This window comes from Nicotiana tomentosiformis, chromosome 9 (genome assembly GCF_000390325.3).
Source record: "Nicotiana tomentosiformis chromosome 9, ASM39032v3, whole genome shotgun sequence".
In the NCBI taxonomy this organism is placed as follows: domain Eukaryota; kingdom Viridiplantae; phylum Streptophyta; class Magnoliopsida; order Solanales; family Solanaceae; genus Nicotiana; species Nicotiana tomentosiformis.
In genome coordinates this window covers 110,173,705-110,317,883 of record NC_090820.1, presented here as the reverse complement: position 1 = coordinate 110,317,883, position 144,179 = coordinate 110,173,705, and the positions used below count along the sequence as shown (strand labels likewise).

The 144,179-nt window shown below is 36.8% G+C and overlaps 9 protein-coding genes and 1 long non-coding RNA gene across 10 annotated transcripts; 4 read left to right on the top strand and 6 right to left on the bottom strand.

The window, feature by feature from the left end:
• Positions 1-3,810: 3,810 nt before the first annotated feature.
• On the bottom strand, positions 3,811-9,138 carry LOC104108700 (cyprosin-like). The gene is made up of 13 exons (XM_009617803.4): positions 8,987-9,138; positions 7,937-8,303; positions 7,800-7,860; positions 7,604-7,698; positions 7,416-7,528; positions 6,927-7,095; positions 6,785-6,824; positions 6,459-6,523; positions 6,258-6,371; positions 5,736-5,966; positions 4,741-4,857; positions 4,295-4,380; positions 3,811-4,188 (listed from the first exon to the last, which is right to left on the bottom strand). Exons 1-13 carry the CDS (start codon positions 9,121-9,123, stop codon positions 4,104-4,106), a joined length of 1,680 nt encoding a protein of 559 aa, XP_009616098.2. The 5' UTR covers positions 9,124-9,138; the 3' UTR covers positions 3,811-4,103.
• A 16,947-nt stretch (positions 9,139-26,085) lies between these two features.
• Positions 26,086-29,924, top strand: LOC104087534 (transmembrane emp24 domain-containing protein p24beta3-like). The gene is made up of 4 exons (XM_033653781.2): positions 26,086-26,456; positions 28,303-28,489; positions 28,608-28,715; positions 29,558-29,924. The coding sequence occupies exons 1-4, from the start codon at positions 26,229-26,231 to the stop codon at positions 29,689-29,691; spliced, it is 657 nt and encodes a 218-aa protein (XP_033509672.1). The 5' UTR covers positions 26,086-26,228; the 3' UTR covers positions 29,692-29,924.
• Positions 29,925-46,560: 16,636 nt separating this feature from the next.
• On the top strand, positions 46,561-51,324 carry LOC104092668 (ATP sulfurylase 1, chloroplastic-like). Its single transcript, XM_009598322.4, has 5 exons — positions 46,561-47,202; positions 49,365-49,770; positions 50,095-50,355; positions 50,448-50,534; positions 50,853-51,324. The coding sequence occupies exons 1-5, from the start codon at positions 46,694-46,696 to the stop codon at positions 50,988-50,990; spliced, it is 1,401 nt and encodes a 466-aa protein (XP_009596617.1). The 5' UTR covers positions 46,561-46,693; the 3' UTR covers positions 50,991-51,324.
• A 5,329-nt stretch (positions 51,325-56,653) lies between these two features.
• On the bottom strand, positions 56,654-59,339 carry LOC104092669 (calmodulin-like protein 8). Its single transcript, XM_009598323.4, has 4 exons — positions 59,006-59,339; positions 58,551-58,708; positions 58,199-58,279; positions 56,654-56,957 (listed from the first exon to the last, which is right to left on the bottom strand). The coding sequence occupies exons 1-4, from the start codon at positions 59,133-59,135 to the stop codon at positions 56,823-56,825; spliced, it is 504 nt and encodes a 167-aa protein (XP_009596618.1). The 5' UTR covers positions 59,136-59,339; the 3' UTR covers positions 56,654-56,822.
• A 16,317-nt stretch (positions 59,340-75,656) lies between these two features.
• Positions 75,657-79,318, bottom strand: LOC104092670 (2-methyl-6-phytyl-1,4-hydroquinone methyltransferase, chloroplastic-like). The gene is made up of 3 exons (XM_009598324.4): positions 78,516-79,318; positions 77,001-77,307; positions 75,657-76,112 (listed from the first exon to the last, which is right to left on the bottom strand). The coding sequence occupies exons 1-3, from the start codon at positions 79,058-79,060 to the stop codon at positions 75,957-75,959; spliced, it is 1,008 nt and encodes a 335-aa protein (XP_009596619.1). The 5' UTR covers positions 79,061-79,318; the 3' UTR covers positions 75,657-75,956.
• A 1,739-nt stretch (positions 79,319-81,057) lies between these two features.
• LOC104092673 (uncharacterized) lies at positions 81,058-81,944 on the bottom strand. The gene is made up of 2 exons (XR_004506111.2): positions 81,688-81,944; positions 81,058-81,149 (listed from the first exon to the last, which is right to left on the bottom strand). It is a non-coding gene; the product is annotated as an uncharacterized lncRNA (long non-coding RNA).
• Positions 81,945-84,752: 2,808 nt separating this feature from the next.
• On the bottom strand, positions 84,753-90,540 carry LOC104092671 (uncharacterized). The gene is made up of 2 exons (XM_009598326.4): positions 90,041-90,540; positions 84,753-85,249 (listed from the first exon to the last, which is right to left on the bottom strand). Exons 1-2 carry the CDS (start codon positions 90,230-90,232, stop codon positions 84,890-84,892), a joined length of 552 nt encoding a protein of 183 aa, XP_009596621.1. The 5' UTR covers positions 90,233-90,540; the 3' UTR covers positions 84,753-84,889.
• An 889-nt stretch (positions 90,541-91,429) lies between these two features.
• On the top strand, positions 91,430-102,066 carry LOC104092161 (pyruvate kinase isozyme A, chloroplastic-like). Its single transcript, XM_070185887.1, has 6 exons — positions 91,430-92,102; positions 98,126-98,216; positions 98,752-98,945; positions 100,216-100,337; positions 100,460-100,938; positions 101,521-102,066. Exons 1-6 carry the CDS (start codon positions 91,566-91,568, stop codon positions 101,820-101,822), a joined length of 1,725 nt encoding a protein of 574 aa, XP_070041988.1. The 5' UTR covers positions 91,430-91,565; the 3' UTR covers positions 101,823-102,066.
• A 4,639-nt stretch (positions 102,067-106,705) lies between these two features.
• On the top strand, positions 106,706-111,054 carry LOC104092159 (armadillo repeat-containing protein LFR-like). The gene is made up of 8 exons (XM_009597686.4): positions 106,706-106,977; positions 108,345-108,514; positions 108,618-108,760; positions 108,912-109,168; positions 109,944-110,049; positions 110,162-110,300; positions 110,396-110,523; positions 110,602-111,054. The coding sequence occupies exons 1-8, from the start codon at positions 106,788-106,790 to the stop codon at positions 110,855-110,857; spliced, it is 1,389 nt and encodes a 462-aa protein (XP_009595981.1). The 5' UTR covers positions 106,706-106,787; the 3' UTR covers positions 110,858-111,054.
• A 2,777-nt stretch (positions 111,055-113,831) lies between these two features.
• On the bottom strand, positions 113,832-116,824 carry LOC104092160 (3-ketoacyl-CoA synthase 20-like). The gene is made up of 2 exons (XM_009597687.3): positions 115,863-116,824; positions 113,832-114,748 (listed from the first exon to the last, which is right to left on the bottom strand). The coding sequence occupies exons 1-2, from the start codon at positions 116,652-116,654 to the stop codon at positions 113,969-113,971; spliced, it is 1,572 nt and encodes a 523-aa protein (XP_009595982.1). The 5' UTR covers positions 116,655-116,824; the 3' UTR covers positions 113,832-113,968.
• Positions 116,825-144,179: the final 27,355 nt, after the last annotated feature.

Here is a 144,179-nt window from a genome sequence, read left to right as displayed (position 1 = left end):
CGAGCGGGGCGGGTTGGTTTAACGGGTCACGGCCGGGTTGAATCAAAAGGGTCTTTAGGTTTGGGATAAGGGATTGGGCCATAGATTTGAGTCTGTTTGGTCTGAAAATTAGCCCTTCATTGGGCTATAAAAATTAAATATACGAAATTTATGAAACAATAATTTATAAAAGTGATTAATAAAAATTAAATAATACTATTTATGCAGTAAAATGCTGGAAAATAATAGCTTAAAGTTATATAAAATATAAAAATATTGTTCCAACATAAATAATATAATAAATATAATTATGTATAGAATGTAGGCTATTCTTTCAAAAATTGTGTAAATAGGTAAAAATGCAAATGTAATCATATGCAATGAAGTAAAAATGTTGTAAAATATATATGTGGGTATAAATGATAAATCTGGATGATTAATTCATCACAAAATAATTTTAAGGGGTAATTAATTCATATTCAAGTAATTAAAATGCAAGAAAATTAATTTTAAAGCTTTAAATATTATAGAAAATACTTGTATAACTCTTGTAATTTAAGTAATGATGCAAAATGATATTTTAAAAGTATATATACTATTAAAAAATATGAAAACAAAACTGGATATCAACAATTGGATATAAAATTGAGAACCCCACCCACCCGTCGTCATCTTCCCCATTGACCATTCCATGCCGGCAAAATCAATTTTCAGCCATTTTTTACCAACTCTTCTCCAGAAAATTGGTCCTTTCTTTCTTCGTTTTCTTTTTTTTCTTCACATTGGAGCTTTGGCCGATTGTTTTTTGAAAGATCCAAATCTGATTTTCTCCTTCTTTAGATTCACGGAAATTCGCTAGGACAAATAAAGTTTCGCCCTTTTTTGAGATGCAAATCTGATTTTTCTTCAGATTCAAGTCGCACAGTTTAATTTCGTTAATGTTGAGAAAAATAAAACTACGCCGGAAAAAATAAAGTTTCACCGGAAATATTATTATTCAAATTTTTTCTTCTTCTTAGTGTTAATTTTGTTACTATTATCCAAATACTGTTCAAGAGAAGATGGAGGTAACAAAGTTTTTCTGTCTTGTTCTTGCTACTTTTGGATAACTCGCAAGATTTTTGTTATTTTTGGGCTGAGGAGATAGCGATGAGTCTAGCTTACATGATGTTTTTGTGCTTCTGTGCGCGAGTTAATTGGTGGTGTTGGGGCTGCTCATTTTTAGACTTAAAAGGGTTGTTGGACATGGTTGTTTTGGGTGTTACAGTGAAACTTGGCAAAGCTCACATGGTGTTAATTGATAGGATATGGTGGAATGAGAAGACAGAGAGGTGAGAGAAAGAAAGTTACTTTATTTTTTTTTCTCTATTGACATTTATTCTTTGGGACCCATAACAATAGCATCTCGCCCGCTCTAAAGAGGTGGGTACACACACTATGCCACATCACCAAATTGTGTTTAAATCACATATTTGACTTGTGGTTGAGAGTGTTCAAATGGAATGAACTTAAAATGAAGTATTTAAGTAAAAATTAATGATAACTTTAAAGGGTTGTCGATGTATTATGCCAAAAGTAAACTACCACCATTAGTGTTCCTCCACCCCCAAACTATCCTTTTTTGATTTTCAGATATGGGAAAGGGAGAATTTTATGTCAATTTTTTTTTTCTTTTTTTTTTTGGTTGAAAATCCCTTCTTTTAGCTAATTGGAGAAGAAAGAACATGAGTTGAGGAAAGTAAAAAGAAACAAAAAAGAATAAAATGTTTGGGGGGTTTTCGGCGAACTCTATTTTTTCTGGCAATAAAATTTAAGACAATAAGGCGATGGTGGTGGAGGGAGAAAGAGAGAGGAAGGTGGTGACGTGAACGATGTGTGCCAAAGAATATGAGGACAAAGAAAGTGAAAAAAGTTTTAAAGAAAAAGAATATTGATCTCTCACGCTCTGGAAAATGATGTAATACACATGCTATACTATGCCACATCACTAAGTTGTGTCACACATTTGAGATATGGTTGAAGTGTTTAAATGGAATTGACTTAAAATGGAGTGTCCAAGTAGAAACAACTTTAGAGGGAAGGGGAAGAAAAACATAGAGAACATGAAGAAAGAGGGGCCTGGGTCGTCTTCCTCCACACAAAAATCAGCAAATCCACTCCATTTCCACCATTGTTAAGACACCACCAAGCTCCACAAAAATTCCATAAAACCAACCAAAAACTCCAGCCCAAAACTACTCCATAAACTCTATATCCAGCCATGGAAATAAGCTGAAAACACCAACTTTTTAGCCATGAAATCACCCCAAAACCAGCCCCTTTTTCCACCCTAAAATAGTCCCAAAATCAACACTCCAAACCCAACAAAAATAGCATTAAACCACCACAAATTTCTGTTCAAATCCCACCCCAAATGTGCAGCAAAAACAGCTGCGAAATAGCCCTGAACCAGCCCCAAAACCGAGCTCAAACCTCCCACAACTAACCCCCCAAAATCAGCACCTAAAACTCACCCCAAAATACCTCAAAATCCACCCCAAAATCGTAGCAAAATCAGCTGCGAAAATCAGCTACAAAACAGCCACCAAACTGCCCAATAACAGCCGCAAAATTCACAAAATAGCAGCTGAAACTTACCCCAAAACACCACCAACGGAGGTTGCCGTTGAGGTCGTCATCGAGGTTTCCGGTCAGAGGTACTTGTTTGTAGTTTTCTGCCTTCAACGCTTGGAATATTTTATTAATACAATGAAGAAAGTTTTACTCCATTAAAAGTTTGCCACTTCCTTCATTTTCTGTCTAAATAAATGTTTTAAGTTCTTGTTTAGTTCTTTTGTGCGAATGATATATGTTTCCATGCCACGAGTTGTTAATTGTTATATTATATTATTTATGTAATTTCTTCATGCTTTAGATTAATGTTTCAGATTTCTTTTGTGTGATTCAAGGCAATTGATTGATAGATTATTTAGATAAGATTTCCTTTTATATACTGTAGTAAGATTTAATCTTCTTAGAAAATGAATAATGAAAATTTTGTATTAGGCAAATGGGCTGTTAGACAAGATCATTGGGCCATTGGGATTGCTAGACATTTTGTTAAAGGGTTGGTGTTAGCTAAATTTTGTCACGATAATAATTAGACTATAGGAGCGGTCGAGACTAATTGGACCCATCGATTTTTAAAAAAGGTTGAATTTGAGATTTAGTTTCCTTAGAAATATTCACTTGCCCATTAGCTTAATAACTAGAGTACGTCATGTCTTCCACAATAATTATTTGTCATAATCAATAACCTCACAACAAATCTCAAAGTATTTTTGGGAAATAATTCATGAACAATAGTAGTTTGCTTTAGGCGCGATTAATGAAATAAATTATCATGGTTATGAGTCGGTTCCCGTGGCATAGCCGTGATACGTAACTTCAAATTCGAGTGCACGTTCGCGTGATTTGACCTTACAACTTCGAAGTAATAAAATAAATATATTGTAAATCGCGGGTACGTTTCACGTGACGTGATTTGCAATATGTACAAAAACAACAAGTGCGTGACATCGCGACTTGTTCAAATAAATTTCATAAATACTGAAAATGGCTCAAAATAAATAAAAGTGGTATAAAAGCGACAATGCATAAAAGGTTCATAAACACGCAATAATATCATATAATTAAGCCAAATATTAATTGTTAAGCGACCGTGCTAAAATCACGGAACTCGGGAGTGCCTCACACCTACTTGTCGCCATAATATAGGAAAAATATCTTGTTTGATAAGTGATCACATGGAAGTTTAGAGGATCCATCTGATCGTAGATAGAGATTTCAACATGTGCTAAGTAGGGCTACAAATATATTCATTACTAAAGCAATTTTATACACAACCTCTTTATGCATTATTCCAACTACTGAAAAAGCAAACATCTAGAACAAATTCCTTAAGAGTTTGTGCTTCCAAATTGCCAATCTTTCCCCAAGCAAACCTGGAGAGCTTGCTCTTACATGACAACATCAACGACGAAAATCAAGAAAAAGAGCAGCCCGGTGCACTAAGCTCCCGCTATGTGCAGGTCCGGGGAAGGGCCGGACTACGACGAAAACCAAGCAAATTATGAAATTTTGATCTAAGCACTTTCCGCAAATCCAACTTGTAGATTACCAAAGTCAAAAACAGTGTGATATGCTCTCAAGAATACATCTCCAAGTACCCTGCAAACAAGAATTTTGAAAATCATTCTTGTCTATTTCATGTACAAGTGATCTGATAAGGTGTCAAAACATGCAGATAAACTCGCACCACACAATTGTTTTTTACCAGAGGGGACGTCGTGGATGCACATCCAAAGCTGTAAATCCACTAACACAGTGAGCACCGTGATTATTTTCGATTCTGATAACATACTATTACCAAAATACACACAGAAAGTTAGTCCACAGAAAACAGAAAACGGACAACAACAACAACAAGAACCAGCATAATCCCACTAATGGGGTATGGGGAGGGTAATGTGTATGCAGACCTTACCCCTACCCTAGGGTAGAGAGGCAGTTTCCGATAGACCATCGGCTCCCTCCCTCCAAGAACTCCCCACCTTGCTCTTGGGGTGACTCGAATTCACAACCTCTTGATTGGGAGTGGAGGATGCTCGCCACTGGAGCAACCCACTTTTGTCAAAAACATAAAACGGACGTCTAAGAATAAAAGGAAGTGCTTGTGCAACATGTAATAATAGCATGTTAAGTTTGGTAGTAACAACTTACTTGATCTGGAGAAAGAGGGAAAGATTTATTCCCAATGGTAATTGTAATATGTGGCAAGGAAAAGACGTCGCAGTTGATAAACGATTTTCCTCTCGGATCAGGAAGCTTCTCACACAGCTTCAACACAAAATAAAAGAGGCATTAAATACAAGTATAGATTTTTCTTACTCTTTGCATCTCATTCTATGTGACGTAGTTTGACTGCTTAAGAAATGTAGTAAGGTAAATTCACTAGTATAATACATTAAAGAATGGCTAGTGTGACAAACAACAACAACAACAAACTCAGTGTACTGCCATAAGTGAGGTATGGGGAGAGTAGAGTATACACACACCTTAACCCTACTTTGTGAGGATAGAGAGGTTGTTTCCAATGAACGTGCTAGTGGACATTTATTTTGAATTCCTTAATGTTTGCAAAAATATTTCGACATATTTATTTATTTTATTATTATGAGAATCAATCCTACTACTTCTGGTTCTGGGGTTTCCACTCTTGAAAAAAGAACCGGGGCGTGTCGTCCAAATCATCGATCTAGTATTAGATGTAGCCTTTTCCCTGGGCAAGGTGTCAAATATTTATAACGCTCTGGTAGTTCAAGGTCGAGATAGTTTTGGTCAACCAATTAATGTGGCTTGTGAGGTACAACAATTATTAGGAAATAATCGAGTTAGGGCTGTAGCTATGAGTGCTACAGACGGTCTAACGAGGGGAATGTAAGTGATTGACACAGGAGCTCCTATTGATTAAAAAGAAGCAATAGCAGCAAGCAGTAATATAAAAAATTAACCGAAGCAACAGAAACAAAAATAGGAAGCTAGTGTGATAAGAAAACATCTAATTGTTCTCTAACTTGAATTGGTGAGATTCTTATAGCTAACCATTAAATAAATTAGGATATCTCGAAATAGAAGTTGTGCCATATAAAGTGGAATAAAAGGGTATTTAGTATTGGAGATAACAAGACTGTAGCAATGTTCAGCAAAGGCTTTACCTGATTAACATATTCAAATGCTTTTTCCTTTGTTCTCTCTTTTCTAAATTCTACTTGCATCCAGAAAACTGTCATCTCACAGAAAGAACATAAAGCACTCTCATCATTTGGTAGCTTCTCCAATTTTGAACTTCTAACTACCATTTTCTGCTCGTGGCTGTGTACATTTTCATCGAACGAGACGTTATGTTTACAGAGGCCAATCATGTGGCAAATTCTTTCGGGTTGTAACTGCAGTAACAAAGAGTGAGACGTTAAAGCATTAGACGCATACAATATAAAGGGCATCCTTATGCATTACGCTTCCGCTATAGATGCGCGGGGTCGGGAGAAGGGCCGAATGACAATGGTCTATTGTATGCAGCCTTATCCTGCATTTCTGCAAGAGGCTGTTTCCACGGCTCGAACCCGCGACCTCCTGGTTACATGACAGTAACTTTGCCGGCTACGCCAAGGCTCTCTTTCCAGACGCATACTATATATTATGCATAGAAAAACAACGAGAAGTGGAAAAGAACTTACCCCTGATATTAAGTTTTCCCAAATCAAATTCCCATAATTTGAGAAAACAGTTTTACATTCCATACTAACAATTCCTTCTGCTCCAATAGCATGATTTATTTGAGTCAAAATAGTCTGAAATTTAGCACACATAAATGATTAAGAAAAGAGAAAAACGTAGCAAAATACGAAGAAAAAGGGAGCAATCGTCGAAATACATACAGTCGGACCAGCTAGAAAAGACGTTCCCGTATCCACAATAGCCGGACAACCACCTCTGCAAAGACCTGTGAAACGAAAAAGAAGAATTAACCAAAGTTGCCGCCGGCCTAATTTCTTAAATTATAAATAGTCAGAGAATGTATAATTCATGTATAAAAAATATATAACAAAGTATAAACAATATATATCGGCTAGAATATGTAAACATTGGATTTGACGACTATTTATGTAACAATCTTAAGGAAAAAACAGAAAAACAACAGTTGCGTGCTCAATAGTCTGTTTTGGATATGAAGTGAATGAACATCTGTATATGAATATATTACCTGTTGAATTGTTACCAATAAAAAGATCACCTATTTCAATCTGGAATATGTAACAAACTCAGTATGATCAGGGGATTAAGTAAATCATAAGACGAAAACTCTAAAACACATGAATATAATGTATACTCTATATAGTTTTTACCTCCCAGTAACCATTTTGAGCGACAGGAACATAAGTATGTTGACCTCTGAAGTGTGTCGAATCGACACCTCCAAAGAGAATTTCACCCCCCAAAATAGATTTAGGATCTCGATTTAACCAAAACGAGAAGATTGGCTTAGTAACTATACTCTGAAGCAACATATTGTACCTGCAATTTTAGTGCTAAATTACTGCACATGATCTAAGTAAAAATATATAGATTGATTTAAATTGTTCGCGATTGGGCAAGTTACACATTTGGTCGGTCAGCCAAAAATAATTATATTCGCTAGCCAAATATACGAAAAATTTGTATAACGTATGTATATTATACATTAATATACAAAAAATATACATTTTGGCAGACTATTATTTTCGAGAGCGGTTATACTGTGTAGTTTTCCCTTCGTGATTCAGCTTTCAGTTAGAGACAAGCAGTAAATATTATGTGAAAAAGTAAGTAATCTATGAACAGATAGATATATTTACCATACTGGCGTTACTCGTCCTGCAGCAGCATCCTGAAATCCTAGTCCTAGTACTCCATCATACCGTGCACGCAAGAATGTGAAAAATCCTTCGCGCGTTACCTCAGTAAAAACCTGACAGATTCTTATTTCAACATGTAACATTGAAAATATATGTAAAACTTCAGCTGCAAAGAATATAGATTGCACCTGCTGCTTTATAACAGCATTCCCAACTTTAGTATTGTCTTGGCTGAAAAATCCGCGCACTGATCTTGTTCCAAAAGGGATTTTGCAAGATTTTCCTATAGTAAAGGGCGCAAACGTAAACATATTATAAAGGATTTCATTGAAATCCATGACATTCAATCAAAAATAGAAGTTTTTAAGTCCATTGGCTAACTACCAATTTTTGTGTATGTAGTGGATAGTCTTGATCTGTATCTCGAACGAAGATAACAAGCAATCTGCACCAAAAAGTATGATCATAAAAGGAAATTTCTAGTTATGAAAAGTATATCCCCACATTTTCACAAGACTTACAGAGAAGATACATTTTGAAGACGGGACCCAAAGATTGGAACTACCAGTATCAAACACAACAGCAAAGTTCTGAGGAGGTGAACCTATACCAATCTCTGCGAAATACTGAACGTCCATGTAGTTCTTCAGATAAACTATTTCATCTTTAAGTGCAGCAAAGTTCCTATTTGAACCTTTTTTATGATGATCTTTAGCATAGATTCTTGCACTTTTTACGCTATAAAGATCCAAAGGTCGTCGCTTTAATCCAATCCTTATCATATTATCAGCAGATACATTGAAGCCAAAAGCACAGGTTATGCAATCCCATATTAGTAATGCTGCAAGTAAAAGTTTGATTCCCATGCTGTCCACGAGTTCTTGAGCTCTACGTAGCAGAAAGGTGAAAACAATTAGAAGAAAGTTTTTCTCAATTTTTTTAATCTATTTTAATATTACCCTCTTTACACCCTTTAACAACTAACTCCATCTGGTTCTATTCAATCAAAATGTATGGTTTTAGGTTGATAATAAAGCAAAATACTCCATTATTTACTAGTTCCTATCATTGATCATGCTTTGTCATGAGTTATATTATTCGGACTCTCCGAAAATGTCGTTGGATGCGTGCCAGATCCTGTAAAAGTAATGTATTTTTGGAGGATCTGATACGGGTGCGACAACATTTTGGAGAATCCGCGCAAAATAAGTCATGAGAGTTTAAGTTCTACATACAGACAGTAAAAAATACTTATACAATCACGTTACTTATAAGATAATTCCAGACAAATCTTTATGCGGTAACCTGATAAATTGGTAACTAATTACCGACTGTAATAGGTCAAGTTACACTGATTGAGTAAAAAATCTTTACGCTCTCAATGTGTATAACTTAAATTCTTGTCATTATACGACAGAACCTAGGAACTAGAGTGTGTTCAATTTGCATTAAACTTGAAAGCTATAAATAGAAAGCTTGAAGACTAAAATGGAAACAAAAACAATTCCCATTTTTTCTAAAAAAAAAACTAAAATATAATTGTATGCACAATTATAGTAAGCAGCTAGTACCTTAGTGAAAGCAAAAAAAACTCCAGGGATAATGCAAATAACCAATAAGGCAAGGAAACAGATGAAAAATCCCAAAGTATATAAAGGGTGTTTTTATATGTAGGCAGAAAGTCAGAAGCGTGATCAACAGTCATCATTGGCAGCAAATCAGTCCAATACTTGAGGAAACCACCCTGCAATTTCGCCTAAGTAGTATAGTCTGATATGTACTTGACAATGAGCAGAAAGTTTCATCATTGTCGAGTTCGAGAAAGTGACTGTATATGTGTTAAAAATCGGTACAAATAATAAGTGGCGGAGCTAGAGTGTCGGGAGCGGGTTCGGCTGAACTCAATAGTTTTGGTTTGAAGCTTGTATTTGTCTTAAAAATCGAATGAATATGCATAAATTATTAATTTAGAACCCAATAATTTAAAACGATTAGAATCCAGAACCCATAAATTTCAAATCATGACTCTTCCTATGCAAATAATGGGTTTCAAACCCAATAAATCGATTAGGTTTTGATAAAATCCCGAACTCAGAACCATAATGTTCAAGTCCTTGATCCACTTTCTTTCCTCACCACAAAAGTCACATAGGCTTTTTGAAAGCATAATGAGTTAAGTGGTAAGAACATTAAAGATCAAACTCATCAACTTTAAATTCTGATTTCGCCTATAATTTACAAGCTTTATATATAATTAAAAAAATTCAACATGTAAAAAATATGTAACTATGTGAGCAATTTCCTAAAGTGGAAAATACTTGGTAGAGAATTTTCCTTGTCATGTCATAACTGGTCACAATAGGTACCCCTAGCAACTTAATTAAAACGTATTATAGGCTGTTTGGCCAAGCTTTTTTTTTTGGGGCCAAAAGTGCTTTTGGCAAAAAAATTGAGTTGTTTGGCCAAACTTTTAGAAGGAAAAAAAAGTGATTTTGAGGAGAAGTAGAAGCAGATTTTGAGAAGCAGAAAAATGTAACTTCTCTCCAAAAGTACTTTTCTGAGAAGCACTTTTGAGAAAAATATACTTAGAAGTAATTTTCAAAAGCATGGCCAAACACTAATTACTGTTCAAAAGTACTTTTCAAATTAATTAGCCAAACACAAATCGATTTTTACCAAAAGTACTTTTTTGAAAAGCACTTTTAAAAAAAACACTTCTCAAAATAAGCAGATTTTAGAAACTTGGCCAAAAGCTATTAACCTTATCCTTCAATGAAAATGTGAAGGTGTTTTAAGTCTGGATGATTTTTATAAGCGAAAATGTTCACATAGAAACGGAGGTAATACTTATTATTCTAACCCTTTAACAACTACTATTGAGCCCCGGCCTTATTCTTTTCATTTTCTATTTTGTAAATGAAGTTTCGAGCTTCAATTATTGGAATTGATAAATTTTGTGATTAGGTGTAAAATTTTCTTCTCATTATTTTACATGAATTTTATTTGTTACTTGAAATTGTTTCGTTGTTCAAGGTTATTAATAAATGTGTTTGATTACTTCTTATTTACTTTTGAATCCATAAATACTATTCAAGGAGAGTACACAAGGTATAAATGATAGTACTAAATGAATATACAAAAAGAGGAAGTCGATAATCTATAGAGCAAAATTCACATCTCTATTTATAAAATGACTATTTTAATTGAAGGATTGCATATAGGTGTTCGTAACACGCAATAGAAAATAATAACAATCTTAGAAAGATCTTTTCGTGTTTAAAATTTATTTACATGTCAAAGATAGGATCTGGTGAAGACAGTCTTGTATCAAAAAAAAATTCGATAGTGCGAAGATTCTATGCGTATCCACACCGAAACCGATCCTTGTTATCAACTCTTTGATCAATGAAACACGCGAACAAATTGAATGAAAAACTTGTGCTGAAATTTTTCTCAAAAATCTCAATTCAAAGATAGAAGAACAAGAAACACTTTTCTTGTAATTGTATTTTCTTTCTTGGCTTTGTATTGTATTCTCACTTTCACAAAGTAATTTTTTTCTTCTCAAAACTGAATGATCCTGTAAATTTTTCTCTATCACCCTTTATATAGCATCATCACCTATAAACTCCTTTCTTATTTGGTTGATTTCCGCAAAGTCCAATTCCAATTTGGATTATAAAATCCTTATTAGTATTTTAATATACAACAACAACAACAACCAAGTATAATTCCACTAGTAAGGTCTGTGGAGAATAGTGTGTACGCAGACCTTACCCCTACCATGAGATAGAGAGACTGTTTCCAATAGACCCTCGGCATCCTTCTCTCCAAGAACTCCTCATCTTGCTCTTGGGGTGACTCGAACTCACAACCTATTGGTTGGAAATGGAAGTTGCTTACCATCAGAGCAACCCCTCTTGTCTAAAATCAAATCCCGTTCTCAATGGGTTAAATTAGCCGCTCGTCCTTTCATGGACTTTATAAGTTAATTCAATTCAAAATTGAATTTAACAAATAATTAACTATTAATATTTTATATACATACTTAACATAAATAAATATTAGTTATATATATCACATATATATTTCAACCAAGAAATATACTTTAATTTTCTATTCCAAATAGAAAACTTTAATTTATTCACAATATTAATTATATCATCTGTGCTAGCAAAGAATATAATAATATTTTATTTGGACTAATAACTAAATTTATTTGACTAATTAAATTTTTTAATTTAATTATCAAATAATAAAGTAAATAATCCTTTAGTAAAGATCAGAACACTCGTTAGTGTGCGACCCCATAGGTTCAATACTAAGCCGATAGTAAATTGATCACATCAATATACTAATCAAGGGTGGCGTCTAGCAACACTCCTTAACGACCGGATAGAATAAAGTATAAAATTTATTTTCAAGAACCATTAGAAGAATAAAGTAGTATTTTCTTCTGTCCTTATAGCTTTGAGTCACCCTAGGATATGATTCAACTGTCAAATCCTAATAGGCGACCAACTATGTGTTCATGTCAAATATAATCGACCATTGAATGACCTAAGAAACTCTTTTCTTCTTTTATTCAATCGCCATGGCCAAGGTCTTAGTTTGGTCGTTTATAATTCATGACAACATGGAGCTTAAACTCATTACCAAGTGTTGACAGATTTCATCTTGATCAATCACTAATTTTACAAGCATTTAGTCATACCAATATCCTTTTAATTATTGCCCTAGGGCCATAAGTGTCTAGTATCAAAACACAATAAATAACTTGTCAATTACTATGACGATCTCAGGTCGAAGGAAACTCTTACATCACATTCTTCAAGAGAATATCTTATTGCTAGTTTATGGTAATTCTAACCATTAGGAATTATCCAACGAGTCGGCTCAACGATCATATCTCTATATGCATCATCTATCTATGTGATTTAACTAATGAGATCAACTAATATTTATCCCATAAAGACGATCACATGAATATTGATCTAACCGGATTACTAATGTCCAAATTAATAATCCTATGATCAAGAATAAAACTTAGATTAAATTGTAAGAAATTTTACTCTCATTATCATGATCTTTATCACATAAGTCTTAAAATTTAATCAAGGACCTTATTCAATTAGTCAAGCAATTAATAATAACCATGATAAAAGAATATCAAATACCATATATTTTTATGTCAAATAACGTTCACAAAAATATGTTCAAATCATCAAATATAAGAATGAATCTAGGGCATATCTACTATATCCCTAACAGTAAGAAGTTAAAGGAAAAATTTGATTGCCAACACAAAGTCCGAAGGAAAAATAATTTTCAAGTATAAAATATAATGTGTCAAAAAATAAAATCGAGCCTTATGGAAAAATTTCTATAGGCAACGCCTCCCTCTTAAATAAGTCATATATAGGGTGAATCTAGATTAGTTGGGTTTTTGAATATGGGACATCGAATGATTAAACTAGAAAAAGGGGGTGAAATTAAAAAATAACCAGATTTATAACTGGTAATTGTTTGACCAAAAAGTATAACTTTCGGCTAAACTATAAAATTTACGTAATAATGGGTTAAACCTAGTTAAAGATAATATCTAAATGCGAATCTTAAAAACATGCGTGAGATGGGACAAATCCAGTGAAATGTTGACAATGATAGGCACAAAACATTCATAAAGAATGAGAAATAATGGATGTGTAACTAGCAATAAATAATAATAAATGATATTTAAGTAAATAAGAGGAATGATTCACTCAATAAAGAGTGGATTGGACGAATGTTCCTCGTGACAATGATGAATGACAGATAAATCCAAGGTTTCTTCGAACTATTCTCGGATCTGGTGGAAAAGTTTATGATAATATGGGCAAGAATCTTAATAAAAAGGTAATCTTTGTATCTTTACAAGAGAGAGATAATCTTCCTCTGAAAAGTATTCTTGTCGAGTGAATATTACATATCCTTCCCCCTCCCCCCTTCTTATTTCTTTAAGACATACCTCTAACAAACCCTAATGGTACAAGTGAAGAGAATATTGACTAGGATATTCTCTTTAACATCCTATTTCAAAAAATTAGCCTTTACAGCTCTGTCAGCGGTGCTCGATCTCGGTCATTATTGACGTCTCGACCATGAATCTTGCTGATCCCTGGCCGACCTCGGCTGACTCTTCCCGTTATGTTATATTACCCTAAATATTCTAGGGTAGATTTTATCCATACAGTTAGTCCCTCTGCTAATTGAGGCCGACCTCAGGCGGGCTCGATGAACGGATATTGTATAATGTGGTTGAAGGATTTGGATGACCTGAACGGTCCGTGATGATTGGGGCGAGTTGGTAACGTTTCCTTTTGAGCCATAATTTCTGGGGTTGTAAGTCCCATGAATCAGGGTGACGTCATGGCGACTGACGTCATTATGGCGGGATTTCCCAAGATGTTGCTTCGTTTCACGTGCGTCTCCTGAATGAGTCTGCCGCTTCGGTTACAGTGCCAGGTAATGATGATTAATTCCTTGGTCACGATTCTTGATCTTTTATAAATAGGGGTGTGTGGGAAACGATTTAATTTTTACGAAACCCCTGCATCAAAAAGCTCTATCTCCTTCTTTTTCCTCCATTGTCGTGTGTTTTCTTACTGGTTTTAGCGATTCTCGCTGCTTCTAAGACCAGTTGCTCTCGTTGCGCGCCGAGATCGAGGGGTGTGAATTCAAAGCCGATGCTTTAAGGGGCGAGGTCACTGAGAAGGCCGCGGATCTCGAGAAGGCGGAGTTAGCTCGGTCGGGGGCTATGAGGAATATGGAGGCTTTGGAGATAGTCATACGTGTTCTCCGATCCGAGCGAGAGAATGCCTTGGAGACGGCCAGACTTAAAAAAGAGCGGCTTGATGAACGGATTGGAGAATTGGAGAAAGAGGCTTCTGGCCTTTGTGAACGAGTCATCGCTCTGGAGGCCGAGAAGGCACAATTATTGGCTCGACCATCCTCTTTCCATGTTTCTAACTTTCCTGATGTTCCTCGAGATTTATACGAGGAGTGGATTCACGCCGAGGCCCAGCTATATATATTCAGAGATTTGATGAAGGGGGAACCATTTTGGAAGTCGTCCTCGAGGATGCTCGTGTTAAGGCACGAGAAGCTCGGGTTGCATGTGGCTACGATCCTGCTACACCGGAGGCCGGTGACGATGAAGAGGATGCAGGCGTGGGCCGGATTGAAAAGGACGCCTGGTATGAATTTGAGTATCCTGATGGCGATGGTGATGGTGAAGGGGCGGACGACAATGGTCTAGGCGACCAGGCCGATAGTGTGGTTGGGCCAGGCAGCGATTAGTAGCTTTTCTTTTCCTTTTTGTGTTGCCACAGACTTGTGCGCTTTTTGGTGGGCGTCTACTCGAGCCTTTGTAAAATATATTCTAAGTATAAAATACCAGTTTCGTTATTTGTACCTGATCCTTTTTTTCTTTTGTTTGGGTTTGTATGCTTTTTGATTTTGTTGCTTGGTTGCCTTGGTTTTCTTGGTCGTAATGATTCAGCTTGAGTGGGGTTGAACGAGGTCGAAACAAACTTAGGTTTGATCATTGCCGGGGGCCAGTGGACGTTAGTTCAAACGAGGTCGAGTATATCGTGTGTTTATTTATGGCTGAGGGCCGGTTAGGCATTAATTCGAACGAGGTCGAATGTAACCCATGCTTAGTTATGGTCGAAGGCCGATTAGGCATTAATTCAAACGAGGTCGAATGTAACCCATGCTTAGTTATGGCAGAGGGCCGATTAGGTGTTAATTCGAACGAGGTCGAATGTACCCTATGCTTAGTTATGGCCGAGGGCCGGTTAGGCGTTAATTCGAATGAGGTCGAATGTAACCTATGCTTAGTCATGGCTGAGGGTCGGTTAGGCATTAATTCGAATGAGGGCGAATGTAACCTATGCTTAGTTACGGTTGAGGGCCGATTATGCGTTAATTCGAATGAGGCGATATGATTATAAGGCAACATCGCTTTGGTTGTGCATTTGGAGAAGATAGAAATAAACTTTATGCATTTGTGCTTTGTTCATACACTTGGAGAAATTTACATATTTTTCGGGCGTTGGCTAGCATTTCCGTCCCAGTCCCAGTCTATCTAGTCCCTTCATTGGTTGACCTGGAGAAGTATTGAGAGGTCGAGCAGTGAACTAGCCGTTGCACACTTCCTTCAATCTTGAAGTGTTCCCTTCGCCGCCTTATTAAAAACCTCCTCGAGAAAATCCAATTGGGACAAAACTCAAGTGAGGGAAAAAAGAGTACGACTTTGGGGGCGCTTCGTCTTTTAGAAGTTGAAGTACTTGAGGTGTGTAATATTCCAGTTGTTTAGTAGTCGCTTTCCTTCCATTGTTTCTAGTTGGAATGACCCTTTGTTCGTTGTTGCCGTGATTTTGTACGGGCCATCCCAATTTATTCCTAGTTTGCCTTCTTGTGGGTCTTTGCTCGCTTGTGTTTTAGCTTTAAGTACATAGTCCCCGACTTTGAGTGGCCTGATCTTTGCCTTTTTGTTATAATTGCATTCTTCTTGTTGCTTTTGGGCGACCATTCTTACGTAGGCCATATCTCTTCGTTCATCGACTTCGTCGAGCTCCTTCCTTCTACTGTCGTTTTGGGGTCTGCTTTCGTGGGAGTATCTTAAGTTGGGCTCCCCGACCTCGACTGGTATTACCGCATCAGTCCCATAGACTAATGAGTATGGCGTCTCTCCTGTGCTCATCTTTTGCATTGTTCGGTAGGCCCAGAGTATTTCTGGTAATATTTCCGGCCACAGTCCTTTGGCGTGTTCGAGTATCTTCTTCATGATGTTCAGTATCGACTTATTGGAGGATTTCGCTTGCCCGTTGCCCGCGGGGTGGTATGGCGTTGAGTGTATTCTTTTGATGTGCCATTTTTCAAAAAACTCATCGAACTTTTTTCCCGCGAACTGGGGTCCGTTGTTGCAGCTGATCTCTCTTTGGAGAGATCGAAACGTCATATGATGTTTTTCCATATGAAGGCGATCACTTCATGTTCGCGTATTTGGTGAATGCTCCTGCTTCTACCCATTTAGAGAAATAGTCAGTTAAAATTAAAAGAAATCATACATTACCTCGTACGGCCGGGAGAGGGCCCACGATGTCCATTCCCCATTTGATGAACAGCCAGGCGGAAGTAACTGAGTGTAGGTGTTCTCCTGCTTAGTGGATCATTGGGGCGTACTTCTGGCATTGCTCGTATTTTTTCATAAATCCGTGGCCTCCTTTTTCATAGTGGGCCAGTTATACCCTACCCGTATGAGGCATCTAACCAAAGCTCGTTTACCGGAGTGAGCTCTATAGTGGCCTTCGTGTATTTATTCAAGGACGCCCCACGTCTGATTTGGGCCTAAGCATTTCGCCAGAGGGTCGCCATATGTTCTTTTGTACAGGTCATTGTGAATGATGATGTATCTTTCTTCTTGCATTCACAGTTTCTTGGCCTCTTTTTTATCGTTGGGGAGTGTGCCATCCTGCAAATATGTAACAATGCGGTTGCGCCAGTCCCAAGTCAGGTTTATAGTTCTTACCTTGATTTGATCTATCGATGAGTTGAGGTTGTGGACCACATTTCTTTCACTGGTTGTAATGTTTTTGGTGGCTACAACTAATTTGGCGAGGTCGTCCACCTCGGTGTGCTGTGCTCGGGGGATCTGGTCGAGTTGACATTCATCAAAATCGTATAGCAGCTTGCAGATTTTGGTCTGGTACTTTTGTAACCTTTGCTCCTTGATTTGGAAAGTCTCTATGACTTGGTTGACCACGAGTTGAGAATCGCAACGCAGTTTTAGCCGCTTCATCTCGTATTTAAGTGCTAGTCTTAGTCCTTCAATCACACCCTCATACTCGGCCTCATTGTTAGTTATATCCGGGCATCTTATGCACTAGCGAATCACTTCGCCCGTTGGGACTTCGAGTACGAGTCCTAACCCAGATCCTGACGTGTTAGACGCGCCATCAGTGTACAGGGCCCAAAGGTCTTGTGTTTGGGGAGAAGCGTGGACGGCTTCCTTTTCAACTTCAGGCATTATTCTTGCACTGAAGTCGGCGATGAAGTCTGCGAGGACCTGTGACTTTATCGCCATTCGCGGCCAATATGTAATATCGTGCTCGTTCAGTTCGAATGGCCCATTTGGCCAACCTGCCCGATAGCTCGAGTTTATGCAAAATGCTTCTTAAGGGAAAGTCGTGACGACCGAGATGGGGTGGCATTGGAAATATGGTCTAAGCTTCCGTGAAGCTACGACTAAGGCCAGAGCCAGTTTTTCGAGATGTGGGTATCTTGTCTCAGCGTCGACTAGTGTTTTGCTAATGTAATAGATTGGGGATTCCGTACCTTTGTTTTCTCGGACCAGAACCGCGCTTACGACTACTTCAGACATGACGAGATAGACGAGGAGGGGCTGCCCCGGCTCTGGTTTTGAAAGCAACTGTGGCAATGACAAGTACACCTTTAACTCCTTCAAGGCTTGGATGCATTCAGGGGTCCATTAGAGGCCATTATCCTACTTGAGTACGCCGAAGAACTTATGGCACCTATCGGAGGATCGTGAAATGATCCTCGAAAGGGCGGTGATACGGCCAGTCAACCTCTAGACTTGTTTTTTGGTGGTCAAGTGCTCTGGTATCCCCTCGATGGCCTTGATTTGATCGAGATTTACCTAGATACCTCGTTGCGACACTAGGAAACCCAAGCATTTTCCTGAGGCCACGCCGAATGCACATTTTTCGGGGTTCAGTTTCATGTCGTATTGCCTGAGTATACCGAAGGCTTCCCTCAAGTGGTCGATGTGATCTTCTTTCCTTTTGGACTTGACCAGCATATCATCTATGTAGAACTCTATCGTTTTACCGAGTTGGTCTTTGAACATCTTCGTTACTAACCTTTGATAAGTTGCCCCTGCATTTTTCAGTCCAAAGGGCATGACCCTATAGCAATACATCCCCTGGTGGGTGATGAAGGTGGTTTTTTCCTGATCCTCTTCCTCCATGAGGATTTGATTATAGCCCGAGTAGGTGTCCAAGAAGCTTAGTAGCTCGTGCCCGGCCGTTGCGTCGATGAGTTGGTCGATATGGGGTATTGGAAATGAATCCTTGGGGTAAACTTTGTTCAGGTCGATGAAATCTAAACACATCCGCTATTTGCCGTTCTTCTTTTTGACCATGACTACGTTGGCGACCCATTTGGGGTACTTCAACTCCCTGACGGAGCCATTTTCCAACTATTTTCCACTTCTTCGCATACTGCGTCATTAATTGCAAAGTTGAACTTACGCCTAACCTGCTTCACCGGGGGGGTAGAGTGGATCGACGTTCAATTTGTGCGTGGCGATCTTCTTTGGGATACCTGGCATATCTGCATGGCTAAAAGCAAACAAATTCGCGTTAGTAGTTAAAAATTCACGAAACTTACCCGGTTCCTAAAGTTTGCAGCCGATGTAAGCTTTCTTGTTGTGGTCGTCGCTATCTAAATGAACGGGGTCGAGGTCCTCTACGGTTGATCTTGTGGCCTCAACCATATTGGGGTCCCTAATAACGTCCTCGTTGTCATCGCATACCGACCTCGACCCTGTTGATTGATATGCCTCTTTTTCTTTATCCTTTGTTTGTTGGGTGGTCATACAGTCTAAGGCGATACGGTAGCTTTCCTGGGACGTGCATTGCTCCCCTCGTATACTGAATATTCCCCATGGAGTTGGGAATTTGAAGACTTGGTACAGGCTGGAGGGGATGACTCTCATGGTGTGTATCCATGGTCGCCCTATTATGGCGTTGTATGTTGTGTCCTGGTCCATGATATGGAATGTGGTTTCCAGAGTGACACCACTTGTTCGGACGAAGAGTGTGATCTCGCCGGATGTTCGCTCAACTGCATTGTTAAAACCTGTTATTGTGATGCAGCGTGGCACTATCCTGTCCTCGAGTTTCATTTGTGCAAGTACTTGAGGATGGATAATACATGCGCCGCTCCCCTCGTCTACCATAATCCGTCTCACGTCGGTATCTAAAATTCGTAAAGTGATAACAAGAGCATCATAGTGAGGGAAATCCAAACCGTTGGTATCTGACTTATCAAAGATGATACTTTCTTCGAGTTCATCATATCGTTCGTGGGTGATCGACCGTTTGAGCTTGTGGGTTGTGGTGAACTTCACATTATTAATGGAAGCATCGTCCCTGCCACCGATGATCATGTGGATGGTGCGGGCTGGCGAGGATGGTTTCGGTGGTCCTTGATGTTGTTTACGTCCTCTGGCAAAGTTGGTCCTTCCCCGATCGCTCAGCAATTCTTTGAGGTGCCCTTATCGTAGCATGTTTACGACCTCCTATCTTAAGTCGATACAATCTTCGGTTTTGTGTCCTCGCTCTTGATGGAACTCGCAGAGGGCATCTGATTTTTTGGTATTCGGGTCTGACCTCATCTTTTGTGGCCACTTCACCTTTGGTCCGAGTTTCTCCAAGGCATAGACTATCTCTGTAGGTGATACACAAAAATTGTGAGCAAATAGTAAAGGGGCATACCTCTCTCGTTCTGGTGAGTCCCTGTTCTTGATCAGGGTGGGCCTTCTTCATGACGGGATGAGGATGCAGCGGTGGTTCTGACATATGGGAGATGTCTTTCCCGGTTTGGTCGTGATGCCGGGGGATCTCTTCTGATAATATTTCTTCGATCTTTCCTGGATTCTGCTTGCACCGAGGTCAGTCGATGGGTTGGCCCATTGAGGTTGTCCTCACCTGCTTGGACCTCGGCGTAATATGCGTTATGTATTTTGTCCCAAGTCATTGGGGGATACTTCATAAGCCGACGTAATAACTTTCTTGTCGCCCTTGAACCATTTTTGCTCAGCCCATTTTGAAAAGCTGCTACCGCCATTCCTTCTGATACATTTGGCAAGGTCATTCTTACTCGGTTAAAACGGGTGAGGAAGTCCCTCAGCCCTTCTCCCAGAGACTATTTAATAGCAAAGATGTCGTTTACTCTTGCCTCGGACTTCTTGGCCGCGACATGAGAAGTTACGAACTTATCGGCCATTTCCTCGAAGGTTTTAATGGAACGTGCAGGCAGTTGTGAATATCAGGTCAACGCGCCTCCTGTGAGGGTATCGTTGAATTTCTTTAGTAGGATGGAGGACACTTGTTCCTTGTTGAGATCATTGCCTTTCACGGCGGTGACGTAGTGAGTCACATGATCTTCGGGTCGGTTGTACCATCGTATATTTTCAAATAGGGTGGCATTTTAAAGGTCTTTGGTATGGCATGTGAGGAAGCACTGTCACTGTACGGCTCCTCGACGAACCGACCGGCATCTCTTTTCGGCAAGAGCTTAGGAGAGCCCGGTATTTTATCGACCCTTTCTTGGTATTCTCTCATTTGGTCCCGAAGTACCTTGTTCTCATTTTCCATTTCCTCCATCCTTTGTAGAATGGCCATGAAAGCATCATCACCTACATTGCTAACAACATTGTGAGTACTACCTGTCGTGGGAGGAGGTTGATCATGTTGCTCGTCCACTGGTGGTATAACACAAGTTCTTGCATTTTCTGTGGCCGTATCTCAAACGGGCTTATGGAGGACGATGGTCAGTATGTCAGTTAGCCAGGCCTCAAGGAGCTTCTTTATTGCTGGCGGCGCCTCCTCTACCGCGGACGTGGAGGCTGTCTTACCAAGAGATTTTGTAATGCTGCAGTGGGGAGGGGGTGACCCACCTCGTCTGGGGGAGGTATTGGGCGTTGTGTCCTCGTCCACTACTTCAAAGCTCTCATAGATGATGTTCATGAGGTTGGTTGGGAGGTCACTTGTTATTCTCATTTTTTCTTCTCTTTTACCTGCTATGTTAGATCTATGTATGCAGAGGGAAAAGAGTTCTTGTTTTTTTTTTTTTTTATGTTAATGACCAGTGTTAGTTGTAGATCTAGAAGAAACTAAGAGAGTTAACTAGATAATCCCCACACACTGCGCCAAATTATTTGACCAAAAAGTATAACTTTCGGCTAAACTATTCAATTTATGTAATAATGGATTAAACCTAGTTAAAGATAATAAATCTAGATGCGAATCTTAAAAACGTGCATGAGATGGGACAGATCCAGTGAAATGTTGACAATGATAGGCACAAAACGTTCATAAAGAATGAGCAATAATGGAGGTGTAACTAGCAATAAATAACAATAAATGACATTTAAGTAAATAAGAGGGATGATTCACTTAATAAATGGTGGATTGGACGAATGTTCCTTGTGACAATGATGAATGACAGATAAATCCAAGGTTTGTTCGAATTATTCTCGGATCTGATGAAAAAGTCAGTGATAATATGGGCAAAAATCTTAATAAAAAAGTAATCTTTGTATCTTTACAAGAGAGAGATTCTTCCTCTGAAAAGTGTTCTTGTCGAGTGAATATTACATATCCTCCCCCCTTTTCTTATTTCTTTGAGACATACATCTAACAAACCCTAATGGTACAAGTGCAGAGAATATTCACTAGAATATTCTTTTTAACATACTATTTCAAAAATTAGCCGTTACTGCTCTGTCAGTGGTGCTCGACCTCGGTCATTATTGACGTCGCGACCATGAATCTTTGTCACGTCCCAATCTCGGGGAGCACGACCGGCGCTCAACCGAGTGGACCCGGTCAAGCAAGCCTGTTAGACACTATCTACCCGACTCACCTATGATCCAGAGAAGGCATGCTCTCATTAGTTAGGCAGTAGAAAGTTCATACATATATACATTACTAACTCGTTTCATTTGGTTACATCAAGGTTACATCAATGTTAAGTTTCAAAATACATACATCCTTATGACTGAGTGGAACAAGAGCCCCAAATACAACATGATAGGTTGACCTTTCTAATACCCATATATAACCCACATAGTGTCTACGGAGCCTCTAGAGATACAAAAGAGAGTAAAGATGGTGCCGGCAACAAGGCCCCGACTATATCTCAAAAAGCGACCACAATATAAATAAAAGGTACAATACATGACCCGGAATAAAATGGGGCTCACCGAGTCCGCTGGGAAGAGGATGCAGCACTATATGTGATCAACACTGTCTGCTATGGAACTACCTGCATCCATTTAAAGATGCAGCGCCCCCGGCAAAAGGGACGTTAGTACCGTCGAATAGCACTAGTATGTATAGCTAAACACCATTTCAATAGAATGAATAATAATACAAGAGGAACCATCAAGAATTCAATAAGAGCTTCAGATAATATTAAAACATCAAGTTAAGGATCACATAGCTTTTTAAGTCAATTCCCGCATTATTAGGTTGGATGATTTTTAGTGTCAATATGCCACAATCCACAATACCACAGTGTTCTTACATGGAGTCCGATCTCGGCCCGATCGGTTAGGCCATCTCATTTGAGACATCAATCATATTCACAATTTCATCCACAATACCACCGTGTTCTTACACGAAGTCCGATCTCGGTCCGATCGGCTAAGCCATCTCATTTGAGACATCATACTTTTTCAATTAGTCATCTCACTTCATATTTCTTTCCCATTTTTTCAATACAATGGCACGAGTGACTCCAACTATAAAGTTATTCTTGGCGCTTGGCCGTATTTCATGATTTAGGTTCTTTTCCACATTCCAACATTTTTATTATCATCAACAACAACACAATTTTTTATTCAAGACCTTTTGATTTCACATGGGAGTAATTTAGAATCTAAGGCACATAGAGGCTTTTCACACAATTTGGCATAACAGTCTTTATTCGAATTTGACTTGAATGAACATTTTCTCAGACGATGAGATAACATGATAGAAGCATGGGAATACATATTACACATATATTTTCAAAACAAGCACATCCGGGATAACAATTTCTAGGACGTTCATTTTGGGACTTGCATAGATTTCATGAATACCATGGGATTCAATTCTAAGAAGAGGGGGTTTAGCCAACATATCTCAATTGAGCTTTTTAAAACTCTAAGATGTTCCGAAATATTAGCAACTTCAATCAATTTTAGCAATATAGCAAAAATTGAACCATAGGGAAACAATCATGATTCTAGCTCACTTGAGCATTTCATCAAACACTATGTGTGTATTAAGGTTCCATGACCCTTTTTATGAAAGACTTCACCATCCCACACCCCATTCTTTTCTATTTTTAACTCACCATCTCCCCACGTACCTTAAGAATACATGCATGCAAGGTAAGCACTCCCATCCCCATGAACTACCTTACTAATTGCCCATTCTAGTTATATTTCGAATTTAAGAGCTTGGTGATAGAATCTTACCTCTTGAGATGAAGACCTAGGGTGCTTCTCTTGCTAAGCAAGAATTGAAGAGAAATTTTTGATGAAGATCATTTCTCCCTCTAGGACTCTCTCTCTCACACACACACACACACACACTCTAAAGATATCAAAAATAAGCTCAAAATGGTCTATGGGATGTGTTTTAACGGAATAGGGTCGGGTTTAAAAATTCCAAAAATAAAACTCCGGAACAGGTTATGCGGTCGCATATGCGACCGCATAATGAATATGCGGTCCACGAAATGACCGTGAAATTCGTGTGCCAAAACTGGAAAGGAACTGACCAGGTATGCGGTCACTATGCGGCCCGCAGACCTATTCTGCGGTCGCATAATGCACCGCAGAACCTCCCTTCGAAAAATTCCAAAGCGGGATATGCGACAAGAGTGCGGCCCGCGAAATAGCTATGCGGTCGCATAATGAGCCGCAAAAATGACATTAAAAATGGCCCAAAAGATTGCTCCACTATGCGGCCATTCTGCGGTCCGCAGAGTGGTTCTGCGGTCGCAGAACGGGCTGCAGAAATGCCTACTTCTGCCCAACATTTTTCTTCAACTCCCCAGCGCACTGTTTAATCCAAAAAGTCCGAACCGATTAACCTCTACGCCTACTTCGGCATCACGAAAACTGGGTTTGTAGGAAAAATTTTACGAGGCCTTACAATCTTGTTGCTCCCTGGCCGACCTCGACTGATTCTTTCCTTAATGTTATATTACCCTAAATATTCTAGGGTAGGTTTTGTCCCATACAATAATTAAAAAGTAGCTACTCTTTCAAAAATAATCAAAATTTAGTCACTTTTTATGTAAAGATAAAATCTGATTAAAAACACTCTTAAAAAATTGGAAATATTCCAATATAATATGATGGAATTCGAATTTTTACATATAAGCTTCCAACATAATATGTTAGAATTTATAATGTGCTGGAGTTCCATCATAATATGCTAGAAATTTATATGTAGGAGCTCCATAATCCCGCATATTATGCTGGAATTTTCTGTATTTCAGCAAAATATTGGTTATTTTTTAATGATTTCGCAAACATTGGCTATTTTTTAATGAAAAATTTTCACATAAGAACAACCGGGCTCCCTACTTTTCAATTTTATAGACCACATTTTAATTTACAACCAACTAGCCCAAAAATAATAGGTTAAGATTCAACATCCAACTCCAATAGGTTCACGAAATTACTATTTAATTTTTAAAAAAGATTGCTCATAAGTTAATTTTCAAATCAGTAACTGTGACTCAAATATTAGTTCAACAAACCAAATCCATTTGGGTGGTGAAAATTAGATTTTTAAGAAGCTTAAATATGTGGGTTTAAATTCTGAATTTGATTTTGTGAGAAATTTGGAGTGGGTATTATTTAGACTTGTTAGAAATAGTATAAGAAGGTTGTATATAAAATTTGAAGTCATTTAATGGAGATTTGGACTAGTTTTGAACAAGAATTGCAACTGAAAATCGTGGAAGAATCTACAGACGCTTGTATAAAGGTGTATAAAAGTGTATAATAGTGTATAAGATGTGTTTATACATTCATATACACAATTATATAATATTATACATAATTATACAAAAAACTAACTCCGTCTTCTTCATTGCGTCTTTTTTTGAAATTTAACTCAAATATTGGTCAAATCTACTCCAAATCACTTCAAATTTAAATTTTGAACTCCTTTTGATATTTTCAATTAATTGGAACAATACCCAATCCAAACAACTAACAAATTCAAAAAATTATATTTTCGAAAGCAAAGCTTTGAATGGTCTTCAATGATGGACTTCTACTCTTCAATTTTCTTATATTGCAACCAGGTGACACAGTGGGGAAACAGAAAATATATGGCCCCTTGAAGCATATGTAGAAGATGTAAGAAGAAGAGAGAAAGTGAAACCAATGGTTGTGAGAACACAGATTTAACTCCATAACTTTTAGAAGTAATGATTGTAAGAACACAAATTTTAAATTTGCTAGTGCTTTCAAAATATGTACAATATGGGTATATGGGTTAGGTTGGGTAAAACTTAAAAACATGGGTCATTTTTTGTTATGATGTGAAGTCACGTGTATTTTCTTGTAATTCTTTCTTTTTTAATTACCAGTCCGAAAACTGGCTAGCTCATGTTATTTTAATGAAAAAAGTGTTAAAATCTTAAATCATCGACAATACTTTAGTAATTATTTGGTATTTACAATAATGAAATTATACTTTGACCGAAATGGAGATGTTCAAATTCTGCAATTATTTTTCTGGTAAGTGTTAGCTTGGTAGTAGTTTTTGGATATAATAAAAATAAAAAAAATTCACAGCTTAATAAAGTCAAAACTCCATCTTCGCACGTCTTATACACGACTTTCACTCCAAACCCAAATCTATTTTCCCACTTCTAATAAATATAAGTAAAAAATATAGACATTGTCACAATTCCGAGGAGATAAAACTGGAAATTCGTCGGCCGGAGATGGGAAGGATAGCCGGAGCCGGAGTGAAGTGCTCCAAAGTGTTCGCTTTGGTTGCGATTTTGGTATTCAGTTTCGTCGGAAACCTAACGGCGTTGTCTGTGACAGTAAACGACGAGGAGTGCGTTTACGAATACGTGCTGAATGAAGGCGACACAATTTCGGGGAACTTCGTCGTTGTAGATCATGAAATTTTCTGGAGCTCTGACCACCCCGGCATTGATTTCACTGTATGACCTTTTTTTTCCTTTCTCCAAAATATAAATCTTTTATTTTTATGCTTAGTTGTTTAATGTGTGAAATTGATTTATTTTGATTGTTGCTAGATCTTTTATTATTAGAGTGAAAGGGATAAATCTCTTTCAATATGATTTTATACAAAAAATTAACTAATCATCTATGGTAATTGGAATCTATAATGTGAACTAATTTGTAAACTAGAGTGCAGCGAAGAGTGTAGCCTAGTGGTCAATGAAGCGTGAAAGAATCAATAAGTCTCAGGTGTGCAAAAACCACTAGGTGATTTCTTAACTACACTTAGATCCTATGTGTATGATACTCTCTGAAGCGTAGACGGAGCCAGAATTTGAAGCTTATGGTTTCAGGTTCTAGTCCTTTCAAGTTATTGGGTTCTTATTTGTACATATTTAGCAGATTTCTTAAGACGAATATATGGTTTTAACCAAAGCTACTGGGTTCGGCCAACTTATAACCAAAGAGCTAGCTCTGCCCCCACTGAAGAGCCACCCTCAGCTAGGGTTGACTCTCATATTCGATGTAGCATAGGACTTACCGTTTGTCTGACTCACCTAGATGCATCGCGAAACAAATCTTTCAAGCATATGTTGCTGAGCTGTGAGCTTATGAACTGATGCTTCTCTCTCATATTAAGTGAACTTCACTTTTTTTCAGCAATATCCATGACTTCTTAAACCATTCTCCAACTTTCCAACTACTGCTTCCTTCTTCACAGCCTTTATTCTTCTCTCTCCACCTCATGCAGCCTCTTCTGTATGTTCTAAAACCCATTAGCTCTTCTATGCGAACCTTTTTTCCAACTATTAACCTTCCCAGTCAATCAACCATGTCATCACATATACAAAGGCTTCTTCATACCAGAAAGGTCAATGCACTGAGGACAGATATATCTCCTAAAACCTATAATGCAAAAATGATAGAAATGGTGAGAGCTGTTGACAGACAGAGAGTTGCAATCTTCAGAATAATTTGGTACTTGTTAGTGGTTTTTTGTGAGCAGATGTTGTGCTCTATCTTGTTGTAGGAGCCGCAGTGGAGCTGTGGGTAGATGTGATAACTTTAAATATGGCTAGAATATCCTGTTATACCCAACCTCCCCCGGCGCAGTGGGTCGGTTTTTGATGTACCCATGCCGATCATGGTACCCACCATTTGTAGAACATATGTGCGCACCTGCAACTTTAATTTTTGCTATAGATTTCTATGTCCTTCTAAATCCATGCATAACATGTATACTTGAATTAAAAGACTATAAAAGTAGAATTTAGTAAATACATTTCTATAGATATAGGTTGATTAGTCTGGAACAGCTTGCCTATATGATGCTTGCAGCCCTTGGTTCATAACAACATTTTTATCCGTCCTCAACTCGCATCCCCACTTTCTTCATAAAATATTGTCCACCTATGGACTGGTGGAGATGAACACTGAGTGTGGGTGAAATTTCCCACCTACCTTGGTGAAATGGAATAGATGATTATGATTGTCTTTTTGGCTTATGACAAGTCGTGGGAATTCAACTCCTCTTAACATTGTGTCTTGCCATGGCTGCTAAATGCGACATGATTCAAATGATAAAAACTAGCTAACACAACTAATTGGACTTAATAAATGAGGCAAACTCGCTGTTGACCTTATGCATGACTTAAAATTTACTCATGAAATTAAAAAAGAAGTTGGTGATATGCTAAAATATTTACATAAACAGAACAAGGAGTACCTTTTTTCTTTTGATTCTGCTCTCTCTGCGGCTACTTAGAGAAAAAGAGATACCTAGCCAAGATGTCTTCCTTTTATGTGACTTTTTCACTTGTGCAGGTGACATCGCCTGCGGGAAATGTCGTGCATACCATGAAGGGAACAGCAGAGGATAAATTTGAGCTCAAGGCCCCAAGGAGTGGGATGTTTAAGTTCTGTTTTCATAATCCACATTCAACGCCAGAAACAGTCTCGTTCTACATACATGTTGGACACATTCCCAATGAGCATGACCTAGCCAAAGATGGTTTGTCTTTTTTGCTATAGTATTGTTCTTTTATGGCCAGGATTAGCGGTTAAGCATGTTGTACATTGTGTTTGTTGATTCCTGTTTCTAGATATAATCTATACTGACCTTTTTGCAGAACATTTGGACCCCATCAATGTCAAAATTGCTGAACTAGGGGAGGCATTGGAGTCAGTTACAGCAGAGCAGAAATACTTGAGAGCACGTGATGCTCGTCATCGTCATAGTGAGTCGCCAATCTTTTCCTTAATAAAAGCTTAATTGTTTTTTAATTCTGAAGATGCATAATGTTACAGGTTTTTGTTTTAGTTGTCATTGGTAGATTTGCTTTCTAATGAGATATTTCTTGACATAGACAACTCTTTCTTTTGCATTTAAACCAAGTAATGGTTACTTCTGAAAATGTTCACGACAACCATTGACCGGGTGTGGACATTTATGCCAAGACCTTTTTTAGTGAAACATGACATGCTCTTAAGTTAAGACAGTAACATCTAATGATTGTGGCAATCATTCTTGTTTCAGCAACCTATTTGCTTTATTAGAATATTATGAGTTGCTCATTCTTGTAGATCTAGATAGTAATAGCTTATTGATACTGATAATTGCTGGAATAATATCGATCTACTTCTGTTAATATATTTTGGTTATATTATAACTTGGGGTTGACATATTCTGCAGCACTTCGAGATTCCTTATTTGATTCGGAAAATGAATCTATGCTCATTTACTATCTGTCCAATTGCTTTATAACTTTTTCCCCTAAATTGCTATATGACTTGAAACAAGAAAAGAAGCTGTGGTTTATAGTTTTTTGAGCATCATAGCAAAGTGAGTAACGTGAAGTTCTTTGATATTTGAAGAGTCACACTTTTCTATCGCTTGGAGTTTGTAGTAAATACGATTTTTCTTCAGACTGTTAAATGTATCTTTAGCCGTTCTCATTTCTTCTTATGATAGATGGAAGTCTTGTTATAGCTTTCTGTTTGCAATTTTTTGGTCATGGTCAGAGCTTTGAGGCATTATCTGCTAAAACTGTTCCATTGATGTGCATGTTTTCTGGTGCAGCTAATGAGAGCACAAGCAAGCGCGTTTTATTTTACACCGTCGCAGAGTATGTTCTACTTATATTGGCAAGTGGACTGCAAGTTCTGTACATTCGAAGCCTGTTCAGTAAGTCCATCGGTTATAATCGGATCTGATAAATTTCATGAAGCTCCACGGCCTTTTTCTGCTTTGTCCCATAGTAACTTAAGTAACCTTGTAAGCAGTTGCAGTTGAAAGAGATGTATCATTCTGGTAAACTAATTTTGAGTTATTTCAAGTTTCTCAATATGATCGATGTACTTAATTGTAGTGGTACTTTGGAGTTTTGATGAAATGTCTAACTTTGGTTTATGTTCTATTTGAGTAATTAAAAGTTCCTATTTTTACAGTTTGTCCTATTGAATAGATTGAACAAAATAAGGGGTGGGTTTTCGGGTTTTAAAATCCGGGGTGGGTTATTTGTTTTTGAGCTTGCCATGTGTCGGGACATTAGGGGCAGTAAAAATATGTACAAAGTTATGACATTTATGAGGTAAAGTAAATTTCTGTGGTAAAGCTATAGTTTCTAACTTGATAAAAATAATAATTAACCTGCTATATTGCTATTACATGATTACATTAATGGGAAAAGAATCTTTAAATATAATTAAATCCAAATTACAATGGCCATTTAAGATTTTAGAACGGGGATGTAGGATTTGGGACTCTCGTGAGATGGCGCTATGGGACAAAAGGAAAAAAGAAACGTATTTGGAACAGTATATTTATATTCTCGGTCAATGAGCAATTGCGTACGTGCTCATGTAAGATACAACCAAACAATAAAAATATGACGAATTTTTCCGATGGCCTTTACCAACTGGATTTGAAAGCGGGGTATCACTACCGAATAAAAATTTGAGCAAATACTGGAGTGGAATCGAACCTAAGTAGCATACTAAAAGTTAAGTTGTGCTCCCTAATCGACCAATGCAACTGTCTAATCTTTGAGTTTTAGGGTGTCAATCACAATATACAACAACACACCCAGTATTATCCCACACCGTGGGGTCTAGGGAGGGTAGTGTGTACGCAGACCTTACCCCTACCTTATGAGGATAGGGAGGCTGTTTCCAATAGACCCTCGACTCAGGAAAGTATAAGCTACCACATTAATGAAAATATAGACAAGAAGGGACATTACCAAAAATTCATATAAAAGTAGAATAAAAACAATAAGATAGTAAGGTGATCAACAATGAAAGAAAAAATAACAGAAACCTACTACCAACAGAAAACGAGATTGCATGCCAATACTACTGTTATGAACACTCTAGACTACCTACTCTACTACCCTAATCCTCGACCTCCATACCTTCCTATCAAGGGTCATGTCCTCGGTCAGCTAAAGTTGCGCCATGTCTTGCCTAATCACCTCTCCCCACCTCTTCTTTGGCCTACCTCTATCTCTCTGTAGGCCCTCCAATGTCAACCTCTCACACCTACTCACCGGGGCGTCTGTGCTCCTCCTCCTCATATGACCAAACCACCAAAGCCGCGCTTCCCGCATCTTGTCCTCAATAGGGGCTACACCCACCTTGTCGCGAATAACCTCATTTCTGATCATATCTAACCTGGTGTGCCTGCACATCCATCTCAACATCCTCATCTCTGTTACCTTTATCTTCTGGACATGAACGATCTTGACTGGCCAACACTCAGCCCCATACAACATCGTTGGTCTGACCACCATTCTGTAGAACTTACCCTTAAGTTTTGGTGGCACTTTCTTGTCACATAAAACACCGGAAGCGAGTCTCCATTTCATCCATCCCGCCCCAATACGATGTGTGACATCTTCATCAATCTCCCTATCCCCCTGAATAATCGACCTAAATTACTTAAAACTCCCTCTCCTAGGGATGACCTGCGAGTCCAGCCTCACCTCCCCTTCCCCTCTTTGAGTCTCGCAACTGAAACACTCCAAGTATTCTGTCTTGGTCCTGCTCAACTTGAAACCTTTAGATTCAAGGGTCTGTCTCCATACCTCTAATTGCGCACTCACACCGTCTCGCGTTTCGTCAATCAATACAATATCATCTGCAAATAGCATGCACCAAGACACCTCTCATTGGATGTGGCACGTCAGTATGTCCATCACCATAGCAAACAAAAAAAGGCTGAGTGCCGACCCCTGATGCAACCCCATCATAACCGAAAAATGGTCCGAGTCCCCACCACCGTCCTCACGGTTCTTTACTCCATCATACATGTCCTTAATCAACCTAACATAGGCAACATGTACACCTTTAGCCTCCAAACATCTCCACAAAATCTCCCTCGGAACTTTATCGTACGCCTTTTCTTAGTCGATGAATACCATATGCAAGTCCTTCTTTCTCTCCCTATACTGCTCCATCAATCTCTTACAAGGTGCATGGCTTCTGTAGTCGAATACCCCGACATAAATCCAAACTGGTTCTCGGAAATAGACACACTCTTCCCCATCCTTAGCTCTACCACTTGCTCCCAGACTTTCATAATATGGCTAAGCAGCTTGATATCCCGATAATTATTGCAATTTTGGATATCACCCTTGTTCTTGTATACAGGAACCATCTGCTCCACCTCCAATATTCGGGCATCTTCTTCGTTCTAAAACTGACATTAAATATCCTAGTGAGCCACTCCAAGCCTGCCTTGCCTGCACTCTTCCAAAACTCCACCGGAATTTTATCCGGCCTGGTCGCTTATCCCCTGCTCATCTTACGTATAGCCCCCTCAACTTCATCAACTCTAATCCGACTACAATACCCAAAGTCACAACGATTCCTTGAGAGTTCCAAATCACCCAGTACAATTCTCATGTCCCACTCCTCATTCAAGAGACTATGGAAGTAGGTATGCCATCTCCGATGGATAAGCCCCTCATCCAACAAAACTCTACCTTCTTCATCCTTGATGCACTTCACTTGGTCCAAGTCACGCGCCTTCCTTTCTCGTGCCTTGGATAACCTGAAAAACCTCTTATCCCCACCTCGGCTCTCGAGTTCCTCATACAAACGACTAAAAGCTGCAGTCTTGGCCGCCATAACTGCTAGTTTTGACTCTTTCTTAGCCAACTTATAATACTCTCGATTTTCTCTCTTCTCCTCCCCGTCTACACTTTCCACTAGCTTCAGATCCGCTGCTTTCTTGGTTTTCACTTTTCCTTGCACCTCTCCATTCCACCACTAGTTTCCTATTTGACCACCAGAGTAACCCTTTGAGACCCCTAATACCTCTCTCACGGCTTCTCTAATACACTGCAGTCGTGGTCCACATAGCGCTTGCGTCCCCAATATTTCTCCAAGCACCCATAGTCACCAGCTTGACCCCTAATTCCTGTGCCTTAGCTTCCGTCAAGGCTCCCCACTTAATCTTATGTTGGCTATACATCGCCCTCTTCCTTCTCTTCCTTGTGATCTCAAGGTCCATGACTAGGAGCCTATGTAGGGTCGAGAGGTTCTCACTTAGGATGACCTTGCAATCCATGCAAAGACCTCTATCGGACTTCTTGCAGAGTAAATAATCAATCTGAGTCTCGGCCACCGAACTCCGGAAGGTGGCCAAGTGCTCCCTCATCTTCGGGAAATTCGAGTTTGCTATCACCAAATCAAATGCTCTAAAAAAGTACAGCAGAGACGTTCCTCCTCTGTTTTTATCTCCAAAACCAAAGCCACCATGCACATCATCATACCCCCCAGGCGACGCTCCAATAAGGCCGTTGAAATCTCTTCCTATGAAAAGCTTCTCGGTATGCAGGACACAACTAGCTTAATAGTCATCAGCCGGTCATTCACCATCCTAACCTCCACCACTAGTTCACGGAGGTCCTTATCAACCAAGATACCTACCCCGATCCTGCCCCCACCCTCCCAAAATACAAAATTTTGAAACTGCCCACATCCCGCGCCTTATCTCCTACCCACCTAGTCTCCTGTACACAAGCTATATTAATCTTCCTTTTTTCGAGAATATTCGCTAACTCTATAGATTTTCCAGTCAAAGTACCTATGCTCCAAGACCCCACTCTCAGCCTAGTAGCTCCCTTAGCCCTCTTACCCTCTTACCCCCTCCCCTACGCTGGCACCCCCAAGGATAAGATCTTACCCTACCATCATTCACCAAAGCCACTACTACGTAAGTTCTATCCCAAAAATAAGCAATAAAAATAAAATGAATTACCGAAATATAATCTACCACTAAAGGTCACAAAATATGTGAAGAAATAAAATAAAGGAACTAATGGGAACTATAATCTACAACTAAAGGTCAGAAAAGCAGGTAAAGAAATAAAACAAAGGAACTAAATGAACTATAATCTACAACTAAAGGATAGAAAAGCAGGTGTCAATCAAAATATATATTGTATTTAATATATATATATATATATATATATATATATATAATCTACAACTAAAGGATAGAAAAGCAGGTGTCAATCAAAATATATATTGTATTTAATATATATATATATATATATATATATATATATATACATATTTTCGAATTATCGGGGACCAGTGACCTCCTACCCTAAGAGTAGGCCCGCCTGTAATTAACAAGGATTCTAGTTGTCACGACCCAAACTCACCTATAGGTCGTGATGGCGCCCAACATCCCAGCTAGACAAGCCAACTAATGATTTAAACATATATTCATTTCTTTAAAAATTATCGAATAATCAAACTCTTCGAAATTCCAAAAATTAAGAAAGATATGAGAAAATAAGATAAATTAAATCCCAAGTAAAATAATTAAATCCACAAATTCTACTAGTATGTGCCAAGACCTGGTGTCACAAGTGTATGAGCATCCAGAAGATTATACAAAATTCTAAATACTGTCTGAAATAAAATAGACAGGATACAAATACAAAAAGAGGCACTAGTTGCTGCAGAACGGCTCAGAAAGGCAGCTCACCACTAAGCCTCTGGATAACGTGGGTGCGCGCTGATAAGTCCTCCGATAGTACCTGTCTCATGTCCTGCACAAAAAGTGCAGCAAGCGTAGTATGAGCACGTAAAGAACATGTACCCAGTAAGTATCAAGCCTAATCTCGAAGAAGTAGTGACGAGAGGTCGACTTTGACACTCACTATGGGTCAATAATATTTTAATAGAATATATTGAATTAAACATGATTTTTAGATGAACAAAAATAAATTTCTTAACAAGCAGAAATAATTAATTTCTTACATTTCAATAATTTTTAATTTATCAATTAACTTCACAAACAACAATTAAAATATCAAGGTATCGTGTAATTATTATTATTAGGCATGATTTCTGCCGAGGTCGTATGACCCGATCCAGAGTGTCGTGTACACTGCCGAGGAACGTGCGGCATGATCCATAGATGCATCTATACTGCCGAGGCGTTCGGCGCACTCCACAAGAAAGGAGGACATCTTCTTATGAACCTCCGGAATGAGAAGTTATTATAATATTAACACGTAGAATGTTCAATCTCTATTAACAATTCAATAATTTACATAAAATTCGAGTATATGAAGTTTCGATCTTTTACTATTTCCTCAAACAATTTACAATATAATTTCAGTAATTTAATCAAATAAAAGATGCAATTATCACAAGTAATTCATGGTTTGAGTCCTAAACTACCCGGACATAGCATAATTAGTAGTTATGCACGGACTCTCGTCACCTCGTGCATACGTAGCCCCCACAATTAGCAACAATTATTAATGTGAATCACCTATGGGATAAATTTCCTCTTACAAGGTTAGGCAAGAGACTTACCTTGTCTCAAAGCCCACTTCCCAATCACAATGTCGTGTAAAATCTCAATTCGGTGCCGAAAGATCCGAAACTATCCAAAAGTTATATAAAATAATTAATACATGCTCAATAATTCGAAATTAGACTATTAAATAAATTACCCTATCCAAAAATGGTAAATTCCTAAAATTCACCTCGGGCCCATGTGCCCGGATTTCGGAAATTTTCGGAGGAAATCGTTACCCATAATCTCAAGAACTCAAATATATAATTTTCATCCAATTCTATAACCATTTTCGTGGTTAAAATCTCATTTTTATACAAATCTATGTTTTGCCTCTATCCCTTGATTTTCACAAATTTACAGGTTATAATCTACCCATAATATATGTATTTAACTCAAAATTTGTAGAATTAACTTACCTTCAAGTTGCTAGTTGAAATCTCATATCAAAAAGCTCCAAAATAACCCAAGAATGGAGAGAAATAGACAAAAATGGTTGTTTCCCCGTTCTTTAAGGGTTCTGCTAAACAACCCTTTCGCATCTGCGGCTCCGCATCTGCGGAAAATGCGTCGCAGATGCGGTTTTTCCCTAAGCCGGCCCCGTCCACTTCTGCGGCTTGTATATCGCATCTGCGATCCGCTTCTGCGGTTATACCTGCACATCTGCGCCCAGTCCGCTTCTGCGGTGCTTTTCATGCACCTGCGGTTGGCCAAGCGCAGGTGCGGTTGCAGCAGAAGCTCGAAGCTTCAGTTGCTGCTCTAAGGTCCAAAATCGATCCGAGCCTCTTCCGGTTAACACCCGAGGCCTCCGGGGCCCCACCCAAACATACCAACAAGTTTGAAATCATAAAACAGACTCGCTCGAACCCTACGAACGTGTAAAACAATATCAAAACTAAAAATCATACCTCAAGCCAAATTGATTCAACTTAGAATTTTCAAATTCTTCAAACTTACTCCAAACGTGCCGAAATATACTTCTACTACTCGGAATGACACCAAATTTTATGTGCAAGTCCTAAATTACCATACGGAGCTATTATTAGGCTCGGAATTCCAAACGGACTTCAATTACTCTAAAACCTACTCCAAACTAAGTTTAAAGAACATTAAACCTTCAAATAGTTGATTTTCACTATTAAGCTCTGAAACGCTCCCGGGTTGTCCAAAACCCGATTTGAACATACGCCCAAGTCCAAAATCATCATACTAACCTATTGGAACTGTCAAATCCCGATTACGGGGTCGTTTTCTCATAATGTTGTCCGAAGTCAAACTTGGAGTTTTAAAACAAAATTAAGGAACCAAGTGTTCCGATTTCAACCTGAACACTTCCAAATCCCGAACCAACCATCCCTGCAAGTCATAAATTAATAAAAGCACATACAGGGAGATTTATTTAGGAGAATGGGGTTCTAAAATTCAAAATGACCGATTGGGTCATTACATTCTCCACCTCTTAAACAAAGTTCGTCCTCGAACGAGTTTATAATTATACCTGGAGTGCTGAATAAATGTTGATATCTGCTCCGCATGTCCTCCTCGGCCTCCCAAGTCGCTTCCTCGACTGGTTGGCCCTTCCACTGGACTTTTACCGCAGTAATCTTCTTGGACCTCAACTGGCGAACCTATTTATCAACAATGGCAACTGGCTCCTCTTCATAACCCAAGCTCTTATCTAGATGAACCCTGTTGAAGTCTAACACATGCGATAGGTCGGTATGATACTTCCGGAGTATAGATACATGGAAAATCGGATGAACTCCTGATAGACTGGGAGGCAAAGCAAGCTCATAAGCAACCTCCCCAACTCGTCTTAACACCTCAAATGGTCTTATAAACCTTGGGCTCAACTTGCCCTTCTTCCCAAATCTCATGATTCCCTTCATCGGCGAAACCTTCAAGAGAAATTTTTCACTCACCATAAATGATAAATCAAGCGCTTTCTGATCCGCGTAAATTTTCTGCCTGGACTGTGCTATACGAAGTCGCTCCTGAATTAATTTTATGTTTTCCAAGGCATCCCTTACCAAATCAATACCATGTAACTTAGCCTCATTGGGCTCAAACCATCCGATGAGCGAACGACATCGCTGACCATATAAAGCCTCAAATTGAGCCATCTCGATGCTGGATTGGTAACTGTTGTTATAAGCAAACTCGGACAAAGGCAAGAAATGATCCTACTGACCTCCAAAGTCAATCACATATGCCCTGAGCATATCTTCCAAAATCTGAATTGTTCGCTCTGACTGTCCGTCAGTCTGCGGATGAAAAGCTGTGCTGAGCTCTACGCGGATCCCTAATTCACTTTGTACTGGTCTCCAGAAAAGTGAAGTAAACTGAGGACCTCTATCTGATATGATAGAAATTGGCACACCGTGCAACCGAACTATCTCCTGTATATGAATCTGGGCCAACCTCTCTGAAGTATACGTAGTCACAACCGGAATAAAGTGTGACGACTTGGTCAACCTATCGACAATGACCCAAACTGCATTAAACTTACGCAAGGTCCGCGGTAACCCAACTACAAAGTCCATAGTAATGCGTTCCTATTTCCACTCCGGTATAGTCATATGCTGAAGTAGGACACCTGGCCTCTGGTGCTCATATATAACTTGTTGGTAATTTAGACACCTAGATACATACTCAACTATGTCCTTTTTCATCCGCTGCCACCAATAATGCTGCCTCAAGTCACGATACATTTTCTTAGCACCTGGATGAATAGAATACCGAGAACTGTGTGCTTCCTCTAGGATCTTTTTCCTTAGTCCATCCACATTAGGAACACATAGACGATCCTGGAGTCGCAGAATACCATCCGCGCCAATAGTAACTTCCTTGGCACCACCCCGTAGTACCGTTTCTCGAAGAACCATTAAGTGTGGATCATTAAACTAGCGAGCCTTGATCTGCTCAAATAGGGAAGACTGGGGCACAACACATGCAAGAACTCGCCTGGGCTCTGAAATATCCAGCCTCACAAGTCTGTTAGCCAAGGATTGAATATCCAAAGCTAATGGTCTCTTCTCTGCTGAAATGAAAGCCAAACTACCCATACTCTCTGCCTTTCTACTCAAGGCGTCGGTAACCACATTTACTTTGTCCGGATGATACATGATAGTAATATCATAATCTTTTAGTAACTCAAGCCATCTGCGCTGCCTCAAATTTAGGCCCCTCTGCTTGAACAAATGCTACAAACTGCGATGATTAGTGTAAACTTCACAAGACACCCCATAAAGATAATGCCTCTAAATCTTAAGAGCGTGAACAATTGCAGCTAACTCCAAATCATGTACCGGGTAATTCTTCTCGTGGGGTTTCAACTGACGTGAGGCATATGCAATAATTCACCCCTCCTGCATTAATACACAACCCAAACCAACGCGTGAAGCGTCATAATACATTGTATACATCCCCGAACCGAAAGGCAACACTAATTTGGTCAAACCATCGGAACAGAGCACCCTTCTGGATTAATTTGGTCAAAGGTGCTGCAATAGATGAAAAGCCCTCCACGAACTGACGATAATAACCTGCTAAACCTAGGAAACTCCTGATCTTAGTCGCCAAAGTGGGACAATGCCAATTTTGAACTGCCTCGATCTTTTTAGGATCAACTTTAATGCCCTCGCCCGATACAATATGCCCCAAGAATGCTACAGAATTTAGCCAAAACTCACATTTGGAGAACTTATCATATAAATTTTGTTCCCGTAGTGTCTGAAGCACCACTCTCATATGTTGCTCGTGTTCTTCCTTACTGCGCGAGTAAATCAAAATATCATCAATGAAGACAATGACAAACGAATCAATATATGGCATGAATACCTTATTCATCAAATCCATAAACGTCATCGGGGCGTTAGTTAAACCGAAAGACATCACCAGAAATTCATAATGACCATATCTAGTTCGGAAAGCAGTCTTCGGAACATCCGAATCCCGAATCTTTAATTGGTGGTACCCCGACCTCAAGTCGATCTTAGAAAACACCCTAGCACCCTGCAACTGGTCAAATAGATCATCAATACACGGCAACAGGTACTTGTTCTTAATGGTAACTTTGTTCAGTTGGCGATAGTCAATACACATTCGCACAGTTCCATCCTTTTTCTTCACAAATAATACCGGTGCACCCCAAGGCGATACACTCGGTCTGACGAACCCTTTTGCTAGTAACTCTTCAAGCTGTTCTTTCAATTTCTTTAATTCTTTCGGAGCCATGCGATACTGTGGGATAGATATAGGTTGGGTATCTGGAGCCAAGTCAATACAAAAATCAATATCACAATCTGGTGGCATGCCTAGAAGATTTGAAGGAAATACATCGGAGAACTCCCGAACTACAGACACTGAATCAATAGTCGGAGTCTCTGCAGTAGTATCCCGAACTGTCACGACCCAATTTCTCCCTCCGTGAACCGTCATGACGGCACCTAGTCTTTACGACTAGGTAAGCCTAATTATTGCGGAAATGAGATGAAAACACAAAGATAACAGCTAACAGATATAGTAAATAAGCAGAAACAGTGCCACTCGGCATATATAATATTCACTTTTCCCAAAATCCGGAATACCGTAAGTCTCAAGCTACTAAGAGGTCTTAACCATTCTATATATCATTTCTACAGAAAGAAAGCAAAATGAACATAAAGGGGGATAGAGGGGGACTCCGAGAATCTGCGGGCGCGAGCAGATGTACCTTGAAGTATCCAATAAGCAGCAGCGACTGCAACTAGTGATGAGGCTGGTAATATGAACCCGGATCTGCACACGAATAACATGTACAGGAAAGGGCGTGAGTACATCACAACGGTACCCAGTAAGTGCCAAACCTAACCTCGGTCGAGTAGTGACGAGATCAGGTTAGGGCCCTACTGATATAAATATAATGAAATAAGACAGAATGAAATATCGCAGTAAAATAAATACGAGAATTTAACAAGAATAGAATCAACAAAAGACAACAGCTCAGAACACAATGATAACAAACAGGGGATCTCCCGAGATACCGTCTCGTAGTCCCAAACGTAAATGTGCATGGGGATCTCCTGAAATACCGTTCCGTAGTCCCAAAATAAATATGTAAAACAGGGGGATCTCCCGGAATACCGTTCCGTAGTCCCAAAATAAATATGCAAAACAGGGGGATCTCCCAGAATACCGTTCTGTAGTCCCAAAGTAAATATGCAGTACAGGGGGATCTCCCGGAATACCGTTCTATAGTCGCAAAGTAAATATACAGCGCAACCAACCAAAATAATAATTACAGCAAGAAATCCTACAGTTTAGACTAAGTTCAAGTCAAGGAAAGCAGGTAATTTCACTAAACATGTTGCACAGAGTTCAAATAGGCAATTTAACAAGTAGGCATGTTATTCTAGTCTAAACAGGATAGTTACATATGCTAGTGTGTTTCAAATAAGGAGAAAACACGTTATGACTTAGTGAAAAATGGAGTTTTACAACAAATAGCCTGTGTACATACACGACACTCACATATCAAACAGTACCAAATCCTAAGGGGAGTTTTCCCATACAAGGTTAGACAAGCCACTTACCTCGAACCAAGCTCAAATCAATTCGTCACAATGCTCTTTCCACGAATATCCGACTCCGAATGGCTCAAATCTAGCCAAAATCAATCACATAACATAAATATAGCTACAACAAACTAATCTAGCTAACAAAATCAAAGCTAAGACAAGAAATTAGAAAAATGCTCGAAAAGCCTCCCCTGGCCCACGTCTTGGAATCAGGTAACAGTCACAAATTATGAACACACATTTACACACGAGTCTAACCATACAAAATTCACTCAAATCCGATACAAAAATCTCGATCAAAATCCCAAAATTCGGCCTAAGAACTTTTCTCAATTCCCTCCTATTTCCACCCCAAATCCGAAATTAAATGATGAAATCAAGCATAGATAAGTGGGATTTAATCATAAAGGAGTAAGGAATCATTACCCAATAACTTCCTCCGAAAATCTCTCCAAATTTTGCCTTATACCGAGCTCTTAATCAAATTTTGTGATATGAACTTGAACCCTCATTTTTGAACTTTAAATTCTGCCCAGTGGTTCCTTAATCGCGATCGCGGAAAAGGCCGCGCGATCGCAAAGAACAACTTCGCTTCCTCAAAAAATTACTCTACGCGAACGCGTAACACCTCACGCGAACGCGATGCACTAGCTGCTCACACCTACGCGATCGTAATTTTCCTCACGCAACCGCGAAGAGTAACACTCAAACTCCACTGCTGCCTCACTTCTTCTTCACGAACGCGGCCTAGCCCACGCGTTCGCGGTGCACTTCCTGATAACCTTACGTGATCGCATCTTCATTTTCGCTAACGCGAAGAGCAATTTTAGCTGACCCCTCAGATGACCTACGCGATCGCGAGATCTCCCTCACGAACGCGATGAAGAAAAATGTCTGCAATAACACCAGAAAATCTGCCAACTCCCTAAGTCCAAAAATGACCTGTTGAGCATCCGAAACATGCCCGAGGCCCCGGGACTTCAACCAAACATACCAGCCAATTCTAAAACACCATACGAACTTAGTCGAGCCTTTAAATCACGTCTAACAACATCAAAAATACGGATTATGCATGGATTCAAGCCTAATGAACTTTGAAATTTCTAAATTCTACAAACGACGTCGATACATATCAAATCTCATTCGAATTACCTCAAATTTTGCACACAAGTCATATTCAACACTACGGACCTACTCCAATATCTGGAATCGGAATACGACCCCGATATCAAAATTTTCACTACCGATCCAAATCTTTAAAAATTCAACTTTCGCCATTTCAAGCCTAAATAAGCTACACACCTCCAAAACACAATCGAGACACGCTTCTAAGTCCAAAATCACCCAACGGAGCTAACAGAACCGACAAAACTCTATTTCGGAGTCGTCTTCACACAGTTCCAACTACAGTTAAAATTCTAAGACTTAAGCTATCATTTAGGGACTAAGTGTCCCAAATCACTCCAAAAACCAAAACGAAACCTCCCGGCAAGTCACAATAGCAGAAATAGATATGGGAGAAGCAGTTAATAGGAGATCAGAGCTATAACTCTAAAAACGACTGGCCGGGTCGTTATACGAACATAGGCTAGATAAGCCAAACAACCCTTCTCGACTATATGTCAAACTTTTAGAAAAGAAATAACATGATTAGATGCGCTGACAGACGAACTTTTCCACTCCAACTTAGGCAAATTCCGGCGTTGCCAAAGTAACAGTCTTAGCATGGCAATTTACGACGACATGATACGGGGATAGCTAGTCCATGCCCAGGATAATCTCGAAGTCGGTCATATCAAGCAGTAGAAGATCTGCTCTAGTCTCATAACCACAGAATGTAACAACACATGACCGATAGATCTGATCCACAACAACAGAATCGCCCACAGGAGTGGACACATAAACAAGAGTGCTTAAGGACTCTCGAGAAACACCCAGGAAATAAGCAAATAGAGAGGACACATATGAATACATAGATCCTGGATCAAATAAAACGGAGGCATCTTTGCCGCGAACAAAAATAATATCTGTAATCACTGCATCTGAGGCCTCTACATCTGGTTTGGCAGGAAAAGCATAGAACCGGGCTGGAGCGCCAACTGGCTGGCGTCCACCTCTAGGACGGCCCCTACCTACCTGCCCCCCACCTCTGGGTGGTCGGACGACTGGTGGAGTAACTGGTGCGGTAATCATAGGCTGCTGACCCTGCTGCACTGATTTACCCCGTAGCCTGGGGCAGAATCTCTGCATGTGACTGGAATCCCCGTACTCGTAACAACTTCTCGGTGCGATGGGATGCTGATTAGAAGTCTGGCCCTGATGACCTGAATACCCACTGGAAGAACCCTGAATAGTTGGTGGGCGATAAGAACTTTCTGGCATAGCACTGAAATAAGGTCGAATTGGGGCACCCCAAGGAGGCGGTGGTACTGGATATGGGGGCCTGCTGGACTGCCCTCTCACGAACTGACCTCTACCTCTAGACAGAACACCTTTGAACTCTCCAGAATATCTAAATCCCTTATCCCTCATAACCTGCTCTCGGCTGCGCTGATGCACACTCTCAATCCTTCGGGCTATCTCCACAACCAACTCATAAGAAGTCCCCATCTCAACCTCTCAGGCCATAGTGGCCTGAATGCCAGTATGTAAACTCGCAACAAACCTCCGCTCCCTCTTCGCCTCAGTAGAGAGTATCATAAGTGCATGGCGAGATAATTCAGAGAATCTCGCCTCATAATCGGTCACTGACATCTGACCCTACTGGAGCTGCTCAAACTGAAACCACAACTCTTCCCTCTGGGAGGGTGGAATATACCTATCCAGGAAAATACGGGTGAACCTGTCCCATGTCATGGGAGGAGAATCTGCTGGTCTGCCAAGAAGATAAGACTTCCACTATGTACGGGCTCTGCCCTCCAGTTGAAAAGTAGAAAAGTCTACCCCATGAGACTCCAATATCCTCGTGTTGTGCAGTCTGTCCCTGCATCGATCAATGAAATCCTGGGGATCCTCATGTCGCTCACCCCCAAAGATAGGAGGATGTAGTCTAGTCTATCGGTCCAATAGCTTATGCGGCTCGGCGGCCGTAGCTGGCCTGGGCTCAGGTGTAGCTGCTGCCACTGGCTGGACTCCACCCACGGGTAGTGCACCCTAGGTTTGATATACAATAGCTGCCTGCCCATGAGCCTGTGCGGTAAGGGTTTGTGCTCTCCCGCCCGCCTGAGATGTGGCTGGGTCTGCCAGAAATAAACCGGCCTGAGTCATAGTGTCCATGAACCGCATCATTCGGCCTATGACCTCCTGGAATGCCGGTGCAGACATGAAATCCACCAGAGCTGGCTCTGCTACGGGCACATCGCCCTGTTCCTCAATAATAAGATCCTCTGATGGACCCACTGGTGGTATAACTGGAACAACTCTGGGACATCCTCGTCCCCTACCACGGGCTGGAGCCCTCCCTCAGCCTCTAACAACAGGGGGAGTAGCTCTTCCCTGGTCTGGAACTTCATTAGAGCACGTTCTCACTATTTGTGAGAGAATAAGAGAAAGATATTTAGTACTACATTATTTGCACGATGGGAGATGAAGAAAGGTAGTTTTTCTAACACCCTATAGCCTCTCGAAGATAAGTACAGGCATCTCCATACCGATCCGCAAGACTCTATTAGGCCTGCTTATAACTTGTGAGACCTACGTGAACCTAGTGATCTGATACCATGTTGTCACGACCCAAACTCACCTATAGGTCGTGATGGCGCCCAACATCCCAGCTAGGCAAGCCAACTAATGATTTAAACATATATTCATTTCTTTAAAAATTATCCGAGTAATCAAACTCTTCGAAATTTCAAAAATTAAGAAAGATATGAGAAAATAAGATAAATTAAATCCCAAGTAAAATAATTAAATCCAAAATTCTACTAGTGTGTGCTAAGACCTGGTGTCACAAGTGTATGAGCATCTAATAGATCATACAAAATTCTAAATACTGTCTGAAATAAAATAGACAGAATACAAATACAAGAAGAGGCACTAGTTGCTGCAGAACGGCTCAGAAAGGCAGTTCACCACTAAAACTCTGGATAACGTGGGTGCGCGCCGATAGGTCCTCCGATAGTACCTGTCTCAGGTCCTGCACAAAAAATGCAGCAAGTGTAGCATGAATACGTAAAGAACATGTACCCAGTAAGTATCAAGCCTAATTTCGAAGAAGTAGTGATGAGAGGTCGACTTTGACACTCACTATGGGTCAATAATATTTCAATAGAATATATTGAATTAAACATGATTTTTAGATGAACAAAAATAATTTTCTTAACAAGCAGAAATAATTAATTCCTTACATTTCAATAATTTTTAATTTATCAATTAACTTCACAAACATCAATTAAAATATCAAGGTATCGTGTAATTATTATTATTATGCACGATTTCTGCCGAGGTCGTACGACTCGATCCAGAGTGTCGTGTACACTGCCGAGAGACGTGCGGCACGATCCATAGATGCATCTATACTGCCGAGGCATTCGGCCCGCTCCACAAGAAATGAGGACATTTTCTTATGAACCTCCGGAATGAGAAGTTATTATAATATTAACACGTAGGATGTTCAATCTCTATTAACAATTCAATACTTTACACAAAAATCGAGTATACGAAGTTTCGATCTTTTACTATTTTCTCAAATAATTTACAATATAATTCCAGTAATTTAATCAAATAAAAGATGTAATTATCACAAGTAATTCATGATTTGAGTCCTAAACTACCCGAATATAGCATAATTAATAGCTACATACGAACTTTCAAAATGACCGATTAAGTCATTACAGTAGTGAGTAATAAGTTCTCTTTATCCTTAATAAACGGTTTCTGGTTCCAGCTATAAATACAAAATGCGTTTTTATTAAAGAGTGCTTGTTGGCAATATGAAGTTTTTTCATACGAATATCGAATATCTAAAAGTACAGGTAGGCCTTTGACTAGCTCGGTTGGTCGGCCAATTGAATTGGAAAATAGTGACAACAAGTGTCTTACATAGTGAAGAAGAAAAGTTTCTTTTTCATTCCACTTCGAATTTGGCCTTAAAATGGGCATGATTCATTCATTGGAAAGAGATAAAGAGCATGCTTAAATCATTATAGTATTACTTTCACATATAAATAGTTGTTCGTACAAGTTTGAATTCAAACTATAAATAATTTATATTATCTAAATTTATATTACAATTAATTTGACTCTCATTATCCATAAAAAGTGTCTAGGTTCATCCTTCCGTATCCACTCAAGATGTCCCTATAATCTTATTTATATGAATGAATCATTTTCGGGTTTATTTCTGGAAATATTTTTTTTAAATCTTTTAAAACAGGTTGTTAGTTTTTTCTTTGTTATTTTATTTTTGAATTTTTTTTGTGTAAGACTATTTTTCAAAAAAGTGATTTCATTAGTCTAAAAAATGATAAATATTTTTTTATTCTTAATCAAATGTATTGAGTTATAAGAAATCGTCTTTGTTAGAGAGTATTTTGTTCGGATGTGAAAATTTTTGAGATGAACATAAATTTAATCAGATCTCAAAATGAGTACGAGACACGGAATAAAAAAAAAATAGTTGTTAAAGTCCAAACTGATTATAGAATCTTTGTCTTTCGACATTGCTGACATATATTAGTCCAAAGGAAATCAAATATTTTATTTCCATAAAAATACCCAAAGAATCTCTCCCTCCAATATTTAATCATCCTATAAAAACCACACCAGCTTTTGTTAACCCCCAAACTGAGAAAATAGAGGAAAAAAGAAAGAATTACTCTCTGCAACTCCATTAATGGCGACCATAAGCTATCTTTTTCTCAAAACTCCAACCCCAACTCAACCTTTCCCTAAAACTCACAAAACCCATTTCTCTACACCTCTCAATCTTCCTCTCTCATCCCGCAAACTCGGGCCTGGACAACAAGTCCGGGCCCGAATTCGCTGCGGATTGATAGAACCCGATGGCGGCAAACTTGTGAATCTCGTCGTCGAGGAATCACAAAAAGCCCAAATAACTAAACGGGCTTTATCGTTGGCCCAAATCAAGCTTTCAAAAATTGATATTCAGTGGGTTCATGTGTTAAGTGAAGGTTGGGCCAGCCCATTAAAAGGATTTATGAGAGAATCCGAGTTCCTCCAAACTCTTCATTTTAATTCGACTCGACTTGAAAACGGGTCGGTTGTTAACATGTCGGTTCCAATTGTACTTGCAATTGATGATTTTCAAAAGGATCAAATTGGTGGGTCCAGTAGTGTGGCCCTTGTTGATGACAAAAATAACGCCATTGCCATTTTAAATGAGTAAGTGAATTTTTCTGTGTTATCGAAATCATTAATTTAATTTTTTACACCATTTTATTTCAATTTCTGTACAACTTTTGGTCCCGTTAGTTACCAGTAATTATGATTTTAGTCCTTGTGATATTTTGCTAAGCATTTTTAACTTTGAATTAATTAAAATGTACTCCTACCGCCGTAGAATTTTGAGAGTCAAACTGAGTTATATGTTTGACCGTAAATTTTTTATGTCTTTTAATTATTTTGAGTTATTAATTATTGTGATTTATATTATAGTTTCCAAATATATAAAAAAAATTCAAAAAACTTAAATATACTAAGTCCAAATACATGTCAAAATTTTAAAGTTTAAACCTCGAAAAGGGACAAGTCCCGAAATACGTGATATTTAGATTATCTAACAAATTTAACATAACATATGGTCTTTGGATTCCCCAGATATGTGGCAAAATTTCATTTTAAGTTTGTTTAAAAAAGAATAATAACATTCTAAATTTAAAAATAATTTAGTTTAAACTTGATATTTTACCTTTAATGAGTATTTTTTTTATAATCACACTAATGTAGAAACATATTTAACATCACGAGTTTAAAAAGTCTTTTTTTTTTTTTTTTTTTACTCTGCCTGTTCAGTTTGCTACATAAAGTGAAATGGAGGGAGTAGGTAATTTAATGGTTTTAACTATTAATAATTTGTTAAATTTGTGAAGATTCACAAGAAAAAGGATCAAAAGTGGATATTTCATCTAATTGAAGGTTAGAGTGCTTAACTAGATATCACAAGCACCAAAATCTGAATTTGTCGATATTTCACAAATTCCCTTTCAACATTGATGTGCACGAGGTCGGCCGTGGCATGCCTATATCAATGTCACCAGGTCGGCCGTGGCATGCCAATATCAATGACACAAGGTTGGCTGTGGCAGGCCACTATGGCACGAGGTAGGCCGTGGCATGCCAATATCAATGACACGAGGTTGGCCGTGGCATGCCACTATGCAGGGGCGGCCCAACCTCATCGGAGACTTAAACAATAAAAATAAGATATTAATAAGAGTGTGTATATATATATATATATATATATATATATATAATTTAATGAACATCGTTTTTAAAAAAATTAGACAAGTGAGGATGTGGAATTAAAAAAATGAGAACTTAGTTTTATAAAATACAGAAAATTAAATGAATTTAACGTTGATTGCATCACAACTGAAATGGGAGAATCCAGAAAATATAAGTGACTCCATTTTTTTTTGTAAGTCCCTTTCTATATTTGGTAACAATTCAACTTTAGATTTTTTTTTTTTACCATTAATGAGATGATTTCTATCCAAAAACTTTTATGATTTATTTACGATTATAAGTTTCAAAAGCCTTCCTTTATTTCATAAAATCCATGTCCTGGCAAACACTCTCATATAAATTGGGACGGAGAGAGTATAATTTATGTAAGGAAAATAAATAATAAGTTAGATTATTAGATATAGTTACGTGACCAACTAATGAATAGAGAAATATAATTAAGTAAAAAAGTAAAATAAGATTGACAGAAAACTATTTTAGTTATATTAATTAGAGGAAGAAATCGAGTTATTAAAAATTAATATGACAATAAAGAAATAAATTTATCAATAATAAAAGATAATTATATAAATAATATACTATTATATATAGAGAAATACTATTAATTTCGGGGCCTTTAATTATTTGGGACCTAAAGCAAGTGTTTGGTTGGGCCGCCCCTGCCACTATGGCACGAGGTCGGTCGTGGCATGCCTATGTCAATGGCACGAGGTCGGCTGTTCACCATCAATAATATAGTCAAATTACTTAAAGAGTATTATGCAACTGAATCTTACTTGTAAAATATTTTATGCACTATCATGTGTGCTTGCAAGGGGAATATATAACTACAATGTCTGTAATATTTTTCTATATATGTCTAATTTTTCTAGATATAGTAAATGAAATAGCTCAAAGGGAGTAACTTACTCTGTAGTTTACTCAATGGATATTTTTACATTTTGGAATGTATCTTAGATATTGATCAGACTAATATTCCACACTTTGTTTGGCATTGATTTTAAATCCTGGATCCCCCTGTGCTGATATCATGTCTTTCTTACGTCTAATGTCTTTCCCTGTTAATCTGGTAATTGTAGTATCGAGATTTACAAGCATAACAAAGAAGAACGGATAGCAAGAACTTGGGGCACCACTGCCCGGGGACTTCCTTATGCGGAGGAAACTATAACAAATGCTGGAAACTGGCTAATTGGTGGCGATTTGGAAGTTCTAGAACCGATCAAGTACAATGATGGTCTTGACAGGTTCCGGCTTTCACCTGCTGAACTTCGTGATGAATTTACAAGGCGTAATGCAGATGCAGTTTTCGCTTTTCAACTGAGAAATCCTGTGCATAATGGCCATGCGTTATTAATGACTGATACACGTCGACGACTTCTTGAAATGGGATATAAGAATCCTATCCTTTTGCTTCATCCTCTTGGTGGTTACACTAAGGCAGATGATGTTCCTCTTCATTGGAGAATGAAGCAACATGAAAAGGTTTGTGCTTCTGTTTTTACCTTATGTTTTTGGAAGTAAAATAAAGCAATTAAACGCTATGCTACTTGATTCGCCTCCCCCTTCAACCGTCCAAGCGTCGACAAGGGCTAGAAGTTTCAATACTGTTCGGCTGAACCCAATTACTTTTGCTTAAACAATGTATTTGTATTAAAAAATTCACTAAAAATGAACAAATATTAAATTACAAACCATTTTTTTAGTACTTGAAGTCGTCATTTTAGAATATAGAACCCATAATGTTGAAATCCTGAATCCGCCTCCGGTTGCTTTCTAATTCCTATATGTGACTGGAACTCTTCACAGGTACTTGAAGATGGGGTGCTTGATCCAGAGACAACTGTGGTTTCTATATTCCCATCTCCAATGCACTACGCCGGTCCAACCGAGGTGCAATGGCACGCAAAGGCTCGGATCAATGCAGGAGCTAATTTTTATATCGTGGGACGAGATCCAGCTGGAATGGGTCATCCATTAGAGAAGAGAGATCTATATGATGCAGATCATGGCAAGAAGGTTCTCAGTATGGCCCCGGGACTAGAACGGCTGAATATCTTGCCTTTCAGGGTACGACGGCAACAATTAATCGTGGTTAAAGTGCAATGCGTCTTTCCTTTTTAATTCTCAAACTCTAATGTAAATACCTAATTTTCTTGTAGGTGGCTGCGTATGACAAGACTCAGAGTAAAATGGCTTTCTTCGACCCCTCTCGGCCTCAAGATTTTATCTTCATTTCAGGCACCAAGGTATCTACTCTCCGTTGTCTTTCAGTGTTCTACCCCACTCCACGCCCCGTGCTAGATCAATTATTGTGCCAATTGGTGGCTAATGCAGCATATGAGTATCGGGTCCATCTGAACCTAGTACTTTTGATTATGCATACTAATCCAGTAAAATTACAATAAATAGTAACTATGAATGTATAACCTTAAGAATATAATAGGTTCAGTACTAAGAATCTTAAAGGTTGAACCCATAGAGTTTAAATTTTGAATTCGTCTCTGATGCTGCTGTCCACCGGTCAATATTGTGAAATTAATGTGTTCTTTTTTTTTTCTTTTCAGATGCGAGCGCTTGCAAAGAACAAGGAGAGTCCTCCAGATGGATTTATGTGCCCAGGTGGTTGGAAGGTTTTGGTGGAATACTATGATAGTTTGTCTTCAGCTGAAAATGGGAGAATTCCTGAAGCAGTGCCTGTTTGAATGTTTCATTTATTTAGAAAGTGAATTACTCTCTTTATGTGGTGTCTGAACATATGTTCAACATTACTCTTCAAATTACCAATAATTAATAGTGCGACAAGTTATAGGTTGATGAAAAATTGTTTCCATCTTGTAAATTATAGTGCTAAATTTATGCACACATCTGTGTGCACCTATATTATAGTTTCTGCTTTCATTGAAAATGAGTTTCAAGTTTTCTAGTGGAATTGGATATGTAGTATAGAAGTTGGAGAGTTGCTTTTCATTCTTTTGAAAGGACAAAGCAAACTTAAGCTCATTTATTTTCACTTAATGGAGGTTTGATTCTGAATCATTTAGATCTTAGCCTATTTAGCGCAATGTATTTTCTTTTTCACTTTCGCTATAACTTATTAGCTCTTAATTTATACGAATCATTTAGAACTTGTATAGAGTTTTGAAATTACTTAGGCGTTCAACAACAACAACACAAATTCTCACACAAGTGGAGTCTGAGGAGGGTAGTGTGTATGTAGATAGGAGGGTAGTGTGTATGTAGATAGATTGTTTTCCAGTAGACCCTCGGTTTTGATAAATATAACATTTTACAACTATTCCAATTGTTACTACTACCGTCAACCATCACAACTTAGAAAAACCAGCCAACCACCTCCACCATCACATTCATAAATTATCACTACGAACTACCTAAGCAAGTATAGGTCTATGTTTTGGACTTCAAAGTGCAGAAATGGCAAATGCCTGCGCGGATATTGTCATAAGGGACAATCATGTTCCTATTATTGTTGATATCCTAAGGTGGGAAAGAGGAATTTACATTTAGCTCTTTTTGCTCTCACTGTAAAACCACCTAATGTATAAGGGAAGCATTAGAGCAACGGTAAAATTGTCTCCGTATAACTTATAGATTACTGGTTCGAGCAGTTGAGTCAATCATTGATACTTGTACTAGGGTAGACTACCTACATTACACCCTCTTGGGATGCGGCCCTTCTTCGGACCCTGCTTAAATGCAGGATGCTTTGTGCATGCTGCTATTTTTAGTATAAAGCCACCTAACGTAGAAAGGGAGTCTTGGAGCAACAGTAAAATTGTCTCTGTGTAACCTATAGATCACGGGTTCGAGCCGTGAAATCAGCCACTGATACTTGCATCAGCGTAAGCTGTCTACATCACACTCTCTTGAGGTGCTGCCCTTCCTCGGACCATGTATGAATGTGGGATGCTTCGTGCATTGGGCTGTCGTTTTTTTATTACAAAGCCACCTACTGAAGAGCTAATGTATAAGCACCCCAGGGATCGAAAGGCGCCAATGTTAAACAAAGATATGCTCTCAAAAATCTGCATTCAAGCATTGTATCAGATGACTATTCTCTTAGCCATACATTTCAAGGGTAAATAATTGCTCAATGTAAATGCTTATGAGAAGGATACACTAGTACTCAACACATATATCCTTTGCCAAGTCTGCAGCATATTCAGTGCCAGACTTAGAGAAAAGAAAGTTATCAGGAACTTACATAAAAAGAAAATGTTTAGGGGATTTATGGGGCTAATCAGTCTTTCGAGGGGAAAAAAAGCAGAAATAGATTGATTTACAATTGGTAATTGAAAAATAGTCATGATTTCAAAAGTAATCAATTTTTACCGAACAAAAATACCCTTAAAAATTCGAAAAAATTCCAACATAAAATGCTGGAATTCGAATTTTTACATATGAGATTCCAACATAATATGTTTCATAATCCAGCATATTATGTTGTAATTTTTCATGTTTCAGTTAGGATATTTTTTTCAAATTTTATCTTCGCATAAAATAGTAGTTATTTTCAATCACTTTGCAACCGCTGCTTATTTTTTGATTATCAATGCGAAAATTGGCTAGCTCATTCTATTTTCACAAGTGACTATGCTACAAGTTTTGGGGAGGCCTGCAGGGCGGAGCTAGGAAACCAAAAAGGGGTTTCTTTTGAATCTCCTTTATTAAAAGATTCTACTGTGTATATAACGTCAAAATTTTCTGACTTTCTGTCAGTGGCAGAGCCAGAATTTTTACTAAGAAGTGTCAAAATATAAAAAATTAGATACACCGAAAAATCAAGAGGGGTCAACGTATAGTAAAAAAATACATAAATCAAAAAACATTATCTAGCAATACTATGTAATTTTCCGGCGAAGGGGTATCGATTGACACTCCTTGGTTGAATGTGACTCCGCCACTACTTCCTGACGTATTTACTTTTTTTAATATTTTGAATCATCGGTAAAATCCTACCTCCGCCGCTGGTGCATGGTGCAAGGACAACTAGGTTGAGTTATTGGCTATGGTTAACTTGTATTTCCTTTGCTTTGCATCTTTCCTGATTGGATGGTTTGTCAGGAGAACACCTTTTGTGAAGAAACAATACCTTAGCAATCTGAATTGGCAAAATTTGAAGCCAAAGACAGAGTAATAGAATGCAGTTTAATTTGATTTTCAGTTTGTATTTTCTACTTGATCTGTAGTTCTATTCCCTTTGCTTATGCATGTTACTAGTTTATACCTTGGTTTAGTTGAGAAAATAAACCAAGACTTTTGCTACATTATTCTTTGTATATCACAAGAATATGATATTGTATATTTGTCTCCTAACCGCAAAAGGATGTGCTCCAGCGGATGGGGTTGTCTTTCCCTTAATCATGAGTTTCGGGTTCGAGTCCTGGTATGAAAAAAATCTTTGGTAGGGAGCGTTTTCCCCGAATGAGGCCCTTCACGACGTGAATCCGAATATAGCCGGGCATCAATGCGGGTACCAAACATCGGGTGGAAACATACAAAAAATATTATTGTCTCTTTTATAATTCTCGCATTTACTTTATGATTTTTGTTCGCTTTCGCTTTTTCTGTGCCCCTTTTTCAATTACTATTATCAATTAAATACTTCTTAGTTAATTATAATTAATTCAAAAAATTAGATTTCACTTGACTCGTTTCGGCAGATGAAATGTTCAACATGAATTATTTCTTTGTTCTGTTCTTTTCTTTTTCAGGAGTGGGAAGGAAGGTATTTTGTAGTCAAAAGACACACACACCAGTCAAGTATGGAAAACTTTTCAAATGAGCCAAAAACCTACATGAAAATTTTCTTGTGTGATCATGACTCGACTAATTTAGATTCGCGCTTAACAAGACTTATCTAAAAGCACTCCTACCAAATAAATAATTTATTCTTATGGTTCGAATTCAAAATCTTTGATTAAGAATAAATGAAAAAACGTACATGAATTTTCTTTTGTGTAACTTGATTATATCAGATTCTGAGTACACAACACCAATTAGAGAAGGAAGCACTCCTATAAAAAAATCATTTATAAAAGAAATTACATTCATCCCACCATATCCTCTAGGAGTACGAAAGGAAGGTATTTAAATTTTATAGTCAAAAGACATAACCATACAAGCATACACCACTCAAACATGAAAAACTTTTCAGACGTACCAAAAAGCCTATATGGAACTTTTTTTTTGTAATCATCCGATATTTGGAACTACTCACTCGACTAATTCAGATTAGTGTTTGCAAAACCTATTTAAAAGAGAAGGGCTCCTATTGTAGATTTTTTATTTCTAGTATTCGAACACGGGATTTATGATTAAGGGCGAAGAAATTATATTCATCATATCACATCCTGAGAAGAAAAGTATTTTAATTTTGTAGTCAAAAGACATACATGGAGTTGTTGAAGCATGAAAGAAGTAAACCTAAAGTAAGAAGTAAAAGACTGGACTCATTGCTCATTAGCTTACCCCGTAAGAGAAGATTATAATATGTTTGTAAAATCAATTTATTTTATTAAAATTTACACCAGATGAATCTTTTTAGAACCATTGCTTATATTTTGACCTCCTTAATTTCTGGTGATTATTATATACAAGTTTCTGACGGCTGTCATGTTTTGTGGCAAATTTTAATAATCACTGTATGAAAAATTCTGGCAACCTTTCATATTTTCGTAGCAAATCCTAACTATCTTCATATCAAAAACTATGACGATTGCTAGTAGACTAGTTAACGTGCCTTAGTGAAATTAGTTGACGACTAATTGATAGTTATATGAAATAAAATAAGTCATAACCTACTCAAAGAAAGTGGGTTTGCTAGCTCTACTTCTTTTTTCTTTTTTATAAATTATATGTTAGTATTACAGTTTTGTCGTATGTAATATTGTCATAGAATACACTATAAGTTCTGTAATAAACATAACATATTTGATTTTTTTTTTATTTCTTAATTTTAAAACAAATATTTTTTCATCCTTACTTGTACTTCTCCATATTAACAATAAAGTACACACGAGTATTATGTCTGTGTAATTTTAAAAAATTAACTCAAAAAGGTAGAAAGGAAAGAACTTATGGTTATAAGTTATTGACTTGTTCCGAGAAAAACTAAGGTCAAAAATTTAAATTAATTAAACATAATGCCACCAAAATTCAGGGATGTGAAGAAGTAAATGCTTTTAATTGGTTTGACATGTGACACTTCTTAGTAGAAGGATGTGGCTTGACTTATACAAACCAATACAAAGTCTTTCTCTCTCTCTTTTTTTTTTTTTTTTTCAAATGACAAGTCTATTATTGCTATTATTAATATTATTATTGCTGCAAAAATTAAGTCTATTATAATATATTTTTAGTCTATCTGGTATCCATTTTGGGGTCCGATAAATTCAAATTTTGCCGGAAAAGTCTCACTTTAAAGGGTAAAAAGTTGCTTACCAAAGACGATTTCATGTTCAAGGATCGAATCTAAGATATCCGATTAACGATATATGAGTATTTACTACTCTACCACAATAGCGATTATTATAATATTATTATTGGTGCTATTGTTTTCATTGTTTATATTCTTTCCATCTTGAAGATACTTTTTTATACAACTATTGGAAGGGTCAAATTAATTATTCGAGTTGTATGGCTACACAGATTAATATAATTAGTTCTTATAGCAAGATTTATAAATCAAAAATCACACATGAAAAAAGGGTTAAAGTAAAACATAAAACGTTATAAAGAAAAGTAAGTTCCTTTTTAACTGTTAAGTTATAATGTGCAAATTAAATAAGAAACAAAGAAATTATTTATAGACTATTATTTGTAAGATGAAAGTAGGAGGAGTTCCATTGATAATCAGTTGACCAAGTAATACCGATAACAAACTTGGCTGAATATATTATACTTTTTCATTTTTAATTTATGTGACACTATTTTTTAATTAATATATCACACTTTATAATTTAAAATAATTTAACTTTAAACTTCTCATTTTACTTTCAGTGAGAAACTTTTATTACGAAACAAGTGTTATAGCGTGTTTCAGACCACAAATTTTTTTTAAAATTCTTTCTTTTTTAAATTTCGAGTCAGATCGAACTATGTCACATAAATTAAAACAAATAAAGTATTTATTTTTATATATTATAAAAACTAAAATAAGAGGTCGTTTGATCATAAGCATAGTCAGAATTTGAAACTTACAAGTTTAGATTCTAGTCCTATTAAATTACTAGATTCTAAATTATTGATTTGTACATATTCAATAAAATTTCTTAAGACAAATATATGATTTGAAGTTTTGAACCAAAGCTATTACGTTCGATCAAACTCGTAACCTAAACTCCAGCTCCACCGCTACATTTGATTACAATTTTCAGAGTCTAATAGTTAATCAAATAATCCTACAATTAATTCCTTGGCTGTAACACTGACATAGATAATAGCTACTACAATAATACAAATAATAAAATAACACTAATTAAGTAAAAAAACAAATATTTTTTATCATCAAGCTTCTATCCAACGGTCATCATTTTAACAAAATCATCAAAGTTGACTTGACCATCCCCATCCAAATCTGCTTCTTTAATCATCTGCTCTGCCTCTTCATCTGTTAGTTTTTCCCCTAGGTTAATCATCACGTGCCTCAGCTGCGCAGATTCATAAACATATTTTAACGGATTTAAATTATATATACTAACAATTTAAAGAATATTTTTGTAATTTTAACATAAGATTGTATGTTACTTTATTAGTTACTACTATTTTTATTAGGTTATCAGTTAATGTTCATCAAATAATTTAGCTGTAATTATCTTATAAGTGACTTAATTATATAAATATTTTTTAATCATAGTGTATAAAAAACTTCTTAGATTATTACTCACTCCGTCCAAAATTAGTTGTCATGTTTTACTTCTCGAGTGTCAAAATATGTGAATTTTGACTAATAATTTTAAAAATATTTTCTATCATATCGTATAATTTTTTGAATATTTAAATCTTAGATTTAAAATATTGAGTTAATCTATATTAATTTAGTTTTAAATATAGCTAAACTGATTCTCGACGAGCAAAACATAACAACTAATTTGGGACGGAAGAAATAATAAATAATAAAAAGTCAAAAGAAGCAAGTGCATTGTTCAGTGTGAACTGTGGAAAAATTCATTGTACGACAGATTGGTTTTAAAGAGATAAGCTAATAAATATCTAGGATTTGAAACAGAACAACTGTGAACATAAGAATATTTTATGATAATGATAGATAAAATTAACATGTGAACTCCTCACCTTCTACTCATGTAGTTTAACTCATTTGCACTAAGCCTTAGCTATTATTTTATGATAAGAAAGATTGTTTTAATTATTTGCTCTGTTTCAATTTAGATGACACACTTTCTTTATTAGTTTATTAAAAAAATTGATATATTTTTTAAATTGGAAATAATTCAATTTTAAACTCTTCATTTTACTCATTTTACCCTTGATGAGAAGTTTTAATAACCACATAAATGTCATGACCCACAAAACATTTATCCCTTAAGCTTTTAAGACCACAAATTTCAAAAATCTTCTTTTTTTTCTTAAACTTCGTACCGAGTAAAACTATCTCATCTAAATTAAAATGGAAGTAATAATATTTAGTGACAATTTGTTATTCGTAAATACTCCTTTTGATTAAAAAACATTTTTATCTTTTTGACTGGTCTTCAAGAACAATATGAGTACATACCGTACATGATTGACTACGAAAAAAGAAGAAGATTATAAGAGTACTTGAAAAAAGTTATATAATTTTTTTTTAAAAGCATAAATTAAAGGTTAATTTTTCAAAATCAACATAATAACAACAATAAAAACACGAAATTCAAACAAAATACAGACTCACATCGTTAGCTGAAATGTAACCATTTTGATCTTTGTCAAACACCTTAAAAGCTTCTTTTAGTTCCTCCTCTGCATCAGTCTCCTATATAGGAAAAACAAAAAATAACAATATTATACATATATATAAGAAAATTATTTTTATTCAATTTAAGGAGAGTGTTGGAACAATGGTAAGTTATTTTTGTGTAACTATAAGTTACTGGTTCGAGCCGCGTAGACGGTGTGTATCACACCCCTGCGGTCATTTTCCGAACCTTGCGTAAACGCGAGATGCCTTGTGGACCGGAATACCCACTTAACAATAGTAAGTTGATATGGTTAAGTATAAATACCCGATGCGATTAACTTTTTACCTTCATTTTTTGTGTGATGAGGTTGAGGAATTCAGTAAATTCAGTGATTCCATTCTCATCAGCATCAACTTCACTAATCATACGATACAGCTCTTCCTCTGTTGGATTTTGATCCAATGATCTAATCACAGTCGCCAATTCTTCAATTGTAATGCAGCCTGTACATAAAATGCATCTTAAAAACACAATGTCAAAGTGTTACTAAAAAAAACAATGAAATCCAGTTCTTGGTTAGACCATATATATGAATGTCATGTTTGAGATTTTTAAAAGAAAGAAATACAGTATATAATTAAAACGGACAGCTCGATACACGAAGCATTTCGTATTCAACCAGAATACGGGAAATATCGCATCCCAAGAAGATGTGATGTAGGCAACATACCGTGAAACACAGTATAAGTGAAAGAAAATAAATGAAAAGCAAATCATTCAAGAAAAAGAAGACTACTAACCATCTCCATCTTTGTCAAACAGTGCTTCTTCACATTCAATAAGTTGATCTGCTTTTAATATATCTGCCATGATATTAATTCTTGAGCTTTTGTTTTTGTGTGTGTGTCTGAGAGAGAGAGAGATGGGCATAGGTGTATAATGACTGGGCTTTAAATAAAGGAAATAGCATTGTCCCTAGAGGGCTTAGTAAACATTCAATTTCATTAAAATTAATATTACAAGTTAGAAAAAAAGTGGAGTAAATAAGGGGTTTGACCTAAGAAAGGAGTATTTGATTTAGAACATAACTAAGAAGAATTGAGCTTCTTTATTTTCATCTGGTTTTCGGCAGCATTTGAGCTCCGATTAATTTAGATTTGCACTGCTGCGTAACGCCCATTAAACGAAAAATTTAAGATTTTTAGATTTTGAATTTTAGGATGGACTTCACCGATTTTATTTTAAAGGGAAAGAGGAAGTCCGGACGTCAACTTCTTTGATGACGACCAAGAGGAGGAAGATATTTCCCAATAGTGGTCCTCCTTTAGTCAAAATTATAGACCAGGTATTTATTTCTCTCCTTCAGGTTCTACTGCACCCTTCGGTCAAGTAAACCAAGCTCATTATTTTATTTTAATTTTTTTCATTCTCAAATCTAAGATCCGAAACCTCTATAGTTATGGGTGGATAAATCTTATACATCCTATCACAACACTTTGTGATAGAAAGAATTGAGTTAACCTTCGAATTTTCTTTTGATGACAAGTAAAAATTATCTCCTTTGATTATTTTAATAGAAGAAAATAATGTCTACAGATTTCCCTCTTTTAATATAAGATGAGACTTAAATGAGACCACTCAACTATTTTAAGTAGTAAAGCTTAAAATAAACAAACATAAATTATAGAACAAAAAACTAAAATATTAGAAGCAAAAATTGGCCGAAAAATAAGTAGCATAAGAGGAAATAAGTAGTGAACTTTATTTAGCGAATGATTATGGAAGAAGAAAAAATAACTTGAAAAAAAAAACTGAAAGGGGAAGATCAAAGTATAATAGAAAAGGATGAGATTAATAAAAAAAAATTAAAACGTAGTTTTTATATTAAAATATGATTTTTTTAATTCGAAAACTTATTAGTTTTGGCTTCTGAAAATGTTTTTCCCAAGGCCTTTCCAAATAAAGAGCTTTTCCTCAAAAAACAAATTACTTAAATAAAAACAGTCAAATTGTGTTTAAGACCAGAATTAAGAGTAGTCGTTGGTCATGACTCCGTCACGCAAGCCATGTCAACCCTGACCAAAAACCATCCAAGATTCTATCCTCAAAAGTGACGGATTCAAGCTTTTAGATATGAAATTTCTAATAAGAACGTTTTTACTTTTATGAGTCACTTACGGGTTCAAGTCGCGAAAACAATCATTAATGCTTGTATTAAGGTAGGTTGTCTATATTATACTCTTGGGGTACAGTTCTTCTCCCGATCCTGTGTGAATGCAAGATGTTTTGTACATTGAACTGCTATTGTTTTTACACAGTAATGGAAATACATGTAGAAGTCAAAAGATTCAAAAATTTACTATTTATACACAAAAAAATAATTTTAACCTGACATATATATAACATAATTTTTCCAACGAAGGGGTTAGGAAAATCCTTTGTGTCCCTAGCTCCGCCCCTGTTGAACGATGTGAATCTGAATTAATCGAATCACTGAGCCGAATACATGAATGGTTAAACTAAACAAAAGAAATAAAAGATGATTAACATTTATAACGCAGCTGGATGGTTAGATGAGTAGGGAACAAAGAACATTGAAAGAGAATGACTGGAGAAAGTATGGGAAGGTGTATACTGTGTACTATAATTTGCCTTAAAACCAAGCAAATTGTTTTTTCTTTCTTTTGACTATTTTAGTTTTACACCAAATAGCACGCTCCGTTGCGTGCAAGAGGATTGCCATTTTTATCACCTCTCGTTCCTGCCAGGTGTCTCATCTGTATGACACATGATTTGCTAATCCTCTTAATTCATTCTGTTTAGTTTTTTCTTCTTCTTTTGTTTCAATAATCTCCTATATATGAGTATTTTGAACTTTGATTATGCAATTAGTTAATTCGGAAAAGTGTCAAGTATACCCTTTTACTATGAGACAAAGGTTTAAATATACTCTCGTTATACTAATTTGGTTCCAAATATATCCCTGCCGTAATACTATTAGTTCAAATATGCTCATCTTCCGTTAAGTTTGTTCAAGGTGGACATCTAATACTACGTGACACTGACATTTGATGAGGTGGATGCCACAGACATGCCACCTCAGTGCCCCTAACCCATTTTATCCCTCCCTCTATTTGTTTTTCCACCACTAAAACTTTCTTTACCTCCTCCAATATTGCCGCCCTAACCGCTACCATGAACAATATTAATTTTCATCTAGTCAACTCAGACAAAGTCGTAGTATTTGAACAGTGTGACGCCGAATGCTGCCTATCTGCAAATGCTTTGGGCACCTGGGTCTGCAAAAGAATACTTCAATTAGTCACCCCCAATATCATGCATACAATAGTACATAAAGAGATTATCTAGTTTCTCGAGGAAGAGAACTTCATCTGAAATTTGAGAAACTTCGGATTATATTGAATCTAATGCGAGCGATGAGTGAAAAAACAAACATATATAAAAGATTAAACTTTGAAAACAATAAGTATTTTTTATGGTGGCGGTAATGGTGGCAATGGGGGCGGAGGGGAAGAAAATTTTAGTGGTGGAAAAAAAATAGAAGGGAGGGGTAAAATGGGTTAGAGGCACTGAGGTGGCATGCCACATGGCATCCGTGGCATGCCACCTCAGTGCCCCTAACCTATTTTACCCTTCCCTCTATTTATTTTTCCACCACTAAAATTTTCTTTACCTCTTCCACTATTGCCGCCTTAACCGCCACCATAAACAATATTAATTTTCATCTAGTCAACTCAAACCAAATCGGAGTATTTAAACAGTGTGACACTGAATGGTGCCTGTCTGCACATGCTTTGAGCACCTGGGTCTGCAAAAGAATACTTCAATTAGTCACCCCCAATATCACGCACATTAGTAGTACATAAAGAGATTATCTAGTTTCTCGAGGAAGAAAACATCATCCGAAATTTGAGAAGTTCGGATTGTATTAAATCCAATGCGAGCGATTAGTGGAGAAAAAAACATATATAAAAGACGAAACTTTGAAAACAATAAGTATTTTTTTACGGTGACGGTAATGGTGGCAATGGGTGTGGAGGGGAAGAAAATTTTAGTGGTGGAAAAAAAATAGAAGGGGAGGGATAAAATGGGTTAGGGGCATTGAGGTGGCATGCCACATGGCATCCACTTCAGCGCCCCTAATCCATTTTACCCCTCCCCCTATTTATTTTTTCACCGCTAAAATTTTCTTTACCTCATCCACTATTGTCGCCTTAACTGCCACCATGAACAATATTAATTTTCATCTAATCAACTTAGACCAAATCGAAGTATTTAAACAGTGTGACACTGAATGGTGCCTGTCTGAACATGCTTTGAGCATCTGGGTCTGCAAAAAAATACTCCAATTAGTCACCCCTAATATCACGCACGTTAGTAGTACATAAAGAGATTATCTAGTTTCTCGAGGAAGAAAACTTCATCCGAAATTTGAGAAGTTCGGATTGTATTAAATCCAATGCGAGCGATGAGTGGAGAAACAAACATATATAAAAGACTAAACTTTGAAAACAATAAGTATATTTAAATATTTTCTCATAATATAAGGGTATATTTACAATAAATATAACGGAAGTTTATAAAATACCGAACTTATGCATATATCTAACAAACTCAAATTAGTTACTTATATTTGCATGTTGCCGTCAAGAACGGAAACATGCATATTGTGTACGCTTTTATTCTATTTTTATAAACTTAGGTAAATCTTTTAGAATACACATACACGCACTTAAAAGTTTACTATGTTATCTTTAACAAAATACATATGCACTTAGAAGTTTACTATTATTAGGTCACATAAATAAGAATAATTTTCATATGATATTTTCTTATAAGTTTTCATAAATCATAATAAGGCATTTCAAGACTTACGTGAGCCATAATATTTTTATTTATTGGGCTAACTAAATGGGCACAACTTTCTTCGTTTTCATGAATTTTCTTAATTTTAATTTTATAATTTTATATAACTCAAACATATTATCCGATAGTGTTTATGTGGTTTTTTAAATTATACACTCAGTAATATGAGTACATATGCAAACCACGTAACGAAGGTTGTTAACGAAATATCCTTCTTCTTTTTTAACCCTTCGTAAATATATTTTACGATGGATAAAATTATAGATACAAATAAAGGTTATTTTTACAAACAAAAACAAAAAACAAAATTGCCATATGAAAAATAGGAAAAAGGAAGAAGAGAATAAGTGGGAAACTCCTTTAGTTGCATTATCCCTAACAAAGAGTGATCGTCTTTGGTTTCAAAAGGAAAAAAGAATTAGTTAAAATCGCTATTAAGGAGAAGTCAAAATTGCCGTAGATTTAAAAGAAAAAAAGAATAAGAGAATAGCTGTCACACCCCTTTTCTCCCCCAAAAAAGATAAAATGTATATTATTGATTGTGGATGGTGGGTTAAAGAGTTTCTTCAATTAAAGTGACAAACTTGAATAGAGATTATTTTATTTACAGAGTCGCCACTTGGAATTAATTTTTTTTTTGTGTTCCAAGTCACCTTTTGTTTGAATCCTTAGTCAAAGGAAGATTTGACTCTTTTATTATTGGTCTGCAAAACAAAATTCGGGTAAGGAATTCTGTTGACCGGGGAGAAGGTGTAAGGCATTCCCCGAGTCCCGTGGTTCTAGCACGGTCGCTTTATTGACTAAAATTGGCTTGAATTAATTTTGGACAAATTGTGATTTATTGGTTTCCATATTTTATCTATGTCCGCTTTTATTATTAAAATATAAAATTATCTTTGAAAATAAATCGCGTGTGTGAATTCGTTTTATTTATTGTGCCAAAATTATGTCACGAGTACGTGTACACAACTAATAACACCTTATTAATTATTAAGATTGTTTTGTCAAAAGTTGCGTGAATGAATACCTTGCCTTTAATCTTTTTGAAATCGTAATTATGTCACGCGGATGTATACATAATAACGATAATTTATTTATTAATACACGCCTAAAATATTCTAACGCATTTATAAATTATTCCTAAACTGCATTTGAGATGTATTGTGAAGCAAAAAGTTATGGAATAATCGAGGAAAATGGTTCAGCTTTTGTTCTTATTAAATTGGGCCTGACAGATATTATTGTGGCCCAAAGCCTAGCGTATATAATGTAGCTACTCAATAAATGGTCTAAAAAAACTCCTGCTTTTAAAATACTACCCACACACTATCTAGTTATCATGCAATTTTTAAGCTTTAACTACAAGTAAAAAAAACTAATTATGACCAGATATTCAAGAACTATGCCAGTAGAACAAAATCAAGATATTTGACAAAACTAGCTAACAAGATAATCAAGTGACAAAAATCTACATCATATTGAATAATCTTCACAAATTTCATGCTTCAAACGATATATTCACATATGTAGTTATCAAAACTTTAAACGAGAGTAGAAGGATAAACCTCAACGGAGAAATTTTCTTTCATGTTACTAATGAATCTTCAACGTCATATTAGAATGGAAAAAAAACGCCTACAAGCTTGAAAGCGGGCAGGACATTGACCGAAGTTCTACCACACGACCTCGCTAATTCGACCACGAAGCTACACCGACGATTTCGATAAAAACTCAAACTTGAAAAATGATACTGCGTTATGTAAAAAATATGGATTGTTTTAAGGTGCTTTCAATGGAGTTTTTGGCTGGTTTTGGACTGATTCTTTGGTTGGGAAAAAGGCTTTTTTTTTTTTTATTTGCTGTTTTTCGTCACCCCTTTTTTGGCTATTTTTGCAGCAAATTTTTGCTGGAAAATGGCTATTTTTCAGGTGTTTTTGGAGCCGTTTTTGGATTGATTTTCGGCTGTTTTTGAGCTGGGTTTTTGGAGGTCTTTTTGTTGGTTTTTGACTGATTTCTTGGTCCATTTTTTGGGCTCCTTTTTCTTTCTCCTTTGAGCAGAAAATAGGGGCTGATTTTGTAAGTGAGGGACAAAGTGTGGGGACAAAGCATGGGGGGAAAAGCAAGCATTGGGGGGACAAAGCATAAAACATGGGGGAGACAAAGCATGGGGGGACAAGGTATGGTGGGGAGGGGACAAGCATGGGGGACAAGGTAGAGTGGGGACACGCGCGGGGGACAAGGTAAAGTGGGGACACGCGTGGGGGACAAAAAAAAGTTGTGTGGGGACACGCTTGGGAAGCGGAAAATATTCAAGCACGGTCAAAAATCAGGTGCTCACACCATGCCCCTCTTTGCTTGAAAACATTAAAAAATTTCAGGCAAAGATAAAGTGAGACATGTGACTAAGTTTTAACCATATCGTTATTCAAAAAAGGAAGAAAATAAAAGAAAAAGATGCAACCGAGTCCTGGTTTTGGACAACCTACATATCCCGGGTTATAAGGGAATCAGGTCGCGTGTAGTTCAAGAAAAATGATGGAGTGATGAGTTCGAAAGTCGAGTTAGGTTCCGTCGATCCTCCGGTCTGTGGTCTTGCTATTACATCAAAATTGAAAGAAACTAAACAAGCCTATCAACTATGAGTTACAAGATTCATATCTATAAGTCTTTTGAAGCTTGATCTTGAATCTTGACTGGTTGTTCATGCAAGCTCTGATCTGAACTTTGATGCTTGCTAGTTGTAAGTGCTAGTTCATTCTTCTACGGCTTCTTCTGAGTAAAACGGGAAATATGAAGCTCGTAACTTCAGTCATGTCTTGAATAGTCTGTATCATTTCCATCTGCTTCTGCATGTGGATTCCCTTTCTTTTCCTTTTCTTTTCTTTATTTTGGATTGAGACTTTTTCTTTTGTTCATCTCGAACCTTTTGCCTTGAGGTAAAACCTGCTCAGACATCACAACAAACAAACGAACGAAATTTTTCTGCCCCAGTTTTCACTAGGAAATTTTTGTGAGTTATTGTAACAAAATTCTAAACTACTTCTTTATTGAAAGCAAATAAATAAATAAAAAACGGGAATGGTGTATCCTGAAAAGGTCATGATCCCAAAAGAATGTCTCAACTAAGTATTGGTGTACCTTATGTTGGGAAAATGCGGCAAGGTAATGAGAGTGGTGTACCATGCATTTAAGCTCAAATCAACTAGGGAATGAAGTATCATATGTTGGATAACACAGTTAGGGATTGGTGTAGCCTATACTGGTAAGGATATCGGGGATTGGTGTACCCTATACTGAAAAGGAAATGTAATCAGGGGTTGGTGCCGTGTATTACTGAAAAGGAAATATAACCAAGGATTGATGCCCTGTAGAACTGAAAAGGAAATGTAACTAGGGGTTGTCGCCCTGTATTACTGAAAAGCAAATGTAACCAGGGGTTGGCGCCCTGTATTACTAAAAAGAAAATATAACTAGGGGTTGGCGCCCTATATTACTAAAAAGAAAATATAACCAGGGGTTGGCGCCCTGTATTACTGAAAAGGAAATGTATCCAAGGGTTGACGCCCTATATTACTGAAAAGGAAATGTAACCAAGGGTTGACGCCCTATATTACTGGGAAAAAGAATGTTGAATCCCCTTGGAGAAAAAGTTCTACTTGGGTTAAACTATGAAAAACAAGACTGGACAAAGAGCACTTCTACCCGGATTAAACCAAATTAAGCAAACATGGGCGAAGAGTACTATGAACTGGATCCCCCTAGGCGAAAAGGTTCTACCTGGGTTAAACTACGAAAAATAACCTGCGCGAAGAGTACTTCTACCCGGAACTATGAACTAGATCCCCTAGGCGAAAAGGTTCTACCTGGGTTAAACTACAAAAAGCAACCTGAGCGAAGAGTACTTCTACCCGGAACTATGAACTGAATCCCCTAGGCGAAAAGGTTCTACCTGGGTTAAGCTACGAAAATAACCTGAGCGAAGAGTACTTCTACCCGGAACTATGAGCTGGATCCCTCTAGGCGAAATGGTTCTACCTGAGTTAAGCCACGTAAAACATCCTGAGCGAAGAGTACTTCTACCCGGAACTATGAGCTGGATCCCCCTAGGTGAAAATGTTCTACCTGGGTTAAGCTACAAAAACCAATCCTTAGCGAATAGTATTTCTACCTGGAAACTATGAGCTGGATCCCCATAGGCGAAAAGGTTCTACCTAGGTTAAGCTACAAAAACCAATCCTGGGTGAATAGTACTTCTACCTGGAAATAAGAGCTGGATCCCCCTAGGCGAAAATGTTCTACCTGGGTTAAGCAACCTAAAACAGCCTGGGCGAAAAGTACTTCTACCCGGAACTATGAGCTGGATCCCCCTAGGCGAAAAGGCTCTACCTGGGTTAAGCTACAAAAACCAATCCTGGGCGAATAGTATTTCTACCTGGAAACTATGAGCTGGATCCCCATAGGCGAAAAGGTTCTACCTAGGTTAAGCTACAAAAACCAATCCTAGGCGAATAGTACTTCTACCCGAAAATATGAGTTGGATCCCCCTAGGCGAAAATGGTCTACCTGGGTTAAGCTACCTAAAACAGCCTGGGCGAAAAGTACTTCTACCCGAAACTATGAGCTGGATCCCCCTAGGCAAAAAGGTTCTACCTGGGTTAAGCTACAAAAACCAATCCTGGGCGAATAGTATTTCTACCCGGAAACTATGAGCTGGATCCCCATAAGCGAAAAGGTTCTACCTAGGTTAAGCTACAAAAACCAATCCTAGGCGAATAATACTTCTACCCGGAACTATGTGTTGGATCCCCCTAGGCAAAAATGTTCTACCTGGGTTAAGCTACCTAAAACAGCCTGGGCGAAAAGTGCTTCTACCCGGAAATATTAGCCGGATACCCCTAGGTGAAAAGGTTCTACCTGGGTTAAGCTACAAAAAATAGCCTGGGCGAAGAGTGCTTCTACCCGGAACTATGAGCTGAATCCCCCTAGGCGAAAATGGTCTACCTGGGTTAAGCTACCTAAAACAGCATGGGCGAAAAGTACTTCTACCCGAAACTATGAGCTGGATCCCCCTAGGCAAAAAGGTTCTACCTGGGTTAAGCTACAAAAACCAATCCTGGGCGAATAGTATTTCTACCCGGAAACTATGAGCTGGATCCCCATAAGCGAAAAGGTTCTACCTAGGTTAAGCTACAAAAACCAATCCTAGGCGAATAATACTTCTACCCGGAACTATGTGTTGGATCTCCCTAGGCAAAAATGTTCTACCTGGGTTAAGCTACCTAAAACAGCCTGGGCGAAAAGTGCTTCTACCCGGAAATATTAGCCGGATACCCCTAGGTGAAAAGGTTCTACCTGGGTTAAGCTATAAAAAATAGCCTGGGCGAAGAGTGCTTCTACCCGGAACTATGAGCTGAATCCCCCTAGGCGAAAAAGTTCTACTTGGGTTAAGCTACGAAAATGAGAGGTATGAACAATAGTTATCCATGCTAAAAATAAAGGAAAATGGAGATTTTGAGGAAACTTACCTTTGGCGACATTCGTCCTTTAGAAATCACCATTCTTCATTGTTTTGTTTATGCTTTTCAACTTTGTTTTGCTTTTGTGGAATTTCACTTTCGACTTCTTTCCTCCGAAACTTTCAATTTCTTAGAATTGGGGAACCTTTAGCTTTTCAAACTTTGCCAAAATGGTTAGCCACTTGAGACTTAACCTATTCAACTTCATTTTTCCTTGTAGGCACTTTCAATTTGATTTCCTCTTTACAAGAGTTTTTGATTTCTAAGCATCAGCTGCCATGGCCAGTCCGGGTCGACTTGATATCGCTGCCGAGTTTGGGTGCCTTTTTTTTTTGCATATTAGCTTTTATCAAACGAAAGCCCTGTAAATCAGTCTTGATATCCCTTCTTTGCCTTAGTTTTGGAACAGAGTTAGCCCAAAATGGAATCAAAGAAAAACAAACAATGGAATGGACAATGAATTTAGACAAGAGGTATCCCTTTCGGGGAAGGAAAGAATGACTTATCTGAAATATATGCGAACTTCAATGAACATGACATGCCTTTTGGACTTGATGTCTGATCTGTGTAAACCGTCCGACTCTTAGAAATTCATCATAACTTTTTCCTTGAAACCTAGAAACCTTGTCCAGGATTGTCAATACCAATGGTTGTGAAGATCCTCTTTTCGATCAGTAGTGCCCTTTGCGGGTTTTCACCAGCTAATCTCTCTCATTTCTCTTCTCACCATCGCCTTATAGTGCCCTTTGCAGGTTTTCACTAACAAGACTCCCTCATTTTTATTTTATTTGCTCGTCATCGCCCTATGGTGCCCGTGAGATTTTTCACCAATAAGACTCTCTCATTTTATTTCTCTCATTTTGGTGGCATCAGATCCAAGTGATTGTATCCTCCAGTTCTTGAACATTCTCGTTGATTGATCAGAAGGACTTGAAAATGATTTGGGTAAAAAGGATTTGGATTGAATTACAACTTTGGAACCTCTCAGGCGAAACTATCGTCGAACCATTATAACACCTGCCCCAGTTTCAGCTTTTGGGGGAATATAGATTTTTATTTTGGTGTGACTGAACCCCAGAGAGAGGCTGCCTACGTATCCTTTCGGAATCAAGTCGGACGTAGTTCGATTAACATGAACTTATTTGATTTTTTTTTTATTTTTTTTCCTTTTTTTTTCTTTTTTTTTTTCTTTTTTTTTTTTTTTTTTTTTTAAATAACATCTTAAGGTTCCAAAAAGGGTAGTCAAAGAAAGGTAACAGGCTCAAAAGGGTTAGCAAAGGGTTGATGGTGTTTGGATAGCGAGAATGAAAGCCTTCATCATCCCAATCAGAGAACATTAATGCTATATAGAGAGTCAAACATAGTACCTTTTGACTGCATCCGCGTTGACGGTTGTTTCAAGGACACATTCTTCGTTGCTTCCCAGGTACAACGCTCTCTTTTACAGTACTCTCATTACAATGTATGTACCTTTTCAATTTGGAGCCAATTTTCCTTTAGCTTCTTCATGAGTTGGGAGGATACGTCTCACAGTGAGTTTTTCTATTTTAAATTTATTGGGCCGCACTTTCTTGTTGTAGACACGGACCATTCTTTATTGGCACAACTGCCCGTGGCAAATTGCGGCCAATCATTTTTCATCCATTAATGTCAATTATTTCAATCGGTTCTTGACCCAATCTTTATCCTAAATACCGGCTTCAACAATGATCCGAAGAGAGGGAATCTCAACTTCTTTCCAATTTTCTATTTATTTTCTTACAAGCCTTGTCTTCAAAATATTTTATTTCTTGATCTATTATTTCGGGGTCTGACAACGTTTTAGGATCTGGGCATGAAGTCCGCAAGCATGTCATGTCATTAAAATCTGCATTAACAGAACTAAAAAGAGAATAAGAAAAGTGACAAGATTAAGAAAAGAAACATTCCCCGACAATGAAATATTAATTTCATTTGATTATTTTTTATTTTTTTTTAAAGTTTTTAAGATAGAAGGGTTTACATCATAAAGCAAAGCAGTGAAGTAAAAATATTCGGATTAGATCCTGAAATAATTCGGACGCAGAAAAGATAGCAAGACCGACTACCGAGACTCCCATATAACAGAGAACTTTTCAGGTTCAGCGCCCGTTTTTAGGTTTCTCTTCTGTCTCGGCAATGGCTGCAATGGCCTTCAGTGCCAGATCAAATTCCTCATCTTCACAGATCATTCCGATTACTAGCCCATTTGTGTGAGTAGGCAGAGAATTGTTCATCATATTAGGGGACTCTTCATCCCTAACCACTATTCTCTTGACATTGATGAGGTCTTCCACTGCTCTCTTAAGAGTCTAACAGTCTTCTGTATCATGTCTGACTGCTCCAGAGTGGTATTCACATCTAGCATTAACCTGGTGCAAATGAGACTCAGGGTTTGGCCGGTTCGGGCCTACTGGTCACAGTAGACCTAGCCTGACTAGCTTTTGGAACAAGATCGAGTATGATTCACCAACAGGGGTAATCCATCTCGGGAGGCTCTCTCTCTCTCTCTCTTCTTCTTCTCCTTTCCCTTTTTTTTGATTTTTTTCTTTTTTTGTTGTTTTTCGCTCTTTGTTTTTCTGTGTTATTTTTTGTCACTCTTTCTTTCTTTTTCACTCAATATTTTTTCGATTTTTTTTTTACTCAATTTGTTTATGGCTATGATCGAATCCGATGGGGATTGCCTACGTATCATGACGCCGCATGAATTAGATCATTACGTAGTTCAGGAATACCGAGAACAAATTACATAAGCTACCTTCTTTTTTTTTTTCTTTTGGAATGTTTGAAAAGAAGAATTCTTAAAGGAGAAAGAAAATATATATTTTTTTTGGATTTTGATTATTTTTGTTTTTGGATTTTTTGGGAGAAACAAAGACTTCTAAAGAAACAAAAAATATATTTTTGGATTATTTTTTTTTCAAATGAAAGACTTTTAAAAAGAAAGAATTTTTTTTTTAATTTCAAAAGAAAGATTATTCTTTTTTGGATTTTGGGAGAAAGACTTTTTAAAAAAAGGAAGAACATATTTTTGGATTTTTGGTCTCAAAAAAGAAGCTTCTAAAGAAGTAATTAAAGGAAAATATATTTTGAATTTTTAAAAATTGGGGGCCGGAACCGATGAGGTTTCCCTACGTATCTCACATCCGGTGAGAATCAGACCCGCATAGTTTGGTGGATCAGAAATAAATTAGATAAACTAACTATTTTTATATACAATTAATCTAACAAAATTTTCTAGCAAAAGAAAATATTTTTAATTTTTGTTTTCGATTGTTTTTTTTTGTTTTGGAATTGGTGAAAGAAAAACTTCTAAAGTAGAAAAAAAATGAATTTTGGAAGAAAGACTTTTTTTAAAATAAAAAATAAAAAAAGAAAGAAAATATTTTTGGATTTTTGGTCTCAAACAAAAAATGAAGCTTCTAAAGAAGTAATTAAAGGAAAATATCTTTTTGGATTTTTAAAAAATTGGGGGCCGAGACCGATGAGGTTTGCCTACGTATCTCACATCCAGTGAGAATCAGACCCGCGTAGTTCGGTAAAAATCGACTATGTAATTTTTTTTTTTTTTAAAGAACCTTATGCACTAAACCACATCATTTTTTCTCTCTTCGTTCAAACGATATATGCTAAAGTCGGTCGACAGGAAAGCCTTCCAAATAATGCAACAAGTAGCACATAACATGACATAATGGTCTCCACAAGGTACCTATCCTAAAACAGAACTTGGCCCATGAGTCGAGCGTTGCTAAGTCAAATGCACATGATGCAAATAAAGTGTAGCCTACTAGGGATATTCATTGCTTGTGGCTTGTTCTTCTAAGTTTGTAAATCCTAAAGGAGATGGTATCTAGACCTGGCTTACTCAGGCGGACAACCCGAGCCGAGGAGCGTCAAGCATTACCAGTAGTAGAACAACACTGACTAGCTAACAGCTCTCCCGCCTAAACATGTGTGACTAAATCCTTCACCAGAAGCTGGTAGGCTAACTCGCTTTATCTCATGACAGAAATTTTGTGATGTGGGTAGGCAAACACAACATAACTAATTATTAGAAGACTCAGTGGGATACGAGAGAGGATACAATTTATATGTACAGTTCAATAATATTAAAGCGGTAAAAGGTGGACAAGTAGCACATTAGGCCCAAATAAATCACAATATATACAAAAATTAATAAAGCCAACTAAAATCAATGTACAAGCTCGAATTCTTGAAAGTCCCCAGCAGAGTCGCCATAGCTGTCACACCCCTTTTCTCCCCCAAAAAAGATAAAATGTATGTTATTGATTGTGGATGGTGGGTTAAAGAGTTTCTTCAATTAAAGTGACAAACTTGAATAGAGATTATTTTATTTACAGAGTCGCCACTTGGAATTGATTTTTTTTTGGTGTTCCAAGTCACCTTTTGTTTGAATCCTTAGTCAAAGGAAGATTTGACTCTTTTATTATTGGTCTGCAAAACAAAATTCGGGTAAGGAATTCTGTTGACCGGGGAGAAGGTGTAAGGCATTCCCCGAGTCCCGTGGTTCTAGCACGGTCGCTTTATTGACTAAAATTGGCTTGAATTAATTTTGGACAAATTGTGATTTATTGGTTTCCATATTTTATCTATGTCCGCTTTTATTATTAAAATATAAAATTATCTTTGAAAACAAATCGCGTGTGTGAATTCGTTTTATTTATTGTGCCAAAATTATGTCACGAGTACGTGTACACAACTAATAACACCTTATTAATTATTAAGATTGTTTTGTCAAAAGTTGCGTGAATGAATACCTTGCCTTTAATCTTTTTGAAATCGTAATTATGTCACACGGATGTATACATAATAACGATAATTTATTTATTAATACACGCCTAAAATATTCTAACGCATTTATAAATTATTCCTAAACTACATTTGAGATGTATTGTGAAGCAAAAAGTTATGGAATAATCGAGGAAAATGGTTCAGCTTTTGTTCTTATTAAATTGGGCCTGACAGATATTATTGTGGCCCAAAGCCTAGCGTATATAATGTAGCTACTCAATAAATGGTCTAAAAAAACTCCTGCTTTTAAAATACTACCCACACACTATCTAGTTATCATGCAATTTTTAAACTTTAACTACAAGTAAAAAAAAACTAACTATGACCAGATATTCAAGAACTATGCCAGTAGAACAAAATCAAGATATTTGACAAAACTAGCTAACAAGATAATCAAGTGACAAAAATCTACATCATATTGAATAATCTTCACAAATTTCATGCTTCAAACGATATATTCACATATGTAGTTATCAAAACTTTAAACGAGAGTAGAAGGATAAACCTCAACGGAGAAATTTTCTTTCATGTTACTAATGAATCTTCAACGTCATATTAGAATGAAAAAAAAAACGCCTACAAGCTTGAAAGCGGGCAGGACATTGACCGGAGTTCTACCACACGACCTCGCTAATTCGACCACGAAGCTACACCGACGATTTCGATAAAAACTCAAACTTGAAAAATGATATTGCGTTATGTAAAAAATATGGATTGTTTTAAGGTGCTTTCAATGGAGTTTTTGGCTGGTTTTGGACTGATTCTTTGGTTGGGACAAAAGGCTTTTTTTTTTTTTTTTTTTTACTGTTTTTCGTCACCCCTTTTTTGGCTATTTTTACAGCAAATTTTTGCTGGAAAATGGCTATTTTTCAGGTGTTTTTGGAGCCGTTTTTGGATTGATTTTCGGCTGTTTTTGAGCTGGGTTTTTGGAGGTCTTTTTGTTGGTTTTTGACTGATTTCTTGGTCCATTTTTTGGGCTCCTTTTTCTTTCTCCTTTGAGCAGAAAATAGGGGCTGATTTTGTAAGTGATGGACAAAGTGTGGGGACAAAGCATGTGGGAGACAAAGAATGGGGGACAAGGTATGGTGGGGAGGGGACAAACATGGGGGACAAGGTAGAGTGGAGACACGCGCGGGGGACAATGTAAAGTGGGGACATGCGTGGGGGACAAAGAAAAGTTGTGTGGGGACACGCCTGAGAAGCGGGAAATATTCAAGCACGGTCAAAAATTAGGTGCTCACAATAAGTAGGAAACTTATATTTAATATCGAATGGATATTCTAATTTTTAATTTGTTCTCCATGGACACAAAGATTTAGTTTCTTGGTTCGTTATTGCATTCATAAACTTAATTTATTTTTTGGTGGGAATCTTAAATTAGAATTTTAAAATTAAGATCGTAAATCTCTTAATCTTTAAGGGTTATATGCTGAAATTGAGAAGGAAGAATGATAAGGAGTGATGAAATTATCAAACTGGAATAAATTTTTAAACGAACTTTTATAGTCATTTAAATTATTATCCTAATATTTAGAACTTTTATATCAACTAAATTTTGATTATTATATCTTTCCTTATTGAATTAGATCCTAATATTTAGGAGTTTAAATTCAATTGGCAATTTACCTCAAATAAGGAAAGGATCCCCTTTGTTTTAAAACAGTATTATTCATATATTCTACATTAGTCTATGTATACACAAACTTCATTTTACGTAGTTACTATAAGTCTGGAAATTAAGCATAAAATAATACGCTTTATAATATTATTACAACACTTGTTATATTTATGATACTTGTCTTTATATTTAATATTATTACTAAATTACAGTTAATTAATATATATTTTTACCCTTTTTACCACTTAATCGTGATAAATTAGTATAGTTTAATCTTTGTATATTGATATATGATTTTTTTCTTTTTCAATATATTCACCGTCATTGAGAACTTCTTTGTGGAACTATTTGCCCTTATTGAGTTCAATATTCTTCATTTTCAAGACTTACACTTTAATTTTATAATTCAAATAAAATATTTCTATAATTTTTTAGAAACTTTTTACCCACGCGCGCGTACTATTGACTAGTATATATATATCCGTGTCAAAAATACCGAGTTAGTTAAACTCGTAGCACATTCTGAAGTTGCTTGAGGATAAACAAAAACGTCAATTATGAGGGACTCGCTCGAGTAAAATAGTAAAAACTTGCTCAATGTTGACAAATAACGTATTACTAGTATTTATTTCGACGAGTTTTCTCAACTCATGATAAAAGAACATGACTGATAGATTATACAACTAGAAAATAGTCACAATGATTTCTAGGTTTTACCATGAAATTAAACTTTACAAAAGGCCCTTTCTAAGGCTGCAAAACTAACAAACTAAAGCAACAAATTCACCCTTGCAACGACGCCAAAAACTTTCTTGTTCCGTGATAGATTTGTGGTCACTGGTGTACTCTCAAACAGAATGCGCGGAGAGCTTCTCTTTGGATTGACGTTCTTCTTATTGTTCAGATCGGCTGACCTTTTGGGGTGATTTGATCCTTAAGCCACATGTATATTGGAACGAGCACGTAATAAGTTGCAGCAGTTATGCCAAGGAGGAATCGCACGAGAAATACGAATGGGTTTACAGGCTTGCTCACATCCTCAACCTTCGGACCGAGCTGCAACACAAATAATACAGCACCAGAGAAATATTAACTATTGGTGTAAGAAAGTATAGTTCAGTTAGTTCAAAATGTAAGCAGCCTTGAAAAATAAGGTGAATTTTTAAAGATAAAATTACAGCAAAAAATTGGCTCCCGTACAGATGATATGGTATGTTTAAAACTACAAGTTTCAAAAGTCTTCAATTTCTCTTTAAACTTCGTGTCCAATCAATCAAGTTCATATAAAATAAAACAGAGGGACAACAACAACAACAAACCCAGTGTAATCTCACAAATGACTGATGTCTGGAGAGGGTAATGTGTACGCAGCCTTAACGCTACCTTATGAAGGTAGAGAGACTGTTTCCGTTAGGACCATCGGCTCAGGAGAAGTATAGTCACGTCATGTGTTGAAGAAAAAAAACAATAGTGCATAAACCATGGAAAGAAAACAGTAACACGAAACAATACCAACAACAGTAGGATAACATGAAAATTGAATAAAACATAGGGAGTAAAAGGAATTTTATGTGTCACCATCCACCGAATGAATTGTATCACAATTTATGTCACGCAGTTTGACTATGGAGAAAATATAAAAAGGATAATCTTGTACCTGTTATCGGTAGTACTAGAAAAACAGTATTATAAGCATTTTCACAAATAGGCGTAATTGATTTCCTAATTCTTGAAATTTCAATTGCTCAATGAGTATGAATTCTAAAGAACTTGTACTATCTGTATAATGTACCCAATATTCTGAGATGTTTGAAAGTGAAAAATGTGTCTATAAACTGAGATGAACTTAGCATTTTTCCTATAAACAGATTGACCAACACAGAAACTTCAAATATGGCATTTTCTAAGCAAAAGCACAAATTTAGTAAGAATGGAAGTCCATACCTGCAACGGAGATTCCCCAAAATATGGCTTGACACCAGTCACAGAACAACCCATGATCAAGCCATGGCGACGGACACCACGATACCATTTTGGGCCAATCCTCTTGAGTTTAACTTGAGCGAAACCAGCATTTTTGAACCATTCTATATATTCCTCTTCTTTTGGAAAGAGCATCCACATATCTGCAAAGAAACGAGATAGCCAAAACGTCGGGTACACAGGACCTATTAAGCAGGCAACACCACCTATGGTCAGTACTCGGTATGCTTCCTTGATACCGCGCTGTGGATCGGGCCAATACTCAATGCTGGAAAATACAATCATGTTATTACATCTTCAAGTATTTGAACTTGCCATTTTTCAACAATAAGAATGAATATAGACAAAAATTTATAAATAAGAAACTAGTATAACACACTTGTTAAACGCCTGAAGTATAGTGATGCAAATTGTAAGCCAGAAACATAGAAAACAATACACATGGCCGAAAAATCATAGCTAGTTGAACTGCATAATCTTACTTATGGTCTTCTATTAAAAGCACATAGAATGTTAAACAGCATTTCAACATTTGAGAAAGAGTAAAAAAGAAACTCCTCCTCAACTCGATGAATTGTTTAACAGCATTACATAGAGAATAACATAGAACAAATTGACATTTCAGAAACAGAATGGCACTATTGTGACGGCCCATGCCCAACTGTCATGGCATTGTCCATTTTGAGCCGCCCCTTTCTGGCCTACGTCAAGGCTTTTGGGCCTCACAATTTTGTCCCCTTGGAATTTAACCCAAAAGACGCCTCAACAGTTGAATCATAAACTCGTCCCTATATGGTTCCTAACTTTTCCATCTGATTCCAACTCCTTTCGAGTTGAACCGCCTGCAACCCGTAAGCAATTACCAGGGAGAAGCTAGAGTACTCAAAGGCACAGCTAGTCTATCAGGTGCGGGTTCGGCCGAACCCAGTTCATTTTTACTTAAATGTTGAATTTGTATTAGAAAATTTATTGAATATGTATAAATATTTAATTATGTACCAAGTAACTAAGACGAGTTATGGATTCCGTGGCAAATTCATAATCTATAAACTTCATATCCTCCGCATCTGAGAATACTAGTTACACCGAACCCAATAGTTTTTGCTTAGACCTTACGTTTATACTGAAAATCCATTCAATAATGTACAAACATTTAATTGCGAACTTAGTAACTAAGACAAGCTATGGGTTCCGCGGTAAATTCAGAACCCATAAACTACAAATGTCGGTTGCTCCTCTTATATTAGGTATGGATTTGACGAACCTAGTAGCTTTTACTTACTCTATATTTGAATTATGGATTAAATACGTACAAATATTTAATTCAAATCCAATAACTAAAACAAGCTATGTGTTCCGCAGCATGTTCAGATCCATAAACTTCAAATTCTAGCTGCGCCTCTCCTGTTACAACTATAACTTGATTTATCCTTAACGTCACAAAAGGAAGAAGCAAAAACAAAGTAGATAAATTACCTTCCAGCAGAAACATATCTATCAAAAGTATCAGTAGGAAAAGGTAAATCCTCAGCATCTCCTTCCAATATCTTACATTCTTTCAAAGGTTCCTTTTCTCTAGCCTTAGCAAGTTGATGAGGTGATTGATCAATAATTGTAACATTCTTAGCATCAACATGTTTAACAATACCAAGAGTAGTAAATCCAGTCCCACCACCAACATCAACAACTTGCAATTGCCTACTGTTTAATTCAGCTGGTTCAAGTGCTTCATCTCTCATATCTTCAGTCCAATGACCTGGATTTATAACATGGTCATATACTATAGATAAGAATCTGTAAAACCAAAATGCTTCTTTTTTGTGTTGTATAAATCTTGGTTGTGAAGCTGGTCTTGAAGATGATACACTGCATTTTGTTCTTAGAGTTCTTGATTTGGTATTTGGAATTCTTGAGTAATTTACAAGACCCTTTTGAGGAAAACACTTAATGTGTAATTCTGATGGACAAATACCACTAAGAATCTTGAAATTTTCAGCTCCACTTAGTATTGAAGAAGCCATGGATATGTATTTTTGATGTTATATTTTTTACTGCATATATTTTTTTGATAAGCTTCAGAAGAGAAGCTTATCAATTTTGAAATTTGGAGGAGGAGAAGAAGAAAAAAAATAGCACAAAAAGAAAAAGTTCTGTATAGTTATTTGGTTAGCTGAAGAGGTAGTAGAAGTGGCAGAGCATTGCCTTTTTTTCGCGACCACATATTGAGATTGCGATTAGAGCTCGCAAGAAAACAAGAGCCACAAATTTAAATACGACACCGTTTTACCTTTTGTTTTACTCACTTGGTGTAGCACCATTTATTTTCTCCGTCCAAAAAGAATAGCAACTTTAAAATTTGCAAATAATTTGCATTAAATTCAGGGCGGCTCAACATATTTTGTGACCTAAAGCCAAAATATATTTAAATTTTTTTAAATTTTTTTTGTAAAATTTATATAATAATGAGATACAAAACAAACTCTTAGGACTATAGCCTAGTGGTAATCACATAACGTGTAATGTGTGAATTGGATGCCGTTGGAACTCTATTATAAATGAAAATATGGCATTAAGTAGAAGAAGATAGAGGGGGCACGACGATAATCTGTCGACTTTCGAACTTTGCACCCCATTGTATTTGGATATTTCTCTTAAAAAGATGAATAAGCAATAATTGCTTTCTAGTGAATGGATCAATAAACTATGGCGAAAAGAAATAGCTATTTGAGAGAAACTGAGTGTAACTAAACGAGACTCGACCTGTCCTGCGAGCCACAGAGTCTATGCTAAAATGCATAAGATGTGAACACTCGTTTGTTAGCCACAAAATTCAAAATGGAAGAAAATGTGATCACGTTTATTTGTTTCTAGTGATTGCAAAGGACATAAAATTATAATTGTCATACTTCTTGTTTTTTTTTGTCATCTAATACATTTTTTTAGAGTTTGATATTTATGCATTGCTATAAAAAATTTCTACGATGTAATTGCAGGTAATCTCAAATAATAAGTATTTATAGCATTGCAGGTTTGGTAGCATTGAACTTTCAAAATAAATGTTTAGTATTGTAGCTTAAGCCTACTCTATATAATAGAGATATAAAGCGCGATTAATAAAATTTCAGTAAAAAAGTTATAACATTAAAGTACAATAAATTATGCGCTAAATTTTGTAAAATTTCAACTCACCAAATTTAACCTCTATTTTTTTTTTCCAATGTTAATATCTCAATGAGCGACCATAAATAATACTGTAGTAGGAGTATATAATTCAAAAATATGGCATTTAATTCCCCTTAATTAAAGGGACTTCAAAAACGATAACTCATATTCACTCTGTTCACTTTTACTTATTCATTATATTAAAAATATATCTTTATTTTTACGTGTTTACTATACTAGATCAAAAAAAAGATTAAAAAAAAAAATTCTGTTTTACCCTTATCCCTAATTTCTCATTTTTTAACTTATTTTTCAATTTTTTTTGAAAGGCAATCATTATTAGAGGTTGTATAGTAAAATACATGCTATATTTATGCACTACCTCCGTTCCAGTTTATGTGAATTTATTATCTTTTGGTATGTTCCAAAAAGAATAATTCTTTTCAAAATTTAAAAATAATTTTGCTTAAACTTACAATTCTACCCTTAATTAAAAAACTTTTATAACCATACAAATACTCTAGCCCCTTTTTAAATTGTTTAAGAATAAAAATTCAAAAAATCTTTATTTTTTGTTAAATTTTATGCTAGTCAAACTAAGTTCACGGCGAGTAAAAAGGGCAAGCAAAGTTAGAGAGGGAGTATAACACTTTTAAGCGGAAACAACCAAAGGATCATTCCTAGCATTAATAAAATGGAAACTTGAATCTTCGACTTTACATATTTATCCTTAAATAATACTCAACTACTCAGATCTGATATTAGATGAACTGATTTGCTCTTCAGGCTCCGGAGGTTTCGGTGGAAACGCTTCCGGCTGTCCCGGCGGCGAAGTCGGCGGCCGTGGTGCTTCGCGGCTAGGCGGCGAAGTGTTTGGCAGTTGAGAAAATTCTGGACTGTCTTTTCGTGGTGCAGTTGGTGACGGCGATGGCGTTGAAGGGTCTTCACCTGCAGAGAGACACACGTAGTGTTAATTTATTTGTTCGTATATTAACTCTTATTTAGAATCTGAATCATGATTTCAATACTATGAATTCTAAATTCTATGACAGACACGGTGTTCATATATTAACTCATATTTAGAATTAAAATCAGGATTTGAATACTGAGTTCTAAAATCTACGATCGTTAGGATTACAACATCATATATAATTTTTTTTGGTACTCGTCATTTTTTGTCTATATTTTCATTAATCTAATATTTATATTTTCTTGGGCCGAAAATTTATTGAAAACAACCTCTTTATTCCTCTATCCTCACAAGGTAGGCCGTAGGGTTAGGGTTTACGTACACACTATCCTCCTAGACCCCACGTTGAGGGATAATATTAAGTATGTTGTTGTTGCATTTGATAAAATTCTTAATACAAAAAGTTATAGCTAACCTTCTAGGTATCCTGCGGGCACTCTGTATATATGTGAAAACATTCACTATAATAAAATAGGCTATAAAAAATCCAAACTGAATCGAACATCTAATTATCACCTGGTCTTATGGGTGGAATAGCATCAAAATCTGGTACAAAAGGTGAATCCCCACCGCCGGCGTTGCCAAAACGCTACATCCGCCTCTGATTGAATGTTCTTTTTTTTAATATTTATTACATATATTACATACAAGGGGGGCAAGGGGTGTAGTCACTGTAAGTGGATTTTTTTTACAGTTTAAGATTATTATGGTGTAAAATTATTTACATTATTGGTATGTACTTTACTTAAATCCTTAAGTAAAAGGTTCGAGTTCGAGCGTGAAGAATAAAAATTTTTTTGTTAAATCAGTTTACTATCTTAGTAAGTTCTTTTTGTAAGAATTTAAAATAATCAGATCAATAAATTATTCTCAAGTATTCTGTTTTTTCACAAACCTGAATTCCTTGCCATCACCCGTTGTCCCCTGTCTCCCTGTCTCTAGAATGAAGTGCGTTCATAAAAAATAAGTAAAATCGAAAGTAATATAGGGTTTAAACATGATTTCTAACATAGATCACAACTTAATTATTCTAGTAAATAAGAGTTTCATGGATAGAAATAAAGTTAGGTCACTACTTTGATGTGAAGTTTAAATATATATATAAAAAAGTAAAGAAGAATCTATACAAAAATCTAAAGGAACTTGAAGTTAAAGTGTAGAAATTCCCAGTGAAACAAACACTATACTTGCCAAAAGAACATAAAAACGTCTTCATCATCAGCCTTCACTAACATCAAAATCTTTCACCTGCCCTAAAAACAACAGGCCCAAAAGTGATAAAGGGCGGCGGAATATCCGTCGGGTACGGCGACCCAGGTTCCGGCAGCTTTGGAGGTATAACATCCGGTCCACCGGGCGGAACAATCTCCGGGATGACCGGAGGTATAACATCCGGCCCACCTGGAGGAACAATCTCCGGAACAGCCGGAGGTATAACATCTGGACCACCCGGTGGAGAAATCTCCGGCGGTGGCCCAGGCATGTCTGGCCCTGGTGGATCATGACCCGGAAAACCAGGGCCCGGACTCGGAGTTGATAGAGGTGGCTTTTCAGCCGGCTTTTCCGGTGGGATTGGATCAAATTCTGGAACAGCAGGAGGCACAATAGTAGCTTGCTGTATTGATCCGTAGCCTCTGATCATATGAGCTGAAATGGAAATGAGATTTGGGCTGTAATTGTGTTGCTTCTTGTTTATTCTCAAAGTCTTGACTATTAATGGAGCTGTATACGTTGAGTGGTAAAGTGCGATTGTCTTCTTCAGAAGACTGTGTGAAATGGCCATTATAGTAGACATTTCTTCTCCTATTAAGTTGCAGTAGTAGTAGTAGTATTTTTCTTGTTTTGTTTAAGCGGGGAGAAGAGAGAAAATTAACGGACAAAGCGTTTCCGGATATAGTTTGGTTTTTGGTATATCACTTTATTTAGCTATACTTTGTATAAATATTTTGAAAAGGGGAGCCGAATTTTAACTTTAAGATTTTGGATTTTTGAATAATAATATATATTTTTTATTTATAAATTCCCTCCCAAATTAGGAATATCTATAGTTTTTTCACAATTATCCTTCATGATCAAATATTTTTAGAATCAGAGTCAGAATTTTAACTTTATGATTTTAGATTTTAGAATAATAATATTTTTTTTTTATAAATTCCCTTCTAAATTAGGAATATCTATAGTGTTTTCATAATTCTCCTCCAGCGTGACTTGAACCCAGGACCTAATGATCGTGGGTGGAGATATTTTACCAACTAAGTAATTCTCACTTGTCTAAAAACTTTAAGCGCCTATAGTTGAGTTCTGAATTTGATATCTATATATATTTAATGAATTTATCAATATGAAATCAGAGAATTCAAGATTTAGGGTTTGAAATTCTAATCGTTTAAATTATTTAATTTTAAATTAATAATTTATATTATATATTTAATATTTTTTTTTAATTAAAGTAAAAAATATATTTTTGCATGAAGGATTATCAAGGGAAGATGACACTTGTGCATGGGGAAGACACTTGAAGCCATGTAGCAACAGCCATTACAATCCACCGCTTTGTCGAACACGTTGTCATAACTCGAACCTCTTCTTTCCTTTTTTTATTTTTTTTATTTTTTGCTTTTCAAATTATTTTTGCAAGTTCAGTTAATTTTTAGACGTAAATTATATTTCGTTTTTTAGTAGTTCAATTGAAATCATTACAATTTTTCATCGTTTATAACGTAGTTCGCTAAATGCTCAAATACGGAAAGGTGTTCAACAAATCAAAGTTATTGAATCACCACAAATCGAAATCCAAGAAGAAATTGAACATTATTGAATTTATTTATAAATCTTTTCTCATGGCTCTCACTAAATTTGACAGTCCAAGTTTATTAAATATGTAAAGAAATAGAAAATATTCACTTTTAAAAATTTAAAGAATCAAAACTGTTTAATAATATACTTAAAGGACAATTACAAATTTAACATCTATTGCACTGGCAACTGACACAAGGAATTCAAACAAACAAAGAATAAAATGAGAATCGGAAGGCTAAGATAAGAAAAACGATCCCCTTATACAGAAAATCTCATTTCTCAAAGTTAAAAGAGATCATATAGCAACCGTCATTTACAAAGAAGACACTCGATCTACATAGGCAAAATGGACATTTAGTAAAGTCTTAAAACAGCAATGTAACGTAAAATCTTATGTATATCATTGCTAAGAATACACTCGATCTACATAGGGAAAATAGTTCCCTTGCTTCGAGATTGCTATACAAATAGCTGATCAAATTTACTGGTTACTTTTGTTTAGCCGGTATACATAAATTATACACAATTGCACACATGTTATACATGAATTATACATATATTATACATTCGCCGGCTATTTTTAGTTTAAGAGAATAGATGAGCGGCAATTTGAGTTAATTCTTCATTTTGGGCCAGCTCTATTTCCAGTTGATATAAACATTGCTGTAGTTCTCACTGCCCAAACAAAAGCTAGAAATTTAAAGTAAGAATCTTTAAATATTGTATTCCTTTATCCTTGAAGCAGTAAGTCAGTCATCACAGTTATAAGAAAGGCTCAGATGTACCAAATCCAGTAGGTCTTCAAGGAAATGCAATGACAGTATCAAATACATGACATAAAAACTTACATCAAGGGCATGAAGTTTGATATTAATCTCGTGAAAACATAAAAAACACATATTCCTTTGTCTAACGACGTCTAGGTTGGTGCTTTACCAGGAACTCGCTGCGCAATCCACCCTAAACCATCGTATAAACCGTCACCAGTCAAGGCACTGCAGGCTTGAATATGCCAATCATGGTTCTTGATGCTATGAAGAGAAAGCGCATCGGTTATCTCTGCAGGGGTCATGGCATCTTTAAGGTCCTGTTTGTTCGCAAAGACTAGTAGAACCGCACTTTGCAGATCCTCGTGTGGGAGCAACCTGAACAACTCGTCCTTCATAATGGAAATCCTGGCTCTGTCAGTGCTATCAATAACTGCAATGACAGCATGAGTTCCGCGATAGTAAGTTGCCCATGATGTCCTCAGTCTTTCTTGCCCACCAAGATCCCAGACCTGAAAATAGAAATAAAGAAGATAAACAGTAGGTCATAATACACAGACCTGTTCTCATCCATTTCTCCAGATATAAAAGAAGGCAAAACAACATGGAAATTAACCAGCAGTCTTTTGTCAATACACTCGGCCAATGGAGAAAACACAAGGAAAAAGTAGAAGGATACTAGTAAATTTTACTATGAGCACATATCACTTATCAGAGAAGAAATAAGCAGATAATGCCAATGATGGTTTCAAGCATTCTTGTGCTAGTTGACAGGGAAAAGAAAAAACAATCAAGGAGAAGAGCTCGGATGTATCATAAACTTTTTCATTCCACCGCCAAGATTCTTGAGGACGAAGTCCTACACCTTTACAACATACCTAACACTTCACTTTCTACTCTTTTAATGTAACCAAGTGTTTTGGAGAGCGAGAAGCGGAAAAAAACGACGAGGCCTCGCTTCACCGAAGCAAGAAGCGTGAAGCGAAGCGCGCCCTTTTTTTATGTGAAGCGCAATTTAATACATAAATAAAAAATATTAAAAAGGCATAGATAATGACCAAAAAGACATTGAAATATTTAATACCCAGTGTTTTGGCTTGGTGCCATTGAATAAAAAGACAGAATTTACTACAATCACACAAAAAAAAAAAACCCAGGGAAAACAGAGAAAAAATTGCAGAACAGTCAACAGAGTTTAAAAGAAAACAGAGCAGAACAGAGAAAAAAGAAGAGCAGAAGAAAATAATTGTTGGAAGTCTGAAGAACTGAAAAACTTAGAAAATAAGAAGAAAAAAAGAGAAGAAGAGAAAAGAGAACAGGAGTCAAGAGGAAGCAGGTAAGCAGAGAAAAGAAGAGGAAGAGAAGAGAAGAAAGAGAAGAAAGAGAAGAGAAACTTGCCTTGAAAGAAGTCGCAACAGTCAAGAGAAGAGGAAGAGATGTTGCAAGGCTAGCAGCAGTCCACTCGAAGCAGATGTTTAGGAAGAGAAGTCGCGTAAGAGTGTATTTGAAATTTTTTAAAATAAAACCCTAGGCAGCCGTCGACCTTGCTTAAGCGAGCGTTTCTCGCTCGCCTCGCTTCTCCCTTCTCGCTTCTGGGCCTGAAGTGTGTGGTTTTTAACCCATGCCTCGCTTTAGGGCAGAAAAGCGCAAGGGTTGCACCTCGCCCTTCTCGCTTAAAGCGCAGAAGCGCTCGCTTTTAATAACACTGATGTAACCTAACGTTTCTTTCCATAGGATGTTCCCGTCCCCCTCAATTTCCCATGCTCCCTCCTCCCCTAGTTTTTCTTGAAAAACTTTCTTTTCTAACGAGTGTGTTTTCACAATGTTAGCTAGATGCTTCAATTTGTTACTAAAAGAATTCCCTGGCTTCAAGAGGAAGAAAGTGTTTGCTTAAAAAACTCACCCCAGAACAATTCTCTCTCATCATTGGTCCACTGATGGCCAAGATACCGTCGATCATAAGAGTTCCTAGCCAAGTCCACAACAAAAGGAAAATACTCCTTATAGCGCACAATAACTAGAGCAAGACTTCAAAAAACTCAATGTAACAAACCCATGTGCACTAGATATAAACCTACCTCAAGTGTCAGCTAGAAGCAAAAGCATGTCATGCATCCTGAAATCAATCAGATACTTTGTGCTTCAAGTAAACAAATATTCTCTGTTATTCTGGTTATTAAGAGGTTCAACAGAAGTATATTCTTGGCTCTAGCATCGCTAGATCTGAGCAATATAACAATTTTATTCAATGGTGGGGGTGCAACACAGTATATTTTATTAAAATTCAATGGTACTGGCCCAATGTGAAACCTATTTAGTGGCCTTCAAAGGTTGCCAGAGATGCTCAAGTTAATAGCTGATAAGGTTGATACATACACATGTAACTAAGAATATCTTCACTACTTCTCCTTTAATTAAACTTGTCAAGTCAGCATAAGATACTCAATTAGGCACAAGAAGTAATTGGTCATGAAAAAAGTTAGTAGGTTTTGGGCTGTAGACAGTTTTTCACATTTTTTAAGAGTCAGCAGAACTATTTCATGGAGTTATAAATTCCAGTACGTCATGTCCAAAAGCTAACCGTACCTAGTCTTACAAAGAGAACTATAATTAAAACACTCTGCACATAGCTGGAAAAAATGGGAGCTATAATTGGTACCACAATAACCCACTGCAATTGAGAATCTTATCGTGTAAAACCACACTGTAGAGGTGTCCATTTGTTTAAGGAGAACACCATTGTGAGGAAAAAGAACAACTAAGATGATTACGCAAGTCTTCATCATGAATATAAAATTGCACCTTAGACGTCCATCTGTTTATTTCATATACTGTACCGGACAGCAAAATGATTGAATAGCAAGACATGGGACTAGAAGGATCACTTATCACAGAAAATTCAATTACCCAATCTAAGAGTTTTCATACAGACAGTTCCTTAAACTCATCCAATCACTGATATAACTGACGTCACAATATTCTACTCTATGCAGATTGACACCGGTCCATTTTGGATGTTAACTGTTGCGCCATTACACGATTACGTACAGGTTATAATATATTGTGTGGAACATGTTTGCAAGTGAACGGGTGATGCCACAAATATGCCTGCTAGAATAAAAAATGAGGAGGAGGAGGTAGATGGAGAGCATGAGAAGTTACAGATGAAGAGAAATAGAGGAGTATTTATGGTGCGTTTGGCATGACCAAAATCATTTTCAGGAGGAAGTCATTTTTTGGTATTTACACCATCACGAGGGGGGAAAAATTTCCAACACTTAGAACTATTCATTATCTTAAATTTTAACTTCATATTAATTGCTCCAAGTAGCACGTATCTACTATTATTAATATTTCATACGCAAAATTTCTCAAAATATTTTTCATCAAAACACTCTCTCATTTGCTAATATTATTATTAGCATTGCCTTTGTGTTAATGATATATATATTTTTGCCAAAAATTATTTCCTACTCACCAACCAAAACTAGAAAACATTTTCCATGGAAAATTACTTCCAGCATATCAGACACTTTAAACAAATAAAGGATAAACATCATGTACCAATAGCATATGTTCATCTACACAATAAACAAATAAAGGATAGCTTCCTCAAAAACTCAAACTTCAATTGTTTTTCTATGTATACCGACTTGTTCAGAATCTATGCTCACTCAAAGTATAATTTGAAATATCAGAACAATATCAAAACAAAAAAGAAAAATTTAATCGTCAAGCTTAACACAGACACCTTAGAATACCATAAAAGATAATTTCTTAAATAATTCAAAATTGGAAGACACATAACATGCTGCTGGCTCATTCTATAAAGGAAATATGTGGTTAGTTTCAGGGTTATATTCAATAGAGATCGCGTTCACATACTCACAAATTCTTTGCGGGAAATTTTTTCTAATAATAACTTGTCATTAACCACCATTCCGGAGAATAACAGTTATAAAGATAAATATCTTCTTTAAACAATGAGTGCTAATCACGATCATGAGCAAATGAGCTCTCCCCCTTAGCAACCACAACCTTCTCCTTAGCATGTTAGCAAATGTCAATTAATTTATTTCTGAGAATGCATTGCTAGCTAAACAAGTAAAACTAAATGGCAATACCAATAAATCTCCGCAAATTGCAATTACTATTCCTATGTATTTAACCAATTCATTTCTGCACTATATCTGTTAAACAATTTCATTCTTTTTCAAGCATTAAAGGGTGTGATCTCATGGTCCAATATAGTTGGATTGAAGCCTATGGGAAACCAGGGCTCTAATCCTAACAAATGTTAAAAAGATCAGGAATCTTTTTTATGACAGTGGTGTCCGGCCAGCTTGTGCACAACTTGACTATTCTACAGGGTACCTGCTACCTCCCACTAGCACTCCCACTAGCACAAGTACTAGATAATTCCGCTTATCAAGCTTAGGTAAATAGAAAGAAAATCACCTATTATTTTTTTGTCCTCCACTGAGATTTGAACTTGAGAACCTGAAAAAGCTAGGAAATTTCTTTCCATCTTCCCAATATTACACAGATATCCAATGCAATAACCAAAGCTTGTGCAAGCTGGTCTTGACACCACCCTTATACAAAACTAATGGCTCTCCATAAATACTCTCCCTATCCCATTTTATGTGATAGTTTTGGTTGGGAACGTTGTTTGAAAAAAAAAGACAAAATTTTGAAACTTGCCGTCTAAAACCAGGGCGGGCCTAGCGTATTACGGACGGGTTCAATTAAACCCACAACTTTTGACGTGGATTAAAAATTTATTAAAATTACAAAAATAGTAGATATGAACCCATAACTTTAAAAATATAATAGGTTCAATACTAAAAACTTTAAAAGCTGAATAGAATTTAAATCCTGGATCCGTCCAAAACACATCATAAACATTAGTATGGCCATAAATTATATCATTCAGACTATAATGAGAAGTTTAAAGTCAAATTATTTCTAATTTTTTAGGACATACTCAAACAAAGAGATTAGAACAATTTCATACTATAACTGCACGCATAATCTTGATGCTAAAACTTAACTAATCCAATTATAACTCAAGATAAAAGTAGGAGTTTTGCCATGTACATTTGTGTGGCTATAAATCTATCTCATTAAGGGTAATATGAGAAGTTTAAAATTATATTGTTTCTACCTATAGAAAGGTATCTCTTTTTTGGACAGACTAAAGGAAAATATGTCACATAAATTAGGATAAAATGGTTCAGCCAATCCAACTACAACTAAGAAAAAATCAAATAAATTAAGAGTTTCAGATATAGAATTTGTACCTCAAATCGTATGTTCTTATAAACAAGCTCTTCAACATTACTACCAACAGTAGGATTTGTAGTAACCACCTCTCCTAAATGCAACTTGTAAAGCGTCGTCGTTTTACCGGCGTTATCCAACCCAACTACAACGATCTTGTACTCTTTTGCTGGAAACATCATGAACCAGAATCTCGATATGAAACCTCCCATACTTTATAGATCTGATCCAAAAAATGGATTAAAAATCCAGATCGTGATTATCAGAATTAGAGTCGAAGATCAATAATTTAATCGGTGAGGAAATAAAGTTGAATAATTGATTTTTGATCTGAGAACTGCCTTTTTGACGAAGGAATAGGAATTTTAGAGATAAAAATATATTCAAAGAAAAGAAAGGAGAAGGAGATGAGACTAGACGATTATTTTATATCTAAATGTATTTTTTTTAAATATATTTAACTAGCCAATATAATAATTATCGGTGAATAATGCATACGTTGCCCATTTTTTCCCCTTTTGCACACATTACTTTAATTTAGTGACCGAGAAACTTTAATAAAACAAAAATTTGAGCCTGAAATATGCCCCTAAATAACTAAAAATATTTTATTATTAAAATCCAAATATACACTAACATAGCTTTCACTATATATGAGGTGAATATTTGAACCTTTTTAATTACTTAGGAATATGTTGAGATAGAAGATAACATTAAGGATTTTTACGAGCTGATAGATTAATGAATAGTATATATAAGTTAAATTCAAATATGGTTTTTGTCCTTTAAGTTTAAACAATATGAAATATTCAATAGGTGGTCTATGAAGACAAGGTGCTAAAATGAAAAATAGTGTCTAAGTTTGAAGCTCTATCAATGTATTAGATCTAATTTTTAAGAGGTCGTTTGGTAGGCTGTATAAAAACAGTATTGAATATGGTGTATTAGTAATGCTGAATTATTTTTTGTCGACGGTTTGGTTTGGTGTATTAAATATTTGAAAAGGTAGTTCCGTCTTTATGCATACTTATCTATATATTAAAAATTATGGTGATGTGAATGTCATGGTTCGCTATGTATAAGAATAATAATGAATAAGGTATATAATAAATAAAAGTATTAGTTATATATACGTTAAAATATATTATCAAATAATAAATTAATAATAATATCAAAGTTAATACAAATATTATTTTTCCTAATTATATCCTACCAAACGACCCCTAAGAGTTCTGATTGGTGATGTAATAAATGGACCAAAAGTGCTTGATTTTAGTAAACTTAAATGACAAATTTTGTCCAGTGTAATAGAAGTAGGACAAAGATAGAGTAACTCTCAAACTTAAGGGACTATTCAAGTTCCATTTCCTAGCACCTGCATCGCTATCTCCGCCATCGTCCTCTTCAAATTATTCGTACACTCTGTTTCTCTCATTTTCGCTCTTTCCCTGTGGCGCGAATTCTATCAAATTCACCGCCGTTAACGACCGCAGGCCTACGGAGAATCAAAGCTATTCGTACTTGCTGTAATTTTCCGGTAGAAAAATGTCACACGTTTTGAACTTTTTGGTTTCTTCCTCTTCCTGCTCGCCTACGACCTTCGCAACCTCAAAACGACCTGCATTTCCTGTCTCCGCCGTCCGTTCACGGTTACCGATGAAGACATTTCTACGTACACCAATCGTAATAGCTTCAGCTTCAGAGAACGGTTCGGGAGTGGTACGATCAAGTGCGACGCAGGTGCATGATACTTACAATGCGGTCGCGGATTTTGAGGTGGACGCGGTGACGGAGGCGGAGTTGAAGGAGAACGGTTTCAGGAGTACGCGAAGGACGAAGCTGATATGTACGATCGGGCCAGCGACGTGCGGGATTGAGCAGTTGGAGGCGTTGGCTGTGGGAGGAATGAACGTTGCGCGGATCAATATGTGTCATGGAACTCGGGAATGGCATCGTATGGTGATCGAGAGAGTTCGGAGGTTGAATGAGGAGAAAGGCTTCGCGGTCGCCATAATGATGGACACTGAAGGTAGCGAGATTCATATGGGAGATCTCGGTGGCGCTTCATCGGCTAAAGCTGAGGTAATGTTCACTTTGAATTCACCGTTGTTAGATGTATACATCTGCTGCTGCTTCATCAATAGCGTTAATGTTTACTTTGAATTATTTTAAAGCGTGGGGCGTTTGGCAAAAGTGCAAGTTCCTAAACCCAAAAGAGTAAAAATAGGACCGAAAATCGTTTATTGTGTTTTCATAAGATATGCGACTAATAGAATGGTTATAGAATCAGAAAATCAGAAAATCCCGACATTCATAATAATATAGTTATAGAATCAGATAATGCTTATTTCTTTGAAAATATATATCCGTATAAAAAGGAATTTGAGTCGATTGGTGAGGATCTAAACGACCACGGGAAGAAACAAAAGAAAGTACATTTAATAAGGAGGATCCAAGACGTAGTAAACGTCAAAGAACATCTACTTCATTTGGACCAGATTTTGTGACTTTCTTATTGAAAAATGAGCCTCGAACATTTAAAGAAGCTATGTCTTCTTCGAAATCATTGTTTTGGAAAGAGGCAGTCAATAGTGAAATAGAATCCATATTGAACAACCATACATGAGAATTGGTTGATCTTCCTCCTGGAAATAAACCTTTGGGTTCTAAATGGATTTTTAAGAGGAAAATGAAAGATAATGGCACTATTGATAAATATAAGGCAAGACTTGTAGTCAAAGGGTATAGACAACGAGAAGGTCTTGATTATTTTGATACTTACTCTCCGGTTACAAGAATTACGTCCATACGAATGTTAGTAGCATTAGCTGCAGTTTATGGTCTTGAAATTCATCAAATGGACGTTAAGACGGCCTTCTTAAATGGAGATTTGGAGGAAGAAATCTACATGGAACAACCTGAAGGGTTTGTGGTTCCAGGTAAAGAAAAGAAGGTATGTAGACTTGTTAAGTCCCTTTACGGACTAAAATAAGCACCCAAACAATGGCATGCGAAATTTGACCAAACAATGTTGTCAAATAATTTTAAGATAAATGAATGTGATAAATGTGTGTACATTAAAAATGTTCCAAATCACATAGTCATTGTTTGCTTATATGTGGATGATATGCTGATAGTGAGTAATGACATTGCCAACATAAATGCGACTAAGCGTATGCTAACTAGCAAGTTTGATATGAAAGACTTGGGAGTTGTTGATTTAATTCTGGGGATTAAGATCCATAAGACTCCTCAAGGTCTGGCATTGTCACAATCTCATTATATTAAGACGGTACTTGGAAAATTCAAGCACTTAGGGTTTAAAATAGCAAAGACTCCAATTGACGTGAATCTTGCATTAGCAAAGAACAAAGGCCAAAGCATATCACAATTGGATTATGCTCGTGTGTTGGGATGCTTAATGTATATCATGAATTGTACACGATCAGATATAGCTTGTGCTATAAGTAAATTGAGTCGATACACGAGCAATCTAGGTCAATCACATTGGATGGCAATGAAACGAGTTTTGGGATATTTAGAATATACCCATGACTTTGCTTTGCACTACAGTAAATATCCTGCGGTGATTGAGGGATACTGTGATGCAAATTGGATCACCGGTTCAACTGATTCTAAGTCCACAAGTGGATATGTATTCACTAATGGTGAAGGAGCAATATCTTGGAAGTCGTCCAAGCAAAATTGTATTGCCCGCTCTACAATGGAGGCTGAGTTCATAGCCTTAGATAAAGCCGGTGAAGAAGCTGAATGGCTCCGGAATTTCTTGGAAGACATTCCATTTTGGCCCAAACCGTTGGCACAAATATGCATACATAGCGATAGTCAAGCGGCAATTGGAAGGGCTGGGAGCGTGATGTATAACGATAAATCTCGTCATATACGACGAAGACATAAAACCGTTAGGCAATTACTCTCTAGAGGAATTATCACGATTGACTATGTAAAGTTAAGCGATAATGTGTCGGATCCACTTACAAAAGGCCTAACTAGAGAGGTAGTTGAAAAATCATCGAGGGGAATGGGACTATGGCCGAGAACAAGCCATTGTGGCGGTAACTCTACCTAGAAGACTGGAGATCCCAAGATCTAGGTTCAAGGAGATCAAACAAAGTCATTAATGACGGTTCAACATTGTCAACTAAAATTTTGGTCTATTCTCGTGATGAGACAATGTTCAGTACCAAAGATAAAGCATTAAGGCTTTTTAATGATTTCTAAATTTGATACGGGGTATATCAAATAGTGTATCTACGGGATGGCACGTTTAGTAATCACCTATGTAAGTGTGAAGTGTTAGCCGCTTCAAGGAGAATTTTGTAAGGCCAGTTCTCTACGCATTTATGAAACTAGGCGGTGTTCATGGCTGAAACGAACACAACAATGAGAGCCAAAGACGGTTAAGGGTTGGTTGTGTGACTTATGGTTGTCTAGGTATAACCCTCAGGGGTTGGCCTGGTGGCAATTGACTTGAGCCTTGGGGTTTGCTCCCTTTCAAGGTCTCAAGTTCGAAACCCACTGGGTGCAAACAATTTCTGAGGGCCATCGGACTGGGTAAAACCTGAATTAACCGTGGTGTACTTGCGGGAAACTCCTTGCCGAGGGCCTGTGCACCCCCGGGAGTAGTCGGGGCTCAAAGAGACTCGGACACCCGGTGCAAATCAAAAAAAAAAAAATGGTTGTCTAGGTATACACCAAAGTTTGACGGTTCAAAGATATCAAATCTACCAATTGACCGAGTATATCCGACATAAGTTCACTACGAAAAGTTCAAAGGGAAACCTAGTTATCCAGATGCAATTAATCCTTACTTGCGAATCACACAGTTTTTCATGCATATTTCCGTGATATAGCCATTCCCCATTAATGTGGGGGATTGTTGGGGTTTTAAGCTTAAATGTAGCTTAAAAGAGGGTGAATGGGAAATTGAGGAAAATTGAAAATATTTGAGTTTCTCTCTTTGACAAAGGGACATTGTCCCATATTGGAAGAGGAAAAGGTTTTGATAGGTATATATACAATTGCTCTTCTTCTAGCTCTTAAAGAGTTAAGAAGAAGGCAAGCCTCGCGCCGCCGTCGCTCGGCTCGGCTTCGGATTTGGATTTGGTCAAATGATCGATTGATTGATTAATATTTTGGACCAAATTTATTTGTTAATAGTAAATATTAACAGAAATGTTATTAATAGTCAAGAGACATCTCCTTGCGTTTGTGTTTCAAGTAGTTTTTGAAGTCCTTCCACAATGGAGTCAACTTCTCAATCATCGCTGCAACTTGGAATGCTTCATTGATGACAAACCTTCAGTGAAAATTTTGTTAGTAAAAACAATATAATTAATACTTTTAGTATTAATTTGACTTATACCTTCAGCAAGGAGATCGTGAATAATCACTTGCAATTCCTGGACTTGGGTAATAACAGACTTGCTATCTACCATTTTGTAGTCCAAAAATTTAGCGGCAACGAATTTCATTAACCCGACATCTTCCGTTTTGTATTTCCTTTCAAGTGCTATCCACAGTTGTTTTGACGTCTCCACATTACTATAGACGTTATACAGATCGTCCTCCAGTCCGTTAAAAATGTAATTCTTGCATAAAAAATCAGAATGCTTCCACGAGAAAACGTTCATTTTTTGGAGTTTCGTCGGGCAGAACAGGAACATCTTCCTTAATGAACTTCTGTAGACTTAAAGTCGTCAAGTAGAAGAACATCTTCTGTTGCCACTGCTTGAAATCAATCCGGGAAAAAAATTCGGATTTTTTTGCCGGTGTTGTTAGGCTTGTCGATGCATTGACAGTCACCGTATGAACAGTCTGGTTGTCATTCATTATTTCTGTAAAAGAATGACACAAACAAACGTTAAAATCACGTAGATTTTAATCTCCCATGGAGTAGAAAACCACAAAGATTTTAGTCTCCAGAACAGTGAGTATAACACAAATACAGAAAATATTAAATTCCTTAAGCTTGATAGTAAACTGTATTTGTAAAATAATTCTGGAGAAGATAAAATAACATATAAACAGAATTTAATCCGAGCCCACTGAATTCACAGTGTTTCCTTAAGGAATTTAATCCCCTCCTAGTACCCAAGGTTGTGGATTATTTCCTCCCAGGATAGAACGAATTACACACTGGTGTAGCGGTATTTCAAACCCCAGTGTTTCAGCGAACACAAAGATCGGTAGCAAATCACACTTACTGTTGCATTCTTTGTAGTTAAAACAATGCAGAAGAAAGCAGGATAACTCAGAAATTCGTACGGAAAATCCGAGAGAATGAACTGGTATTTATAGCCAATGTTGAGCTCAAACTGAAGAGGTGCAACTCTTCAGAATGGTTGTTTGTGTAAAACGGCCATAACGTAAATGGCTTTTACAAAAACCGAAAGGGCATATAATGTTCCGTTGGATTTAATATTAATTTTCCGTTTACAAAAAAAATGGATATTTAATAACATTTCTATTAATATTAACAAATAAATTTGGTCCAAAAAATTAATCGATCATTTGACCGACGACGGCGCGAGGCTTGCCTTCTTAACTCTTTAAGAGCAATTGTATATATACCCATCAAAACCTTTTTCTCTTCGAATATGGGATAATGTCCCTTTGTCAAGCAAGGAAACTCAAATATATTCAATTTCCCTCCATTTCCCATTCACCTTTTTTTAAGCTTAAAAACCCAACAGATGTATACATCTGCAGCTGCTTCATCAATAACGTTAAATGTTTATGTGTTAAATACTTTTACCTCTTTCATTGGTTACAAGTTAAGGAGCCTGAATGTAAAACTAATAGTATAATTATTTTCTTAGAGCCCTTTTGGCTTAGCTAAGTAAAAATATCTGAAGAGAACCATGCTCCGATTTGCTCTTTGTCGCGCTACTTCTTCTACCAAGCAGCTTCGGATTCTCTTTAAGGCACCATGTAGAGTAGAGATTTGAATAGAAACTCTATTTTGACGCTCAATGTTGCTGGGCTCTACTCCTCTCCCCGGGCTCGCTCCACTCTATGCCCAACGCATCAACTCAATCACATGAGGGATTGAGGTCTCAAGTTCAAATTCCCACGGAGACAAAAAAATACTACGTAATTTCTTCCCATATGCTTAAGCCTTGGTGATTAAAGTTACTCTACCTACATCATCAAAAAAAGTTGTTAAAATAACCAAAATGCCCTTAAACAAATTTACAAAAAATATAATTTTGTATATTTACAAGGAGAAGGAAGAACAACTGAAATGGAATGGAGAGGAAGTTCAGAATTTTGTTTTGGGAAGGGTATTTCATTTGTGCTGGGAAGGGTATTTCAAAAATTACAAAAGATATTAAGAATAAAATAGTACACTTTGGCTTATAAGACTTGGTTATAAGAACTTCTAATGCTTACCGAATGTGTAGATAAGTCAAAAACTGCTTAGAAGCTTGCACAAACAACCTCTTAGTCAGTAAAGTTAGAGCAAGATTCTGGTTTATGACATTATATTCAGGTTCATCATAATAGTTGTTGGCTCTATTAGGGTATAGTGGGGGTTCGAGATCTTTTATTCGATTTATTTTTTTCTCCCAAATTGTTGCACGAGAATGACTGGAGTTGCTCTTGGGAAGTGCAAGCTTTCCAATTGTATTAGTAGCTCAATTAGGAGTTTCTCTTTTTGTTGTATCAGCAAAAATGTGTTGAGATTTGCTCTTAATGTTACGGAGTGGACAAAATTCTGGTGGATTAGGAAGCAAGAATTAGAGGGATGAACAAATGTCAGAAGTGGGTGGCATAACCTGTTGGATTTTTGCTGCAGTTTTGGACAAACAAAACCCTTCAGTATGTTGTTTTCCCAAGTTGGAGGGTAGAATCTCAGAGACTTCCGGTTGCATTGCTTGTTAGTTTTACTGTTTCAGTGGTAATGGCAGGCATATTTGCATGAACTTTTCATCTTAGTAAAAAACGAAACTATGTTAAATACCAAGTATAGTTTGTGAAAACTGTTTGAAGCTATTGAGAATATGGATAGTTACTTATCTTTATGCTTTTGAGCCATCTTCATGTGTAACAGGCAATTGCTAATGACTCCACCTGTGCAGGATGGGGAAATTTGGACTTTCACTGTTCGAGCATTCGATTCACCAATCCCGCGACACACCATTAATGTTAACTATGATGGATTTGCTGAAGGTGTGCTGTATAAACTGAAAGAGAAAGTAAAACTATTTTTTTCCAATGAACTGTAGTTTGTTTGGTATAATATGATATGTCCAACTTTCCATAAGGGAAACTACTTTTCATACTATCTGACAGTGTTTGGTTTAGACACAAAGGTGGTGGTGACATGTGATAGTAGTAGAAAGTGCTAGGTTGGAACATGAGGGTGTTGTTGCGATTAGTATAGTTAATAGATAATATTTACATGATGTTAATCACAAGTGGTATGAAGTATGAATTGACATAATTATTGTGAAAACATAATTTCTGCCATTAAAAAATTATATTGTTTTTCCTCATTTGGTGTAAAATGGTTTTCTTGTGTAAAAATCTTTAACAATTGTAGACAAGAAATCTCCAGAAAATGATTTAAGAAGCAAAAAAAAATTTGCAAAAACATTTTGTATCACATATCAAATATAGAACAGTTTGAGTTTCCAGTGCTTATTGGTAGATGAATATTTTGAAGTTTCACTTTTTTGTTTTTGGCTTAATTGCATCACTACAGATGTGAAAGTGGGTGACGAGCTACTAATAGACGGTGGAATGGTGAGGTTTGAAGTGATTCAGAAAATTGGTCCAGATGTTAAATGTCTATGTACAGATCCTGGACTTCTATTACCTCGGGCCAATTTGACATTTTGGCGGGATGCTAAATTAGTAAGCGAACGCAATGCAATGCTTCCGACTATTTCTTCAAAGGTTTGCATCTATGTTCCTTGTGCAGATCCTTTTTATATGCTCAGCTTACATAACTGCAATTGAGACATACATCTTTGGCTTAAGCATGAATTCTTGTAGTAGTATGTAATTTTTCCCTATAATTGCAACCTGCAGCTTTCTATCTCCACAAATGTTGCCGGCCTCGTGATAAATATATTCTAGGAATTAAGCTCTCAGTAACAGATAAAGATTATGGAACCTAATTCCTTCATCTCCCATAGTTAATGCTTCAGATATCTGGTATTGATATGTAATACTCTCTACTCTCTAGAGCTGGTTTATTTACCTTTTTTGGTATTAAAATGTGAAAAAGAATTTCCCAATGGACAAACCCTTTTCTATTAATACTCTTTCTGTCTCATTGTGTACTTCATTATCATTAGTTTGGGGCAAGCAATTTTTTCTTTAACTATGATTTTTAATTTACTGTTCCTTGAGTCGAGGGTCTATCGGAAACAACCTCTCTACCTTTATAAGGTAGGGGTAAGGTCTGCCTACACACTGCCCCATACCACACTTATGGGATTAAACTGGATTTGTTGTTGTTGTTGTTGTAACTATGATTTTTATGCATTTTGTAAAATATTTCAGAGTTTGGGATTCTACCACAACTCATTTGCTATATTGGTTCGCAATCAATTATTTGTACTTATTTAGTGAACTTTTTAACACATATATAGGGTTCGAGCCAAAGCTACTGGTTCGGTGAACCCGTAGCTAACACTCTGTATCCACCCGTCTCTCACCCCTCATTATCCTGTTATAGATATACAGTCTTATTCTTGATGATTTCTAATCTTAGTGATTGTTGAATGAAATTTCTCATCAAATAGCTGCTGAATCTAAGTTACAGTATTTGATTTCACTAACTAAGCAGTTGCTTACTCTTAGATCTTATCATACAGATTTCATTGACCAATTATATACATATGAACTTCCATTTACACTAAAAGATGTATGTTAAATATTCCAACAATTGACGGCAATATGCACTGATTTGTATTCTGTTGCCTAAAGAGTAAAATGAGTTTTTGATTTTGCTTGCAATAGAACAACCTTGAACTTTTACCTGGTGGTTAAAATGATATTCATGTACTTCTTAGCTCATCTTCATTCACTTTATTTGGATACTTTCTCCTCTACTCAAATTTATGCAGGCTCTGTGCTTAAACGTTTTGTCACACTTCTCTTTATGCTTAACTTCCAAATTTTGGAATTTTAGTCTTTCTCAATCAATTTGTTGCTACAGGATTGGCTAGACATCGACTTTGGGATTGCTGAGGGCGTTGATTTCATTGCTATATCATTTGTCAAATCTGCTGAAGTCATTAAGCATCTTAAGAGTTACATTAAAGCCCACTCTCCTAATTCGTAAGAATACAGTCGCTTCTAAGCATCAAAAGCTGCTTCTGCCATGATGCCTCTTTCCTTCCAAATGAAGTATCTTTGTAGGGGTGGGATGATTCATTAATATGATCTAATGTACTGTGCAGTGATATTGCCGTAATTGCAAAGATAGAGAGCATTGACTCATTGAAGAACTTGGAAGAGATAATTCAGGCATCAGATGGAGCTATGGTGGCAAGAGGAGATCTTGGTGCTCAAATTCCGCTTGAACAGGTCCCATCAGAACAGCAAAGGATTGTTCAGCTATGCAGGCAGCTTAATAAGCCTGTTATAGTAGCCTCCCAGCTGCTTGAATCTATGATTGAATACCCTATTCCAACTAGAGCCGAAGTGGCTGATATTTCTGAAGCAGTTAGGCAAAGGGGGGATGCTTTGATGCTCTCTGGTGAGTCAGCCATGGGCCAGTACCCTGAGAAGGCATTGAGTGTTCTAAGAAGTGCTAGTTTGAGAATTGAAAGAAGCTGGAGAGAACAAAAACACCATGAAGTTATTGAACTACCATCCATAGCGTCTTCTTTTACTGGCAGTATTTCAGAGGAGATTTGCAACTCTGCTGCCAAGATGGGTAAGATTCTTTCTATTGGATAAATTTATTTTTGAATAGATTTTTCTTTACAAAAATTGATTTTTCTATAGAATTTTATTTCCTTATTATTTTTCTAGCCTGCAGATGCAATAGTAGTTTGTTGCTAATGTTGCCGTAAAGACTAGACTTTGATTCATGAAATTTGAAATAATTACTCTAGAGAGAACGGGCGTAAACCCAATTAGCATTTTTGCAGTGTCCGTTAAATTTAGCAAAGACCAAAAGTTTTCCTTTAATGGATGGATATGTTTATTGGACGGGCACTTTAGTTTTATAACGACTTCACAGCAGAAAGAAGCAGTTTTATTTTAGAATGTAGGTTCTTCTCTGAAGACACTTTGCTTTGGGTTTGGGGGCTGGGACCTAAAATAGTTTCATAATTACTACTGGGCAAGGCAGTCACAATTTGTTACCCTCATGTTGCGGATATGGATGTTTAAATTCAAGTAGAGGTTCAACGAGCCATTCCTTGAAGAAAGCATATCCTAATGTTACCTGTTAATACATTTTCTTATCTTTTTTCTGTTTGGCTGAGTAGTAATATCTGTTGTGATTCTGCAGCTAACAATTTGGAAGTTGATGCTCTTTTTGTTTACACCAAGAACGGACACATGGCTTCTCTCTTGTCACGATGTCGTCCTGACTGCCCAATTTTTGCATTTACAACCACAACATCTGTACGTAGACGCCTGAACCTGCAATGGGGTCTGACACCTTTCCGCTTGAGTTTCTCCAACGATATGGAAAGCAACCTCAACAAAACATTCTCCTTGTTAAAAGCTCGGGGCATGGTCAGATCAGGTGACCTTATCATTGCTGTTTCTGATATGCTGCAGTCCGTTCAAGTTATGAATGTTCCATGACCACATGCTTTTTTCATAAGTTCTAAGCTGGGAAACCTTGATAATCTATTCCCCAATCATATTAATATATGGTCATCAGTTTTTTTTTCTTTGCTAGAGAGTTAAATATCACATTTTTCTTAATTATATCCAATTCTTGGGAGCTGGATTACTGACTTTTGGTGGAACTCAACTGTATTTCTAAACTTTGCCTTCCGTTGGAATTTGACAACAAAACTGTTAGCGCTATTACTCTTTTGTATCATACTTGCCTTTTTACTAACGGGCCTTTACTTGGACTATTTACTACATGTTGGTTTCATTCTTAAATCATTTTGATATTACTATAAAAAATATTGAAACAAACATGAAAGTATGGTTGACATAAGTGGAATAGACTCCTAGAATACCTTATTGCACTTGACAAGACATGATTTAATAAGGCAAAAAGAAACACACAAAAAAGAGAATATTGATAGTTTTTGGAAGATATTCACGACATTAAGATATTTTTATGCAGTGATCAAGAATAACATTCAACGTGATAGGTAGCTTTGATCTGTTGAGCGAGAGCCCATCCATAGGGGACTCTTGGATCATGACCGACTTTTGTCTCTATTCGACCAATTGATTTCAAGCCAAGTTGGCTTATACCATTACGCTCGCGAGGATAATCTTAGCTTGGACTACTACTCTTTTTGTCGGGAGGAAGAAATAATGAAGAGTTCAAATATTATCTTAAATAGTGGCACTATTCAACTGTCTAGAGGTATCGATAAATTTAAAATGAAAATCAAAATGATAAATGTTGATCTCGTTCACTACCTTTGACGCATTAATAACACTGGTGGAGATCAATCTATTTACCAAAATTATTAGTTTGTGGTATTAAACTTTGTGCTAAAACCTGCATAAGTTATGGAAATACATGTATTATTTACAGAAACTGAATGTGGAATAAAAACACTTATATTTAAACATACATAAGAGCCTCTGAAAACAAAGTTGCCCCGCAAGTAGGCAATCTCTGTCATAGGCGGATCCAGGATTTAAAGTTTATGGGTTCTTGTAGCGACCTTAAATAAATATACAATAAGTAAATGAGTTCACAATCAAATATTTATGGATATTTAGTGGATTTTGTAATATATATATATACAGGATATATCCAAAAGCTACTGGTATTGTTGTACAGAGATCAGGGGCGGATCCAGCCTATTACATGGAAATCACATGTAATAGGCTGGATCCGCCCTGATCTCTTTACAACAATACTTGACTACTTGTATTATTACTCATCATAAAAAGTATTCATATTATTCATTGCATAATAATTCTTACATTATAATCACTACATGTCTACATTAATCGTGAACCAAATGGCCCCTCAGTAGTAGTGTAGTTCCAATTTATTTAACATTATCTTTTTGTTAGTCTAAAAAATATTGACACATTTTTATATTTAAAAAATTAGTTGGAGTAATTTTTACTTTCATATTTTACAATTGCATGACTTGTTATTGGCGCACTACCAAATAAATTGCTTGTCACAAGGATCGGAAAGAGATATTAATAATTTTATCGTCTCTAAAAAAATATAACTATAGTCTATTTCAATTTATAGTTTGATTCTTATGGAGTTGTAATAAGCCTGCGGTCCTTTATATCCTCGTTTTACCTCCACGTAGAATTGACACTAGGTAGCTTCTTTGAGCACTCCTATTTAAAAACATTCAGTTTTTAAAAACTATTTAAAGTTTAGCCAGTTTTGACAAATTTCAGAATGTTCATACTTGTTGCGACCACTAGATAGCTTGTTTACTCCTATTTAAATATGCCCAGTTTTTAAAAACTATTTTGTATACGGTCGAAATAGATTTCGACTTTCGTACGATTGATCGAGTTCGAAACATAATCGATCGAAGTAAGACTTCGAGATGGGTTCCGAAGATGGTACAAACAAGCTTCGAGTCCGATGGCCCGATCAATATCGAGCTCGATATTATAATCAAGCTCGAACCCAAATCGAACTATGATGCAAAGTAAAGTTGTCGAGCTTATGATCCAGGGACCGACCAACATTGACCCTGAATCAATTCAAGGGTCCGAGTCAGAATCGAGCTCAAGTCAAGATCGAGGGCTCGAGTCAAGACCGAAAACTCGAGTCAATATCGGGCTTACAGACAAGAGTCGTTGCAATCCCATTAGAGGAGAGAATCTTGACAGAAATTGTAGAAAAGCTGATTTATCATGGGTCGCCACTACGTATTTTTAATTATATCTAAAGTAAAATCTCTCTACTATAAAGGGGATGGTTATCATTTCTGTAGAGGGCAAGTTTTTGCTAACAATGTAATTCAAACACCATATTTTCCTATAGCGAAGAGTTATTCTTTCAAGCTTCTTAATTTGATTTCACTTGTATAATCCTAAAATTCATCTTCTTTATAACCTTGTCTATTTTGCATTATTTGCAATCTATACTTGATATTTTTATTTATCCTTACCATTTGTATTAAACTACACCACATATCCTTAAAACTACGTACAATTTCAACTTTATCCATTTTTCTGGTAAACATATTTAAAGTTCAGTAAGCTTTGACAAACTTCAGAATGCTCATAACAAGTTTGAAGATAGGCTTTGACTAAGCTTAACTTCATATTCGATAAGCTGAAGTTGACTTTTAGGTGATTAAACTTTAAACACTTTATGAATTTCGAATATTCTTTAAATAAGGGTCCTAAAAACGGCTATTTGTGCACTATCCCCTACATCCATGGGTTTATTTACCAATAATGGGTCAATATTGTGTTCTATGAAAGAATAATCAAAATAACCGCTAACTCAATTGCTTAAATTAAAAATAACTGTCGTATGCATAATATCTATACTATATTAAAAATACGAAGGCCCTTAGCAAAATGTCGTTCGCATTTTTTACCCTTTAAAATTATAATTTACATTAGACAAAACAGTCATTTAACTAATATTTAGAAATTTTTTTAAAAAATTATAACTTTATTTAACAAATCTTCCCTTACTTGAACTATATAAGAAATTCTAATATTTAGGACTTTAAGTTCAAATACGATTTACTTTTTATAAATCATTTACCTTTTAAATTAATGAGCTTTAATTTACACGTAATTCTAAATTTTGAGATTATTGCTATTTGTGGTTTTTTTTTATTTTTTATTTTTTGTTTTGTTTAGAGTTAGAACGATTGTGCTCTATAATTAGTTATCACAACTAATTTGTTTAGTGATTCAGTTATCATGAACCAATACTTTAGGAGTTAGGACAAGGTAAACTATGATTCTACCACTTTAGTTAAAAGATTTTTACGATCCTTCGGTTCAAAAACTAATGTTTTAAATTTCTTAGATCATTTAAACTATTAGTATTTCTTTCCAATACTTTATTTCACAAAACATGGGATTACAACTTAGATCTGCTTATTCTATTTTCTTTTGAATATGATTGCTTGAGATTAAGCTTTTTTTCCTAATATTTAGGAGTTTAAAACAACTAAATTTTGTGCATTAAATTCTTCATTATCTGAATATATAAAAGATTCTCATATTAAATTCCTTGTATAAAACTTTTTCTTATTTGGATTATGTAACATAATTTTTTTTTTTTTTTTGCAAATATAAAAATAATCTAAAATTAAACGGCAAAGTCCAAGTGAGAACTAACTGTTATTAAAGTCGGTAATATTATGCGACACCCCTTCAATAGTTAAGGATATTTAGGTTCTCAGACTCTAAGTCTTTTGCTTTGTAAATATATACTATATCTAAATTTCTTTTTTGCAAGGTGTTCTAACTCATATCAATTATGGATCTTATTAGTTCATAGTTTTTTGCCTATGCTTTATAACTATAATTACTACAGTAATAGTTATACCAGCTCAAATGGCTAGCCACCTAAATAGAATCGATATATATCATTTTCAGAAACTTTTATTATTTTTAGTTAATATTTAATAACTCAAACATACTGATTAATAATATATGTATAATTCTAAAAAAATATGCTCATCGATATAGGTAGGGGTGTTCATGGTTCGGTTTGGGTCGATTTTTTCCTAAAAAGAAACCAAACCAAGTAAGTCGGTTTTTCAAATATTGGAACCAAACCAAACCAATTAAGTCGGTTTTTTATCGATTCGATTTTTGTCGGTTTTTCGGTTTTTTCGGTTTTTTGTCGGTTTTTTCTTAAATATGAGACATACACTACCTAACACATATTCCGGCGAGTACATTTTCAACGTAACGCTATCAAACCAATTGCTCTTTGAGAAATCTATCATTTACCAAGATATATTGATGATAATTGATCAAATAGTGATGAATAACTTAAGTACTCCATTAAAAATTGATTATTTTTTAACATGAAATAAATTCTTGTACTTAATAAAAGAAAATTACTAATCAAACTAGAAGGCAAATAATTAGATTATTATAATAGCAAAGAACTAGACTAAAAATACAAATGACTAATATGTACCATAAAATTTTAGAAACTTTATATAAAAATATACATGTATATAGGTGTAATAATAAATTTAAATAGCTACTTTTATAGTCGGTTTGGTTCGTTTTTTTTTTATTAAAACCAAAACCAAACCAAATTTGATCGGTTTTTAAAATTTAAAACCAAAACCAAACCAAACCTAAATATATCGGTTTTTTTGGTCGGTTTGATTTGGTTTTCGGTTTGGTTCGGTTTTTCGGGTTTTTATGAACACCCGTAGATATAGAGTACACGTGTACCCTAAGACTAGTATGTATAAATAGATGTAATTAGTATTTAATCAATGTATACTAATTTAAAAAAGTAAATAGTAAATCGGAGGGCTATTTGTGCAAACATCTCTATCTGAAAACCTTATTTCAGCATTTATTCTCCGACACACTCTAATTCCCTTCACAGTGGTTTTTGTGCATAGCATATAGGAGAGAAAGAAGCGGGAAAAGATGCAGAAGAGACAGAGCGGAGGCGGAGCAGCCGGTGGCTCCGCCACTCCGGTAGCAAAGAGAGGCCGTCCGGTCGGCAGTGGAGGCAGCAACGCTGCCGCTGCATCTGCCGCCTCCAGTGCTGCCGCCGACTCGGTAGCTCCCCCAACACTCCTCGGCCCTTCCCTTCATGTTCACTATGCCTTCGCTGGTTAGTGCCTTTATCATATGTGTATTGTACTGAATTTTGAATGCGTTGTCCTTAAATTGATAGCTTTAGAATGATTTTACAAGTGTAATTTGAAGTAAATTATTACTCCCTGCGTCCCAAATTAGCAGTCACTTTTATTCAAAAAATTACCCCAAAACAATTTTCACTTTAGGAATTATTTGTTAATTGTTTTCAACTATGCCCTTGATATTAAAGAAGTGTAGTACTTTTTTTAATACTGCTCAATTCTCAAACTACATTTAATAGGGGTAACTTAGTAAATATATCTTGTATTTTATTGTTTTGTTAATGAGCGTGAAAAGAGCTAAAATAACAGTTAAAATAGGACGGAGGGAGTGAGCTTTTGTACTGTGAATTGCGTTATGTATGACGGAAGATGGACCTTGGAATAGTCTTCTCAGGGTTTGGCACTATTGAAGCATTTAATAAGTAATTGCAGGTAACTCCATTTAATAAGCATCGATTGACAACCAATTTCTTAAAAAAACAGTGATTGGTAACCACTAATAGATGGTAAGTAGCATCACATTTATGAGTTCTGGATTTTAGAAAGATGACTTCAAGTGTTAATAACTGGGTTCTAAACTTAATATTTGTTCATATTTAATGAATTTCTGAAGACAAATACATTGTTTGAGCAAAAGCTACTGGTTACAGCCGAACCCGTAGCCGGCTTCTAACTCCGCCCCTGAGTAACCTGCTATAGTAAATTTTAAAGCTTTCTATGCCTTTTGCCTTTAATAACACAGTTAACACCAACTGTTGTAGATGGAATTCAAAGCTGGGTTCTTCAGGTTGTTACTCCTCTAGGAAATCCCTTCAGGAATAGAACTTAAATATTCTGCTCCCTCCAGTCCATTTTAGCTATCATTTTGATCTTTTATACGTCTCTTAAGAAACTAGTAATGAGAAGGGCTTTTTGACTACTATACCCTTATTTATATCTTTAATCAATGTTTTTTACTTTCAATAACAATTCATACTAAGGGTAAAATAGAAAAAAATTAATTAATTATATCTTGTTTTTCTAAAATGACAAATATTTTGGACCAATTATGACAACTAAAATGGGCCGGAGGAAGTAGTACTCTAACAGTAACAGTCCAACAATTTGGTCAACCCAAGGTAAGTAAATTAAAGTATTTTCTGATCTACATAAGGTACCACTGGTGTAAGATGAAACATGATTCATGTAAATTGAAGGCATTTTGGAAAAATTAATTGACCTGTTGAATTTGAGGAATTAATACAGGCATTTTTAGAAGTTGAGGATGTGGATAAAATGTTGCACTTTTCAGCTACTTATGATTATCATTTGGTTACCAATCTTTTGTTCTTCTTTACAGAACAGAATAATAAAAGGATTGTTCTGGCACTTCAAAGTGGATTGAAGAGTGAGCTGACGTGGGCATTAAACACTCTCACTTTGCTATCATTTAAAGAGAAAGATGAAGTCCGAAAAGATGCAACCCCTCTTGCGAAAATTCCTGGGTTGCTTGATGCTCTACTTCAAGTTGTATGTTTCTGAATGTCTGCCGTGCAACCTGCGGTTCATAAGTAACTTTTTATTTGTTTATCCCTATTTACTGTCATAGTGATGGCAATGATCTGTTCAACAGATAGATGACTGGCGTGATATAGCCTTACCAAGGGTGCTTGTCAAGACACCACGTGTTCGACTTTTGGGTGCAAATTCAGCTGTTACTGGATTTGGAAATGAATATGAGGCCTTGAACTCAAATAATCCCTTAACCCATCCTAGGTAATTCAGCATGCGCCTTCGCCCCTCCATCTTCTTCTGGTTGCCTTTGGTTTTAAATCTTAGTTTTCCGATGCACGAGATCTGCATTGCAGAATTCCTAGCCTATATCTAATTGCGTTGCGTTACTTATTCCATTTATCCTTGACCACAGTGCTGGGTCTGGATCTTCCAACAAAGAGGCATCTGTTCATAAGAGTACTACGAAGACTCGCCCTGGAGCCTGGAGTTTTGAAGAAGATGGCCTATTTAATTTGGATGAGGAGGGGCGGGCTGAGAAGCAGCTGTGTGCTGTTGCTGCTTCAAACATTATCCGCAACTTCTCTAACATGCCAGATAATGAAGTCATCATGGCGCAGCATAGGCATTGCCTGGAAACCATATTTCAATGTCTTGAAGATTATGTTACGGGTGAGGAAATAGGTTTAGACTTGATGTTTCAAGTTTTTCAGTGTTTGGTTGTCATCTATCACGTGGCGTTTTGTATTATGTTCTCCTTATCTAAGACATTTACTATATCTTGTAATACTGTCTTCCTGGTTATAATCGAGAAGAATGTTGATCATTAATGATGTCTTTATTTGACTTGTTAGACAAATATTTACCTGCTGAGGAAGTTCCTATAGCTGTAGAGGAAATTCTCTCTTGTTTATGATGTTATTCCTTGGAAACCTATCTAAATATTGAGCACATTCCAAACTTCTCATAGTGGTGAAGTTTATGACTTATGTGGCTTAAATATGCTTTTCGATGGGAAGCGTCAATTTAAGATTCATGTGCTTGCCTAGCATAATCTAATGAAATGGCGTGGACTCTGTTGGAGTGTCGAATACATTGACTTAGTCTACTTGCAAGGCCATTTTTAGTTGTTTCTTAGTCTTAAAATTCCGTCTTGCCCTATTCTATATTTTTTTACAGTGTTGTTTATGTTGCATGTTATGCCCTTCCACCAAAAAATATATAAAACAAATAATCCTTAAAAATGTAAAACGGACAAATTATTTGGTCCTATTACTTATCAAAAAAAAGTTACTTGGTCCTATTTTGTGAAGAAGATAGGAGAATAAATATGTGATTTGTTATGCCTGAATGTCAGATGTTCTTGCTTAAAATGTTTTCTTGACTCATATCCATTTAAAACATGTTCCTATCTACCTATTCTGATTTTGGACTTCTTATTTGACAGAGGATGAGGAACTTGTCACAAATGCCCTCGAGACTGTAGTGAATTTGGCTCTATTGCTGAATCTTCGGATCTTTAGCTCCTCAAAACCTTCTTTTATCAAAATGACGTAAGCATTTGGCTGGACAGTTGTTTGCTTTTGTATTATTAGGTCTAATACGAGTGGCGACTTTTTTCTGTAACGGTATGTTCAAAAGTGAGTTGTTTGTTTTCTGATCCAGGGAGAAACGTGCAGTCCAGGCTCTCATGGGAATGCTGGGATCTGCTGTGAAGGCATGGCACGCTGGCGCTGCTGAACTAATTGGTCGTCTTATAATAAATCCCGACAATGAACCTTTCCTACTTCCTTTTGCTTCACAGGTTGATATTCCTTTTGACAACTGCAATACTATATTTCCATCTGTAACTTGTGAATGTTCAGAAAACTCACTAAACCCAATTCGTGCGACATGCAGATATATAAACGTTTAGTCGATATAATGAGCCTACCACCTACTGATGCGCAAGCAGCTGCTGTAGGTGCATTATATAACCTTACAGAAATAAATATGGACTGTCGTTTGAAGCTGGCCAGTGAACGATGGTAAGAGAGAATTTGACCTAGTTTTAGGCGACATTACTTTTATTTTTGTATCTGAATGAATTATTCATGTTACTTCAGGGCAATTGATCGACTGTTGAAAGTGATTAAGATGCCGCATCCAACACCAGAAGTTTGTAGGAAAGCAGCAACTATTTTGGAAAGCCTCGTGTTGGAGCCACAGAACAAGCCCCTCTTACTGGTGTATGAAAATGCTTTTGCAGAGATGCTCTTTGGGGATGCAAGGTACTCGGACATATTTGCAAGGATATTATATGAACTAACGTCACGGCCAAGCAACAAAGTCGCATCAGCTTGTGGTATCTGGGGCATGTAAACCCAGAGTGCTGTCGTGGGTGGATTTCTGCTGACATCCTGCTGTAAATATTATTCAACTTGAATATTTATTAGGTAAACATGTCTTTTTATTTCTCTAAGCACTAATTAACGTGTTGTATTGCATGTCTCCCTCTAGTTAGCTCTTAAATGCAAAACCCTTTAGCATATGTTATAGAATTATAGTTCTTGGCGGTAGTTCTTTCTCCTTAAAGCAAGGGGAGAAATTCAAAAATAACCAGATTTACAAGTGGTAATATTGAAAAATAGCCACAGTTTCAAAAGTAATCGAAATTTAGCCACTTTTCATGTAAAGAGAAATCTGAACGAAAACACTTTTCAAAATCCGGAAAATATTCCAGCATAATATACTGGAACTCCAGTAATATACTGGAACTCCAGCATAATATACTGGAGTTTCAGTATAATATACCGGTCCAACATAATATGCTGGAAGTTCATACACAAGTGTTTCAATCCCCAGTATATTATGATGGAACTTTCCGCGTGTTGGAGTTCCAGCATAATATGCTGGAAGTTCATACATAGGTGCATCATTCTTCAGTATATTATGCTGGATCGGTCCGTGTTGCAGTAAAATAGTGGCTATTTTTCATTGACTTTGCATACGCTAGCTATTTTTCAATTACTCGTCCGAAAACTGGTTAGCCCGTGCTATTTTTACTAAAGCAAGTGCACTAATTATGGGCTAGTCCTCGGGGCTTTGGTTCAGTAGCAAGGACGTTACCCATGGTGTGTTGGTTAAGACACTTGTTATGGCTTGATCCTTGTCGCGGTATTTAAGTTGGAAGGATAATACAAGTGTGGGCTTATACACCCGATTTCTTCAGCTGGCATTGTACGAGAAGTTAAAGAATTTGTGAGACTATATTTTCCCTTACCCTATACATAGGCGGAGCTAAGAATTGAAGTGTGTGAGTTCTAAATTTTAAAATAAAATACTGCTTTAAGCGAAAATTGAACCCCCATCTTTCCCAGCGAACCCACAGCCTTACCATTGAATCAAGACCCATTTTGTTACTGGGTTCGGCAGTATATATTTATAGAGTTAGTAAATATTTCAATACAAATACAGGGTTCCGGAAAAAGTCACTGGGTTCGCCCGAATCCGCACCCACTACTGTAGCTCCGCCCCTGACCCTATATATGCATAACTTAATTTTTTTCGATTAAATTGCTTACCACTAAAGTGATTTTGTATCTATACTATACCTCTGTCAAGTATGCTAGCCAACAAGCCCACAAGCCATGAGAAATTGCTAAAAGATTGATAAATCAAAAAAATAAATAAAAAATACAGGTATACTTGAGAGTGACTCCCTAAAGTGTGATAATGAAGTTGCCTCTGAATATGCAGCAAACTATGTGACTACAGCAAGTTTACAACGGGGGTTACACTACCTGTCCCTTCAGATAAACATCCCCTCCCCCCTCCCTCCAAAAAAAAGAAAAAAGAAAAAATCCCACTCTTACTGCAGCTATTTCCTTAAAGGCGGATCCGGGATTTTTACTTGATTGGTTCTATCTTTAAGGTTCTTAGCACTATAGTCATTGTAGTTTTTAATTTATGAGTTTAGATGTAATACTTGATGAATTTTCTGTGAATTTTCACATAAAAATCTATGCTACGCATAAATTCGGATGTAGTCGGTGTTGGATATGACCACCTTCTTGTTACCTTCCCCTTCTCATCTCAGGCATACAAACAGTTGGTTCCATTTTGCTCAGCTATTTGCATGTTCATCTTTACCTTCACTTGAGATTTTTGTGAGTTTTCATATAAAAATCTTTGCTCTGCGAAGAAAATACTAGATTTAGATGAACCCGATACTGAAGCCGCCCCTGTATGAGGCCTTTCTTGTCAGCTCCCCCTTCAGCATACAAACAGCTGGTTCCATCTTGCTCAGCTATCTGCACGTCACCTCCACTTGATGCATTTATTACTTGAGATTTAATACAAGTTCTAGGGTCACTTGGCAGTAAACCACATATACACTATACAGCTAGTGATATTGTTGGACAACCCACATCCCGTATTTTATGTGTATGTATTCGACTGGACACGATATTTACGAAATTAGTAAAGACTTGATATGTAAGTCAAATATATGCAAACTAAAAAAATTATCCTTTTAAACGACTGTAGTAAGAGTTTCATGTGTTTTTCATTTTTTTCCCCATGAACTTTATATCAATAAGTTTCAATAAGTTATATCATTGAGGATAAAATGGGAAAGCGATTCGTGTAAAAATGGGAGAGAGTATGTTTCAATGATGAAAGTTTTGTAATCCACTCGTTAAATCATGTGGCCGCTTTTATTGTTTTTCATCTCAAGCCATATATGTATAGATAATTTTTTTTTTAATTTTAAAAAAGGTTTAAATTACAAATCAAAGTTGTTTCTAACCTACAACAATAATAACATACCCAGTAAAATCTTACAAGTGGAGGTCTGCGGAGGGTAGTATATATATGATACTTTACTTCTAGTCCCCTATCTTTGTGAAGGTAGAGAACATATTCTCGATAGACTTTCGGCTCAAGGAAAGCATAATTCCAACAGTCACATAAAGGAAAAATGATAGTGGAGAAGGGAAGCAAAATAAGAATAAGGTTTGAGCAAAATTCGGAATACATAGCTTAATAAAGAATTTACTTTGTGCACCCAAGGGTGTGACCTAGTGGTCAATGAAGTGGGTGAGAACCATGAGATCTCAAGTTCAAATCCCATCGGAGGCAAATACTATGTGATTTCTTCTCATCTATTCAAGCCTTGACGGATAGAGTTATCTGATACATGTTGCTGGTGGGAGACGGCAGGATCCTGTAGAATTAGTCGAGGTGCGCGCGCAAGCTGGCCCGGACACCACGGTTATAAAAAACAAAATAAAAAAAAAAAAAATTTACTTTGTCCAATTTGCATTCCAAACTAAAGACTCATCAAGAAGAAATATTGACAAAAAACAGAAACTGTGGTATTACTTTTATAAATAATTAAACAGCATTGTACAAGGAAATCTTTTAGGTAACAAAGAATGATATACTTAAGATAACTTTTGCTTGGTAAAAAATAAAAACATTTTTCAAGAATCAACTAATTGTCACAATTCTAGGCACTTCAACTGGGAAATCATCAATCTCATCCATCCAAGGATTCTTCTCTTTAGCAGGATTAATAGTCCTCAAAGCTTGCCAAACAGCACTATTACACTTAAATCCTGAGCCAAATGCAATTTGCCATGTTCTATCTCCCTTTCTTATTCTCCCTTTAGCTTCAGAATAAGCCAATTCATACCACAAAGAACTACTTGAAGTGTTACCAAACCTATAAAGTGTCATTCTTGATGGTTCCATATGCCACTGGCTGAGCTCGAGATTCTTCTCGAGCTCATCCAGCACGGCCCTTCCTCCTGCGTGTATGCAGAAATGCTCGAATGCCAACTTGAAATCCGGTATATAAGGCTTGATTTTCATCTTGAAGATTTTTCTCGCGACTAATGTCATGAAAAATAAAAGTTGCTCGGACATAGGTAGGACTAATGGCCCGAGGGTAGTGATGTTGGTTTTTAACGCTTCCCCTGCAACGGCCATTAGGTCCTTCGATAGGGCAACACCGACCTCCTTATTCTCGTCCTCCTCCTGGAAAACGCAGCCATAGCTCCTGTCATCGGCGCCTTTGTGTGTACGTACTGTGTGAATTAGCTGGTATTTTGAACGACGACGATCTGATGATCTGTTTGATAGCAGAATTGCAGCACCTCCCATTCTGAATATGCAATTTGAGACAAGCATTGATCTATTGTTGCCAAAGTACCAATTGAGTGTTATGTTTTCCATACTCACTACAAGTGCATATGAATTAGGATTGACCTGATATACAACATTGACAAAATTAGATAGTTAGTCTTAGAAGTATTAATATTTGATATATACAAATGGAGTACAGTCATATAACAATATCTCTATATAACAGCCATTTACTTTATCAAGTTTTTTTCGGCACCGATTTTTATGTTATGTTATAATGTATGTCTTCACTATAACAAAAAAAAAATATCAGAACAAACGAGACTGTTATAAAGAAGTTTTATGTTTGCATACAATTAATGTTTGTTACTCTTCTGTCATAAGTAACTAACTTCAACTTCCCATATGAGAGAAAAACACTTTTTGAGGAGTGGGACAAGCATAAAAAACTGGCAGTTAGCAAACATTGAACATTAATGTGTTCATTCCACTTGAACTAACTATACTAGTACATTAATTCTTGGAAACCAATTTCCACTAAAGATTATAGTACTTTCCATTCAGGGAGAATTCAAGATTTAAATTTAATGGGTTCAAACTTGCAGTGAACTCGTTATATTGTTAAAACTATGGGTTTATATTTAACATTTGTTAAAATTTTAATAGCTTTTTATGCATATATATCCATACTTAGTATCGAAAGTTATGAGTTCAATTGAACTCATATATCTTAGGCTACATCTGCCTCTGTTTCCACCTGCATATATTATTTATCTTTTAAAATTTTTGAATACCTCTTTAAGAAAAATATTTAATAGTCGTAATCATAAAATTAAGGGTAGATTTAGCAAAAAAAAAAGGTAACGAATTACTTGTTCTTTTTTGAAAACGTCAAATATTTTGAAACGAATTCAGTTTGTCAAAAACGACTGATATTCGGGACCGGATACAATATCACATGATCTCCTTCCCTATAGTGATTAACAAGGAGAAAGGAGTGAAGAAGAGGATGTAGAACAACCATTATCAAACTCAAAAGGAGACCAAAAAAAGAAGAGTTTGAGTTCTATGCACGGTCAATAATCTAGTAACTAACCTACTATTATAAACTAAGATTCACTGACAATATAAAAAGAAGTCCTTACGCTATCAGTTCTTTACACTATCAGTGTATATAACTTAAATTCAAAGCGGAAGAACACAACAAGTAGCTGATTAAGTCAAAAAGGAAACAAACCTGTAATAGTTGTTTGGCAAGGTCAATAGAAATGAGTCCAGCACTACAGCCCATACCACCAAGATTATAGCTCATAACATTTCCCCTCATCTTGTAATGGTTAACAATCATAGCAGAAAGTGAAGGAGTTGGATTAAACAAGCTGCAATTCACAACAAGAATCCCAATATCCTTAGCTTTCACTCCAGTTTTCGCCAACAATTCATCAATGGCACCAAACATCACCATTTCAGCTTCTTTCCTCGCCTCGGCCATATTAGGCTCTGCAGGCACTCTCAAAAGCGCCTCCGGAAAATATGTCTTTTGTCCCAATCCTGATCTCTCTAATATCTTCTTTTGAAACGCTAAATTCTCCTCAGTGAAAATCCTGGCTTGTTTTGACCTCTCCATAAAAATTTCCTTAGGACACATAACATTTGGCTTAGGTTTGTAACATGAAAAATCCAATAAGTACACTTTCCTAGGCCTTGTCATAAAATAAAGTGTACCTAAAAATACCACTAGAGCAGAGCAAAAAATTACTGTGACAAGATTGAATTTCAACTTATCCCATAATTGGACTAAATCTTCCACAGAAATAGTCATAAGATGAACTGAAAGCACACCCAAAATAGGTACCAAACACACATACATAGCATTGCTAATCAAATAATGGTAACCAAGTTTCACATATTTGAGCCTAACTGATAGAAGAAAATTAGGAAGATTGTTATTTCTTCTTTCACTTTTAGCCTCAACCGAAACTCGTCCCGCTTCAGTGTTCACAAGATTCTTAATTTTCTCATCACCCATTATTAAAATTTTCAGTCAAGAATCAAAATAGAGACGTACCCTCAAATCAAATACACTTTGAGAATAGAAGTAATTTTTTTTTGGGATTTTTAGATGAAAATAAAAGATACCCAAGTGAGAAAAATTGATATAGAGGTTGAATAAGAAAGAGTTTTAGATGTATTGGGAAGGAAAATGGTGAATTGGTACGTTAACTTAAAGGGTGCATGAGCAGCAAAAGAGGGGGAGGGCGGGTGCAACTACCCCAACGAACTTTTAATTATATGCTCTAGAGTCTAGACTCATGTGGCATTCAATTTGCCAGCTGGGAAAAATATTATAATATAATTACTACTATATTATATATTAAGATTGCGTGTATAAGTTTTTCTTGTATATATGTGATTGCAATTTGATCGACTCGGTTTGTTATACGTAATTTGTGACTTATCAAAAAGGAAATAATTTTATCGTTGCTCCAAATATTTTTGGTAATTATAACTGATCATAAGAAATTATTTAAAATCAATTTGTTATAAGACTCTTTCTATCAGAGATTGATAAATAAAACATAAAAAACTTTAGTAGGATAATTTTCTTCTAGTCAAACTATACATGGATTACAGGAAATCATTCTATTGTTTCCAACTTTGCTATTTTAGAGTTTGAAGACTGTAAGCACTTGGCAGGCTTTGCAATAAGCTTACATCACATATTTTTCTTTCAATTATCTTGATATTTTTGTTCAACGAAACATGAAGCATGCGTTTCGCAGAATTTAAGTTGGAGTTGAAACAAGATTTATATGAAGTTGAAAGTTGAATTTTTTTTTTTATGATAGTTAAATATTGAGTTGAAATGAATTTTATTTGGAAATATTTTTTGTGAAAGTTAAAAACTTGTAATGAAATTAAAGATTTGAGAATTTTCACTTGAATTTAAAGACAACAAATTAATGTCTGGCATTTTATTTATTTGAGTTTAAGTTATATATATGCTTAGTGTAAGGAATATCATACCATTGATCCCTTTTGCATGTTATATAGCACGTAATCTATCTTATTTTTAATAGTACAAATCTCACATTTTAAGGATACTTACCTGATATTTCAGGGGCGGAGTTAGAGTATTGGATATCAGACAAATTTAGTAATTTTTGTTTAAATTATGTATTTATACGAGAAAATCCATTAAATATATATAAATATATAATTACAAATCCAGTAACTAAAACGAGCTATGAATTCGGAGACTAATTCAAAACTCATAAATTTTAAATTCTAACTCCGCTTTTATCTCCAAAGAGGGATATGCAAAATAAAAAAGGTAAGTGGTAGGGATATTAGAGTACTTACACATGATACCTATTAAAGTTAAAACCTAAAGCCATTTTAAACCGCTTTTAGGAGTTTCATTGTGTCAAGAAATTAAAACTATATAATATACACACATATAAATAAACCATTCAACTTATATACATAATATAATTTTTTAACGAAAGGAATTAGATTAAATCCCTTTAATTCAAATCATATATATAACTCTGTCCTGCTTGCTACACGCATTAACAGTAGCAAAAAACATGAAGAATGTTCACAATAAATAACATCATTCAGAAGCCTATGCCTTCTTTATTTCTACCTCGTTATAAAATATTAGTAGAACGCTCATAAATGAATTAAAGAACCCAACCTCAAAAGATAAATATGAAAATGAAGAACTTGTTGTCAGCAGTCTTTGACCAGCAACTTCAAAGATGTAAGCATTTTGTATCTAATTCTTCTTTTGTCAACCCCCACATCAAATGCAAGGAAAGTCAACTGCATTTCTTTGTCTTTTTTTTGTTTTTGTTCAAAAGCATGGAGCATCAAATTCATAGACAGATTAAACATTTAAACTTTATTGAGTTGAGTTCGATACACTCCTATAACTCATTTGATTTAATGGAATCTAGATATATATAATGTTTGAAGCAAAGCCACTGAGTTCATATAAACCATAAAATATACACTACATTCGCGTCAGGCCCATGGGCGACTCTAGAGCTCGACATACGGGTTCACAGAAACCCAATAATTTTTGCTCGGACTCTATTTATATATTAAGAAGTCCACTAAATATTTATAAATATTTGAAGGTGAACCCAATTATTATTGTAAATTTACTTGAAGTCGATATAGGAACTTATAAACTTCAAATTCTGAATCTGTTGTAACAAAATTAATCGGATCAACACACAACACGGATAAAGAAAAAAAGTAGGGGAACAGTTGGCTGAACAAACAAAGGAAGTGACATGTATAATTCTTGTTTTAAACGCTTATAAGAGTAGCTCCCCAACAATCACCACCCAACTGGCAATCCAATTTTGGCTCATTTCACTTCATATTTGACACTTCATTTTAAGCCCATGACAATATGGTGAATGCTTACGATAGTTGTAGTTGGGACTATGGAGAAGATGTATATATGGGAAATTATTAATTTTGGTGAACTTAGGTGGCCGACCTTTGCCAAAAATAGATAGACTTGTTTTTAGACTCTTTTTTGTTTGGAGAGGTAGCCAAGAATTTAAATCCACAAGAAATCTGCCTCCTCTCCCTCTTTAATTTCTTTTTTTACTCTACTCTTATCATATGTGGGGCCAGGATTTGAAGTTTATGAGCTCGCGGTTATAATTCTTTTAAGTTAATGTGTTCTAAATTAATAATTTGTACCTATTCAATAGATTTTTAAGACAAATATATGAATTGGACCAAAGCGACTGGGCTCGGCCGAATCCGTACTCGATGGGCTAGCTCCGCCCCCGACTCTTATCCATTTAACTCCAATATTACCTGCTATATTTGGACTATTTTTTAAAAGTGAGTGAGACTTGTTGATGTGGAATTTACGGGAAGTATTGTCACTTTTAGCCTGCGCCAGAAATTATTTATATTTGATTGTCGAAAAATATATAAAATTTGTATATAACATACAAAATGTATATATATACAAAAAAAAATATAAATTTTATATATTTTTTCGACTATTATTTTTACGTCGGCAATACAATGTCTTTTTGCTGAATTTACAGAGTGGCAAAGTACTCACTTGACAAGTAAGGTGTCATAATTCGACGCTTAAAAATTAATTTTGTGTCATTTGTATTTTTAAGTTACAACGTGGAATTTACAGAGGGGCAAAGTACTCACGTGACAAGTACCGTGTCATAATTTGACGCTTGAACTTTGATCTTCTGGTCATTCGTATTTTTGAGCAACTTACTTCTTAATTATATTGTTAGTATATATGCTTAAATCTTGAGATAATGGGCTAGGAGTTTCTTTAATATTTTCCTTAAATAAACTAAATTGCTCATAATTTGACGTGATAAAGCTTGATTTGATCATAACTCACGTTTGTCACTGTCCCATTATGAGCTCTTTCTTTTCTGTTCACGTATGCTTATTTGTCGCAACTTATTCTAGGACATGCATTTTTGGAGATAAAAATCTACAGAAAGAATCCAAAACTGTCTATATTACTGACCAACAAGGGTTGTGGTAGAGTGATAAGTATTCATTCATCTTTAACCAAAGAGATATTTTGGGTTCGAGCCCTGAGTATGAAATCGTTTTTGTTAGGGAGCGCTTTACCCTCAATGTGGGACTTTGAGGTGCGAATCCGAATTTAGTCGGGCCCCAATACAAATACCAGACATCGAGTGAGAAACCGAAAAAAAAAAAAATCTATATTTAGATAGGGAAATGTGTGTTTCCTAGGCCAGAGGCCAAACACTCACAATTTAAATTGTAGTATCACGAGTTTGAATTAGTGGGCTCTCGATCGTGGTTGTCCGCTTGGAATTCCCTTCTTCCGATTAACTATGTAAAACCGATTTTCTAAGTTATAAGTATTTCTTAAATATTAAATAGCCATAATAATAATTGTATACGGGTAGAATCGAACTCTACTCTTGATTGAGCATCTCGAACAATAGGTCAAGGGTCGGCACCTACGTAAGAGATCGAAGTTACAGATATAACTTAGCTCGATATCGAGGATCAAAGTTCGAACAAGACCATCAGATTTGTCCTCGAGTTTATCGGGGGTACGACCGACCCCGCTTCTAATGACCTCGAAGAAAAGCTTTGCCAACTCATACGATAAGAATCCGTGATTCTCACCATTTACCAATCATTATGGCGGAAATCACGGGATTAAGTCAAAAAGCGAGGCAACGGTTTACACAATTTCTTATAAAATAATGACTTAAAGGTTTCATCTATATATATAGGGAATGGAGTAATTTATGGAGGGAGGGTAACATACTTCAAAGAACAACTTATTATCTTTCCCGGCTTTGCTTGTGTTCTTTGCAAGGCTTAAGTTGTCCAATCTGTGTGGTTTGCATTTGTGTTTCTATTTATTTCCCATATTAAATCCGGTTTCTCACTTTGTATCAAAATATATCATGTATCCTTAAAACCTCGTATAAATTCAATTGTTATCCGATTTTGAGGGTAAACAGTTTGGCGCCCACAGCGGGGCTAAGGATAATAGTGGTTATTTGATACAAATCTCTATAACATACACTGCTTTACACTTGCTCTTGGAAGTGTCTTTGATTTCAGGCTAAAAATGACAAACTCTCAATTTCCGCCCCTGCATATCGACAACGGGTCTGGTCATCAAGGTGAGAATAACAACGTGGCGCCCGGTGGTGCAAGGCCACCCGCTGACCCCGTTGGAACTCGGGTCGCGGATCCGATTGACGTTAATTCACATGTATCCATTGACGCGAACCAGCATACTGGTCCCGAAAATATCGTCCATGGTGGAACCCGATCTGCAGCTCGAAACACACAAAACATCTAAGAAGACGGGATCAACCTATGCATGATCTTCGAATGCTGCAAGCTCAACACGTGGCGATAGCTCAGTTGCAAAGCCAAACCTAGGCAGCGAGCAGGGTCGAACTCGGTCCACCCCAAGAAGTCACCCATAGAACGGGGCCAGCCGTGGTAAGGTATAAGAGTCAGGGACAAAGCGGATAGAGTCAGGTAAAAAGAAGATCGAAGCAAATGATAAAATGATCGAAACCTATAATTCCAGGGTAGATCAAATCCCAGGAGCGCCCCCGATATTGAAGGGACTCGATTCCAAGAAGTTCGTGCAAAAACCTTTTCCTCCAAGCGCGGCCCCAAAAATGATCGCTAAGAAATTTTCTATGCTCGAAATACCTAAGTACAACAGAATGATCGATCCAAACGAGCATGTAACCTCTTATACATATGCCATCAAAGTGAACGATTTGAAAAATGACGAAATCAAGTATGTTTTGCTGAAAAGATTTGGGGAGACACTATCGAAGGGAGCCATGATATGGTATCACAACCTCCCTCCTAATTCTATTGACTCATTTGCTATGCTTGCAAATTCTTTTATAAAAGCACATGTTGGCGCCATCAAGGTCGAAACCAGGAAATCGGACCTTTTCAAGGTCAAACAAAGAGACAATGAGATGCTTAGGGAATTCGTGTCCCGTTTTCAAATGGAACGAATGGATCTACCGCCGGTCGCTGATGATTGGTTCGTACAAGCTTTCAATTTAATATCCGAAGCTCGGTGGCTTTGCAACAATTGAAGCAGAATCAGATCGAATATGCTACCATTACCTGGACCGATGTACACAATAGGTATCAATAAAAAATCAAGATTGAAGAGGAGCAACTCGGGGGCCCTTTAGAGTCTATTTACCCGGTCAAGACTTTCGACATAGTCAAGAGAGACGTTGATCGTGAATCGGGATCAAATAGGGATCGGTACCGGCCATATAACGGAGATTGGATGAGTAGCGGATCTGGGCGGAATCTCATAAGAAGTGAAAGGATAAATGAACAAAGTCAAAGCAACCAGGGACTCATGACCAAAAACAGCTTCGACTTGTCCATCGGGCCTAAAGAAGCGCCGAGGCTATCGGAGTACAACTTCAATATCGATGTTGCCGCCATCGTATCAGCCATCGGGAGAATCAAGGATAGCAAATGGCCTCGACCTCTTCAATCCGACCCAACTCAAAGAGATCCCAACCAGGTATGCAAGTATCATGGAACACACGGTCATAGAACTAAAGACTGTCGACAATTGAGGGAAGAAGTAGCTCGGCAATTCAACAACGGGCACCTTCGAGAATTCTTAAGCGACCAGGCCAAGAATCATTTCAGGAACAAGGATTCAAACAGACAGACGTAACAAGAAGATACCGAACCTCAACATGTTATTAATATGATCATCGGTGGGGTCGGTATCCCACAAGAGCCAATGATGAAACACACCAGAATCTCCATCACCAGGGAGAAACAAACTCGAGACTCCACACATGAAAGAATCTTATTCTTCAGCGACGAGGATGGAAAAGGGATCATACAACCTCACAACGATGCACTGGTAATATCTGTAGTCGTAAATAAAACCACAATTAAACGTGTGTTAATTGATCCAGGTATCTCTCCCAACATAATCCGGCCGAGAGTCGTAGAGCAGCTCGGCTTGAAAGACAAAATCGTGCCTGCAGTACGAATCTTAAACGAGTTCAACATGGATGTGAAACCACCAAAGGGGAGATAACATTACCGGTCAGCATCGCCGCGAACATACGAGAGGCAAAATTTTATGTTATTGAAGGGGACATGAGGTACAACGCCCTCCTCGGTAGGCCATGGATCCATCACATGAGGTTAGTGCCCTCATCTCTTCATCAAGTATTGAAGTTCCCGACCCCGTGGGGGATTAAGACAGTCTACGGAGAACAACCGGCCGCAAGATAAATGTTTGCAGTCGAAGAAATGATTCCGATATCAACATCCATAATATCGAAAGAACCGAGCTCAGACACGAGCCAGGAGGCCAAATAACAATCACCGATACCGGTCGCGACCGGATTAGATAAGTATAAGATTAATGAAGATGAGGATTATGGGGTTCCCCGATCTTTCATAGCCCCCGATGACTCCGACGCAACAAAATCAAAGGTCGAAGAGCTGGAACAGGTTATATTGATCGAGAATTTTCCTGATCGGAAGGTATATCTGGGCACGTGGTTAACTCCCGAGCTCAAGGAAAAATTTATTCAATTTCTTATAGTTGAGATAGATTATTTTTCCTGGTCCCATCTTGATATGACAAGGACCCCCCCTCCCCCGCGGAGATAACTACACTCAAACTAAGCATGGACACAAAAATAAATCTAGTCAAGCAGAAAAGAAGACCCCAGTCCGAGGTCAAACTTGCTTTCATCAAAGACGAGGTATCTAAACTCCTTAAAATAGGGTCCATTCGAGAGGTTAAATAACCATATTGGTTAGCAAACATAGTGGTAGTCCCTTAAAAGGAGAACAAACTAAGAATGTGTGTAGATTACAAAGATTTGAATAAAGTATGCCCCAATGACTCTTTTCCTTTGCCCAACATCGACCGTATGATCGACCCCATGGCCAGCCACAAGATCCTCAGCTTTCTCGATGCCTATTCCGGATACAACTAAATATGGATGGACCCAGGTGATCAGAAAAAAGCCTCATTCATCACTAAAAACGACACATATTGTTATAATGTAATGCCGTTTGTGTTAAAAAATGCTGGTGCGACATACCAATGCTTAGTAAATCAGTTGTTCGAAGAACAGATAGGAAAGTCGATGGAAGTTTACATTGACGATATATTGGTTAAGTCCCTGCGAACAGAGGGCCATTTAAAGCATTTGCAGGAAACTTTCAGCATATTGAAGAAGTACAATATGAATTTGAACCTAGAAAAATGTGCGTTCAGAGTTGGATCGGGTAAATTCCTCGGGTTCACGGTATCCAACCGAGGAATCGAGATCAACCCCGATAAGATCAAAGCCATAGATGATATCACAGTTGTGGACAACGTAAAGGCCGTACAAAGGCTAACCGGGCGCATAGCCGCTCTAGGGCGATTTATTTTGAGGTCATGGACCCCGGAATGTCAACGAGATATGGAGAAACTCAAAATATACTTATCGAGCCCACCGCTACTTTTGTGATGACCCAAAATATCATCTTTAAATTTAATGATTAATTCTGTGATCTAAGCACTATTTATCATTACTCGACTTGCGTCCGCAGTCCGTAAAATTTTTCCGGAAAGTTTTTATGTGAAAATGGATTAAAATATGAATTAGAGCTTTAAAACACAACTGAGTTGACTTTGGTCAATATTTTGAGCAAACGGACTCGGATCAGTATTTTAACAGTTCTAGTAGGTCCGTATCGTGAATTGGGACTTAGGCGTATACCCGGAATCAAATTTCGAGGTCCCTAGCCCGAGATATGGAATTTTGATGAAAACTTTAAAATTTAAGTTTAAATAGTGACCGGATGTCGAATTATGTTCAAATGACCCCAGAATAGAATTTTGATGATTCCAACAGCTCCGTATGGTGCTTTTGGACGTAGGAGTATGATCGAAATTTTATTTGAAAGTCCGTAGTGGAATTAGGCTTGAAATGCCGAAAGTTGAATTTTTGGAAAGTTTGGCCGAGGGGTTGACTTTTTGATATCGGGGTCGAAATCCGATTCTGAAATTTTTTGTAGATCCGTTATATCACTTATGACTTGCGTACAAAATTTGAGGTCTATCGGACTTGATTTGATAGGTTCCGGTGTTATTTGTAGAAATTTAATGTTTCAAAGTTCATTAGGCTTGAATCTATGTGTGATTCGTGATTTTAGCGTTGTTTGATGTGATTTGAGGTTTCAAATAAGTTCGTATGATGTTTTAGGACTTGTTGGTGTATTGGGTTGAGGTCCCGAGGGCCTCGGGTGAGTTTCAGATGGTTAACAGATCAAAAGTGGGACTTAGCTGCTGCAATATTTCTGCTGGAAATGCCTGCCAAAATCGGGGTGCCTGCCAAAATCGGGGTGCCTGCCAAAATCGGGCTGCATGTCAAAATCAGGCTGCCTGTCAAAATCGAGCTCCCTGACAAAATCGAGCTCCCTGACAAATCGAGCTCCTTGACAAAATTGAGCTCCTTAACAAATCGAGCTCCCTGACAAAATCGAGCTCCTTGACAAATCGAGCTCACTGACAAAATCGAGCTCCCTGACAAATTGAGCACCCTAACAAAATCGAGCTACATGACAAATCTGTAAGTTATAAAAACAGGGGACTTTGTCCCATTTGCCTTTTTGACGAATTGGAGCTTGAGGAGAGGCGATTTTGATATATTTTCAAGGAAAAATATTTGGGTAAGTGATTCTAACTTGGATATGGTCAATATACACGAATATATCATTGTTTTCACCATTTAATTAGTGTTTTGAGATTGAAATTTGGAAAATTTTAGAAATCTCATAGAAACGAATTTTTGAGATTTCGGTGTCGATCCGGAGTCGGATTTGAGTAAAACTGGTATGGTTGGACTCGTAATTGAATGAGTTGTCGGATTTATAAGTTTTGCCGGATTCTGATATGTGGGCCCCACAGACAATTTTTGAGCTTATTTCAGATTTCATTGAAAAATGTAATTTTTTCTTATGAAATTGATTTCTATAATTTTTGTTGACTGTATCGAATTAATTATGACTAGATACGAGTCGATCGGAGTCGAAAAATCGAGGAAAAAGCATAATACTTGATTAAATTGGAGTAAGTCGAGGTAAGTGACTTGTATAACCTTATGGGGGAGAAATTTCCCCTAGAATTGATATTAATGTGATTATTGAAATGTATTGAAAGTCGTGTATACGAGGTGACGAGTGTGTACACGGGCTAAATATGAAAGATTATATTTTTAAATTGTGTAGATCATTATTGCGTATTTATTAAATTATTTTATCTTGTTATATTCTTAATCATTGATCTGTGATATACATTTTAAATTTGTTTGACCTTTTCCTGCTAATTGTTTTACCTGTTTAATTGAAACTTGGTTTCTTTTATACTGTGCATTATTTGAAGGTTGATTTTCTTTAAATTAAATATTATTAATATGAAGTATTTGAAAATTTTAAATTTGATATTGAAGCAATGTATTAAAAATTTGAAATATTATTTTCCTGAATTATTTATTCTTGAATATTTTCGTAAGATTTTTTCTGGTACTCATTGTGATGGAGCCGTGAGCTCTTTATTGTGGAAATAATATTATTGTTGGATTATTCTAGCATGAGCCGCGAGCTCTTTATTATTGAAAAATATTATTGTTGATTTATTGTGAAAAATTAAAATATCGGGCACTTGAGGTGCAAATTGTGATATTAATACGCATGCGGTGGTATAATATCTGGGTATTGAAACGCATGCGGTGAGATAAGGGTGGCTTGATACGCGTGGCTAGTATGGGTGACTACTAGAAGTCATGCGATGTGATAAGGGTGGCTAAAACGCGAGATGCTATTTCGGAAAAAATATTTTCTTTAAATAAATCGTGAAGGCTCCCGCGGTGGTATAAGGAAATGAGATATTATGAAATTATTTATAATTTGGGACTACGAGGCGGTACCTCGGTAGTGCCCTTGTTGATATTGATTTATGGCCATAGTTGCCTTTGATTAATTGTTGTGATTTTCATAAAGTTGAAGGAAATTCTGTTTTGATTCCAGGAGATATTATTTGCAATTATTTGGTGTCATTAAATGTGACATACTATTTGATTCATTTTCAATGTCATTTTATTTTACTATATTGTTAAACATTTTACTATGCCATTATTATATTCCAGTAGGGCCTCACCTGACCTCGTCACTACTCTACCGAGGTTAGGCTTGACACTTACTGGGTACCGTTGTGGTGTACTCATACTATGCTTATGCACATCTTTTTGTGCAGATCCAGGTACATCTTACCAGCCTAGACGTTAGTGAGTTACCTGTGCACGGAGACTTCGAGGTATATCTGCCAGCGTCCGCAGACTCTGGAGTCCCCTTCTATCATTTTATGCTGCTTCCTTATATTTTATTTAGATCTTGATATATAGAGACATTGAGAATAAATTCTTAGAAGCTTGTGATTTATTTCTACCGGGTTTTGGGATTTGAAATTATTTGAATTGTAGTTTATTTATTTCAGATATTTATTATTATTCCGCATTGTTAGGCTTACCTAGTTTTAGAGACTAGGTGTCATCACGACATCCTACAGAAGGAATTTGGAGTCGTGACAACTTCACACACCAAAGACAGATGAACAACTGTATTTGTACTTAGCAGTCTCGAAGGTAGAGGTAAGTGGTGTCTTAGTTAGGGAAGAGCAACGTACGCAATTTCTGATTTATTATGTTAGAAGGACCTTTGGTGAGGCTGAAACTAGGTACCCTCACCTAGAAAAACTGGCGCTCGCTTTGCTAAGTGCCTCTAGGAAGCTAAAACCATACTTCCAATGTCGCCCCATATGTTTCGTAACTACTTACCCGTTGAAGAATGTAATGCATAAGCCCGAACTCTCGAGCCGATTGGACAAATGGGCTATGAAAATAAGTGGGTACGATATTGAGTACCGACCTCGAACCACCATTAAGTCCCAAATTTTGGCGGACTTCGTGGCCGACTTCACGCCGGCCCTAATACCCGAAGTCGAAAAAGAGTTATTGGTAAACTCAGGAACTCTTTCGGGCATTTGGACCCTCTTTACAAATGAGGCCTTGAACGCAAAAGGGTCCGGACTCGGTATCGTATTGAAGACACCAACGGGTAATATTGTTAGATAATCTATTAAGACTGTGAAATTGACTAACAACGAGGCCAAATATGAGGCCATAATTGCAAGCCTTGAATTAGCCAAACGTTGGGGCAGAGGTGATCGAAGCCAAGTGCGAATCCCTCCTTGTGGTAAACCAAGTTAATGGAACATTCGAAGTAAGGGAAGAATGAATGCAGAGATACTTGGACAAGTTACAGGTGACGTTGCATCGGTTCGAAGAATGGACTTTGCAACTTGTACTTCGGGATCAAAACATCGAAGTCGATGCCCTCGCTAACTTGGGATCATCGGTCGAAGATGACGAATTTAAATTAGGAGAGGTCGTACAACTTATTAGATCGGTGGTGGAAGAAGGACACGCCAAAATCAACTCGACGAGCCTAACTTGGTACTGGAGGAACAAATACGTGGAATATCTCAGGACCGGAAAGCTGCCCTCGGACCCTAATCGAAAAATAATCTGGGCTTGATATTACTGGATCGATATGGAAAAAGATGCAAAGAAATGCGTCCAAAAATGTGATGGATGTCAGAGATACACTCCGATGATTCATCAATCGGGGGAGCTACTGCATTCGGTTTTGCCTCCATGGCCATTCATGAAGTGGTGGGGAATGGACATTGTCGACCCTCTTCCATTGGCACCGGGTAAGGCTAAATTTATTTTATTTATGACTGACTATTTTTCTAAGTGGGTTGAAGCGCAGGCATATAGAAAGGTTAGGGAAAAGGAAGTCACCGGCTTCATTTGGGACCACATCATATATAGGTTCGGGATGCCATCCGAAATTGTGTGTGACAATCCGAAATAGTTTATCGGCAGCATAGTGCCCAAGTTTCTCGAAGATCATAAGATCAAAAGGTTCTTATCGACACCTTATCACCCTAGCGGGAACGGGCAAGCCAAATCGACCAACAAAACCATAATCCAAAACCTGAAGAGATGGTTAACTAACGCTAAAGGGAAATGGAAGGAGGTCCTGCCTGAAACCCTTTGGGCATACTGCATGACTACGAAGTCCAGTATCGGGGCTACTATATTCTCATTGGTTAACAAAGTCGAAGCCCTAATACCGGTCGAAGTCGGGGAGCCAAGTATCAAATTTCGATATGCAACAAAGAAATCGAATGACGAGGCCATGAATATGAGCCTGGAGCTATTGGATAAAAGGCGTGAAGCTGCCCTAGTTCGATTGGCTGCCCAGAAGCAACGAATCGAGAGGTATTACAATCGAAGGGCCAACCTTCAATATTTCAACAATAGGGACTTGGTCTAAGAAAAGTCACGTCGAGAACCCGAAACCCGAACGAAGGGAAATTGGGCCCAAACTTGGAAGGACCATACTAAATTATCAAGATCACCGGAAAAAGGATCCTACAAGCTCGGAACAATGACCGGCGAACAAATACCGAACAACTGGAATATAACTCACTTAAAGCGATATTGTTGCTAAGGTACGACCCATTTCTTTTTTTTATTTATGCTTTAACTGACACTTGCAGGCAACTTACGAAGGATGATACGAGATCCTAGGTCTGAAAGCATGTGTTGCACTCTTTTTTCCTTGGACCGATTTTGTCCCAAATGGGTTTTCTGGCAAGGTTTTTAATGAGGCAACAAATAAATCATGCGGTCAACCTCAAATGTTGGGGGGGGGGGCAAGATCCCCGAATATTGAAATTAAGAAGGCATTTCAACATCGTGATTAAGGGGCATCGACCAATATGATTTATTGTTAGGGCCAAACGGTCAAATGAACCATGCCCGCTCAAGTCAATCAAGCCCTAACACTAAACATGTATACATGCTTTGTGATTAAGGGCCGTCGACCAATAGGATTTATTGTAAGGTCCAAACGGTCAAATAAACCGTGCCCGCTCAAGTCAATCAAGCCCTGACACTGAACATGTATACATGCGCGACTATTATGCGCAAGCATAAAAGAGTCTTCTTTGCATATCGTCCTCAAAAAATGTTTTTTGAGTTTCTCAAGAAATTCCCTACACTCAAAGGCATCGAGCCTAAAGATAATTTAAATCCGAGTTCGAACATTCACTCGGGGACTGTCGATCGATGTCGAGCCTAAGGGAAATTTAAATCCGAGTTCAAACATTCACTCGGCGACTGTCGATCGATGTCGAGCCTAAGGGAAATCTTAATCTGAGTTCGAACATTCACTCGGGGACTAGGCATCGAGCCTAACGGTAATCTTAAATCCGAGTTCGAATATTCACTTGGGGATTGCCGATCGAAAAACAATCTCGGACGTTCCAAACTATCAGATTACAATGGCAAAAGACCTATTAGGCATGCCCGAATTTCAAAGGCCACGACCACCCTTTCTCGAGAACAATTATCCCAGGCATGCTCAGATAACTCGGGATGACAAGCCCATTGGAAAATGCCCGAACTGAAAAGGCTACGGCCATATTAACACGACTCAGATACGTCCAAGGCTTGTAACAAATACAAGGCCTCTTATAACCAGTTCTAAAATCTGCCCTCGGCAAGGCTATAAACCTAAGACACTTCGGGGAAAACTTTTCGTTAACACTGAACCCCTACAATGCCTTAACCTAGAAAGGTAGCAAAGGTAAGGTTTGTTCGAACCTTCATACATGACCTCATTATTTCATCCTAAGGCATCTCGACCTTTGCAAATACAAATAAACCAAAAAAGAAGTTTGAAATCTATGAAAGGGAAAAACCTTGTATATATGTATCAAAATTTTTTACAAAGGTTGAATAGCCCCGTTACATGTTATATACAAAGGCCAAGTTGTCTCAATAAAAGAAAACAGTACAAAATTTGAACGGCCTAATCTTTACTGGGGGCTGCGTCATTGCCTTTAGAGTCTTCCTCGCCACCGGACTCGCCTGATTCTTCAGACGCATCAGAATCCTCCTCGGAAAAAGCTAGACTTCTAGCATTGGCTTCGCATGTCTTGGCTTTCTCAATTTCGTTCAGTATGTTAAAATTCTAGGCATGGACTCCCTAGAGGGTTTTCCTTCGGGATTCCGACCACGCATGTTTCACCATACTTTTTGCCTCCTCCTGTATAGCCTCGGCATAAAATTTGAGCTGGGCCACCCTTTTATCAGCTTTGTTTCGGGCCGTAATGACTTCTAACTTGGCAGCCTCGAGCTCCTTGGCTAGATTCTCTTGGCCAGAAACAACTAAACTCAGCTGATATTGGAGTTGCTCGATCGTTTTTGCCTGCGTTGAGTCCTTCTCCTTTGTAGCTCGAAGTTGAACCTCAGCAGAAGCTAATTATTCCCGGGCAGTTTCTTTTTCCAAGGCCAGACGATCCATATTTTTCTTCCATAGAAGTTAGCCAAAGTATCTGAATCATCATCGCTAAGATCGAATATTTGAATTACCTGCTTGAGCAAACTAGCATGCTCCTTCCGAGCTGCTTCTAACTCGTCCTGAAGTTTCTAACTAAGAAGCTTGTAAGTATATTTCTTCTCGGCAAGCTCCCGAGTCTCGGCCTCGTGATGCTTGAACTCCTCCCGGTATCGGAGAAAGGCCTCATGATGAAGCACCGAGGCCTGAGAACACAAAGGAAGATATTAGGATTATTCACTATTGAATCTAAGTATATAACAAAGTGATATGCGAAATTACCTGATTCAGAGCATGTTGAGCTTCGTTGAAAAGGCAAGGCACCTCTACCTCATTCATTTTGATTTTATCCTTTTTGGTCACCAAGAACCGAAGGTAACTAGCAATTCCTACCGGGGCAGAAAGAACCCGTACGTCCTCTTGGATGGACATATAAATTGCTCACCTCTGAGTAGGATCAACACTCGAAGCAGGGAACTGATTCACTAATTTCGGGCTCGAAGAGGACCCGCCAGCTCCCGGGGACAGTATCTTCCTTGGTACCAGTAAGTCATCTAAACCAGTAACATCCTCCAAAGCAGTGGAATCCAGGCTATCGAAAAAATTATGAAAATAATCGGCTACTCCTTAGGCCCCTTCTCCGAGGTTACCTTTCAATGCTTGGGCCTCGTTTATCATAGAAGTTATAAACGAAGGCGACCCAGAAAGGTCAATCACCCCAAGCGCCTCTTTGGGTATGTTATCTTAAGACCGAGATGTACCAGTCACATTTTATTTCTCGACCTCACTGGCTCGGGTTAAATCGGTCTCGATCCTCTCTGAGACTTCAACCGCTGTTTCTTCTACGGCCTCTACAACTCCATGCATTTCGGAGCCGCTTCTCACACTAGCCACTAATTCAGAATTTTCTTCTTCCTCGGACTCATCTCTCAACCGATTGAGTGAGTCCGATGGAAGTTTTCGGGCACTGGTTTTCTTAGGTTTCTACGCAGGTCGCTTCTTAGGTCTTTTCCTTTCAGGGGCCGAGGGGATCGAAGCTTTTCTTTTCTTCTTCTCTTTGCCCTATTTCAAAGCATGGGGATCAACGTGTATATCATCGTCAGCTGATGGAGGCCTCATCTCGACGTCCTTTCCTAGACCTGCAAAATGAAAATATAACGGATCAGAGACTGATGATGAAGAAATGAGATCAGATATATTATTAGGGAAAAACCCTTACTGTGATTACGGGCCTCCCATCGGCCCTTCGAGAGCTCACACCATAAGCGCTCGGAATAAGGTCTCTATGTCGCAATGCCCTCTACCCACTCTTTAGTTTTGGGAATGGGGTTCGACATCTGGGCAACAACTGTATCAAATAACATCGATAAGAAACTAAACGGGATGAAAAGCAACAAAAGGAATACCGAAGGCAAAGCTAGACTTACGTTTCATGTTCCATTTCTTAGGGAATGGCAGCCAGGATTAAGTCCGAGGTCCACACTCGAACAAATCTACCTAACCAGCCCCGGTCTCGATCCTCGTTGATACTCGAGAACAAGGTCTTGGTGGCTCGGCGTGCAAGATTAATTAACCCTCCTCGGTAAAGTCGAGGGTTGTACAACCACATGATATGGTCGATGGTGAATAGACATCCCTCGACCTTGCTCACAAAGAATCGAAGCAGAATAAAGATCCTCCAAAATGAAGGATGTATCTGCCCGAGCATCACATCATACCTTTTGTACAAGGCTATGATAACCGGGTCTAGAGGACCCAACGTGAAAAGGTAAGTGTAAACACTTAAGAAACCCTTCACGTAGGTGGTAGTTGATTCTTCAGGGGTAGGAACCACTACGTGTTGCCTACCCAGTTGCAATCATTTTTAACCTTATCGAGGATGTTGTCCGTGATAGTATATATATACCTCAAGACCAGTTCACATCGATCCGGTACCATGGGCGTATTCTTAACCTTGAAATCAACCACAATAGGGCACTTAGTAGGGATGTATGATCTCAAAGTGGGTTCCTCAGTAGCAGCGTGAGGGGCATTTTCAGAAGGTTTTGCAGAAGAAGGTGCTTTTTTTTTAGGAACAGACTTTGAAGTTTTTGCCTTTTTTATAAAAAATAAAGGAAAGAGATTGTTGATAAGAGGAAGATTTGAGCTTGGTAATGAGAAAACCAAAAGATGAAGAAGATGAAGTTCTTAGAATGCAAGAAGTATTTGAGCGTAAAAGTTCTAACAAACGGATTAAAGGGTATTTAGAGGTTCCTCAATCGGTGGTTCATCTTCCGAGGTAGCTGACTATCAACTGACATACATTTAATGCCTCGAAGACCGAACTGACGGGACATTTCCACTATTCTTATCACCTACACCATGTACCTATCTTCATGATTTATCGAAGTAAGGACCAATGGTTCATATCATTTTTTATCGCTTACTCTCCAAAAAATGAGGGGACTATCTGTATACGGGTATAACCGAACTCTACGCTTGATCGAGCATCCGAAACAATAGGTTAAGGCTCGGTACCTACGTAAGAGATCGAAGTTACAAATATAACTGAGCTCGATATCGAGGATCGAAGTTCGAACAAGACCATGAGATTTGCCCTCGAGTTTATCGGGGGCACGACCAACCCCACTTCTAATGACCTCAAAGAAAAGCTTTGCCAACTCATACGATAAGAATTCGTAATTCTCGCCATTGACCAATCATTATGGCAAAAATTACGGGATTAAGTCAAAAAGGGAGTCAACGGTCTACATATTTTCTTATAAAATAATATTTTAAAGGTTTCATCTCCCTATATATATATAGGGAATAAAGTAATTCATGGAGGGAGGGTAACATACTTCAAAGAACAACTTATTATCTTTTCCAGCTTTGTTTGTGTTCTTTGCAACGCTTAAGTTGTCCAATATGCGTGGTTTGCATTTGTGTTTCTATATTTCCCATATTAAATCTGGTTTCTCAAAGTATATCACGTATCCTTAAAACCGCGTATAAATTCAATTGTTATCCGATTTTGAGGGTAAACAATAATGTTAATGTGCATAATGTTGAATGTAGGGATGACAAATGAGCGTGTTAAAATGGGTTGAGCTAATAAATGGGTCATTGCCCAACCCTGCCAAAATGTTATTTGGGCTGAAATGGTTTAGATCAATATGGACTAAACAATGAGTTATAGCCCAACTCACCCAACTTGGCCCATTATTTTTAGGAAATTTTACCTCTTATATCAAAGGTATACACCCTATTTATTATAAACTAAAATTATTTTCTATAGCTACATTTTATATTTTATAGCAAAATAAGTATTTATGGTATATAATACCATTGAGGCATGAAATACGCTATTTATATTTTTCCTCTCTCTTAGACAGCTGGACATATCTATTTTTAAGGTGATTGTCGTTACTGTATTCATGAATACATGACACGAATAGATATGAATACATGCGCGTACAGTTGGACTACCCTGATTTTAAGCATTTTTTACTGTTGTATTCATGAATACAGCTCTGCGAATACATGTGAATACATGCGCTTACAACTGGACTGCCTTGATTTTAAACGCTTTTTACTGCTGTATTTATCAATACAGCAGTGCAAATACATGTAAATACATGCACGTACAGCTGGACTGTCCTGATTTTAGGCACTTTTTACTGATGTATTCATAAATACATGGCCCGAATACATGTGAATACATGCACGTACAATTGGACTATTATGATATTTAGACGCTTTTTGCTGTTGTATTCATGAATACAGCAGCGCGAATACAACGAATACACTACCGTAACAACTAAATAGTAGCTATAGAAAGTAATTACGTATATGATAGCTATATGAAGTTAATAGCCACTAAACAATAGTGGTTTTTAAAAATTTCACTTATTTTTACAATGTAATATCCTTTTGTTTTTTCTTGTAAGACAACCAATGTCACGAAAAATCTTTACTTTTTTCGTATCTATTCTCTTTTATCTTGAATTTTCTTTTTGTAAGACAACATCATATCAGCAACTCTTTCTGTGACTAAGATCAACAACTAATTCGATTTCTTAGATATGGTAGTATTAATCTTGTTAATTATTGTAATTGATAAAAAATAAATGGAAAATTTAGAAAATCATTTAATTTGCAAGGTAAAATTTTGTGAATAATACTAATTCAATCATCTATGTCGCAAAAGTACGGTTAGTTGATAGTTATTAGTTCAATCCCCAAACAAATTTTCATTTCCATTTTTCATTTTGATTTCACGTCGAACTAATATTTTATTTTCCTAAAATGAAACTTTTCATAGATAATAATATATGAGATCTATTTTTTTACTTTTAAGATTAAATTAATTTCTATTTTATTTTTAAATATTCTAAGGAGTATGATTGATCCACAATGTGATTTATAAAAAGAACAAATGTTTTGACCATATAAAACAATTCTATTTCATCATGAGATTATAAATTAAATTTCACCTTTCTGGACAAGCAATTACTCATATTTTTATTTTATTGAGCATAAGTGAAGGTTCACATATGTCCAGCTTCAAGAGAAAATTTTGGGCACTCATATGGGTCATAGTTGGGCACTATCATGGGTAAATTTGGGCTAGTAGTATTTCATGGGTTACTTTGGGCTAGTCCAAATCAGCCCATCTACAAAATCACTCTAGTCCAAACCCATTAATATTTGGACGTATTGGACAGGTTACATGGATTTGGGCCTGTTTTGTCACCCCTAGTTGAATGTCACTCAATTGTAGAACATGATTCGTATTAAAAAAATAGTATTGAAGAAATGAAGATGGAAATGTCCAAGTCCATAGCTGAGAAGGAGATTTCGGAGGGGGAAGTACACAGTTAGCCACTAATTAGAGATGTCTTTACTCTTTAGCCATTGTTTAAAATATATTTACTCTTTAGCCAATGCTTAATAAATTTTTACCCGCCCGGACGAAAATATACCTGTGCTAGATATGAATGTTGTATAAATATTAAGGACATGATGCCCTTAACTTCATGAATGTTGTATAAATATTAAGGACAAAGTATCTTAAATTTGCACCTTTCGTTGTTAAACTTTAGGACATCATGTCCTTAACTTCATATGTGCAATGTAAATGTTAAGGATATGACGTCCTTAACTTCATGTGTGCAGTATAAATATTAAAGACATAATATCCTTAACTTGTATTTGCACCTTCTGTTATTAAACTTTAGGACCTCATGTCCTTAACTTCATATGTGCAATGTAAATGTTAAGGACATAGTGTCCTTAACTTCATGTATGCAGTGTAAATGTTAAGGACAAATTGTCTTTAACTTTATAAGTTTTGTGTAAATATTAAGGACATGGTGTTTGATAAGTTAGCTTTTTAGCTAATGTCTCTTGTGTTTTTATAGGATTTTATGCCCAATTTATTGGAAAAAAGTAACTAATTATGCTTTGAATGGCTCGATTTCAGCTAATGAAGCTTTGAGTATGCTTAAAGAATAGAAAAGAATAAAACATTTCAAGAAAAAAACCAAGTCCAAGTGAAAAATGGAAGAAAAGTTGAAGTTTGAGCTGAAGACTCTGCATAGGCAAACTTGCGTAGGCTACGTAGAGGAAGACCTGAGAAGTAAAGTTTTGAGGACATTCTGTTTTAGCCTACGCAAACCTGCGTAGGCTACACAGATATCCTATGCAGAGAAAAAAAGCTGAAGTGTTCAAACTTGCGTAGGCTACGCAATTAGCCTACGCCCATGCATCCAACCGCGCAATTGACCGAAGGGCAATTTTGTCCAGTTGTTGGGCTTAGTATAAATAGCTATTTTAAGTCATTCTAGGGTATCTCTTTGGCAAGGAGACTTGTGTAGCAGCTGTTGGGGAGCATCTTCCCTGTAACAAGAACCTCCTCTAATACCATATACCAACAACAATGACTAGAGAAATCCAGCAATACATAATTATCAATAACAAGACACCATATAACAACAACAAGTCACAACTACTTCACGCCGAGCTACAAGCTCAATTGGAATTCGTATACCCCATATCACCCCTTATAAACTTTTTAATTTAACTTACTAGTATCATTAACATGATAATGAAGTCATTCATCAATGATTCCAGCCTTATACCATATATTTATGACAAAGAAAATAATCCACAACTCCAATTATCCTCAATTAGCAACTTTATTCGCTAGTTCATGTCTAGTCCATCCATTTAACATAATCAATGTCAAGATAACCTTAAGAACATGCAATAACATAATATACATACCTCCTACAGTAGCTTCAAGTCAAAATCCAAGTTATATTTAGCTTACAACAACCCTCAATGGCAATACAACACCATAGAAGTGACTTAAGCTAATCTTCACTTCCAATCTCAAGTTCCGTATGCTTCTTTCACCAATTCACTTGATAAACATATAGACATGCATAACAACAGAAACCATATCATAATCAAGTTATTTTCCCCATTTTCCATTTATTTATATTTCATGGAAATAACCTTTCCAAAACAGTCCATTAAAACCCATAACATCTCAAATTATTTCAAGTCTCCTCTTGTAGTATTTTGCTCAAATAATGCAACCAACACATAAACAACTTCAAGTACATGTAGTATGATATTATACTCATATTAAACAGTAGAAACAACACGAAATTTTAGCCAAGCACAGCCCACAACTATCCTCAATAACACCATAACACTATAGGTGTTGTATTCTCTTATTGAATCAACTTTTGGTGTTCAAGTTGGTGCGTAAACACTTGTAGTTCTCCTTGAAAATATAATATATATGAAAGAGGGACTTATTACTACCTTAATCAAAAAGAAAAATATGATATCTGAGGTTACTTACCTTTGAAGAACCCTCCAAAAGAGCCACAAGATGAAGAACTACGATCTAGCAAGCACCACGGGATTTCTAGTGTTGGATTCATATTTTCATCTTAGGTTCTCACCCTAGAATCATGGAGGAATCATTAGAGAGCATTTAGGAGTATTTAGGAACTGTTTTGGACCAGGAAAATGAGTTAAAACGACAGAGAATTGACTTAAACACAAGCAGGAATGTTTCCCCAACTTTGTAGGTCCCATGGGTGCTGCTTGCGCAGTCTCGCGAAAACGCAAATATCTCTTTAATTCGATATGATATCGACGAACTGTTGAATGCGTTAGAAACTAGACTCAAATAACTTCAATTGTATATATTATATGTCCCAAAAAGACATCATAAAACTTACTAAATATATTGCTCAAAAAGCTTCATTACAAGGCAAATCCTTAGTCGGTTTTTCCGCAACTTAAATCCTATTTTTCCCAAACTTTATATTTCATATCCAAACATCATATATATAGTAATACTATTAGTTTAAACTCATTTAAATCATTATTAACAAGTCTCATATTTATCTTAACTTACTTAAGACTTCGGTAAACCTTTCTTATCCTTATAGAAGGATTTCGTCATTTTTGAGCTTACATTAGATAATCCAATAATGACAGTGACGTGTGAAGTACGGGGTGTAACAACATATCCCCTTAGAAACAATTGTCCCCGAATAATAACTCTTAAAGGCTTGCGAAAATGGGACGTAACATCATTAAATCACTTTATATACTTTCAAAGAAGATCTCATTTTCAAGCTTACATCAATTGACTTATGACGTACTTTCAACAAAAACATGGGGTGTAACATCATTACACAATATTTCTTTCCTATTTAGCTATTATGTTTAGTTTTTTATCTTTTTTTGTATTCTCCTTTCTTAATATGTCTAGCTAAGTTTATTAAGCTAGGATTGTGAACCATAACTGTGGTTATATTTTTGGGTTATTAATATAAATTCGAAATTTGATTAAGTTTTGTGTTATCATAGAGTCAGTAAAATATAAATTGAATCTAACTCTTATTCCATAAATTAGTTTATAACCTTCAGAACATCATACTTATATGTACTATATTATTTCTAGTTCAAATCATCCACAAAATGCCTTCCAAAATAGCCTCATACGTCTAGCACCTTAAGTTTTATCTCCAATCACTTGTTTTTCATCTTTTCTTCTTCAATTAACTTAATTAACACCTAGAAAAGCTTAACAACAACAGCCACAATATTATCAAATTATTTCTTACAATTTCCAGCCACCACAAACCATCTATTAGCCACAAAACAGTCTAACCAAAAAGACAACCACATCCCTTGTTCTTTCAAATGCTATCTTATGGTTTCTCACTCAAATAATACAACCAACACAAGATTAACCTTAGGCACAATCAAGAAGATATTATACATACCTTGGACAACAGCTACAACTCGAAACCCTGTCTCAACTTAGCTCACAATTGTCACGCCCTAAAATTGGGGAGCGCGACTGACGCTCAACCGAGTGAACCCGCCCGAGCAAGCCTGTTAAATTTCCTTCTACCCAAACTCATCTATGAATAAGGATAATACATATTTTCTTTAATTAGACAATAAGGTGATCATGTCTACAATACCAATTCATTACCATTAGTTACTCCATTAATAAGTCTCAAAACATACACACATACACACACAAACACACACACACCCCTTCATGGTTCAAAGTGGAACAAGTGATTTAATCACAACACAACTTGTTTAACATTCCCTATACCCATACACAACCCACACTTAGTTTGCAGAGCCTCTAAAAATATCAAAGAGTATAATGATAGTGCTGGCAACAAGGCTCCGGCTATACCTCAAAACACATACGAAATAAAAGATGCACAACCCCGGAATAAGATGGGGCTCACCAAGTCATCTAGGAAGAATGACCACTGCTGTCACTGGTCAGTATCCTCCGCTGTGAAACTACCTGCATCCATTAAAGATGGAGCACCCCCGACAAAAGGGATGTTAGTACATGTCGAATAGTACTAATATGAAAACCAAACACCAATTTAAGAACTCAGAAATGTAGTATGAATATGATGAATCAAGGCGACAATAGAATAGCATAGATAGCCGTTTAAACCAAAGCAAGCTTATCAAAAGCTTCCATTAACATTTATAGAATTTAAGATGAGATCCTCTGTAACCATTTTTACACAAAGCTGGTCCGCCGCCTCACCCCAATATATGCAGGAGGTGTAAGCACAATACCAAAACTCTACTAAAGAGGCTCTGCCGCCTCACCCTAATGTATGCGGGTGGAGCTATAAACACAATACACATTTCACACAAAGCGGTCATGTCGCCTTACCCTAATATATACGGGTGGAAATGCATCAACGTTACCAATACCTACACAAAGCGGCCATGCTGCCTCACCCCAATATATATATATATATATATATATATATATATATATATATATATATATATATATATATATATATATATGTGTGTGTGTGTGTGTGTGTGTGTGTGTGTGTGTGTGTGTGTGTGTGTGTGTGTGGTGCAACAACAATACCAAAACTATACACAAAGCGGCATTGCCGCCTTACCCTAATGTATGCGGGTGGAGGTGTAATCCCAATCATAATCTCTTCACAATTCCGCATAATAATTTCCATATAAATCACGACTTGGAATCATAATATGTAGATACACAATCCATAGTTTGGAATACATCCTCAATTTATAAGACAATATGATAAGACCATTTGAAACATGAATTGAACATATATCTTTATCACAAACTCATTCGCAATACTTGATTTGTAATAAATATCTTGGAACTTACAAGGATATTGAGGTTCCAATTCTTAAAGAAGAGTTTAGCCAATATACCTCAATTGAGCTTCCTTAAACTCTAAAATGTTTCGGAATTCTTAGCAACTTCAATCTATTTTAGAACTATAACAAGTTGAACCAAAATTAGGATGCTGATTAAGGTTCTAGCTCATTTGAGTATTTTATCAAACACTAGGTGTGCATTAAGGTTTCAAGGTCCTTTTATGGAGGATTCCATCATCCCACAACCCATTCTTTACCATTTTTAGCTCAATAATTTTTTTTACCCCCTTTGATAACACATGCACGCAAAATAACCAACTTACATACCCAAGAATCATTTTACTAATTAACCAATTCTAGATAAAATTCGAGACTGAGGGTTAGGGTGTAGAATCTTACCTCTATGATAAAGACCTAGTGAGTTTTCCTTGTTAATCTTCAAAGATTTGAGGAAGAATTGAAGGACAATTTGTTGAAGATCACTCTCCCACTCTAGGGCACTCTCTTACTCGCAAAATGTTTGTTTTTTGCTCAAAATAAGGTCTTTTGCGTATATATAACGAAGTAGGGTCGGGTTATAAAAACCTAAAAATGAACCTTCGGAACAAGATATGCAGTCGCATATGCGACCGCAGAATGGATATGCGGTCCGCATATCGGCCGCATAATTTGGTGCCAAAAATTAAAAGAATCTGCCAGGGTTTGCGGTCACTATGCAGCCCGCATACCTGTTCTACGGTCGCATAGTCGATCACAAAATGACATCCAACCCAGCCCATACCTGCCTCACTTTGCAGCCATTATGCGACCCGCAGAGTGATTCTGCGGTCGCATAATGGACCGCAGAAATGCATTTCTCTGCCAAAATATTTTCCTTTACTTCTCAATGCATTGTTCGATCCAAAAAGTCCAAGCCGCGAAGAATTTCTACAACCCTCAATTATGTAAGCCTAGTCCGGCACCATGAAATATTATTTCCTTTGCGAAATTTTAAGGGGCTTTACAACAATAGCCCTCGATCACACCACAACATCATAGAAGCATTATCTTGTAGTCTTTAACACCTTTGATGCTGATTTGAGTTGATTTCCTTTGAGTTTAGGTTTTGGGATATGTTAGGAGGGTTTTGGAGAGCTGTTGGACGAAATTTGGGTGAGAAATGACCCGAAACGAGGCTGAAACATCTTTTAAAGGACGTAGGGTCGGTGGCCATCTCAAGTGGGTCCCAACCGAGCTACTTGCACAGTCTCACGAAAATGCAGTTATTTCTCTACTCCAGTGTCTTATCAACGAATGGTTTGTAGAGTTTGAAACTAGATACATAGGCATTTATGTAAATATAATATCTCCCTGTAACTCTCAAGATATTGGCAGAAAACAACCTCGTAACCTGGCCTATAAACCTGCCAGTTTCTCCGAAGTGCGGCGACGTGACTTGGCGACCCTGCTTTAAAAATCCATATTTCTCTACCCCGTTATTGTATGAATAAATGGTTTGGACAGTTGGAAACTAGGTTAAAATACCTTCATTTTTGTATAATATATGTCCCAAAATGACATCATAAAACTTACGAATTTAATTTCTCATAATGGCTCGTTACAAGGCAAATCTTGGCTCGATTTTTCCGCAACTTAAATTCAATTTTTTCCAAACTTTATATTACATATCAAAACATCATATATAGTCATATCATGACTTTAAAATCATTTAAATCATGATTAATAAGTCTCATATTCATCTTAACTTACTTAAGACTTCGGTAAACCTTTCTTATCCTTGTAGAAGGATTTCGTTCTTTTTGAGCTTACATTAGATAATCCTATAATGACAGTGACGTCTGAAGTACGGGGTATAACAACATGTCCCCTTAGAAATATTTGTCCCCGAATGATAACTCTTAAAGGCTTACAAAAATGGGACATAACATCATTAAATCACTTTATATACTTTCAAAGAGGATCTCATTTTCAAGCTTATATCAATTGACTTACGACGTACTTTCACGTACAAAAATATGGGATGTAACAGATTTTGTGGTTGCAAACACTAAATCCATGCCTATTTTGCTTGTTCTAGCTTGGAAGAGCAGAACTTAGTTTAGGTATAAAGTAATTAGCAAGAAATTAAATGGGTTAACCATTTGATTAACGAAATCTAGCTAGGAATCTGTCTCCCTCCACAATCTCTCTCTCTCTCTCTCTCTCTCTCCTCGAAACATCTTCTGCCTACGCACACCCTACGCACTCCACCACTTCTTCTTCTCTGGTCAGAATCCAGCAACTCTAAGCATCTCAGGTATGTTTCAATCTCTTCTCTCTCGCTTCTCCATTCATTCACTGGTACTCATTTCCTTCTCTCAACTCTCCCCATTTATCTTCTCCTTTTCTGTTCTTGTGGGGTGAATCTCCTGCCGAGATTGTTATTGTTTCTGAGAGTAACTGTTATTGGTTGTGATTGGGTGATTGTTGAATACCAATTTAATGGTGTAATTATTGGGCGAGGGCAGTGAATATTTGGTTGAAAAGTTCTGTCCATAGAAAGTGTAGTCTAGGATATGTATAGCAGGCTTAAAAGGCTGGAGAGTCGAAGTGTGGGTCCGTCTGGACTACAAGATGACTCCCAAATTTATGAGGATGACGCTTGAGATACAACTTTGAGCAAGAATGACAGAATGGAGAGTGATCCGCTTACTGATGGGCACACAGTTGCTCGCATTCACTCTCTCACGAGAATGGTTAGGACACCACATCCAGGAGAGCTTAGCGTCGAGGAGCTCAAATTAGT

What these genes read in the sequence shown, in the direction of transcription:
- LOC104108700 (XM_009617803.4), bottom strand. Translation starts at nt 9,123, where the DNA reads ATGATGACTGTTGATCACGCTTCTGACTTTCTGCCTACATATAAAAAC. An exon ending in TTTTTTTTGCTTTCACTAAG is followed by an intron (nt 8,304 to 8,986) that starts GTACTAGCTGCT and finishes TCTGCTACGTAG; the next exon opens with AGCTCAAGAACTCGTGGACA. An exon ending in TATTGGTAACAATTCAACAG is followed by an intron (nt 6,524 to 6,784) that starts GTAATATATTCA and finishes TTCGTTTCACAG; the next exon opens with GTCTTTGCAGAGGTGGTTGT.
- LOC104087534 (XM_033653781.2), top strand. Translation starts at nt 26,229, where the DNA reads ATGGGAAGGATAGCCGGAGCCGGAGTGAAGTGCTCCAAAGTGTTCGCT. An exon ending in ACCCCGGCATTGATTTCACT is followed by an intron (nt 26,457 to 28,302) that starts GTATGACCTTTT and finishes TCACTTGTGCAG; the next exon opens with GTGACATCGCCTGCGGGAAA. An exon ending in GCATGACCTAGCCAAAGATG is followed by an intron (nt 28,490 to 28,607) that starts GTTTGTCTTTTT and finishes ACCTTTTTGCAG; the next exon opens with AACATTTGGACCCCATCAAT.
- LOC104092668 (XM_009598322.4), top strand. Translation starts at nt 46,694, where the DNA reads ATGGCGACCATAAGCTATCTTTTTCTCAAAACTCCAACCCCAACTCAA. An exon ending in GCCATTGCCATTTTAAATGA is followed by an intron (nt 47,203 to 49,364) that starts GTAAGTGAATTT and finishes TGGTAATTGTAG; the next exon opens with TATCGAGATTTACAAGCATA. An exon ending in TGAATATCTTGCCTTTCAGG is followed by an intron (nt 50,356 to 50,447) that starts GTACGACGGCAA and finishes ATTTTCTTGTAG; the next exon opens with GTGGCTGCGTATGACAAGAC.
- LOC104092669 (XM_009598323.4), bottom strand. Translation starts at nt 59,135, where the DNA reads ATGCCCATCTCTCTCTCTCTCAGACACACACACAAAAACAAAAGCTCA. An exon ending in GTTTGACAAAGATGGAGATG is followed by an intron (nt 58,709 to 59,005) that starts GTTAGTAGTCTT and finishes TTTTATGTACAG; the next exon opens with GCTGCATTACAATTGAAGAA. An exon ending in GTTACATTTCAGCTAACGAT is followed by an intron (nt 56,958 to 58,198) that starts GTGAGTCTGTAT and finishes GAATCTGCGCAG; the next exon opens with CTGAGGCACGTGATGATTAA.
- LOC104092670 (XM_009598324.4), bottom strand. Translation starts at nt 79,060, where the DNA reads ATGGCTTCTTCAATACTAAGTGGAGCTGAAAATTTCAAGATTCTTAGT. An exon ending in AGATATGTTTCTGCTGGAAG is followed by an intron (nt 77,308 to 78,515) that starts GTAATTTATCTA and finishes TGTATTTTCCAG; the next exon opens with CATTGAGTATTGGCCCGATC. An exon ending in TTGGGGAATCTCCGTTGCAG is followed by an intron (nt 76,113 to 77,000) that starts GTATGGACTTCC and finishes TTTGTGTTGCAG; the next exon opens with CTCGGTCCGAAGGTTGAGGA.
- LOC104092671 (XM_009598326.4), bottom strand. Translation starts at nt 90,232, where the DNA reads ATGGGAGGTTTCATATCGAGATTCTGGTTCATGATGTTTCCAGCAAAA. An exon ending in ATAAGAACATACGATTTGAG is followed by an intron (nt 85,250 to 90,040) that starts GTACAAATTCTA and finishes TTCTATTTTCAG; the next exon opens with GTCTGGGATCTTGGTGGGCA.
- LOC104092161 (XM_070185887.1), top strand. Translation starts at nt 91,566, where the DNA reads ATGTCACACGTTTTGAACTTTTTGGTTTCTTCCTCTTCCTGCTCGCCT. An exon ending in CTATGATGGATTTGCTGAAG is followed by an intron (nt 98,217 to 98,751) that starts GTGTGCTGTATA and finishes GCATCACTACAG; the next exon opens with ATGTGAAAGTGGGTGACGAG. An exon ending in AAAGCCCACTCTCCTAATTC is followed by an intron (nt 100,338 to 100,459) that starts GTAAGAATACAG and finishes TGTACTGTGCAG; the next exon opens with TGATATTGCCGTAATTGCAA.
- LOC104092159 (XM_009597686.4), top strand. Translation starts at nt 106,788, where the DNA reads ATGCAGAAGAGACAGAGCGGAGGCGGAGCAGCCGGTGGCTCCGCCACT. An exon ending in TACTTCCTTTTGCTTCACAG is followed by an intron (nt 110,301 to 110,395) that starts GTTGATATTCCT and finishes TGCGACATGCAG; the next exon opens with ATATATAAACGTTTAGTCGA. An exon ending in AAGCTGGCCAGTGAACGATG is followed by an intron (nt 110,524 to 110,601) that starts GTAAGAGAGAAT and finishes ATGTTACTTCAG; the next exon opens with GGCAATTGATCGACTGTTGA.
- LOC104092160 (XM_009597687.3), bottom strand. Translation starts at nt 116,654, where the DNA reads ATGGGTGATGAGAAAATTAAGAATCTTGTGAACACTGAAGCGGGACGA. An exon ending in TTGCCAAACAACTATTACAG is followed by an intron (nt 114,749 to 115,862) that starts GTTTGTTTCCTT and finishes GTTGTATATCAG; the next exon opens with GTCAATCCTAATTCATATGC.